Below are 134,581 nucleotides of genomic sequence, written 5' to 3'. Positions count from 1 at the left end.
AGATATTGTTCTTTCTGCTTGTTTCTGTATTCCTCATACTTGGCACAGTATCTAACTGAATGTTTATTGACATGTTGAAATTTTATATATGTATATATTCATGTAATTATGTAAATATAACTATATATTACATATATATCTATATTACATATATGTGCATATGGTATGTATCTACATCCAGCTATTTATAAAAATAAAATATAATAAAAAATGGAGTCAGGTGACTAGAAAACAATGGCCTTGGTTTTTTTCCCCTCAGATCAACTGCATTCACATTTAATTACAAATTACAGAGCAGTTTAGGAATTTCTAATCCTAAATCATAAAGCCATCTGGCACCTAAGAATGTGATCTTAACCTCAGACAGATAATAAAATACAAGACTTGACTTAGGGCATTCTAGCTGGGCTTCATTAGCTGAATATGGTGGCTATGTCCTTGATATAACCAGAGTCAGCAACCTACCCTTACCAAAGAGAGGCTTTCTAGTTACTATACCCTTGCAGTTTGGAGCTGAAAGGGTCAGAAAGTAGACTTAATGAAAGGAAGCCCCCCCCCCCAAATGATAAGAGGGAGCAAAGTCCAAGAATATCCACAAAATTAGGGAGTGATGTACCTAGTTGGGAGCAATGGCAATATTATGCAATAGAAAAATGATGAGATTTAAAGAGCCCAAGCCTCAATTCCAACTCAAATATACATCCTATGGAACTTTGAGAAAAGTACCAAATATCTCTAAGCTTCCATTTCCTCATTGGCAAAAGGAAGGCGATCCCTTGAAGATCTAGGCTGATAACTCTACATTATCCAAAGAGAAGCCCGAGATATCAAGACAGACTGGAAGCAATAGAAATGTTACCAAACCATTGAGACAGATGCCAGCAGGATGACTGGATGCTCAGGTGCAGGCTCAATAGACATCAGTGCTCCCCAGGGAGCGTGCTCAGAAAGGACAGTGTGCTGACATGATGGGTGACAGACGCTGGTGGTGGCTAGTAGAAACTGGAGGTTTGAATTGTCATGTCCCAAGTGTTCCCTACATGAGCACCATCAGTGAGGCAGCTTGAAGCATGGCCACTCTTTCATTGTTTTATTGGGGGGGGGGGGAGGCAGGAGAGATTTTAATTTCTTACTATACTATTTCATTAAATAGTTTTGTTTTGAATTGTGTCCCCTGACTGTCAAAGTAAAACATATGGTCAGAAAACTCATGAGCTCTCTGGTTTTAAGTGATAAATACATACAGACTAGTCTGAAAACAGGGGTACCATCTCTTGGTTTCCAAGAAGGTGCCACCCCAGGTGCTATCCAATCTTACACTGTGTTAGGAGAAGTAAAATTTCTAGAAAACTAAAGAGTATCACATTCTAGGACCCTGTCCAGACTATATCTAGAGTCCTATGTTCCAAATTTTAGAAAAGACATCAACAAGCTAGAAAGACTTCAGAGAAAAGGGAAGCAGAATTGTAAAAGCCTTGAGCACTAACTCTAGGAGGATCGATCATTTAAAGGAACTAGAGAAGAAAAATGAAAGGGAATAGGATAACTGCCTGGGAATATCTGTAAGTTCTATCCTGTGAAAGAGGAATTCATATTGTTCTCTCCGACCTTGGGAGAGAACAGAAGAACAATAGGTGGAAATTGGAAAAAAAAAAAAAAGTAGATAGAAGCTCCCTGAACAAAACTACTAGAAAGCTTATTTAGGAAGGTGGCAAGTTCTCCCTGCCGTGAAGTCTTTAAGGAAGGCTTAAGACATCTTAGTGGGAAACCTGCAGAAGGGACTCTCGTGGACTAGATGACTTCTTAAATCCCTCTTTAGACTGGGACTATTTTGGAATATAATAATGATGTAATAATGTATTATTGTTTGGCATGTAATAAGTGGACAGAGCACTGGGTCTAAAGTCAGGGAAACTAGTCTTTGTGAGTTCAAATCTGGCTTCAAACAGGTCCAGTCACTTTAGTAAGGCACTCAACCCCGTTTACCTCAGTTTCCTCATCTTTAAAATAGCTGGAGAAGGAAATGGAAAACCACTCCAGTATCTTTGCCAAGAAGACCCCAAACGGGGTCCTGAGGAGTCAAAGAATGACTCAAGAATGACTGAATAACCACCTATATAATAATGCTTGCATTTATATGACTTATATACTTTTATATATATATATGCATTATATTTACATTGTATAGATGAAGTAGCTGAAGTCACATATGTGGTAATAGTTCACGTTTATATGACTTAGATATATATATATATTATATAAATAACTATTTAGAGAAAAGCATCATCCTCACAACACTAGGAAGTAGATTCTTATTCACATTGTATAGATGAAGTAGCTGAAGTCACATATACGATAATATTCCCATTTATATGACTTAGATACATATATTTATGTATAGGTTTTATATATATAAAATAGCTCCCATTTATATGACTTAGATACTCATATATGTGTATATTTATATATACACATATATAATAATAGTTCCCATTTATGACTTAAATAGTTATATATATAAGTATATAGATACTTATATATCACATATATAATAATAGTTACCATTTATATGACTTAGATACTTATATAGGTATATAGATATATATGACATATATGATAATAGTTCCCATTTATATGACTTAGATACTTATATATAAAAGTATATAATAGTCTACATTTATATGATTTATTTATACATAAGTATATATACTTATATATCACATATATAATAGTTCCTATTTATATGACTGATACTTATATATATATAAGTATCTATATCTATACTTATATATGACATATATGATAATCGTTCCCATTTATATGACTTAGATACATACATACATATATATATATGTATATATAAAACTATTAAGAGGACAACATTGTCCTCCCAACCGCAGTAGGAAGCAGATGCTATTATTATTCACATTGTATAGATGAAGTAGATGAAGTCACGTAGGTTAAATGGTTTTCCCGGGGTCATATAGGTAGTAAATGGGGCCCAATTTGAATTCTAGCCTTCCTGATCAGTTCGGTCATCTATCTTCTGGTCACCTAATCACCTAAACAATGTAAACAGATACCAGAGGCTAAGCAGGAACAGGCATGCCCATCACCCCCCACCCCTTGCTGCAGCTGCTGCGCTCCAGAGAGAAGAGCTCTGACCTGGATTTTTCTCTTTCTTAAGAACAACCAGCCCTACAATAGCCGTAGAAGGAGCTGGCTCACGTGCATTGGCAAATTAGGCCCAGTTTTTTTAGCTAGCATGGGAGAAGTGGGGTTCACATCAGGGATAATGCCAGCAGCCACTGCCTTCCAATAGGAAGTTACACAGTGTAGCTGCTGCATTTTCCTCACCATGGCAACAGGAGGTATTGATGATTTGGTTCAGAAAACACATAGAAGACCCATCTTGTGAGCCAGAGACTTGGGAGCCATCACTTTCTGGTAAACAACCAACATGGAGGCCCTGAAGATGTCTCTGCTCTGGAGGACCACCGTTTCCTTCAGGACCCGAGTTCACTATTCTTTACTACAAAGATATCAGTAAGAGGGCGCTCGTCTCTCCCCCCGCCCCACTACAAAGCTTTTCTTCCTAACCCTTTCCTCAGCTACAAAACTAGCACAGGGAGAATGGGAGGAGGAAATGGGGCAATGAATTTATTTGAGTTCACCATTGGCTTCAATGGGATATGATGGAAAGAAGTCAGAGGACCTGGGTTCAGATCCTACTTCTTCCACTCCCCATGCATAATGACTTTAAACAAGTCATTTCATCTCTAAGAACAAACTAGTATTATCCTGGGTGATTTACTAGCTGTTACAGCATTGCTTTAGATCGTCCCCTCTAGGATGAGCAGTTTTTGTCTTCCCTGTTCTTCCTGGGAGACCTTTATTTGTCCGAATGGAAATGAAGATGTTAGTTGGGAGAAGAGTAGACTGCCAGGTGACTTTCCTGGAGTAATTTAATTTAATTAGGGCCTTCAAGAGATAAAGAGATTAAACTGGTTCTGCTTGGCTTCAGTGGGCAAAACTAGAATCAATGGATCTGTGTTTTATAGATTTGGGGTTTGATAGAAACAAGAGTTTCCTAACCATGGCAGCCCTCCCCACGAAAAGGGACTAGTTGATCCCCTTTTATTGGACATCTCCAAACAAAGACTGCATGTTGGTTTGTCACATATATGTTTGAGAGCCGGGATGTGTGATTGGGGGAGGGGACAGGTGAGGCAGAACTAAACCCCACCTCTGATTATGAAAGGAGATGTAAACCTGCCTCCTCCACCCCACCCCCTTCACAGCAAGTCCCTGTTCTAGAGATGATACTTGTCTGTATATGATTTCACCCAGAGTAATCAACTGGTGTTGGATAATCTCAGAGATTCTATTCCTCAGTTTCTCTGATTGTAAAATGAGATTGGACTCTATGATATCTTTCCATTTTAAGTGCTATTTTCTTAGGAAATTTGCCTAATCTAGCTAGCTTTCCCCTTATATTAATTAGGCCAATTCTGAATTCTAAAATTTCCCCTGAGTTTCTCTTTTTTTCCTATGGGAGCTCTGAATTATCTCATGACTGTCTACCACTGTAGACAGTGGGTCACCCAGGCCATGATTCTTAGATACAAGCTAAATTGGGAAGTCATCATTTTTAAAACTATGGTTTATTGGAATCAGTCATTTAATTTTATAAATGAAGAAACTATGTCACAGAGAGGCTCACAAAAAGTCCTATAGCTTAGTCCTCTGAATATTCTAGATGCTAGATCTGTTAGAAACCTAAAGTACTATCTACCTTTAACCCACAAGGGCATTATTTAAATAATATTTTCTCCCCCCACCAATTCCATGTTCAAACAATTTTCCATCATTAAAAAAGTTTTGCGTTCCAAATCTCTCTCTCTCTCTCTCTCTCTCTCTCTCTCTCTCTCTCTCTCTCTCTCTCTCTCTCTCTCCTCTCTGTCCCCTCCCTCATCCCTGATACAATAAAAAAAATTTGATAGGTTCTACAACCCCATGTTTATTTTCAAATAAAGACCACTAGAATAAGACTTCTGGGGTGAAGAGGCCTTTGCCACCCTGTTTGCTTTCCTCTGGACAATATTCAACTCACTCACGTCCTTCCTAAATTGTAGTACTCAAGACTAAGCATATAGTTCCAGGAGTAGCCTTGTCAGGACAGAGGGTGGAGGGGCTCTCACCCCCCCCAAGTCTTTCTGCATGTATACTATGTCTCCCCTAAAGCATTCCAAGATCAAATTACCTTTCTGGGTTACCACAAACTATTCCCACAAATATTCCCCTCCCAGATTCTTAGCAATGGTAATCCTTCATCCTTGGGTATGGATCTGATTTTTGGAAGTAGCCAAAAATGTGGTGAAAGAAGACAGATGATAAAATTGAATCTAATTTTTCATTTTAAAAAATGAGGTCATTTTCTTATGTGGCTCATAAACTGCCTTGGAGATCCACCCCTTTATTTTTCAGAGAAGGAAATTTTGGCTCTGAAACTAGATGAAGCAACAAAAAGAAGAAGAAAATCTGTAGGATTTACAGTCATTAGAGACAGAAAGTATCCAGTCGAGGATGTACAGAGCTTCCCATATTTCTGGTTTTAAAAATAACTGGTGTTTCTATAGACCTTTAAGGTTTATAAATGTATATCTACATTCTAAGGAACATGCCATCTCATTTAATTTTTTTTTTTGCAAGACAATGGGGTTCAGTGACTTGCCCAAGTTCACATAGCTAGTAAGCATCAAGATCCCGCCCCACATCTCATTTCCTCTTTACAACAACCTAGGTTCAGATACGGTTCATTTTACAGACAGATGCAATTTGTAGCCTCAGGAAACAGGTTTCCAGAGGTTACAGGGTCTCAGCCAGACTCAGGTGTTCTTGATTACCCGGTCAGTGCCCTGTCTTCTAGTGGCTGCTTAGTCTTTTTTTTTTTCTAGTCAGGTCTGACTGTCCCTGACCTCATTTGAGGTTTTCTTGGCAAAGATACTAGAGTGGTTGGTCATTTCCTTCTCCCACTCATTTTACAGATGAGGAAACTGAAGTAAGCAAGACTAAGTGACTTGTCCAGGGTCACACAGCCAGCGTCTGAGGTCAAATTTGAACTAAGGTCTTCCTGATGTCAGGTTCAGCACTCTGACTTCTGTGCCACCTAACTGCCCTTATCCAAGAGGCTGCCCTGATTTTCTTAGACTTTTACATCCCATGACTTTATAGTTGGGGGTGGCATAATGGATAGGGAGCTGGCCTTGAAGTCACAAGACCTGGGTTCAAGTTCTGAAACAGTGTGACCTTGATCAAGTCACTTAAACTCTCAGTTCAGATAGGCAAGTCTTTCAAGAGTATAAATTGCAAAGAATGTGTAGAGAGATGGTATCAGTTGTGGAGTCAAGAGGACCTGAGTTCAAATCCAGCTTCAGATAGTTGACACTTACTAGCAGTGTGACCTTGAGACCTTGAGCAAGTCACTTAGCCTAGCCCACGGCCCCCACAAAAACAAACAAAAAAGAGCTTGTCTCCTTGTTAGGGAGAGGTGCAGCCTGTTACCCACGAAATCACATTTCCATTCCTTATCCTGCTTTATAGCCCCTCTGATTTTCCATTTTTCATATTGTACACAAGTGCTCACCCAGAGCCTCTGCTCTTAGATTATCCTCAATAATATTTACTGACATGATAAAAATACTTTAACGTCTCATCTGACAGGTTTCTTCTTCCAAAGAAGTTTCAAGTCTAATAAAAATCTCTCGCCATCTCTTGAATGTAAATAGAATGTAAGGTCTAGAAACACGGAGGCTGGTTCCTTTGGTTTTATACCTCCCACAACTCATACCGTGCCTGGGTGGTTGAGCTGAAATCTGAGGGAAAGGACTATCTTTTGGCCCGTTTTACTAACCAGATGTGCTGTCTATTTTCCACTCTATCATTTTTCCTGTGTCCCAGCAAAGATGGGGACCTGCTTGTGATGGACTAAAGGAGGGCAGGGGTTGGATTTAACACTGGAAAAAATTTAAGACTCCATGTTGGAAGGGAATGAATATAGGAAAAGGAGCATTTTCACCATCCTATCCATGTTTTAACTACCACTCACAACACAATATTTCTGAAGGAAAGGGGTATTGGGACCTTAAATTGATCATTGACAGTCCAAAGTCATTGGCTCATGGAACATCTTAAACATCAGTTAATGCAACTCCCTCACTCTGCAGATGGGGAAACAGGCCGGAGAGCTTAAATGATTTTCCCAAGGATACGGGATCAACTTGCAGGGGTCTAAGTCTCTACATTTATAAAAGAGGGCCAGAGCCTAGAGACAGGAGGACTTGAGTTCAAATCCAGACTCAGACACTTAATACTTAGCTGGGTGACCTTGGGCAGGTCACTTAATCCCAATCCCTTGCAAAATTCCCCCCAAAAGGAAGGGGGGACTGGGTCAGGGGAACTCTAGATTCCCTTTGAGTCTCTAGATACCACTGTCCTGTCTACAAAGAGATCATCCGCGGACTTCCGGTTAAGCAAGCTTCTTCTTGCATCTGCCAAATCTGGCATTTTATGCCACTGGCCCCGTCTGAAATGCTGCATTGGTGATATTCTCCTGAACTTTTGTATCAGGAAACCACACAGGCTTCCAACAGCCAAAGGAATCCCATGGCAATGGGGAACTAACTGGTTGGGTTTTGAGTCCTCTGGATGCCTTGGAAAGAGTTGGGAGATCTGGAGAGGCTGAATCCAGGCGAGAGGGTGACCTGGGGCGAGTTGCCACCTCTCTGGGTCTGTTTCCTCATCTGTCAAATGGGAAACTAGGCTATCTGTCAGATCCTTCCCAATGCTCCATGTAGGAGACTAAGGTAGCGCTGGGAATGTGAAGGCCCGAGCCCTTTCCCAGCACTCCCGGGCTTTGGGGTAGAAGACTGGCCACCTTCCCAGCAGATGCCATAGAAGAGACAGGCAGGCGTGGGGGAGCAGATCGCCTTCCTTCTGAGCCTGGCCATCCAGGGGGACCGGCCTCGGTGTCCTCCGGGGGCTGGAGCCAGGGGAGGGGTGGGGAACAGGGAAGACAAAGGCAAGGCTGAGTTTCCAGGCTCTTAAGCCGGCGCCCCGCTCAAGCTGAACAGGGGTTGGGGGGGCAAGTGGCATTTGTTCTTTTGGACTGAGAAGCTCGGGCCCAGCGGCCGGCCGCCTCTCCTCCCTCCCCAGCCCCCGAGGGTGGCAGGCCGTCCCGGGGTTCAGGAGCTGCCTCTCCAGGGGGCGCCCCCCGCCTCGGCCCCCTCCAACCCACTCCAGGGGAACGCCCCGGGTCCTCCAGCACCCCATGGAAGAACCCAAGACCCCCCCCCCCCCAGCGCCCTTCTCTTCCATCCTCCCCTGCCACTGTCCTGAGGGTAGGAGGGAGCCACAGCAAGCGCAGGGGAAAGGCGGAGCCGGAGGAAGAGAGGCGCTGGGCAGGGGCAGCGGGGGCCAGGGGCGTGCGGGCGGGAGCGCCCCGGGGAGCCCCCCAAAGCCGCGCCCCGCCTCCCCCTGCACCCACGTCCTCCTGGGCCCTGGAGAACCCCGCGCCTTCCAGGCTGCCAGGGGGCTGGGCCGGGGGCCCCCAGCCCCTACCTGCAAGCCCACCAGCGCGGCCACCCAGCGCCCCTGGCAGCTCCCGAACGCGCCCACGGCGCCCAAGGCTTGGTCAGCTCCGTGGGGCGCCCGCCGGCCCGGGTCCGAGCCCAGGCCGGGCCGGGCCGGGCCAGATGTGCGGCCCGGGGCCAGATGTGCGGCCAGCGCCTCCCCACCTCCCCTCCCTTGGCTCCGGCCGGCCCGGGGCGGGAGGGAGGAAGAGGCAGGCCTGGGGGTTCTCTGGGGGAAAAAGTAAAAGGACCCCCTCCCCAGCCCCCCCAGAGCAGGGCGCCCCAGGCGGGGACTGGCCTCCCTCGGGGTCTGGTGGGATGGGGGACTGCCGAGGGCAGGGGCCCGGGGCAAGAGCTCGGCAGGATCTGGGGCTGGGCCTCACCCCCCGAACCGTGGGGCCCGGGGGGCTCCCCGGACCCTCCTCCGAGAAGGAACCGGCCTCATTAAGATCTGTGCCCCCCCAGTCGAGGAACTGCCCGCGACCCCACCCACACCCCACCCTCACCCCAGTATCTGGAAAGGCGGTGTGAGGATTTCCTGGGCGGTTTGGGTTAGGGAGAGGAAAGCCAAGCATAGTCACCCCCCCCCCCCATCTCAGAGGGCCCGATGCGATGCCAGCCGCTCTGTGACCTCATTTCTAAATGGTTGGGAGATGGAGCCCGGATGCCCAGCCAGCAGACCCCAGATTAGGCCGGGCGTCTGGCTGAGATTTCCCTCCTGGCTCCTTTCCACCAGTTATCTGTCCTGCATTTGGAGTTGGAGGTTATTTGTTCCTTCCCTTCTTCCCGTTCCCCCACCCCCCCACCAGACACACAGAAGCAGCTCTGTTCTGGGGCGAAGCCAACTGTACCCTGTGACTCAGTGTCCTTGAATGTGGCTGTTTGCAAGGTGGTTTTTTCCCTTCCTTCTTGCTGTGTCTCATTTGCCCTGGGAAGGAGAGACTCATCTCTGTCTCTTCTGGCTAGGAGGGAGCTCCACAGCCTCGGGTTCCTATTGGACATCTCTGAGGGGCACCCTCCCCTGTGGAGTTGGAGTTTTGTAGCTTTAACAGAACCATCTCAGACTGCAAAGCCAATGCTAAGCATCTGGTTCGAATTAACCAAAGAAATTGAGCATCCCTGCCCACTCACCCCTCCATCCCTTCCCTGGCAGATCTGATGGATCTGACCCACATTTTCACAGTTCTCAGGGCTAGTAATCACATATGTGTCACAGATGGGATCTCTGCCTCGGCTCTCTTTGGCCAGAGCCATGAAATGATTGCTATTTTATTGACATTGGAACCCAAACTTCCTTTTCTGGAGGGATGGCCGTGTCTAAGATGGTTATGGGTGTGTGCTGACAACAGACTTCTAGAAAACAAAGGGGGTTGAGCCACACAAACCCAATGGAAAGGAAAGGGGCAACTTTTGGGGGAAGAGTTTACCCAGAACCTCCAAAGCTTCCTTTCCCTTACTTTCTAGCTCCCTCCTCAAAAGAGTGTTCCAAAGAAAAGCATCCCTGAAAGGGTGGGTTGGCCTGGTCTCTAGGGGTAATGTGAGCCAAGCATTCCAGTCACAGGGTAAGTAACCTTGTTTTCTCCTTCATCAGGGGCCTCTGTAAAACTCTCCTCTTGGAGGCTGGCCAACAGTCTGTCTGGTGGAGGGTACTGCTAATTAGAGAGAGCCCATAAACCTTACTTACTTGTCAGAGAGGGCATGTGACCTTCCCTGCAAGTCTAAACAACAACCCCAGCAAATTGTCCTGACTGAACTCACCCCTGGCTAGCTGGCCGATTCTTCAAATAGCCACTTAGGGAAGGCGAGGTTACCATAGTTCTGCTCTCGGATTTTCAGGAATGGTCCACTCCCTCTTCCCCAAAACATGTTTCAATTATTCTCTACAATTCATTTAGTGGGGGAGCTGCCAGGCAAAGAGAGAGTCATTGTTCCATCTAAATGAAGAAGCAATGATGGTTGGATGCAGCTTGACTTTCTTTTGGGCAATGGAGTCAAATGTCGACCTGACCCTGGATGACCCCTCTCTACAGCTTTAATGATGGGCCCTTTCCACTGGAAATTCCAGGCTCAGCCTTCTCCATGATTTGGCTGAGAAGGCTTTTGTATGGAGGTCACAGGCGGGCAAACTGGGATTTTGGCTTATGGGTAGCCTGTCAGCAGCCTCTAATTTTAGAATGTAAAATCTTTAAGCATATGGACCATTAGCTTCTCTGCCTAGTGCAGACCACTTAATCAACCTGAAATAAGAGTCTAATAAAAATAAATGAAACTTCTGCTCTCCTTTTATTTATTTGCATTTTCCCCTGTGATGCCCATGGGGCAGCTAGGTGGCTCAGTGGATGGAATGCCAGCCTGGAGTCAAGAAGACTCATCTCCCTGAATTCAAATCTGTCCTCTTATTAGTTGTGCAGCTCTGGTCAAGCCATTTTAATTTATTTTGTAAAATATTTCCCAATTTATATATATATATATATGTATTATAAATGGCAAGGTAATGGGGTTCAATGACTTACCCAAGATCACAAAGGTAGGTAATTATTAAGTGTCTGAGGTTGGATTTGAACTCAGGTCCTCCTGCTTCCAGGGCTGGTACTCTATCCACTGTGCCATCTAGCTGCCCCTGGGCAAGTCATTTAGCCCTGCTTGCCTCAGTTTCCTCATCTGGAACATGAACTGGAAAAGAAAATGGCAAATCACTCCAGTAGCTTTGCCAAGAAAACCCCAAATGGGGTCATGAAGAATTGGACAACCAAACTCCGAGGCATGAATCATAGACTTTGAAACAGGAAAGGCCCCTAGAATTTGCTCCCAAGCCCAGGCTTTACCCACGCAGAAAATGAAGTCCTAGGGCTACACTTGAAGCCAGGTCTTCCTGACTCCCCCAACCAGTGACAGTCAGAATTCATCTCTCAGCCTTCCCTTCTCAGACTAACTCCATCACCTTGTTCTCAACTAGCTATTCCTATTCATACTGGAAAAAAAAGAACCTTGTGAATCTTAATATGCTGATCTTTAATTGCAATATTAGGCATTTACTCTACCTTAAAAACAAAGTCAAATTCATCCAAGTTAAAAAAGCCCCTTTTGGATCCTTTAGTTAAAAATCTCAATATCAAAAAAAAAAAACCCTGAAATTTTTTTTATATAATTGGAAACTACAGGAATTGAAAGGTGTCATTTGAATGGAGAAAACAGTCTAACAAATGCTGGGAGTGGAAACCAGCAAGGGAGATCTGGGAGTCTCTGGAGCCAGCTTCCCCCCAAGTCAGCTATGGCCTTCCTTGAAATATCTCATTCTCACCTCCCTGTTTGCCTTGGCCAATAACTGAGCACACGGCATCTTTTTCCCAGCTCCTGAGGGCAACCTTGGATTGACTCTTCACTGATGGAGTTAACCCAGCCAGATCTTTCCTTCCATCAGCTGGGAACAAGAGAAAAAACACCCCCCTAAATCCTCTCTTCATTTTCAAATTTTCACTTTCTGGACTTGGGCAGGACTGGACACTATCTGCTCCCAGTCCTGAGGGATTTAAGAGGTGTGGAGGGCGTTTCTTCCTTTCCCAAGAAGCTAGAATCTGCCTGCATAGGCCGCTATTAATCACAAAATGTATTTGACTTCCTATTTACATGGCTAGGTTTTGTATGTACATTGCCATTTGCAGGTTATCCTCCATAAAATGTGAGCTGCAGGAGGGCAGGAAGGCCCCCTCCCTCACAGGTCTTGGAACCTAATGTTCATGTTGATGGATTGAGCTAATTAAAACCCAGTATTATTCCACTTCAAAATGTCAAACGGATGCTTTCTAATTCTGAATGAACTAAAATGAAAGGCAGGTACCTGCTAGGACCGATGTCAGGATAAAGGGGCTAGAGCTGCCTTTAAAGTCCGGGATGCCATTTTCCATCCTGCCATTGATGCATGCCGGCTGGCTGACACTGACCGTTTTCACTACCCAGGCAACTCTGCAAGATGAAATTACTGATCTGTTGCTTGCTCTATATTGGTAGAAGCCAGCTCTCTATACTGATGAAATCACAGGTCTGGGAAGTAAAAATATAACTGCATTTCTCATACTTCTATGTTATAAATAAATAAAAAGACTCAGTATCATTGCTAGCATTTGGTTACTAAGTCTGAAAAGATTGTCGAGGCTGAGATCAAGTGCCATCCCTTATTTTACAGATGAGGAAACAGGTGCAGAGAGCTGAAGTGATTTGTCAGAGGTCCCTGCAGGCATACATTTAGTCACAGAAAAGTTCCAAAGCATCTCAGACTCTTTTGGCCTCTCCCTCCACTCCCCCCTCCCCCACTGCCACCCTTCCTCCTTCTTTCCCCCTTCCCTATGCCCCCCATCCCTCCCATCCCCTGCAAGTGCATTTTTTTCTGCATAAGATACCCACCCAAATTAATTTTACTTGTGTTTTTTTTTTTTTTTTTGCAAGGCAGTGGTGTTAAGTGGCTTGCCCAAGGTCACACAGCTAGGTAATTATCAAATGTCTGAGGTCGGATTTGAACTCAGGTCCTCCTGACTCCAGGGGCCAGTGCTCTATCCACTGTGCCATCAAGCCACCTCCAACATCAACTTTAAAGTTAACTTGAGACATTTTGCAAATCTGCTTTTAAGGATTGCCTATAAAGCAAAGCCTGGTTAAAACTCAGGCAGTTTCTAAGGCAGTGGAATTTCAAAACAACTTTGTCTTAAGAAAAGGTAAAGACACTTCCCTGGAAAAATAATGAGCTTGGAAACAATTTTTCCAGTGTATAACAGGTAATCTAAATAGACCTAAATAGAGCTAAATCTAAATCATCAAAGACCAGAAGTTATGGGAGTATTACTAGAGAATCAGTAGAGAAACATGTAAAATCTTCTGCAAGCAACTGTTTGAGATTTTCCTTAGCTCCATTATAATTCTTTCCCACTTGTGTATACTGTGCAGCAGCCAAAGGTGCTGTGCACTGACTCGAATATCTAAACAAAATGAGAACAAAATCCATCAGTATACTGTATTGTCTTAAGGTCGCCGGCGGGTGCAGTTGAGTCTGAGAGACAGAAGACTTTGCCCACTTGTCAGACCTCATTGGAGTCTTGGGTTCAGCTCTGAGGATTGTAGTTTAAAGACTATCAGTTGGAGAGCCGTGTGGAGGAGGGCAATTAGGATGATGAAGAACCAGTCCTTGTCCTAAATAGGACCAGTTGAATAGGGAGCGGGCAGGCTTTAGGGGGCAACATGGTAATTATGTTCCAATATCTGAAGAGCGTTTCATGGGAAGAAGAAATTAGATGTTTCCTTTGGTCCTAAAGGGCAAACCTAGAAACAGTAAATCTAAGTTGTAAAGAGGGAATCTAGGCATGACATTGGAACACTGCCAGCACCAACTGCATCACCGTGAGAGGTGTCCACAAATGGCTTGGCTGCCTCAAGTAGTGGACTTTCCTTCCCTGGAAGTCTTCAAGCAGGGAGTCCGACTACTTGTGGGTTTTATTGTAGAGGAGAATTCTGGTCAGATCTAGGCCACTGAAGTCTTTTGATTCTCAGATTTTGTGATTTTGAGTTGTATGTCCTTGGGCAAGTCACATAATCTGACTTTCTTCCTCTGTAAAATGGGGGAAGGGGGCCTTGAAGTCCTTTTTCATTAAAGGGGGGAGGGAGTGATATCTTTATTACCTATCTCACAGGTTGATGGTGAAGATTAAGTGAGGTAAGTCAAATCCTTTATAAACCCTAAAGTCCACAGAAATATCAGTTATATGGTGAATCGTTTCCTCTTGTTTATAGCATAGTTTTTGATAATGTATAATCCCTCACTTATTCAAAAAGGGATCATCTTCTAAAGGAAGCTTAAAAAATTCTATAACTAGACTCTGGAACCAATTAGCATTTCAAGGCTAAAATACTGAGGCATCAGTAAGAGAGAGCAGAATGTTTTCTGGTAAACAATGAACTGAGCTCTGAGATGGTTGGTGGTCTGGGGTCATTTATTTGCAAGGACAATGACTTCATGTAGGGTGAAAAAGATTGGAGGGGGAAAAAAGCCAACCATGCAACCTCATTTTTGTTTTGTGCTCCGAAATTATAAATCAATTTGGATACAAAGATACACATCACAAAGCAAATAAGAGGATAATTGCCTTTTAAATGCTGTCAGCAGAAGTAATTTATCATACAGTATTTTTCATAATAAAATGGCACTGAAAACAAACTTTTTTTTTAAAAAAATAGGAGATTTTACTGAAGTTTAATCACAAGACCAAGATCCACCTTGCTTTCAAACAGATGGAGCCACGGAACATAATGGAGAGAATTGATTTTTAACATCAGAAGACACCATTAGCCTCTGATCAAATCTTCTCCTTACTACCTATGTGACCTTAACCTCTGGACTCAGTTTCCTCATCTGTAAGTGAAGGGATTGGACTAGATGGCTTGTCTCCTTCCAAGTCTAAATCTATGATTAGATAATTTCATTTTAGGATGGAATCTTAATTGTGTGGAATTCTTGACTCTTAGAATTTCCTGGCATTCAATGTTAACAATGAAGTCTTCCCATCTTTATGGAGATGGGCAACCTTAGAGCAGAGCCATGCTTCCCAGGCTGCAGGATCTGGCACCCAGTAGAGTAAATACTCATTAACTCTTGGTGGAAATGACACACAAATGTATCCTTAATGAGTCTGAATTTTGACACTATAGTGTTCTTTCGATTTTTTTATAGTTCAACCTTTTTTTTAAAAATCGAATTTAAAATCTCCCACATGACTGAGCCAAGTTGCTACAGAAACATTTCAATATATATCGTCTTCCTTTTCTTCACCTTTCCATATGATGTGTGCTGAAATGGTAAGTTTATGTTAACTAACATTCATCTTCATGGCTGCAAAATATTGAAAGCTGGAGAAGGCTTCAGAGGTCAGTTAGTCAATTTAATCAGCTACATCAAACTTTACACACAAGGCATGGTGGTAGCCATGGAAGGGGCACAGATATGAAACCTCACCCTTGCCCTGGGATGATAACAATCTAGGGAGAGGAGGATAAGAGGCCAGGCCAAACGTGTAGGTATTTCATAAGGTTAGAATGTGATTATGGGCAAAGGAGGAGGTCTAGACAAAATGCTGTACAAATCACTAGGAGGGAGAGCTCGTTTTCAGCTTGGGGGTGTGTGTCAAGGGAGTCTTTATTATTGTGGAACCTGAGGCGGGCTTTGAAGAGCAAGGTTTCAAACAGGGATGGAAAGGAAGTGCCCTCTGGGTTAAGGAGACAGTCTGCATTCACTTAATGGACTACAGCTGCAACTACAAGATTGGATGTGGGAACAGCATGTTGCTCAGTTTGGTGGTAGCACATGGACAAAAGGGAGGAAAGGGAAATATTGCAAAAAGGAGGATTTTGCATTTTTGACCGATAGGTTAGAATTATCAGAGGGGTTGTGTGAAGGATTGATTGCAGAAGGGAAAACTGGAGGCAGGGCAGTCATTGCAGCCACTTCCTCTCCACACATTAGACCATCACCCAAAATGCTTCCATCTAGCTCAACAGAGCTGCCAAATTGACATTCCCAAAGCTCAGGTCGAGCCCAAGTCAGTACCAGCCCAGACCATTGGGATTCAACCACAGTCTATGCAATATTTGTAGTTGTTTGCAATCTGGCTCCAATAACCTTTGCAGGCTTCTTAAACATTCCTCCCCTTCATAGACCGTCACACTGGCCAGCTGGTTGCTGATCCTGTTTCCATAGCAAGAATGCACTCTCATTTTTGCCTTTTGGAATCTCTTATGCTAAGGAGGAGAGTTCCTATATGAGGCTTCACCCGACTCCTCCAGTTACTCTGAATCTGAATTTGTATAACCACAGTACAGAAAGTATGCATTCCTATGCTATATATATATATATATATATATATATGTATATGTATATATATATATATACATATATAATGTTTACCTCTAGATGCACATTGTTTCCCTTGATAGAATGGAAGCTCTTTGAGGACAGGGACTGTTTTCATTTTTGTTTTTGTGTTCAGTGTTTGGTAGAGTGCCTGGGCACTTGAAGCAAAAGTTTGGGTGTCTGGGAAGTTGGTGGGCCTCCATTAGGGAAGTACCATTAAAGTATTTCCAGGTACCACTAGAAGGATGGGGACACGAGTGGCTTTTTTGTTGTTTTTTTAGCTTATTGTTGGTAGCACCAGTATTACATCCAAGTGGAGCTGTCCAGCAGATGGGAAACTTCCTAATAAAGAGTTGTCCAAAAGTGCAAAGGGATCACTCCCCACCTCCTTCTCCAGTCAAATCCCATGGCAGGTCTTCTCATCAGTGTGGGAAGTTACTTAAGAATCTCGTAGAAGGGCTCTTTGGCCAAGTAGGTTTGGATGAGGTGATCAAAGAGGGGCCCTCAGAGACAGAGGGGACCACAGGAGAATGGCCAAGGATGCATAGATTTATAAGTTGTTTGCATAGACAGGATAATTAGAGGTGAAAGAATGAGTCAGATGGCCAAAGGACAGCAAGTTGAAAGTGAGAAGTCTGAGGGCAGAACATTGTGGAAAATACATTTAGGGGATGAATGGAATTCATGATGGATAATGAGAAATCAGTTAAGCAGGAGAACAAGGCAAAACCATCAGGTAAGGTGAAGAAGGAGAGAAGAGATACATGTTACAGAAAAGTCAAGGACATTGGGGATTGGGTTAAAGCCCTTGGAGAGCAATTTCAATGAGAATATGGGAGGGAAGAGAACACATTCCAGGGATTTAAGGAAAAACTGGTCACAGTGAGAGACTTTCTGGAAGTTTAATAGAAAAGATAGAAAGATAACTTGAAAAAAAAACAGGGTTTCAGTGTGTGGGGCTGAGGAGTTTCAAGTAAAGAAAATTTGTATGTTTGTAGACAGAAGAGATAGAGGTCAAGAGCCTAAAGATGAGGGAGAGAAGAGGATAAACATTATATAAAATGCTAAGCACTTTACAAGTAGTTCATTTGATCCTGCCTACTATTATCATGGGCTTCTTGACTCTACGGATCTGACTACACAACTAGCCAAGTCAGAAAAGCTTCTGAAGCCCAAAGATGCCTGACATACCAGTGATTCTTTGGGAGTGAACCCTAGCCAAATTTGGAGAGGTCTGTATCTACTACACAGCTCAAGAGTAGCCTTGGGCAGCAGTGGCAGACTCCAGACTTTGCCTGGGACTTTCTAAACACCCTGGCTTATTGTGTCTACAGATATCTCCCTTAACCCCAACCCAAAACCTCTAGAAACTACTAATACTATCTCAACCTTTTTTACATTCTTCTTTGAGCAGCTCAGAGCTCTCTCCCCTGAATGCCATTTCTCAGATAATATCTTTGTAATCTGTGATTGTACCGTTTCATTTTGGGTCCCTTTATGGATCTGAGGGTCTTTCATTATGCCATATATCTTTGAGGGAAGTAATTCCCATTGAATAATTGAGAAAACTGAGGCAGGCCAGTGATTTGCCCAGGGTCAGAGGGAGTAAGTGTCCGAATTTGACCTGTGGTCAATTAGCCCTCTATACACTGCCACAATGAGCTCAAAAGAATGATTCATGGGACAAGATTCATGTGTAGACCATGCAACACAAGGAGCTGGTCCAGAGAGTGGAAGTGGGCTCCCCATCACCCAAGGTCTTTGGATAGGCCATTGAAAGGATTCTTGTTCCAATTGGGTTTCTGAGGACCCTGCTGGTTCTGAGATTGTCATTGTAGAGACATGCTAGAAGATAAAGAGGTCGGAAAGTGAGGGAGGTCAGAATGAGCAATCTCAATATTTTCAGTAAAGATAGGTCATCTGCTGAAAGAAAGGGGCTGATAGATCGTGTCTGCTAGGGCTCAAGAAGGTCCAGCTCCTCAGAAGTGTGTTAGGGAGTCAGGATGGACAAGCAGTGGTGATAGCTAGGGGTCCTAAAAGCATGGCCTGAACTGTGTGGCATATGAGCAATTTGACATAAGAAATACTTCAACTCATCCCTAATAAATCTGAAGTTTATTAAATTTTCAAAAATCTCACAGTAATAAAAATTCCCACAACAGTGTTTAAATATATAATTTACAAAGGTTGACATACAATGTAATAAGATTTTTCTTCAAGCTATTAAACAGCTTCTTAAAAGTATTAAGAGTAGAAAATGTTAAACCTTAAAAACACATTAAATCTAGGGGCTCTTAAGGAGTCAAATCTTGAAAATATTTTAACTTAGAAATTTCAAATGTAAAGAAAGAAGAAATCTTAGTTTCAAATAACAACAAATAACAATTTTAAAATATGACACACATTACAAAATAGCATAATTCTCCACAACTGCATCTTTGTTTTATAAATGAATTATACAGTGTATAGAGAAACACTGGTTGTTTTGTATTAAACATGTACTTTTCCCCCTTAGAATCCTCCTGGTAAAGATGATCAAACTCTAAATTAAAACAGAAATGGGACCTGGTGAGTGTTTTGATGGAGGTGAAATTTTTAACAAAACAAAATTCAAACATTTTTGAGGAACAAATTGCTTTAGTCAGGAAAGACCAAAAAAAAAAAAGCACATTTTAGTTAATTCATGTTTTTTAGCTATTTCTGTTATATAATTCATAACACTGTAGAAATCTTTGGTGGTGACCTGTGGATTAAGTTCCCTGAAAATTTTTTTGTTATATGTAACCAATAAAATATGGTCAAGTAATCATGGCTGGTGATGATGTCTATATCATGCTCTAAGCAAAATCTATTGTATGTGGTCCATATCAAAGGGCCCCAGGGATGTTCTGACTATATAGAACATGTTTCTACATGTACTTTTTCATCAATATTATACATTTCTGGCTCATTTTCAACAAAAAATCTTACAGGTTGCAAGGTTAAATGATAAATTCTTGCTACTGTGATAAACTCCAGAAATGATCTAATTTTTGTAAATGACAGACTAATTCCATACAGAACAAAATATGAACATCAACTTAAATGGCTGTAGAAGAAGTGCTACGAATAGGCAAGGGTACCTACTGGTGGGCTTCTAGCACAGGCTGACAGAGTTGGCTTTCTGACACTGCCACTCAGACTGACTCAAAAGCCAATAAGAGCTCACTCCCATGCGGATTTTAAGAGTAGAATATAACGAATAAAAAAGGAATTTTCTGCTAATGAAGGAAAATGAGAAACCAAAGATGTTTAAAAAGAATTAGAATATTATGGAAGAGTGGACTCCAAAATAAGTAAAATTGATGGGTGGGAAACTAATTAAAGAAGATGCATTAAGAAAAATATTCCAAAAGCAAGTAGCAAGAAAAAGGGGGAGAAGAAGTAGAATCAAGGCCACAAAGCAAACTATCTGAAAATGGGGACCAGAAATCATTGGGGAAAGAGGGGTAATTAAAAAAAATTTTTTTATAATGGTCAATAAGATAGAAAGCTAGGCTCCTGCGCATACACTGAGTTCGGTCACAAAACAGCCTCCATGAAGCCAGTGAGCAGACTCTTCCAGGCTTTGTGGAATTGAGGAGTGATGGCTATCAAAACCAGGAAGAGTTTTCTGCCCAAGAGAATGGCTCAAGTTTCCCTACATAGCACGAGCAAACCTAACACTAGTAGTACATAAACAACACTTTCTTCCTGAAGAGCCGGGGATCATAAATCCTAGCCATTCAGGGGGAAAAGTGGTGAATTCTCTAAAACAAACAATCAAGGAGAAGATGATTATTACATGGTTACTTTTATGAGTTAATTCTGGGGAGAATAAAAGAGTTACTGATTTTTGCCTTCTGTTAATTAGCAGGAGCAGAAAGGGCATCAGAGGGAAGCACACCATGCATCAATTAGGATACAATTTCCAAGCAAATCTTCGGCTTCCCATCAGTGGACACTCCCATTCCCATTGGGGGGGGGGGGGGGCGGGCAGAGGATGCAAGGACCAAGGACTTTCACTGTCACAATCTTTTTTTTTGGTGGTGGGGGAGGAGAATGACCAGTGGTGGAGAGATATAATTATATATATAATTCCATCTGCAATTCATATGTGAGATATTCTAAAATTTCAACTTCCTGATCACTAAATGGTCACAAATTCTTTATTTTCTTCTTCTTCTTTTTTTAAGGGTTTTTTGCAAGGCAAATGGGGTTAAGTGGCTTGCCCAAGGTCACACGGCTGGTAATTATTAAGTGTCTGAGACTAGATTTGAACCCAGGTTCTCCTAACTCCAGGGCCAGTGCTTTATCCACTGTGCCACCTAGCCGCCCCCACAAATTCTTTAAAGTGAAGATCTGATTTAAAAAAAAAAACCATAATGTTTTATAGTCAGATTTTGACATTTAAAAAAAGATTACATGGCATCACATTCAAAAGACTTCGGTTTTCAATGTGAAGAAGCAATCCAGGTATATAATACTAAGAGTCCATTATTCAAGCCTCAATAATTTAAACTCCAAACCTTTTGCTAAAAGAAGACTCATTAGGATGCATTTTCCTCGGATAGAAATGGTTTTCCAGATGAAAGAAGGATAACAATCTTTGTATGTCACACTGGGATGTCCTCATGCTCAGGGGAGATATCTTAGCCAGAAGAGGAGTGCAGATCTGGCCATTGCCTGACTGAGATCCATCATGAAGATTCACACAAAACCAATAATTCTATGCTTCAAGCTTTGAGATATTTCATGAAATTGGAGTTCAGTCTTGGATCACTTACCATATTATGTTTAAGCAAGTAATTTTTTAAACTAAAAAATTTAATTAGTAGTATTAACAGGAACATACTATATTTAATTGCAAATGCAAAAGTAACTATCAGTTACATATTGCTTCTCATTCATGAGAAGGTAAAATAATTTTAAAAACATATAGTGAATATTTAACGAAGATGTCTGTTATGTTTCATGTTTCCAAAATCAAAATACATTTAAAGAATTAAACCCACAGGAAGAGAAATTAAAGAGAACAAAGTATACATGTATCTACCTATTTATAGATAGATACATAGATGTATTTGATACAGCAAAATTAGACAAAGAATAGTGAAAATAGTTTCCATAAAAGAAAAAAAAACGTACAGTTGTAAAGGAGTAAACAATTTCAAATGTGCAAAGCTGTGTAGATATAAAAGTGCTGGTTGTAGATACCTGGTTTTCAAAATTAAGAGTTTTAAAACTTGGTGAGGATCAGGAAACTAGGAAATCTTACAAAAGCAAAATTTCTAAGGCTATACAAAATGTAATTTAATCTCTCTCCTTCTGTGTTTACTTGTACCCATGCAAATGTTTAGAATAAATTGGTCTCTTTTGTGACTCATCATATAATTTACATAGTACAAATGGAGGTAAGCAAATTACAATAGCCATAAAGGCTTTGTAAAGTTTCCTGAAGCAGAAAAATGTTCTTTTCAAGTATACAAAAGAAGTTTTTTTGTGTGCATGCTTTTGTCTTGTACAGCAAACACTCAATTAGTGTTAACCAACTTAAAGAGGGGTAACCTCCTGTCATTTGTAATTTATCTTCAGAGTTGAAAGAACTACATTTCATAGCAATACCTTTTCATAGTTGAGAATACTAAGTAATAATTAGAGAACTCAAACCTATCCTTGTTCTTAAGAGATAAAAGCAATTTCTAGCCATTCTATTATCACTGTTCCATGAGGAATTATTTTAAAAGGACAAATATGTGATGTATTGACACCAAGTTATTGCATTACAGCAGTTTGCTTTGAGATATTTGGTCAATTAAAAATACACCTGTGGTCTCTTCTTCACTCTATATTTTAATGAGCCATATCGTACCTGAGGAAAGAAGTGGGAGATATTATAAATTAGTCATTGATTATACACTTATTCAATCATGGTGACTTGATATCCTAACTTCTGTCACTAAGGATTTAAGTTTAAATTAGTATAATAATCAGCTATATGTGTTATAAACTATTCATACTCTACTACCATTGTTTCATCAGATTCCTTTTGTTCTTTTTTTTTTTAAGGCTTTTTTGAAAGGCAAATGGGGTTAAGTGGCTTGCCCAAGGCCACACAGCTAGGTAATTATTAAGTGTCTGAGGCCAGATTTGAACTCAGGTCCTCCTGACTCCAGGGCCGGTGCTCTATCTACTGTGCCACCTAGCCACCCCAATCAGATGCCTTTTGCTAAAACATCTTATGCTTCAACTAGCTCACAGAAATGCAGTTATATAAAACAGTACAAAAGCCTTAAAAATGTAATTTGAATTACAGTGGAACAATAACAAATAAAACCCTGGGTGCAGTGGGGTTTTCATAGCGAATTCTGGTCCCTGGCCCTTCATCTAATGAACATACTTCTGCCTTTTCATTAGCTTAGGGAATGGTGACCCTGAAACACTGAATGATTCCTCATTGCCCTGTGATTTAACTAATTACTGAGCAGAGTGGCAATGTTCAGTGTATGTTAACATATCCCATCTTTGAGCATATCCCTTCTAGAAACTGTTACAAAGTCAGTCATGTTTGCTTTTTGGCAGCTGCCTTCTCGGCTTCTGTGCGGGGCCAGCTCTGGCTAGATATGATAATTCTGCTCACTAGAATATCTGATGAACTGGAACATCCCATTTCCCATCTGTCATCTTACTGCTTGGTAAGGAGTTTGCCCTATTTTGAATTTCTTGAACCCTTTAGAATTCTGATTTCCATAAAAATCTGCCTTCCCATTTTCTCTACCATATTTTCATTGGCCTTTTTTTGTGGGCAAGAGTTCTCTATGACAATACTGCAAATAAGTCACATGCAATCCTAATCAAGGGCAATAAACACTGGACTTGGACTAGCCTCTTTGCTTTTTTTGACGGTCTTCACAGACTTCATGCTTTGTGATCTTCGAAGGCCTCTGTGTGTTAACATTTCGTCATCTGAATAGGCCCCCTCGCCATCTTCATCTGTTTTTTCATCTCCATCTTTTGAGGAAGTTCCGAGACCTGAGGGTGTTGCCAAAGAGAGTGAGTCTATAGAGGAGGACGATGCCGTCACCAGCATCCCCACACTCTTTCCCCAGCCCATCTCCCTGGCTCTTTTCCCATAGTCACTGCTCACTGTACAAGTTCTACTTTGCAACTCTGCTACAAAGTCTGGCTTGGCTCACGTCTGGCCTCAAGTACCTCTTCATACATTGATTGCCCTGCAGAGGACTGGATTCCTTGTACATGCTATGCTGGAACTGCCTTGTTCATGGTTTGTCTCTCCATAGACTATGTGCTTCCTGAGGGAAGGGTCCAATAAGTCTTCCCCAATAGTATCTAAAGTAGGGTGTTTCACAAAGTAAGTGCTTAATGCTTATCGAATAGTAGAAGTTAACATTAACTTAGACTATGAAAAGGCAATAACCTAACATATTTTTTGATGCAACTGGGTGGACAAAAGAGATGATGGATCTAAGATTTCCACCCTGATACTCCACTAGCTAAGGGACCTTCAGCAAAACAATGGACCCCTCAAAGTCAGACCAGGTGCTGATATGCAACAGGAGTCTTTACTGGAAACTCCCTAAACTAGTGAAATCACAACCCCACAGATCTGATAAAAGATAAAGAGAACACAACTGGGAACATTCTAGCTTTATCTCATAAAACTTAAAAATTGTGAGTTAAATAGAATATAATGAAAAATAGTGAAATCAAATCAATTAAATTCTTTTGGACCTAAAAGAGAGAAAATTCTTTACACAACAGACATGATTAAGTTAGAAGGAAACTGATCTTAGGCAATCAAACCGCTGCCACCCAGGCCAAATAACCCTGGTCCCAATGGGCTTTCGAGAACCCTCTTTGCTATGGTCCCCAAAGAGCCAACTACCTGACACTAATTTGAAAGAACTGACCGACCCCCACCCCAATATGTGCTTCCTTGCCTTAATCACTACTTTGCTGACAGACTCAGTTTTTAAGGGAGTAATGTTAATGACACAAACCCTTCTTCTTTTGACTTTTCCCAAAGACCCTAGGCAGGCAAGGCCTTTTAGAAAATCCAGTTTTCAACTGAAAAAGAAAGAAAGGTGCAGAGGATTTCTGGTAGTTCATCTAGGAAATTACAAAAATTGCCTTTAAAGGTGCCTAAGTGCAAGAAAGGCTGGCCAGGTCTCTCTGGGAGCCCGGGCTGGGCAGCCGAGGGATGCCTCTGGGTGGTTAGTGGTTTCAACTGAGACCAGGAAGGAGGGGGCTGGTGTTCAGGGTTCAAGCTTTCTTTTCTAGAAGCTTAAAGCAGGCTAAGAGAGATCACCTACTGCCTAGAGGGTAAAAGAAGGGTAGCCTAAAAAAAAAGGTGAGGCCCAAAGCTCGGGGCTAGGGGGCCTGGTCAGTTAAGTTCAGAAGAGAACAATGAAAGAGACAGTTTCTAATTGATCTGGACTTTGGGGAAATAACTTAGAAGACAGAAAAGCTAAAATGTTTCACCTCCTCTTCCTCCCACCTTAGGAGAACTAGAACAAAAAATTCAGAGAAGACCAATTTTTCAGGATTTCTAAAAAGGCTTATTTTGTAACTGCTGGCTGGTTTGGATCACGTATGCTTTTTTCCCCCTCGGAGAAACAGAGAGAGAACCAATTACAGCAATTTGTAAAACATCCTCTGACCAGGCTTGAAATCTGAATTTCCTTTTTATCCTGACTGCTTTCTCCTCCCTGCTGTGGTATGACTTGTTCTCTTAAAAAATGAACTCCTTGTTGCCTGAAAAGAAAAAAGACTGACAGAGGCAGAAGGAGAACAATTGTGCTACTGGAGAACATCCTAAGCCACCTGGCCAGAGAGAGCTGGAAAGCCCCCGACAGAAGCAGGCTATGTTCACGATGAGGCAGATCTGCTGGGTCATTCTGACCAAAGCTGAGAGCCTAATCATTCACTGCTTTAGCAATCATTTCATCCTTCAAAAGGCAGGGGAACCAACAAAGGGAAATTCCATTCCTGAGCTAAAACTTAGCATCTATAACAAGCTGGGAGAAGAGGAGAAATGATGAGGACCTGGGGGGGAAGTGATCACTCTGGCCTTTCTGGAGTCTGGGACAGAGCAGAGATTGGGGAAGCTTCAAAGTGCCAGAAAAGGCAGCCTGAAAGAGGCAGGCACCAAGTTGCCCCCCCACCCCCCTCCCCTCCCTGCAGTAACTTCCACTGCCCCCCATCTGTTGGGCTTCCCGGCTCCTCCCTTTCCTCCATGGGTCTCTTGGTGGTTGGGCTGGCTCCCAGGCCCAGAAGGTTCTCCCTCACTGTCACTGCCTTCTGCCTTGGTCCCCCTTCATGGCAGTGTCTTCTCTGTGTTGGTTTTCTCCAATTCCTCCCATGGGTGGCTTGTCAGCAGTTACTTGTTTACAGCCTGTAGACTGCAAGCTGCCTCCCTTTGCATCCCCAGGTTTGGCACCGTGATTAGTTATCAATAATGCTGGCCGACCAGCAAGACCTTGCCGAATATTGACTGTCATCTGCAAATTTGATAAACCCAGGCCATTTATGCCTTTATCAAAGTTAACATAAAAATGTTAATAAACAGCAACTGTAATTCTGGAATGAAAGGAAGAAGACAAAATTGGGGTAAATGTAAAACTTTACATGTAGCTTCAAAAAATACTTGACAAGATCCCAACGAAGGAAGCCCAAAGGTTAGAAAGCCATTTGGCTGAATAGGATCTGTGGAGTTTGGTGAACTGCAGCCTCTGTTAAGTTGGTATTGTAGTGACCAAAATGCCGATGGGATCTTGGGATGTATTAAGAGCAGTTGAAAATCCAGACAGGGGCAAGAGCGATTTCTGCCTCTTCAGTAAGGGTCTGGGCCCATTTTAGGAAGGAGACAGCTCAGTGAAGACCGTCCAGAGGGGGCAGCCGAGATGAGGAAGACCATATCACAGAAAAGGGGGAAGGAGCCCACACATTCTGTCTGCAGTCATCTGATGAGCCCGTGGAGGAGGACAGGGCTGGCTGGGCAGAACTAGGCACACTGCAGCTGGAGCCTGGATGCAGGGGAAAACTCCCAACGACAGGGCAGAGGAGTCTTGGCCCAGGGAGGAATGGAACAGTCCCTTCCCAAATCTAAGCGATCACTCCATCTATGAGAAATGAAGCTTGGGTCCCATTGTGGCATCCCCACAGCATTCAGGACTAGTCACTGTAAGCAATTTAATTGCAGAAATGTTTGATCAGTTCTAAGAACTGTATATTGGGGTATGTGTGTCTCTGGGTGTTTCGTTATCTTAGAGCATGACCAGGAGGGGTCTGAAGCAGGGGGAAAAAAAGGTTGACTTTGATTATTTACTATTCTGTGTCTTAGTCTCAGGGCTATTTATAATAATTAGACCTAATGAGCATTTCATATGGTGATCCCATGTTTAATCAGATTTATCTTCTTCATTTCCTTACCCAAGAAATCACACATTATTAAATGAACTAATTTGTCATTATTTGTAACTAGCAACATTTGAAGATTATTCTAGTAGAAAATTCCTCAAATGTTCCCAAGCTGCTTCCAGGGCTGGTGCCACCTTCCCTAAATTGGTGACCGGTCTGTGTGTCCTGGAATTGGGGGGGGGAGGGGCAGGAGTCCCTGGAGGGGTGTCACCGGGGCTAGCCCGCATTGTGGTGGCAGGAGGAGAGGCTGTTGCCAGAGGCCCAGGCATTAGGGTGGAGATTTTGGGCCCCAAGAGGCACTTTGCCTTATATCTCCTCTACAAGTCCAACCAGTTAACAAATCTTAAATGGAGAAAAGGTATAGAAAGAAGAAGGAAAAATGAAACCTGAAATGTTAAGAGCCCAAGATAAATGTTAAGGCTATTAAGACTGACTTAAGTCCTTAGGCCTGCTCCTCAAGCTCCCCAAGCCCCCCCAAGTCACTCCCAGGCCCTCAATGATGGCAGCAGCTGCTCACTGGCCAGAGACATACCGGTGGATTCACTGGCAGCTGCCTTTGTTTTCTTTTTCGTCTCAGGGGCGGAGGGATAGGGCCTCTGGCCCACAGGCTCCTCTCCTTGGATGGCTGTTAAATCGTGCATGCTGAAACTTCTCAGACGTTCAGTGATGGCTCCTTGGCTCTACACAGCAGAAAACAGTGGGAGAACTCAAAAGAGGGATGTTTGTTTACAGTACTGAACATGTTCAACATTTCATCTTAAAATACAGGGGAAAACCCCCCTAAAGATGCTTGAAGGCATAATCCTAAGAGCATGCAGCACAAGAAGCATCCTAGTTTTGCATGTTTTCTGTGCTTAAGGAGTTTGCATTTTTAAAACGATAAATCAAGACCTGACTGGCTGCTAAACTAAAGATCTCTGAGCACCAACCCCTCATGGATTGGGAATGCAGGGAAAGCAATCTGAGGACAACCTAAGGCAAAATGAGAGGGTGTTAAAACACCCAATGTTGTGAAGCCACAGGAACATCTAGTCCTGTCCACTCTGGCAGGAAGGTGCTTTGCCTCAGTACTCTCTGAGAGAGTGATGGTGTTTGTGACCTTCCTGGGGTCCACCTCCGTCTGTACCCCCGCTATAACAGAAAGGCTCTTCAAAGAAATCATCTCCAAATGAAGACCTTTTCAAAATTCAGAGAATAAGTGCATGACTCATCACTTCTAATTGCTTAGTTTGAAATGCTTCCCAACGTGTTTGCGTTAATAAGCAACGAGATATTACTTGCATGTACTCCATTTTGTCTGGAGACGCTCTCCATGACTCTGGCTGCCTCCAGTCCCAAGCCTGTGCCCAGCCCCAGACCAGCCCCAGAGGCTCAGGTGAGTGGGAGCACTCTGTCTGTCCCTGTCCACGTGTCTTATTCTCCTGGCCGCATGATAAGATCCTCTGCAGCTGTTCGGGCTGCCACGCCAGGTGGTATATGGCATCAGGAACTAGGAGTCATTACCATGGGAACCATAGACTCTGCCTTTGTCTGGCCACCATATTTTCTGGGCTATAAACAGCAACTGTGCTAATAAAATTGGGTGAAATGGAGGACAAGGAGCTCCTTCGATTCCCATCTCTCCCCCAATACCCCTGTCCCAGTACATTTGGGCCTTCCTTGTTCAGAAAAAGAATTCTGACAGACCAGTGTTTACATATTCCCAGAAATTCTTTTCTTTTTACACTTGATTCATTCTTATAAGGTACTAGTTATGGCTTAAATAGGCATGTTTAACTACCTTAGCTCCTGCAATGGATAAAAGAAACCTGTCTCCTAAGAGAAGAGAAGCAGACCGTCGTACATTCAAGTACATGGCTCTGTCTGCCTTGCCAATCATACCTGGGCCTGCCTATATCATCACCTGCCTGGGCAGAGTTCTCTGAAGCGTGGGGTGGGGTGCCCTCCCCTCCCCAAGCCCATTCCATATCTAACTTTCCTCTGATGCAGTCATTTATGCTCTTTTTTTCTATATACATCCCTGAATGAGATCTATCCAGCTGCTACTAATGAAAAGTAGGAGCTGGCTAACAGGGGGTATATTTCTTCTAAATTCAATAATCCCTGAATCCCACTGATTTTAAGCCACTCAAGGACAGAAAATCGACTCATTTGCTCTGAAGAGTAACTAACACATGGACAATATGCTCAAGGACGAGTTTCGTAAATGCTTCTGATGAGATGAGTTTTTAAAAACGTAAATTTTCTGCCTAATTCCTGGCGGGTAGATTCATTCACAACCCCTTATTCGATGTAAACTTGCCCAGGTCCCTTGAGTCATTCACCACATAGTCCATCTAATGCGCTAGAGGCCATTCTCTGATCAGACAACAGGAACACTAGCTGGCCACTGACTACCTCTTGCTTTTGCTGGATGACCAGTTGCCAGCCTTTTTTAAATTAAGGAAATAATGGACTAGAGAATGCAAAAAGCTAAAAAGCTGACCTATTGGTTACTAATGAGAGTCAGATGGGGAGAAGATAACATTCCTGTTCCAGATATCACACAAGATAGGAAAAGCTGCCTGGGCCTGCCATCCATTGCTGAAACTCAAGGAAACACAGAGTGTATATATAGTTTATATATAGGTTGTTTTTCTTAGGATTCTTTTCTGGTCATGCCCATTTACTTTTTGAAGAGTTTCGAGTTTCAGGTTTCCCCTTTCCAAGTCAACTTTTATGCCTTATTTACCCATTCCCAAAGGCTTTTGAAACTAAATTAATTAGAAAGACTAAAATTTAGACCTTATTAAACTGTTTTTGTCCTCTGAGCCTGAGCTCAACATCACTGGAAGTGCTGGGGGAAGAGAATTGATGAAGAAAATGCATGGAAGCCTAGCCCAAGATTTTCTAAATTCTAGTCATACTTTCTGTTCTTTCTCCCACAAAGCTTCCCCAGAGAACTACCTTTACATATGTTAATCTCCTTAACTCCAACAGAGATTAAACATACACATACATATATAGTGCACATATATTATGTGCATGGCCCTTCAATGTTATTCCTGCCTTCTATTAGTACTGTAGTTTTCCATCTGCCAATGGCTTGCTGGGCTTCATTTTCTTTTATCCTCAACACAGGGCTTAACAAGCCTGGTCATCAGCCAACTGGAACAGATGAGGAGTGACAGTGGCCCGTGACTACAGCACCCCGGCCTCAGGTACAGCAGAGGGATGTGAGCAACCGTCATGAGACCAACAAGACGGAGGAGGCTTTGGGAGATGAGACCGAGTTAGATAGTGGACTCCCTGTCTCCTTTCTTTGATGCCTTCAACCCCTTTGGCCACCAGTCCACCTGCCCTCTGGGCAGCTGCAGTTCTCATTCCAGTATCTCATCATGCCAAGCTGGCTCAGCTTCTCAACTTACCCTCATCTTCACAATCCAGGTCCTGGCGCTCAGTTCTAGCTTTTTATCCAATGGGAATCTTGTCAAAGTCCTCCCATCAACCCTCCACAGGTGGGTGTGTGAATGGGGGATGGTCTCTGGGGGTATGCTAGAGGCCAAAGTGGCACATGGGCTGACTACCAATTACCTCGATCTTATATCATGCATCCCTCTGATGTTTTTTCCTGTGTAATATCTTGATGGCAAAAGGTGACCCCTTACTCATGCTTACAATGCACCTTCCCTCTACCTTCTTGGTTGATCTGCAATTTGAATCCTTCAGAGACCGTGGGATTCCATAATTGGCAGCCCTACAAAATTCTTGGAAGAATATTGATGCTAAGTTGAGCTTTTGATTCAAGAAGAAGCTAGGGGCCATTAGAGCAGTCACATCTGTCTTTTTTGCCCTGTCCAATTTTTGTCCAGTTGCAATTATGGTTTAAGACATAGTTCCTAATGGATCCACTCTATGGGCTAGTCATCTAAGTGTATGTTATTATAATGTCTGTAGAACAAATTTCTTTTTTTCTGAGTGAAGAGGCCAAACTTTTGAGTGTTTACTGAGTTCATCTAGGAGGATGTGCATTGTTCCCGGGCATAATGTAAGATAAACAAGGTCATCTGCAAAAAGGAGCTTCTGAAGTACCTTGGCATATAAATAAAATTTCCTTCAATTTGGACTCCCAAGTTGGCTGTCTTTCATATTCATGGCTGAACTTTTGGTAAGCATGAGTCTCCATGCATAGATTGCAATTAAATGTTGAACAAAGGATATGTTTGTTTATTTCTTAAATTACCTTGCATGGTTTTGAATAAATATAGAAGGCATCTAATTGGAGCAGAATCTCTAATTAAAATCACAATTAGTCAAGAAGCAAGCTAACTAACTTAAAGCTCCTACTCTGTAACTTTACTCTCTACCAGTGAGATATGAATACCAAAGTGAGATGATCCTGCATCTTCCAGGGGGAGACAATAAGTTGTTCACAGAGAAGCATTTATTCAAAATAAATATCAAATGGTTGGAAACTGAGGAATCAGGAAAGATCTGATGAAGGAAGCAAGCCCTGCTCTGAAACCTGAAAGAAGCAGAAGTGAAGAGAGAGGGAGCCTTCCCAAAGGTAGATGAGAGAACTACTAATGCCTAACGCCTGCCATGCTCTCCCACTATGCCTGCAGGATTTGCAGAAGCAAAAGGGGACAAGAGGCAATTGGCATCTTGAGCCTAGAGGGCCTGAGGAAAGCCTGGGAAGAGAGAAAGGAGACAAAGAACATTGATACTGCGAGTTTTTCATCAGGGTGCAAGAAAGTCAGTGGAGGTACTTGGGCAAGGGAAAGGCAGGGCCAAATATATATTTTAGGAAGATCAATTAGGAGTTGCAGAGAAGATAAATGGGAAGGAATGGATTTAGGGAAAACAACTAAATGACTTTTTAGTGTGAAACAACTTCAAACCTAATAAATGATGTCTTGGTAATTTTGATGTGATCACAGAGAAGAGATGGAGACCAGAGATGGTGAGGAAGTAGAATCAACACGAGATGATAGCCAGTTGGATACAAAAGACCAAAGGAGCTAAAACCAAATGGTTTTTCTTATTCTGACAATAAGAATATCAGGATCTTGCATTCTTGGTACTTTTTAACCAACTGAGTGACTTGTCAGCATGTGATGTGCTATAGGATATAGTAATTTTTGAAAGGCTGTTACTTCCTTCTAATATCTTAATTAAGGATGCCCCTGATGCACAAATACATTATTCTTGTAATGATTTTACATAGATACATCAGTATTTAGAGAGTTTCTTGATAATTTTTTTTTTTGGTTAATGAGATTTGAGATTCTTTTCCCTAAACATTTGCTACCTCTAAGTAATGAATTGATTTCTCTGGCATAGTGAATCTTTCCTAGGGGAGTTCCCTATACCAATGTGGGTTGGCACCTTTTCTGCATCTTAGTCTTGGAGGTTCAAGGACTTGCCAAGGGTCACAAATCCAGGGTGTGTCAAAACAGGATGGGGCCCAGGTCTGGGTTTGACTTTGAAACTAGCTCTCTAGCCACTATACAGAAATGTCAAATTCACAGGCAAAATTCCTGAGTGTGGCCTCTATCAAATTAAAATGTAATTGGAAATCTTTAAAAAAAATAAATGAAATTACAATATGATATAATATTAACTTGTGGTTTTCTAAGTCAATATGCAGCCTGCAGAGTTGTTTCTATTCACTGAACTATACAAGCCCTGCTGCCTCCCACTCAAAGGTCAATGCTCCATTTTATCTCATCCATATCATCAAGACTAGCTGGCACTTCAGTTATATTTGTGACCCAACCAAAAAATGGTATGATCAAGAGGGAAACAGTAGATTATTAATTGGGGAATTTACAAGAATCATATAGAAAAATACCTTCAAAGGTGATAAGGAATGGTCTCCTGAAACAAAAATACAAAAAACTTGTTTTTCAATGCATCAGAACTATATGGATTTCAGAACTAAATAGGATAGAGGCTGAGAATGGGGCTTTGGAATAAGGAGAAGAAAGGGATGCTTTCACTATCCTTAATTCTGATAGAGAATTTTTTGTTTCTAGTTCCTATAGCTAATCCTTGATCAACATCAAATTAAATCAAACACTTTCCTCTATTCCCAGAAAATGAATAAGGTTATGAGTTTTAGTTTAAATAATACATTACTCCTCTGCATTTTTAAATTTAGTAGATGTTACCTTAATCTGAAAAAATGAAACTGAAAGGATAAAAAAATGAAGGAAGTGGTTTTTTAGTCTGAATGAGAAATCACCATGGAAACAGCAGTCCGGGCCAATTATTAAGACGACAAGAGGACACACGTCCCCTGCAAAGCAATTCCTAAGTACCCCACCATTCTAGCTTTTTAGATATTATTCCCTCCAGGGCTAGAGCTATATTATCTAAATGGGACTGAATTATAAGATGAAGTGAGCAAGAGACAGAATGTAGGATTTGGATGCCCTTTAAAGGAGAACTTTAAGAAATTTAGTATAGAGATAATAAAGCAAAACTGGCACTCCTTCTGGTAATGACTAACCAAATTCAACTTGCCCATCCTTACAAACAATACTTAGAACATTTCAATGGACATATAGATAATCACTTCACATAATGGGCTGGTTATAAGTTTGATACATGAGAATTAATCAAAATTGTCAGAAATATCACCTCTCCTCCATACCTGTGAATTTCAGTGTTTGCATTATTTTCAGGGGAGCAGATGCAAATAGGGACCAGTCAAGGAGCCCATTTTGAATTGCTGCCACCCAGGAGATGTCCTCTAAGAAGCCCAACAAGTCCTAGAGATCAGGTAGATTTTAGGGTATCCAAGGTTTCTGTGGGGAGGATCCTAAGGTGGGCAGGTGGGTACATTAATTTCCTTCCCCAGAATCAATTCAGTAAGTTTATTAAGGGCTTATTCTATGAATTACAAAATACTAGACTGTACTTTTATCAAAGACAAAAATGACCATGTCCTAGCCCTAAAGGAATTCACTTTGTTCTTGAGGGGGAATGGAGGAAAGGCAAGAGGTAAGAGTTATACAGCTACTCAGAGATAAACAAAGACATAAGTATAAATAGAATGGTTGGTTAGAAGCAAGTGAGAAGACACCTAGCAGCTTGGAGGGGAAGGGTGTTGTGAATGGGTCACAGCTAGGAGGCCTAGGGGCTAATCCCAGACCCCAAAGGGCTTTGCAGATGTTTTACTTCATTCTGGAGGTCTTGAGTAGGGGGCTGATGGAATTTGACCCATCATTTAGGAGGGTTATTTTGGCAGCTGTGGACAGGATCATGAACAGGAGAGGAAGTGGAAACACGGTAATCAAGGAGGGGGCTCCTGCCATAAACCAGGCAAGAGGTGATAAAAGCCTAGATTAGTGGAGAGAGCAAAAGAGAAAGGGACAGATGCAAAAGATGTGGGGGGAGAGGGATGAGGCCCCAAAGGTGATGGGGCCCATTCTAGCCCCTAGTAGCTTGTTGACCTAATGAAGAAACTGCTCAACCAGAGTTTGAGTATATAATAACCTGCTAATACTGCTCCAGAATCTAGATTGGTTTAGAGATTGATTAGAATTAATTCAGATAAGCTCAAAATGGATACATGATTTAGACATAAAGGGTAAAACCATTAGCAAATTAGGGAAGCATAAAATAATTTACCTACCAGATTTATGGATAAGGGAAGAAATTAGGGTCAACCAGGATATAGAGTCTTACAAACTGTCAAATGAATAATTGTACTTATGTAAAATTTTACCCAGACAAAACCAATGTAACCAAAATCAGAAGGAAAGTAGAAAATTGGGGAAAATTTTTTATAGCAAATATCTCTGATAAAGGTCTCATTTCTCAAAAATATAGAGAGTTGAGTTAAAGTAGTAAGAATACAAGTTATTTCTCAATTGACAAACGGTCAAAGGATATGAACAGGCAGTTTTCATATAAAAAGATGTTTTAAATACCACTACTGGGTCTCTACCCTGAGGAGATCATGGAAAAAGGGTAAAAACATCACTTGTACAAAAATATTCATAGCAGCCCTGTTTGTGGTGGCAAAGAATTGGAAATAGAGGGGATGGGATGTTCATCAATTGGGGAATGGTTGAACAAACTGTGGTATATGTATGTGATGGAACACCACTGATAGAAACCAGGAGGGATGGGAATTCAGGGAAGCCTGGAGAAATTTGCATGAACTGATGCTGAGCGAGATGAGCAGAACCAGAAAAACACTGTACACCCTAACAGCAACATGGGGGTGAGGATCAACCTTGATGGACTTGCTCATTCCATCAGTGCAACAACCAGGGACAATTTGAGGCTGTCTGTAATGGAGAATACCATCTGTATCCAGAGAAAGAACTGTGGAGTTTTTTTTTTTTTTAGGTTTTTTTTTTTTTTTTTTTTGCAAGGCAATGGGGTTAAGTGGCTTGCCCAAGGCCACATGGCTAGGTAATTATTAAGTGTCTGAGACTGGATTTGAACCCAGGTACTCCTGATCCAGGGCCAGTGCTTTATCCACTGCACCACCCAGCCGCCCCAGAACTGTGGAGCTTAAACAAAGACCAAAGTCTACTAACTTCAATTTTTTTAAGTGTCTTATGTACTACATAATTTTGCTATCTCTAATATTATATTTTCACCTCAAGGATATGAGTTCTCTTTTAACACATTCAATTTGGATGACTGTATTGCATGGCAACAACATAAAGACAATCAGATTGCCTTCTGTGGGGGGCTGGGGGAAAATTGTAAAATCCAAGACCTTACAAAAAACTACTACTGTATATAATTGGAAAACAAATCTAATATTAATAAAAATGCTCTAAATCACCACTGATTAAAACAACTCTGAGGTACCACCTCACTCCCATCAGATTGACTAACAGGACAAAAATGAAAAATGATAAATGTTGAAGAGGATGAGGGGAAAACTGGGACAGTAAAGTGGTGGAATCATTCTAGAAAGCAATTTGGAACTATGCCTTGGTGTTCTGCACTGTCAAACTGTCCATATTCATTGATCCAGCAATATCACCACTGGGTCTCGATCCCAAAGAGTTGGGGGAAAAAAGACCCTATATAAAAGTATTTTACCACTTTTTTGTGATTAAGAATAGGAAATTAAGGGGATACCTATCAATTGGGGAATGGCAAAGTTGTAGTATGTGATAGCAATGGAATATGCTGGGAGAAGTGATATGCAGGATGATTTCAGAAAAACCAAGAAAGACTTACATGAACTGATAAAGTGAAGTGAGTGGAACTAGAATTCTGTGCACAGAAACGGCAATATTTTATGGTGAAGAAATGTGAATGACTTCACTATTCTCAGCAATATGATGATCCCAAAGGACTCATGATGAAAACTGCCATCTAAAGAAAGGACTGATGTTGTATGACCACAGACTAAAGCATACTAATTTTTACTTTCTTTTTGTTTGACTTTTTTCTTCATTTCTTTTTTTGGTTTGAGTTTTCTTGTACAAAGAATGACTGATGTGAAAAATCTTGCATGATTGCACATGTATAACCTATATATATCAGATCGCTTACTGTTTCAGGGAAGGAGGACGAGAGGATCCTATGTGGAACTCGAAGTTTAAAAAAAAGGAATGTTAAAAATTGTTTTTACATGTATTTGGGGGAAAACAAAATATAATTATGAAGCAAAACAAAATAAAAGGAATCATTTCAGAAATTCTGGCCATGAACAAATGATTTATTTGCTCTTTGCTTTGCTATGAAGCCCCTTATCAACTATTAGTCACCTGAATGGAGAAGCAAGTTCTGGTGCTCTGGGAAAACTTACAGATAAGTATTTTGCAGAGACCAGCCAAGGTTACATAAGCACATTGATGAAGGCAGCCATAATATGAGTCTGTCAACCACAAATCAAACCTAGAAAACTTGGAAATAAAGGAAAACTGCTGAACCATCACTGACCCTGGCCAGATATAGGGTCTTTCTAATATAAAAAGAGAAGTTTAGAAATTTAGGAAACCGTGTTGCTGTTGTTGTTGTTGGCTCCAGCTGTTCTAATACTGCAGCAAATGGATTCCAATTTGTGACACAAAATGGAGCACTCTTGTCTCATCCTTCACCTTTTCAGAAGTCTCATTTGGCAGTAAAGGATGCCATTAAACAGAGCTCAGTTGTTTATGTAAGTTCTATTTTTTTTTTAAGGTGGCAATTTTTAGGTTTTTGCAAGACCAGATTTGAACTCAGAGACTCCTGACTCCAGGGCTGGTGCTCTATCCACTGCGCCACCTAGCTACCCCTGTTTACATAAGTTTTAGAAGGAATCTTCTTCCCTGTATCGGACCTTGATCTGCCACAAACAACTCACCAACATAGACATTTGCTGCTAAATGTGAGCAGTTAAAGAAGACCCAAACTCAATTACTTTTTCAAAAATTTCTAAGTCCTAGAGAATAGCATTAGTACCAGACTTGGCAACATATTGGATATGGGAGATGGAAGAATAAAGAATTAAGGATTATTTCCAAGTTTCAAACCTGTGCAACTATGGGAAAGGTGGTACCCTCAACAGAAAGAAGAACAGTTCTAAGAAGAGTAAGAGATAATGAGTTCCCTTTTGGATAGGTTGAAATTGAGATACATCAAGGATGTAAAGTGGAGATGGCCACTAAACAGTTGATGATATATATAAGTATGGAAGGCAACAAATGGGCTTAGAGATAACTGACTAGATGAGATCACCAAGAAAATTTTATTTAGCCAAAAAACCCACAAAAATAAAAAAACAGGAAAGGAGTGATTTATGATACTTCCAGGGTGGATGGAGGTAGGGGGTGGGGGTTGGGGGGAGAGGAAAGGGACACTCCATCAGATCTCATTTACAATTATGAACTCTGAGGCAGACTTGGTCCATTATGAGGTCTGACCTTTGTGAAAGGGATTCTCTTTCTCTTCATACATGAGTAATTCCCCTACAAGAAAGAGATTTTTTTCTTTACTCAAATCCTTTGATGTTTTTGATAGTAAGTTTGCTCAAGAAATTGCCACCTAAAATACTCTATGAAAACACAACTTTAATATTTGTTGATTAGAATAGGTGGACTTTATATAAAGGCTCAATGCAATTTTATCATTTCCCTCCTCAAATTTTTCATTAAATGTTTACTACCTATAGACTGAAGTTGGAAAGGAGAGTTAATATGCTGCATGAGAAGATCATGCAGAACCAAAAAGATGTCAGTGAGCAAAAAAAAATGGGCTGAATCCAATAAGATGAAAGTTAACAAGGACTAACATAATCCCCAATGGGATTCAAACACCTCAACTGTCCAAGTGACTTCCAGGTTGGGAGAATTATTGCTAGCAAAGAGTTCATCTGAAAAAGGTTTAGATTTTTTCAGAAGATTGCTCAATCTGTATGAGCCACTAGTCAATGGAACCTTTGCTTGAACCACACTGAGAGGCTAGGTGGCATTGATATGCCTCAAATTTTTGGGAGCTAGAGGATCCTAGCCAGGGAAGCCAGATCATAGGAACTGGGGATACTTGGCCTGGAGAAAAACAAACTTGGGGATGAGGAAGGAACATGATGGCTATATTCATATCCTGTATGATCCTTTCATGTGGCTGACTTGAAGCATGCAAAAATAGAAATAAGGATTTAAACAGGAAGATAGCAATGGAACCTAACAATCACATCACTTCAAAAGCAGGCTGGATCCTCTCAAGGTAGGAGTTGGTACCCATTTCCTGGAGATCTTCAAGTACTTGAGGATATTCTAGAAGGGACTAATACACTTCCAAATCGCCCATTTATCAAATTTCTGAGGGAATTACTATTCCCTTTGATACACACACACACACACACACACACACACACACACATACCTGCTAGTTCTTCTGTTCAACTCCAAAACAGAAATGAGGATATCGGCATTTACTAAATTTTACCAAATTTTAGAGAAGAAAAGAACTTAGAGATCATCTAGTTCAAACCCTGCCCATTTTACAGATAACAAAATAAACTCAGAGGCCAATGACTTGCCCAATATCATGGGTCATTAACTGCAGAACCCAAGCTCTCCAGATTCCATCCTACTCCAATGCAGTTTCCATGACAACAGGCCCCAATACTAGATCATCACATAGTCAAAATAACACAATGCTAGCAGGAAATCTCATTTCTACATTACCCAGCTAAGCACACCCAGTTTATTAGATGACAGGAAGCATCTGACTATTTCTAAGACTTTGCAGCAAGGAGGACAGCCCCTGAAATAATGGCAGAATGAGGATATTTGAATCACTCAGATCACAATTTGAAGACAATCAGATTATAAATACACTGTAAACTACATTTTCTGTGATATTTCACTTCATAATTTTTGTTTAAAATATCTACTTGGCAAGTGAAGCATGGAGAATTCAATGAGCTATCCAGTAGAATTATTCATATTTTTATCTCTTGGGAATGAAATCCAGCAAGATTGCTGTTCATCTAGTATTAAAGCTACCAGCATTTCTCCTACAAAAAGGGATGGAATACTGAGCATCCTCAGCACAATCCTTGAAGGTCCTTCCTCTTTCTGCTTGGCTCAGCCAAAACAAACTTGCACATTGACCTTGTGAACAGATGCTTGGTAATGAGCTCACAGAACTGAGCAGCATTTTCAGAAAATTGCTTTAGAGAGTAATAAATGTCTTGATTAAAGTCTTATTTTCATTTTTAACATGCTCAGGTGGTACATATAGGAAAGACTACTCACTAATATGTAAACAATAAAGACAAAACAATTTTAGCCCAAAGCAGGTCAACAACAGTAATTAAAGCTAAATATGAAAAAATTTATAGTTATTTTCACTTAATTTTTACTTATAGTCATTGATTACTATTGGTTTTCTCCTGGAACTTGACCTGCTTTTCTAAATTATCTTTAAGTTACTCTCCAAATCAGCTCATTGACCTCAATTTTATGTAGCTTCCAAGACAAAGACTTTCTTCTGACATCTAAAAAGATATGATAGGGCAATCTTGGCAAATCCAAATTATACAGAGTACAACTTAAAAAGATATAAATACTACAAATGCTCCTTCTAGACTACTTACTGGAAAACTCATTAATGGAGAAATAAATTTATTCTAATGCTTTCAGTAACTCTAACACTGCTTTAGGTAAAAGAACTAAAGGTCAACACCCCCAAATTTCTATGTCCTTTGCTGAAGATGAATTATATGGACTCTGATAAACCAAGACTCTGATGAATGAATGAATGAATGAATGAATGAATGAATGAATGAATGAAAAAGTATTTATTAAACTCTGACTATGGGTCCAAAATGGTGAAAAGAACTGGAAATCCATAGAGAAAAGGGGAGGAGAGCATTCACTGAAGAAAGTTCAGCAGCAGCAGGGCAGGTGGCAAGGGCCCAGAAGATCAAGGGGTGCGGCAGATGGCAAGGGCTGCTGTTGCCACAGCACGGGGCTGGGGTATGGAGAATGGGCTGGAGTGAAACAGAGAGAGTGTGGCCCCCCTGCCCTCGGCCAGCCTTGAAGACCAACAAGAGGGCCTTTTCCAATGGCCCCTCCCCCACTTGGGAAGCTGGATTCATTGGGACATCTTTCCTCACTCAAGCCAGGACCCAGGGCTCCTCGTTCAGGTTGAAGATGGAAGGCTACCGGTCTCTTTTCTGTGATAAATGTACTGGAAGCTTCATCTAGTTTTCCTGGAACACTGTCTTAGGAGCTCAAGCCTCTCTATCACCTCCCTCATCCCTCTCCAGTCATTCCTAAGATGCGGTGGCCTGAACTAAACCACCTTCCAAAGGAGTCTGACCAGGGCAGACACAATGTGTGCATCACATCTCAAGGCCTTGTGATCCCAACGTTCACAGATCTGCATCTCAAGGGCCTCAGAAGACATCTATTGAAACTCAATTTACTGATGAAAAAGCTGAGTCACATGTTGGAGGTTATAGCATTTATTGAGAGCTTACCCTCTGCCAAGCCCTGGGAAAACAAATTTGAAAAAAAGCCAGTCCCTGGCCCAAGGGGCTAAAGGGACAGTGGACAAGCACTAAGAGTCAGAGCTGAGGTGGCGGGAGGGAGGTCGGAGATGGCTTGCAGAGGCAGCCCCAGGTGTTGCAGGCTAGGTTGGCTTAGGACACTGGTGATGTCAGAGAGAGCTTGGATCCAGGGTCCTCTGGTTCTAGCACTTCTGTCCACACTGGTTTCAGGGGAGGGGGGCTCTGTCACCTGGCTGCACCCCACAGAAAGGCTCAGTCCTTCTGTCTGGCCTGCCACCTGCAGCTGCCCTCAAGGTTGAGATGTTGGACATGGGTCAACACCTTGGTTGGTCAGGATGTCTATGGATCTCGACAGTTACCCAGTGGTTTGGAATCTCCTGAAAATCTGACCCAAATGCTACTCATGACTTTAGTCAATCACTGGTCAAAGTCCTGAGCGGTACAGGCCCAGAACACACACCCATTAACCCCTACTCTCTACATTTGGGCATTGAACCCACCTCAATTCTGTGGTCTGGTCCAAAGAGAATCATAAAAACAGCATAAAACATGATATAATTTATTAAAGTCTAGGTGAGCTAAATTGACAGAATAATACAAACATTCCTGCATCACAAACAAATGGGGGAATTTGTAAAATCTATCATAAATTAGAAATATAGAAAGTCACTTTATATCTGAATCTCAGTTTCCTCCTCTATATGAGGATAATACACTACCTCACTTTTATTAGTTGCTTTTAAGTCTTGCTATCTTACTATTATAACAAATTATAAATTATTATAATAAATCATGAGAGGGAACACTATGGGCAGGGTATGGGATTAACCCTGGTGTGAGACACATGAGGAATGCCAGTGGGAGTTCTTTTATTTTATACAAAGCCACACCAACCACAGTGTCTGTCATAGACCATAAAGTGTAGGATATGTACTTTAATAATTACATTTCCCAAAGCCCCCACCATGTGTTGGTAACGTAGGAATACTGGCATGATCCTTTCAAGTGGCCAAGGCTAGGCAGGTCCCTGTACCTCTCTGTCTCACACAACACTTTAAGCCTCTTAGTCATAGACAATTCGATGGAGGGAGTTTCTGGATCATCTCCCTGCCTCTGTGAAATGGCAGGTGTTAATCAGATAATGCCTCATGTCTTCTTAGAGAATAAAGGAATTCCTGATGGACAGCAGTGATGTTCCTACAAACAAGCTTTTCCCTTAGTTCATTTTTCCACTCCTCAGGATCTAAGGGTTTCCTGAGCATGGGTCCCCCCCTCTGCCAAGGCAGACTGGAACCCACTTGGAACTTGTTCAGCTGTTAAAAGCTGGTGGGACTTCAGGATGTCTGGCAGTTGGGTCTGAACCCAGGTCTCTGGGACATCAATGTCCAGAAGCCTATTTGCTTTGCCATATTGCTGCACAGAGCTGCTTGATGAAGCTAAGAGTTTGTTAAATAAGCCTGCAGTTTCCCAAGTCCAGTGATTCTTTTTTCTAGCTATTTAAGCAATGGCAAAAGAGAGAGCAGACATCAGCCGTCCGGGATGCCCTCCCTTTAGCTCCCATTTATAGGATGCTTTCATTGATGACTCTCCCAGAGCAAGAGAGAAGTCTTTCACAGGTCCTCCCCGGCCCCTGGCCCTCTCAAGGTTTCCTCTCTGGATCCCATGGAGGAGCTGCTGGCAGGGGGGGAAGGGGAAGGGATGGAGAGAGAGCAATGAAGGTGGGGGTTCAGTCACCCAGGAACCCCCCCCCCACCTTGTGGCTCCTTCAAGAGCAGCACCATTGGTAAAAACCAGGACAAAGGTAGCACAGGAAAAGATGTATACAGAGATGGAGGTCTCTTAGACTGATGAGTTCAAGATTCAGTTTAAAAGCGAAAAAGAGGAGGGAAGCATCTTCATTCATTCTAAAATGTAACTGTGATGGCTGAATTTTAGTTTTCTTCCATCTTTCCATATGAAATCAACCAGAATTAATATTTTGAAAATGAAATAAAGCATCTAAAAGCTTCTGAATGTATGGGTAGTTGCCGTGGTAGGGCTGTATCTTTTAACAAAGACCTTGAACAACTATAAAGCATAGCAGGCTAATGTTTGCTGCTTGGTGAGACGAGAGTAACAAGGTAAACATTGTGGTTGCTCCACCTTCGAGCAGAGAGAAGGATGGAGGGGCAGAGAGGAAGGGAAAACATTTTAAGCTTTGAGAGGGGCATGTGGATTCAGAGCCCTACCTCAGGTCCAGTGAGAAGTGATTGGATGTCCACTCTAAAATGTGAGTGGTTACTTGAAATGAGGTCCAAATGATTACAAGACCCCACCCCCAAAGACTCAAAGAGAAATGTTTATTTATAACAATGATAATAACACAATAAGTAAAAAAAAATGAAATCATCTGCACCCTTCCAGATACAGAACTGACCTTAGTTCAAGCTCCGTCTCTTATAGAAAAAAAGCTTCCCGGGGTGAGGTAATGTGCAGCGGAGCTGCAGTAGGAATGCCAGCGTCCACATTCCAAGCCCGGGCCATGACCGCTCACGCCTCTGGTGTTAAAAATCGCTTCAGTGGCTTATTTGACTCTGCCTTCTGCTGGGAGAACCGGTCACCCAAGAAAACATCATTTAAGAAAGAGTCTACAAAGGTGACAAAGGGAGCAGATCTTGCTCTAAAGAAAAACAGCCCAGATGCACATGAATGAAGAGACTATTTTGAAAAGAATGCGGATGAGGGGAAGCTCTGGCAGCCCAAGGGGGCAGGCAAAGCTTTAAGCAGAGCTGAGCTCTGAAGGAAAATGAGGCCTTGAAGAATGGAATCCAAGGCTGAGAGGTGGCCACCTGAAGGGGTGGACCCAGGACAGTGGCGCGTGTGAGGAATAGCAGGCCGGCCTGAAGCTGGGCCAGCGAGCTGTGGAGTTCATGGGGAGGAGTGGGCTGACACTGCGAGGTCCAGGTTCACTGAATGGAAACTGAACTGGAGAGGAGAGAGCAGTGGGAAGCTACTGCTGCGCAGGGTAGAGGGGCCAGCACATGAGCCTGGCTGAAAAGGACGGGTCCGAGGGAGGAGGCTTGGCCATCAGCTGGCTCTGTGCAGTGCGCAAGAGTGAGGGGTGAAGAGTGCCCCAAGTTATGGGAGGATAGGGATGCCCTGGCCAATAAGAAGAGGGTTTGGGGAGAAGAAGGATGCGTGGGAGATGATTCAGAAGGATGTATTGGAATGATCAAGCAACTCATCAGGGTGTCTGACCTGAGGAGGAAGTGACAGGCACTGTTAACAGAGGCCCACCTTACCAAGGAACACTAGACAATAAAGTAAAAGTGAAATCCAAGCACTTACCCGAAGAGGGGGTCCCATCAACTCGGGCTTGATGACCATTCTGTATGGCTGAGCCTTGCTGGGAGGACTGCTGACTACAGCCACCTCACCCCCAAGTTACAGAATGAGAAAATAGGCTTTTAATGGAATAATAGGAGGAGGGGCCTCTCACAAAAGAAGGGGACTCTTCTCAGGGCTTCCTGCACAGTCTGCAGGAGAGGGACGGTTGCTCCCCAGTGTCCCCTGAGCTTCCAAGGGGCTGCCATCTTCTCAGGGCAGGGACTTCACAGTCCAGCCCCCGATGGGTCAGAGGACCAGTGACTAGATTGTTACAGCCAACTTATCCTTCCTAACTAACAGCCAGGGAGCAGGGATGGGAGCAGACTCTTCTGTTTGCAGCTGGCCCTGGATCTCCTCAGTGAAAGGAATGCCAGGGGTGGCAACTTCCCTCTTGAGGCAAACTGACAACCCTCAGAAATGGGGTCTTAAAGACCCCAGGACCCACCATCAATTATCTAAATATGTCGGAAGCAAGACCTAAACCCAGGTTTTTCTAACTCTGAAGGTACGTCTTTATCAAATACCACATGCTGCCTCTCACATTTTTCTAGACCATTAACAAATAGGACAAAAAGAGAAATCAGATTATAGCTGGAAATAACAATGAAATAAAGCAGCAAAAGTAAAGTTTGTCTGTCCTTGAAAGGTCCTAAATCTCACTGTTGAATGTAGTCTCAACATAGGGGATGACATAACCCTACCAATAGGATGGAGGTATTAATTAAAACTGGAAACCGGGCTAATATGGCTTTGAACAGACAGATGAGGACAGTAGTAGAATATTCTTATTAGAACAGGAGGATGTTTCACTAAAAATTAAATGATTTAAACATTTAATGCTAAGTTGTTTCCCATTTTTTTCATAAATTATTTTGGTTTAATATCCTAATGAAGCAAAATATATAATGGAAGTAAGAAAAAAATTAAAACATGCCTATATAGTTATGTGTCATCTTTGGATATTGATGATTTTGTTTACTTAAAATGAATTTCTGTAAAAAGCAAAAAAACAATTAAGATTTAATACTTTTGACAAAATTGGAAATGAACCCAACATAGAAATTGTAGCCAACAGATAAGCTATTGCTTTCCTGTTAACAAGAGCCTCTAAAAGTTCAAGTTGTCAGGAAGTCTTTGGAGCAACCGTTCATTCAGTTGGTCAGAGGAAGAGGATGAAGACCAAGAAAGCCATTCTGTTTGGTGGTGACCTGGGGCTGATGGTCCTCCAGATGCCAACACACTCCGACAAGTGGATGCATGCTGCACTCTGATGACTTGACAGCCCCGGGGGGTCCCCAGATCCCACAGATTCACTCTCTAGGGAAGTGGCAGTGGGTTCATTCAGCCTCTGAAGGTCTGGTTCCCTCTCTGAGCATCGGGAGAACGTCTGGCAGAGAAGAGTGTTCCTCACTGCTCGACCTCTTAACAAAGCTTGTGGGGGAACCCAAACCATGAAGGAACTCATCCTCAAATGAGGATCCCAGTGATCAGTGATGAAACACAAGGTCTTTAGATTCAACTGACAAGAGCATCAAATGTTGCTACGGGGAAGACGACATGAGGGTCACAGAATGCCTGCAAGTATCCTGAGCTCCTAGAAGGATGTTGGAGCCAGGGGATCAAATCTTACCCACCAGAAAGAATTATATAACATACATTTAAGAAGAAAAGTTTAATTTACCTTTTGTGCTGGTAGAGACAAACTGGAATCCTGAAAGTACTAGGAGGACTCCAGAAAATGAGAAAATGCCATCCACCCTTTCCAAAAGCAAAGTCATACAATAAAACATAGGAAATGGTTCTCAGATATGAAAGCATTTTAATAACTTTTTCCATTCAGTTTTTAAGAAACTTCATCAGTGGGAGGGAGTTTGGTCAGTAACCTTTTTACATTGTCACATCTAATTAAGTGAAGCGTCCAGGGCCACTGAGCCTTTAGGAGTCAGGTGTAGGATTCAAACCCAGGTTGTTCTGACTCTAAAGTTGGCCCTCTGACAACCACACCATGATGTCACTTAGTTGTTATAAAAAGAAAAATGCTCTTTCAGGATTTTTTTTTTTAGATTTTTCAAGGCAATGGGGTTAAGTGGCTTGCCCAAGGCCACACGGCTAGGTAATTATTAAGTGTCTGAGGTCGGATTTGAACCCAGGTACTCCTGACTCCAAGGCCGGTGCTCTTTTCACTGCGCCACCTAGCCACCCTCAGGATTCCTTTTTGAGGAAGGATTAATGTTCTCGGGAAAAATATATATATGAAACTCCAAAACTTAGCATACTGCTTGTTTAAGCTACTTCCTGTTAAATTTCCTACTGGGCCTCAAAATGATTTTCCCCAAGTTGACCCTTTAAATGTTCATTTTTCCTTCTTCTATTTTTTACCTATCTGCCAACTAAATATAGTTGGATAGCATTTTCTACTTCTTAATCACTGTTATCTTTTTCTAGCATTAATTTTCCTCCATCAATCATATTATGATGCTGACGTGAACCTAAATTCACAGGAATCAGCTCATTTTATCCACAGCTAACTGTCTGTGGATGGGAGCCTCAAGTAATTACAAATAAGAGTAACAGTAAGCCTACCTCTGTACTAACTACTGTGGACTAAAGAAAATGTTTTTTTGAACAGCCAGAGAGGACCAGACAGGTACTTCTTTTCTGATAGGAAAGATCTTGAAGGACCTTTGTACCATTCTAATGGGAAGATGATCAACATTGGAGAGGTTATGGAAGGATTGGGACATTGATACAATGCGGGTGGAGTTGCGAATGGATCCGTGCTTTCTGGAGAGCAATATGGAACTATGCCCAAACAAAGAAGACCATACCCTTTGACCTAGCAATTCCAATACTATATTCAGACGAAATCATAAAAAACGCGAAAAAATTCCACATGCTTCAAAATATTCATAGCAGCTCTTTTTATAATGGCAAAGAACAGGAAATTGAGGATATGCCCATCACTTGGGGAATAGTTAAACAACTTATGGTACATGAATGTAATGGAATACTATTATTCTATAAGAAACCATAAATGGTCATACTCTAGAGAAGCGTAGAATGACTTACAGGGTCTGATGCTGAGAAAAGGGAGCAGAACCAAGAAAACATTCTACACATTAACAACAACACTGTGAGATGATGAACCTTGATGGAAGCAACTCCTCTCAGCAGCTCAGAGAGCTAGAACAACCCTAATAGACTGGCTATGGACAATTATTATCCCCATCCAGAGGAAGAAAAACAAAACAAAACAGAAGTACAAGAACTTTCAGAATCTGATGAACACTACATTCCCTTCTTAAAAAATTCCTCTAATGTACATCTTTCCCTTAATTTTAATTCCTCATACTGAAAATGACTAATCTGTAAACATTAACACAAATGTGTATTTACAATATTCACCTGACTGTTCACCACTGAGGGGAGGGGGGTGGGAAGGGAGAGTGAAAGAGTTTAACTTAAAAATGTACACATGCATATGGATGAATGTTGAAAAACTTTCATAACATGTATTAGGAAAAATAAAACATCAATTAAAAAAAAAGAAATACATTTCTAACAAAGTTTAGTTCTTTTCATCCTCTCATCTCTAAATTTGTCCTATTAATTTCTTTTTTTTTTTAGGTTTTTTTTTTTGCAAGGCAATGGGGTTAAGTGGCTTGCCCAAGGCCACACAGCTAGGTAATTATTAAGTGTCTGAGACTGGATTTGAACCCAGGTACTCCTGACTCCAAGGCCAGTGCTTTATCCACTGCGTCACCTAGCCACCCCCTGTCCTATCAATTTCAAAGGAAAAGTTCCCTCCCAAGTTAAGTGATTACCTTTTACCACGGGATTATAAACTCTGGGAAGTCAGAGGCTGAGTCGTGCAACGCCATGCACAAGGCTGCAGCTCATTTAACATTCACTGTTTACTGGGTCTTTGTGAGTTGTCTTAAAAAGGGGAAACTGCATCATTTTATTGGCTCAGTTTATCCTGAGCATTATATAAAATCACTTCTTAGTAATGAAGAATAATCCTACAGAATGTTATTGTTTTAGTCACAAGACAAGGGATCTAAGTTGCATAAAGGTCTAAAATTGTTGGCTAAGGTATGACCCCATCCAATTTAGTTTAGCAACCACAAATTAAATGTAATAATTTGGTAAGTACTCAAATGACTGTGCACTGAGGAGGGGAAAAATCCCCACAACACTTAGGACATGCAAACAAGTCTTTGATATAAATATTTACTGAATACATTAATGTGACTTGCAAAAAGCACAACAAATGTATAGCATTAGTAAATCATTAAAACGTCCATTTATCATTACTACTGCGCAACGTTCAAGAACAAAATAGTAGACGTTACCTCAAATTGACTGAAGGACAGCAGCAGAAGTAAGCCAGAAATCCTACCAAGATAATAACACCCAGAGAGAGCCACCGCAAAGATGAGAGAAAGAAAGAATGGTCATCTTTACAAAAGGGGACAGGAACTAATTATTTATGTGTTAAGAAATTTGGAAAAGTCAAGAAAGAAAATGCCATTTTAAAGTATTTTTCATATTCGGAACCAGCATCCATTCTGGCTAAGTTAAGAACTAAGGCAAAAACCCAAAAGCTTTACATATCTTCAAAAGTAACTGTTCAAATATTCCATAAGTAGATAAAACATGTAGAATTCAATTTAAAATATATCTAAAGAAAAATTGTTAAATCATTCTACTTATTGCCTCAAGGTATTACATACTATTTCATGAAAATTGCAAATTACCTTTACAGCAGCAGTCACAGCGGCAGTGGCTGCTAAGTTTAAACCTTGGCGACCAAAGTTTACCATGGTCTCATAGCCTCGTTCTTTGGCTTGGACAATATAATCATCAATCTCCTAAAAAAAAAAAAAAGAATTTAATATGGTCACATCAGTTTCTAAAATTTTAGAATATTATTGCAAAGTATACAGTATTCTCCTAACACAGTGAAAAGTTTTATCCTATTTGAACACTTCAAAAGATAAAACATATTTTTACAAATCTGTCTCATCTCTTACCCTTTCCTTTGAAGAAAGTAGTGGGTGAAGGAACTTCCTATAGATTAAACTTGCCCCTCGAGTGTATGGAGAGAGCAGCCAAATGACAAAAGCAATCTTCATCTCATAGTACAGGGGGAACCTGTCCAGGAAATGTTAGAAAACCATTAGATAAAGTTCTAAAGGAAATATCTACTACTATTCATAGAAAATCTATTATTTAAAACATTTCTTTGGTTTCTGAATCCTAAATATTCTTCTCTAACATTTAAAAAGTGCTGCACTAGGTTTGTGTTAGGAGACCAAATCAGCATTTTTCTCCAGAAGATTTTATAATTTCATATGGAAGGAGTTCGGGGTAGAGGGTATAATACTCCCTTTTAAAAGAATTATTACTCTCTTTTAAAAGAATTATTTAATTTAATATCCAAAGTGAAATAACAAAACAGCCTGCTGGAATCAGAATTCTCCTTTGCAAAAACAAGCCAACAAAGCTCAAAGGAAAAATTAAACTAGAAAAAGCTTCAGTTTCCATGAATGATGATAATACCACCATCTTATATGTAGCTTTCTCCTGTTTCAGAAGTACTGGCATCATTATCTTCCGTGATAATTTTATCAACAAGAAAACAAACACAGAGGAGTTAGGGAACCTGACTTCAGTCAGTCAGCTAACGAGACCAGATCAAATAATGAAGGGGTCTCACCCCTGAAGGGCCAGGGCCTTTTCAGGCTTGGAACTTACCAAGCAACAGTTAGGTCTGCCAATGTTTCCATCACAGTATAAAGGGCAAAAACAATCCAATACATCATCCACCGAACCTGAGAACAGCAAAGGTAGCAGGAGATTATCAATCAAGATAAAGACAAATGGTCTCCAACTAAAAATCCTATCATTTACACTGTCTCACCCAGTACTCTGAACTAGCCAGGCTGAGTCTTGGTTCAATTCCAATTTGTGTTCTCTCATTCTTAAGTGGTCCTAGAACATGGGAGGAGAACCACATGCAGTTCCAATGTCCAACATGCCACGATACAAACATGACATCAAATGTACAATGAATCATCCTTTTAGAATAAAAGAGATTCCTGGGATCGCTGAGAGGGTTATTTAATACAATATTTTCTCACATCAATTCCTTTTTTCCTCTTTTACTGATGCTGTTTTTGACACTACACATTTTACCAAGGATGCCTTTCTCCCTATCCTCCCGCTCACAACCGTGTAGGAGACAGAGGCTAAGAGCACCTGGTCCCTTTCTCTGTGATCCAGATGGGTTACATTCGGTCCCTCTGGTCCCCATGGGTGATCTCTGAAAGACCTTGGAGAACCAGTGTTTTCAAGGCATGGCATCTGCAAACCACAGGACCCATATCTGCTGTCATAATCCAAAGGACTCTTAAACAGAGGGTAGGTGACCAGCACAGGACATGGTGACTGCCCGTCTGGCTTCTTAACAAGCAGGCCAGATAATGTCATTTCTTTTTTAGCCTGGGATACTAAATGGAAAGAACAAGGGGATATTCTAGATCAGGGCTGCCAACCGTATTTAAAAGGTTTTATTGAAACAATAGACAATATATTTGATTTGCCATTTGAGTGAGAGCTCAGCTGTAGCTTGGCTTCGTTTACTAAAGTGGGCTGTGTGGCCCCTGGGCTGCATTCTAGACAGCTCTGCTCTAGATCAAGCTTAGCCAAGTTTTATCTCAAACTATAGTGTAAGAACAACAGAAGGGCTGGGATAGATCTACGGTTTGGATACAATCACCAGATCTGAACTGGGATAATAAACAAATATCAAAGGCCCTAATGTCAACTTAAAAGGAAGGCTTCCTTGCAGTGATCTGTGCAGACCGAGGTGCTGGTTATGTGACATTTTTATCAAGACTCATAGAAAGGCATGGGTGTTATCTTTATTGAATCTGCAGATGAAACAAAATATGGGAGTAAAAGAGTCTACCCAAGGATGCCACAGCCTAGAATCAGACTATTGCGACATCTATCCAAAGACAACTTGGAAGAGAACATGAAGCAAACCCATCACCTGATAACTAAGTTTTCTATGGTTATCAGACAACACACATATGATCTACCCCAGAGTCCACAGAGTTGCCATTTCCAGCCCTGCTTCTTCCATTGGTCTATTCCTCTCTCTATTCACATGGCCACCATGTTACTGCAGGTTCTCCCCATCTCTCCTCTGGCCTACAGAACAAATCAGATGATGCTAGTCCTTTGTTCTTGAAGCTACTGACTCTAAAATAAAACATAAAATTCTTAGTTTCCATATAAACCTTTCCTTGGTGGACTCTGTCTTCCCTTCATGCTTCCATGTTCCAGACAAACTAGTCAACTCTGATCTTAGCATCCCATCCCATCTCCTTTGCATAGTTTGGAAAATTTATTTAAACTTATTGTTCAATGATTTAAAAATTCCTCCTTGATTCACCTTCCCCATCCCAGTTGATTCTGAACTTCTACCCTATCCCTTGAACTCCTGAACCTCACCACCTAATCCCTCATTCCCATCCCCTTTATTTTTTTTAATTTTTTGTTATTTTTTTTTTTGCAAGGCAAGTGGGGTAAGTGGCTTGCCCAAGGCCACACAGCTAGGTCATTATTAAGTGTCTGAGACTGGATTTGAACCCAGGTACTCCTGACTCCAAGGCCGGTGCTTTATCCACTGCACCACCTAGCCGCCCTACATTCCCATCCCCTTTGACACAACTCCAACAATATCACACCCATCCCCTTTCATTGCCTCCTTTGAACGCCTGCTGCACCACCAATAAATTTACTTTTGTCTTAACTTTTTTTGTCTTTCCCATTCCTTCCATCTTCTGGTTGAGACCTAGTTTTCCCTTCTAGCACTGACGCATTCATTCATTCTCCTGGACTTAACTGCTGAGGAGAGGAGAGAGAGGGAGGGAAAGAAGTTAGCACATTTTTTGCTTCCTATTGTCTTTTCTAGGACTTGGCCTCCACCATCACTAAATAACCTCTCCTCCTCTGATGTTCACAGAAATTCATACTTATCATCCAACCAAATTCTGGTAGCTATTATCAACTATCCTCAGAGACACTCCCCCTTTTCCACAATGAATTCTGGTTCCCAGTCTCTATAAGTCTTCTCTACACTTGACCTCATACTGAAGAACTTCTAAATATCTCAATCTTCCCTCAAATACCATCATTTCACCTTACTTACATGATCTAATCTTCCAGTCCACCTTAGCCATACACATAAAAAAGATCTTATCCTTGATCTTGTCATCACTCACAAATATACCACTTCCACAGTCACAAACTCTGAATTTCCCTTATTTGATCACTAGCCAGCATCACTTCTCTCCTCCTGCCTTGCAATCCCAGATCCTCTTCCTGGTCTAAACTGACCTTCAGTTTTTTCCCTAGGCCATCACCCCTAAACTGGCTACATTCTCCTTCCCTTCCCCATCTTGACCCTTTTGTGAACAACTCAATACTGTTCTTTTCTCTCCTCTACCGTATCCTTAAAGCTTTAGCCTTGGATTGCTTCCACAATCTTCAGCCTTTGTTCTTATATGTGTGCTGAACAAAACTGGAGAAAAAATTTCAAAATTGAAATGGGCTGAGTCCATTATGAATTTATACTAGGAAACCTCAATGGGGTTCTGTTACAAGATAAACCTATCAGGCCCCCCCAAACAACTCTTCCCCTCTCAATGGTGGCTCTTCCAAACCTCCCATTGCTTCCTCCCTGTCCTCTCATATTTTACAAAAAACTCATGCACAGAGAGCTCCCCCACTTCCCTTCACCCAGATGTCTCCTGCCAGTCTCTTCCTTCATCCCTGCATCATGCAACAAAGTGGCCTTGCCAAGGGCAACCCTCTGTATATCCCAGGACTCTATCCTGCCATGTCTTCTCCAGTACCTCAACTCCTCACTCATCTTCAGTCCTTCTGTGTTTCCTCTTTTTTGTGCTAATTTCTTTAAGAAGACCATCCACAACTGGTGTTTCCACTGCCTTTTCCCTCCCTCTCCTTTTTTTTTTTTAATTTTTAAAAATGTTTATTTACGGCAATGGGGTTAAACGACTTGACGAGGTCACACAGCTAGGCAATTATGAAGTGTCTGAGGCTGGATTTGAACTCAGGTCCTCCCAACTCCAGAGTTGGCGCTCTATTCACTGCCCCACCTAGTTGCCCCCCTCCCTCTCCTCTTTAGTCTCTAGTGTAGCTCCCTAATTTCATTATTAAATTTAAACTGTTCCCTCCAAATTGACTAATGATTTCATAATTGCAAAATCTAACGGCCAGCCCCCTCCACCCCTCTGAAGCCTGCCCTGGACACTCTTCTCTTCGATACCCTCCTCCCTCCTGGGAGTCCTTCTACCTTGCTGCCTGTTTCTTCTCAGTCTCCTTCAGTCAAATCATGCCCCTCAAATTGTGAGTGTCTCACAGAGCTCTTGTTGTCCTGGGTCCTCTTCTCTGACTTTTCTGATATTAGGGGTCAGTAAACTTTTTCTGTAAAGGGTCTGAGGGCTACTATGTTATTTAGGTATTTATATAATTCATACAATTTTTTTAAATTAATGAAATTCAAACTGTAACTGATTTATTGTAATACAGGTATACTATATGAAAAGAATATTAATTTTTTTGAGGGAAAATTACATTTTGCTTAGTTGAAGATTCAAAATTAGTGTTCCCCATCATCAAAATTGATTGTAAACATTTATTTGTTAATGATGATCTGTAATGGAATTTTATGTATTTCATCTTTGAAAATGTCTTTGTGCAGAAAAAGGTGCTGCCAAATGCCGATATCAATTCATAAGCATATGATTTTAATTGAACACATTCAAAGATTGGATGGTGTTTTTAGAATTCTATTACATTTTTCTCCTGAGCCTATTCTTTTCAGCATGTCATCACTTTGCAGATTAAATACTTCCCAGTGGGAAAAAAGGATGTGGAATATTCTTAATTGAACAGTTAAATGGACTTTGAAATGTGGAAATTTCTTATGCATTACATCAAAGTCCAAAAAATACTATGGGGCTCATACTCGGAGGCGCAATATCAGTTGTGAGTCTGGGTCAGAATGGAGTGGGAGATCCTGCTTCTTGTTTGAACTTTTGACCGGCTTGCCATTACTACCAAATTAACTTTACCACAATATCAATTTCATATATAAGTATTGCTCTGCTTTTTAATTTTTTGTTGAATCAATTAAAAAACATTATCAAGTCTACAACCAAAGCTAATTTCCAAACGCTCTTTGGTATTTGGTGGTTGAGGGTGCTTCATCTCGTTCAGAAAAATTTCAATCTTGACCCTAAGGTCAAAGATCATAATAAAACTTTCCCCTCCCTTTTGTTTTGATATGATGGCTGTGCATTGGTAACAAAATAAAAATGTCATGAGAATGAATACAGGTGGCAGCTGAAATGCTTGAGTGACCACTGCATCTCTTCAGTTTAGAGCTGCATGCCAAGGGCGAGAGAACCATGGAGTCTTCTTTCATAACCACCTGTCTCCTCCTTGAGGTGTAAGAGTAGCCATAGACAGGTTGGAAATGAATGAAGACTAATGGCTGTGTTCCCATAAAACTTATTTAATGCAATGGAAATGGAAATTTCACATAATTTTCACAGGTCATGAAATATTCTTTCCATTTTTTCCTACCATTTAAAAAATTTTAAAACTCATTCAAGCTCTTGTTGGTTGTATGAAACTATCAACAGGCCAAATCTGGCTTGTGAGGCATAGTTTGCTGGCTTCTCTGCTCTATAGATCTCTTTGGATCTCATCAGCACCCAGGGAGTTAGGATCTTTGTGTTGATGACATTTTTAACATTCATTTATAAAAAAAATTGAGTTCTAAATTATCTCCTTCCTTCTAGCCCCTTTTCCTACCCATTGAGAAGGTAAATAATATTATCAATTATACATGTGAAATCATGCAAAATATATTCCCACATTAGCCACATTGTCAAAAAAAAAGTGAAGAAAAAAAGTGAAAAAAGTATACTTCAATTTGTATTCATCAGTTCACTCTTTGGAGGTGGATGGCATTTTTCATCCCGAGTCCTTTGGAATTATCTTGGATTGTTGTCTGGATCAGAGTCCTTCACAGTTGATCATTCTTATAACATTACTGTTATCATGGACAACGTTCTCCTGGCTCTGCTCACCTCACCTTGCATTTGTTCCTAAAGGTCTTCCCAGGTTTTTCTGAAATTAGCTGATGACTTTCAAAACCACTTCTCTAGCCTTAACCTCTGCCAACCTCCAATCTTCATCCCCAAAGGTCCCATGTACAGCTTAAACATGTCCCCTTGCACGCCTCCAACTTCCCTATCACTGCTGAAGGTCCACCGTGACCCCATCCCCCAGGCTCATCCTCAACTCTTCCCCCGTCCAATCTGTCGCCAAGGTCTGTGGATTTTGCCTTCAGATCTCTCATCTCTGCTTCTTCTCTGACTTGGCCATCATTTCATGCCTGTACTGTTGCAACTAATTGTTGGTTGGTCTCTGAGTCATCAAGATTTTTCCCATTTCAATCCATCCCCTTCTAACCCTGTTACCTGGCACCCATGCCCCCACCCTCTCAATAAACTCCAATAGTGTCTGTCCTACCACTTTGGGTTCAAAGGCAGACTCCTCTGGGGCTCTCTCTTTCCAGGCCTCGACCACCATCCTAACAAACCAGGTCTCCTCATATGTTCCATGGTCAGCGGTACCCTGGCCCTCTGCCTCCACCTCCAAGAGTCCTTCTGGATCCAGTTAAAACCCTACCTTCGGAAGGAAGCCTATCTTGCCACCCCAACTGTCAGTGCCTTTCTTGCCTTATCACTTCCAAAACATTCAGTCTCACTCGTGTCTAATTATCCGTATGCAGTCTTCCCAAGGATGATATCAACTTCTTGGAAGCAAGGACTAACCTATACAGAGCCTGGCCAGCGACTTCATAACTAAGTACTCATCCATCTCACCCTCTCTTGGTACTCCTAGGAGAGGCTTAATGAATGCCCACCCTCATCTCTTTGCCCACTTGGAATAGTCATCTTTGAGGTTCAGCTTGGGTTCTGTAAATATATAGTTGTACTTTCTACAAATAAAACTTGAATATGATCTCTAGGTTGTAAAGAATATATAGCAAAATTACATCAAGGAAAACATTCTTTTTGTAAGAGAAAGATAAGAATCACCTTGAATACTTGCTTCTATCACTGATTTAAATGCTCCTAAAGGAAAATGCTACAACTTCATATATATTTTCTTTGCTGAATTATTCTTTGCTAATATTTTTCTTAGAACTTTAGAATTCTTGGTCCTTTTTGTCAAGGTGATGAAATGAGCAATGACATATATAATTTAATTCAAATATGGAGGAGGCCAGTGAAGAATTACAAGTGATCTTGATGGGAGCTTGCTTGGCATCCACAGTAGGAACCACAAACTTTAAGAAATTATGACTTTCCATTAATGAACTTGTTAATGATGTGACAGCAAATGTTTAAGCTAGCAAAGTTTTTTTTAATTAAAAATTATCTTCAAGGCCACTTATAGTTTTCTTTAAAGAATATGGGGGGGGGTGGCTAAGGTGGTGCAGTAGAGCACTGGCCCTGAAGTCAGGAGGACCTGAGTTCAAATCCGACCTCAGACACTTAATAATTACCTAGCTGTGTGGCCTTGGGCAAGCCACATAACCCCATTGTCTTGCAAAAAAAAAAAAAACAAAAACAAAAACGTGAGATTCTGAACTGGAATATTTCTTAAATATCATATAAAATTAGAACATGTTTTAATTCCACAACAGAGGTTGGCAAACTTGGGCCCAAGGGCCAAATCTGACCTTGTGGCTTGTTTTTATACAACCCAAACTAAGAAAGATTTTTACATTTTTAAATACAATAAACCTTCTTTAAAAACGTACAACTTGGCTCATGGGTGGTACAAAACCACCAGCATTTGGGTGAAGTTTGCTGAGCCATGTTCCTCTTGAGCAGTCATGCAAAGCGATACTATGTGTAAATCCATAAACTGAAGCCAGAGAAAGAAAAGAAAGGACTGCAGTGAAAAGCCTGGCTCGTTAAAGAGCCCAGAGAGGAAGAGGCTCATCTCAGCTGTGGCTCATTCATCTACGGGTGTAGCCTCAAGGTGCCCCAGGCCTGGGTGACCAAGGAGACCTGGAGACCCACACCAGGAGCAGGAGAATAAGGCTGAGTGGAGAAAACTGGGAGCTTGCTGCCAAAAAAAGTCAGCCTTAAGGTCACTGCCTCAGTCCCTACGTGTCCTTGGGGCCCTGCCCAAAGGAGCCTCCAGTTCATTGTTCAATTAGCATGCCCCCTGTTCCTTGAGGGCAGGGGATGGCTTTTTTCCTTTGATGTTGCTTCTGAGGAGACATGTAAATAATCCGGCACTTAGATACAAGAATAGGAAAGACTTAGCTTTTCAGAAATCTAGATGATCTCTATAAAGTTCTGTTACTCAGTCGACAGAGATGAGAAGGAATCTGACACACATCTCCCTCTTCTTCAAAGACCTTCCTGGGACATGGGGGGAGGTCACCTCCCTGCATTAGAACTGGAGCCCTGGGCCTATTTCCTCCATCCCCTCATCTGGGTTACTGATATGGCTTTCATTACATGACCTGGTTTGTGGTTCATCTATTGGGCAGCAGGTCTCCCAGAACACCCGGGCATCCAAGGTGAAATGGGTTTGACGCTCTCGGCTTTACCATGCAAACTGGGTGCAACTACCAGGCTCAGTCCAGAGCCAGAGCCAGCAAATGATGCCAAAGGGCAGAGAGCCAAGGGATTTGTCTCCAGATAGAGAAGAGGCCAAAGAGGGCACCCGGGGAGTGGACGGGGGTCAGGGATCCATCATTATGTGGCCAGGAGGCCAGGCTGCTGCCGGAGAGGGCTAGCAGGGCCATCTGGAATAATCCAAAGGGCTGAGGGAGGGGCGGCAGCAGTGTGATCCCACTCTAAATTTAAAAAGCAGATTTGAGTCAGGGAATACAGCATCTGCTCCTGAGACTGAACCAAGTCCAAGAGAACAGACTCTGTGACATCTGCCTTGGCTGCATATGGTTTTTAAAAATCTAATTCATACTTCTCAATTGTGCACCAAATCACCGAAGAGTGTTCTCTGGACAAGCAGGTCTACTCAGCATCCTTATATTTTAAATAACTTTAGTAGCTCCTTTATCCTGATAATGGTGGCTGGCCAACTATCATGCAAACATCCCCTGTCCAGCTTCAAGATTCGAGAAGGGGCTGGAGCCTCTATGAAGGGCTCCTCCCAGGCCAGGTCCTGCAGGAAACAACCTGCCAGTCCTTGCAGTTACAGGCTAGGGGACTTGCCCAGGGCCACAGGGCTTGATTTGAACTCAGGTCTTTCTCATTCCAGTCCCATGGCTCTATCCAAAATGGGATGACTTTCAGAGATTTTCTAACTTAGACTTTTCATCTCATTTTAAAGCATGTAAAAACCAAGGCAATGCAATTTAGAACAAATATTTAGAAAGTTATTCAAAGAATACTTCTAATGCTTGAAATCGCTGAAATAACAAAAGAAGTCTATTTATAAAAAGTTAATACTTTAAATGAAAAAACACTTTCAGAATGACTCATCATCTCACAATTCAGAAGCCATCCAATCCCTGGGAAGTGCCTGAGGCACCCCGGGGTTATTTATATGGGTCACAGCCCTGCCCAGGCGCCTGAGCACGCCTCCACTTGCCTGGCTTCTTCCGTAGCCCCCAGAAGGCCGACAAAACCTTCTTGGCATGTCCATCTGGACAAAACCCAGACAGTCACGTGACGGTATCCTCGGCTTCCTTCTCGGGGGACGAGAGGCTATTTTAAGCCTGTGTGAGTACAGTAAAGTGAATGGACACCAGAGCCGAACTTCCTACCCACAAGCTGTGCCCTGCGTCACCGGGGCAGAGCTCGGGCTGTGAACACAAGCTGCCACCATCCAGCAACAAGAAGCCAGAGGGCTCTGACAGTCTTAGCTTTTTGGAAAATATTTAGGATTTAATCATTCTACTTATTTTCTTAGTTTAATAAAAAAAATGAACTTTTTAACTCAAAAAAAAAACCCCAATTAAAACATCAATTCTCAAGAACAAAAAGGGTTCATGTTAAAGAACTAATTTTGCTCAGAAAACATACCTTGTACACCTTTGATTCAATATTTAGCATCGTCATGAGGTTGTGAGAGTGACAGGACCAATAGCAACTATCTGCAGCGGACAAATACATACAAAAAATAGCCAGGATAAATCAGAAATAATCATCAGAAGGAAGGCACTGGAGTCAGTGAGACTAGCAGGGACTTGAGGGAAACCAGGAAAGTTGGGAGGCAGATATGGAGAGGGAGGGCCAGGGTCTTCAGATCGAAGAGTAGGTGCGGGGCGGGGGGGGGGGGGGTACGACACACAACTTGTCCTGTTTTTCCAAGAGGTCCAATGAGCCTACAGGTGATGTCGTGACTCCTGTATGAACTGAACTGAGGTGAGGCAGAGCCACCCAAAGACATCAGCCTGTCTGCCACCATCAAGTCCATGACAACTGGAGCTGGACTGGGATGCAGGGGGTGACCCTGGCCTGTGATGTCTGACCAAGCTCAAAGACTCCACAGGCTCCTCACTCACTGACTGGTTTGTGACCTTTCGGCTGCCCTTAGCCTGGTTTGGTGGGTCTGCCAAGATCTTCAAACGAGTAGAGTTCTGTGTGCTGAATGATTGTAACCTCGATTTCTGTTCTGGGCGATTCCTGGGCTTGGCCTCCTGCCCCCCACACACCCTGGGGCTCTGCCGGACTGTCAGAGGCAGTGGGCTACATCCCTCAGGTCCACAGTGGGGCCAGCACCTTTTCCACCAATTATGGAGAGCTGAGACACTCCCCCTTCATACAGAGATGCAAGTCATCAACACATATTGCCATTCCATGCCTCTCAGTTGGTTTGGAGGTGCCCTGAGGTTTTGGTGCCCCATGATTCCCAGGCACCACCAAGAAAGCATGAAGTTAGAGGGTAGTTTGGATTGTGAAAAGCCCTGCGGAATTTCACAAATGCCACCGAGCCATGGTTTACTTCTGAACTCAGTTTCCCTGCAGCCATTGTCCAGAACAGATTCCATCCTTCCGTCCAAAAGGATGATTTGTTTTTTGGCAACAGGCATTTTTCAGCCATTTAGATGACTCAGTTGACCCGAGTGGTGGTTGAGCCTCCCTAGGATCCTGTGCTGTTCTGGGGGCTTGCTGACCTCAGTACAATAGCAACTGCAAAAAGAGTACAGTGACCTCACCATCTAAAGGAACACATGGCCCCATGTGGACCCCAAGCACTTTTGCCAAGTATGTAATACCCCCCCCCCCTATTTGCTTGATGCTGGCACTGAGAAGACTGCTAACAAAATGAGTCGTGGCTGGCTTTATCAGGGAATCTTGCAGGAGCTTAACTTAGGCAAGGAAAACTTGCTTCAGGAGCCTGTGTGGCCTTCTTGTTTTTGTCAAGGATGCTCTTAAGATGTATGTAAATTCTCAGAAATGGTTTGAAGAGATAAGAAAGCAAATCTTCAAAAAGTAACATGGTGGCCACAATGTCAAATGCTATCTAGGCTACACTAGAAGAGCGTATGACTCAAAATGAGAGAGATGACCCCCCTCCCCCAACTCTATTCAAGTGCTGTATTGTGTGTGTGTGTGTGTGTGTGTGTGTGTGTGTGTGTGTGTGTGTGTGTGTGTCTTACTATTTTGATTTATTCTGCTTGGCCCCAGAAGACAGACCTCTAAAGGCCTGGGCAAATGGAACAGAAAGTCAGATTTTGACTCAGTGTTAAAAAACCCTTGCTAATAATTGGAGCTATCCCAAAGGGGGACTGGAGGCCTCAGGAGAGAGTGGGAATTGGTGGGGGGGGGGAGCTCATCACCAGAGGGCTTCAAGCTGAGGCCTCAGGCTGATCATTCTAGAATCATAAAATGGTAAGACTTGGAAGGGGGCATGATAGGCTATTAGGTTCCCCATTTTGTATTTGTGGTGTGCGTCTGTGTGTGTGCGCACAGAAGTCTTTGTGTCTTCTGTTTTGTTTCCTTCGGCTCCAGATCTCACCTATCTTTCACTAGGTAACTAATGATCGTCTCCACGAGTCTTGGGCTAGACTTGATCTCACTACAACATGATGGTCTCTTCCTAGAGAACCACAGCTCATTCCTCATCACCTGCCTCCCCCCCAGGACCCTGGCCATCCCTGGACCCTTTCTCTATGAGACCCCACCCGAGGTCATTCAGTGCCTTGGGTGGATCCATAAGGCCAGGATCTCTACCAACTAGACCACAACTGCCTTTTCGTGCCAAGAACTTCAAATTCAGAACTAGTCTTGACACTGTATGATGTCAGACTCATCCCATTTCTTTGGAATTTGGGGGGGGGGTCTACACAATCTGGAATGTCCTCACCCTGATTCTTTCCTTGACCAAATGCCATGCAAACTTCAAGAACTAGCTCAAATCTGAACTCTTTGATGCAAGGTTAATCTCCTTACCATTCTAAAATTCTGAATGCATTTATACTTTATACCACCCAGCTTAGTAATAATCATTTCCTTCAGGGCCTGGGTTTGTGTCTTCATTAATGCCTGGTAACTTTACATATACCTTTTTTTGGGGGGGGGATGAAAAGAGATGAAGTAATTTGAGATGCAAATGGAATAGTCCCCCAAAAAAGATTAAAATGGAAAAAATACTAATTCTAGATTGTTATTCATGAAAAGGGGACATTTCTGAGTAAAACAAGTTATGGAAAAGCCTCATATGTGTCAAATTACTTAGTCCATACCACAAAGAAAAAGAAAGCCATTAAAATCTCCACCCTGACGAAGCCCACATGAAGGGGGGGATGCTGGAAATGGCTGTAAATTATATAGGCAAATTCCTCTGAACCCAAAATGTCAATAGTTGCTTGTAGTTATAGAATCATTTTCCTCATGAGTCAAGGCCTTTTGCCCCTCACAACAACCAATGCAAAGTGCTAGGGGGAGGGAGGGTTGTTCAAAGAAATCACCGGGGCCTTTCCTTTGCATACATTTCCTGGCTGTGACCTGAGGGCAGTGGTGGGCCAGGCCTGGCTAGCCTAGCTCCCCCCAACCCACCTCCCACAGATGCTGCAGGCCCAAAGGATGAAGTCTTCATTAAGTGGGTGGCTGGGACACAACCCCCTCTGATGTCCCTCCCGAGCATCCCAGGAGCAGCCTGGCCTTCTACCCCATCCACCTCAGACTCACAAATTCATGGCAATTTTGCCCCGCACAAGAAGCATCTCTAACCCTCCTTCACCATCTGTGAAACGGGTGGGCTCCAGGGCCCTACCTACTCTCCAGCGGCCCAGGCCGGCACCTTCCCAGCACAGACCGGGGCTGGCCATCAAGTCCTCAGGAGCCACTTGGACACTGGCTCCTCAGCACCTACCACAACCTCCTAGAACAGCAGGGCTGCAAAGGGTTTCTTAAGCTTGGAGTCTGTGAACTTCTTTTTTTAAAATAATATATTTAGACAACTGCATTTCAATAAAGTCAATTGTCTTTGTAAGCCAACTTGTTTTATGTTAAGATTCTGAGAAAGAGTGGTGGTCAAAGGGGTCCAAGACACAAAGAAGGGTAAGAAACCCTGAGGTCTAGCCTGGTGTCAGCGGTGTGCTTGCTCAAGGGCAGTTGTATTTTGAAGGGGACGAGAGTGGGCCGGCTTAGCTCCAGGGGCAGGGGCCGCCCAGAGGCAGACCAGAGAGACTGGGTTTTGCTGTCATCTGGCCAGCAGGTGGTACAGCCAAGGAAAGACTCCCTGTCTCCTGCGCCACCCCACCCCACCAGTCACGGCTTGCTCCCCCTGCAGACGGCACTCAGGTCCTTCTGAACTTTCCAGATGTGCCACCCATCTTTTGTTCTTGCTCTCACTCCCCCCTTGGTTGAGCCCAAGGCCTCCCTGCACCTCCAAGCCCATCCCCAGGGCACAGACCCCCTTCTTCAGCCCACAATTGTGGCAGGGAGCTCCAGGAGAGCGACCTCGGGCTCCATCCTCCCTGCCTTAGCTACTGGCTTTCCTCCTTGTTCAGAGGAAGCGGCAGCTCCTGCGCAGTCTGGGAAGGGGAGGCCTTCAGGCCCACAGGGCCTTTACCTTCTCTCTTGGCACCTCCACTATTTCCAGGCTTCTTCCCTATAGTTACAGAATGGGGTTGGGGCAAAGATTGGGGGGAGGAGTAATTGAAGTCTTCTTTAAAAAAAAGGGGGGGGGAAACAGAAGAAAAAACCCAGGAAAAGTACAAACAGGAAAATTTTGAAAGCCAAGCTTGACTTTATGCCAATATTGCCATTTATATGCTTTAAGGTTTGAAAAGTGGTTCTCACAACAACCCTGAGAGGTTGGGGTGAGGATTATCCCCATTCCACAGATGAAAAAACTGAGGTTTGATGTGATAAAGGGATCTGCTTTTGGTCATATAAAATATCAAAGGTGATCTGGCTATTCCTGACTCCAAGGTCATCATCATTTTATTTACATGCCAGCCTGGAGTCAGAAAACCTGAGTTCTAGTCCATCCTCAGACATCTAGTAGCTGTGTGACCTTAGGCAAGTCACTTAACCCCATTTGCTTCAGTTTCCTCAACTGTAAAACAAGCTGGAGATAGAAATGGTAAAAATCACTCTAGGATCTTTGCCAGGAAAACCCCACATGGGGTCACAAAGAATCGGATGTGACTGAAATGACCAAACTGCTTTATAAATCGACAGCCTCTCAAATTTAAACCTGACAGGTCCCAAACGATTAAAATTCCCCCAATGAATATTCTCAAGATTTAGTCTTACTTTTTGACTTAAATTGTTAGTCCTGCCAAAGACCCCTGCAGAGTGAACTGCTATAAAATTAAAATTTGCTCTTGTCCCTCTCATTCCTAGGTTTAAAAGACTTCCAAACTTTATGAATAAACAAAGGGTTTTTTTGGAGGGGTTTTTTTTTTTGGGTTGTTTTTTTTTTTTTTTTTGAGCAGGCAGGGAAGGTGTACTGGACATGGCCATAGATTTTCCTATCAGACAAGCTCTCAATCCAGGAGGTCAATGAGCTCAGCTCAGTTCCTTAATGAATAAGCCTTACTTTTTCCTTTTCATCACTAGGAAAAATTCTGAGACACTGGTTAATGTTGCTCATAATAAGAACTCTGACTCCCTCCTATACTTATTTGGAAATAAACACTTTTATCTATTTTTGGGCTGAAAAGATCTCCCCCAACTCTCCCAGTCCTCCTTTGGGTGTTTGTTTGAGATCCAGGAACCTTTAGGACCTCACACAGGCTGCATTTGCCATCCTGCACAGGAAACAACTCCCCAGGAAGGCTCTGTTTTAAAGAGTCATGGAAAGACTGGAAAGCAGCCAAAGGGGACACCCTTCCAGCCTTTCTACTTCACCCCCACAGCTGTTTTCTCAGGTGCCGGCAGCCCCGTGCAGCCTTCAAGGGCAGAGTGGCAGCACATGGTGGGGGGGGAGGGTAAAGGAAATGAACTGAAGAAAGTAGGCTGCTCAGTGGGACAAGGAGGTTCAAACCCTTCGAGTTCAGAAGCGGAGCCTGTTATCTCTAGGCTCCCCCATTCTGCTCACCTCCAGCCGGCCCTTGGCTCCTTTCAGTTTTAGCCTCTTTCCCACCCTTCCCTCTGGTCTGCCACAAAGGGGCTCCTCAAGCCCTCCTAATCCCGAGCTCTGCTCCCACTACCCCCACCCTTCTCTTCCTTGGGGGATGTCACATAAAACCATCGGATCTCCAACCTTCAAGGCTCAAGGGCAGCACGGATCCTAACCCTCCTCACTTCATTGAAAATGAAGCTCCCATAAAGAACTATGGAATCCCAGTGCAGATCAAAGCAGACTAGTTTCACTTTGTTTATTTGCTTTTTGTTTTTTTTTCTTCTTGTGGTTTTTCTCTTTTGTTTTGATGCTTCTTTCACAACATGACTAATAAGGAAATGGCTTTAGGATGATTCTGCATGTGTGGCTTCTATCAGACTGCTTGCTGTCTGGGAAGGGGTAGGGAGAGAAATCTGAGTTCCAAAATGAATGTTGAAAACTCAATTGGGAAAAAATAAAATACTATTAAGATAATAAAAATGAAGCTCCAAGAAGATGCGTGTGAGTGAGCTGTGCAGGATCAACAGCAGCAAAGGAGCACAGCTAGGATTGAAAACCAGATTTTCTCCAGCCCAATTCTCTTTTCATGGCGCCCCCCAAAATGACTGGAGAAGGATTCATCTCCCGCAGCTGGCCATCTCTGGGACGGGACCTTGTCTTTCTCTCCCGTTCTGGTGCCCATCTTGTCCTCCTCTTCTCTCCCCCCACCCCTGCATGAACTTCCCAAATAGTACTCTGGGTTCCAGTCTGCCCTCCCCATCCCCCTCCACACTGATAAGAGCAGCTCTGCCCTGCCCAAGGAGCTCCAGGGTCTCCAGACTGATCTGCAGACCAAACCCACCCCTCTGTGAAGCCCTCCCCACGTCTCTGGGCCTGCACTGGTCTCTCCTCTGCGGCCATAAGGAATCCCTTTCTTGCCTCCACCCAAACAAGGCTCAAACTCCACCTCTCATCTAACATGGGGCCTCCCCAAGGGCAAGCCAGCAGCAGAGGCAGGAAGACCTGGGACACTCACTAGGGTGATGTGGGCAAGGCACTTAACTTCTGTTTGACTTAACTAGAAAATGGGATCCTAACAGCAACCACCTCCCAGCGCTGTGGGACCACCCAAAGAGCCCATCATGCACAGTCTCCTCCCCATCTTCCCCTTCTCTCTTAATCTGCAGATGGGGAGCAGCCAAAGGTTGGATGGATCCTCGAGGCTTTGAGGGAGGAGAGGACCCAGGACTAGCTTGGAGAAGGTCCGTGGGGGAGGCCGGAGTGGATGAGGAGGGGGCCAAACAGGGTTTTCTACTGGACTGCAAGGGCTTCAGGAGGAGGGGAGCAGCAGCATCAGATGTGCGCTCGAGCGAGAACAATCATCTTGGTTGCTGTATCAGGGATGGATCAAACTGCCTGGTCTTTATTCTGGAAGGACTTATTCTGTGCATAAGCCCCCCACACAGGGCCTGGCAAGACTGCAGGTGCTCCCCAGTGCAAATCTGAACTCATTTCATTTTCCCTGTTCTTCCTCAATGGCTTCATCCACACTTGAATTTCTTGCTGATCAAGATCCTCCCATGTCCTTGGCTGCACCGAGATGCCCCCTCGGACTTGGCTCTAGGCCTAGAATCACAGAGGCCTCAGATACTTCCTAGGTGAGTGACCCTGGGCAAGTCCCCAAACCTCTACCAACCCATCTGCTGGTCTGTCATTGTGGCTAATGGCAGCACCCATGACTCAGGGTTCCTGGGAGGTTCCGAGGAGTTCTTCACAAGAGTATTCTGCACACCTTAAAGGGCCCTAGAGATGCTAGGCTGATGACAACCACCTGCCTTATTATTTATGTCTTTGTTTTATCCCAATCCCTAGTCTGCTTGCTCCTGAAGGAAAAGTTTCTCATTAATCTTTGTATCCTACATATGGTTTCCTTTAGTGCTTTACACATAGTAGGTGCTCAATACATATTTGTTGAATTGATTTGTTTCATTTTTAGTTACAAATGAGAATTTTGCAATGCTTCCATAAGGACATTTAAACTACAGAGACTTGTTATTGGGCCTGGCTCCAATTAATTCCACTTCCAAATTCCAATTCCAAATCCACTTCAAGACTACTCCCTTCAAAGTCATCCTCACCTCTCAATGGCAAACGGGATGGTCTCTTTTTAGTTCTCCTCCTTCTGGACCTAGTGGTAGGTGACAGTCTTGACAACTTAACCCTCCCTGGGTGTTCTCTCCTTTCTGGGTTTTTCTGAAATGACTCTTGGTTTTCTGGCCCTGCCTGTCTACTCCTCATTTTTCTTTGCCTCACTCACAACTCAGTGAACCCCAAGGCTCTCAGGTTCAGCGCCCCCCCCCGGCTTTCTCCTTCAGAGATCTCTCATCATTTCCCGTGTGTTCAATTACAACAACCCAGACACCTCCCAAGTCTTGAGGTCCCTCCCCAGGCTCTCTCCATACACCAGATGCCTGTCAGTCACTCCCAGAATCCCTTAATCATTTCAAATCCAACATCTTCCAGACATAACTCATTCTAGTCTTCCTGTTTCTCACAGAGGCTCTTAATTTTTTTTCTCCTAGATTTGTAATTTTTTTACTCAAGAGCCGAGAGTCTACACTCAATACAAGAGACCAATGCTGGGGTGGGGGAGGATGGCTTGACCTACCACTCCCTTTAAGGAATTATTCCCTTAGATCCCAGAGCAGATCTGACTTGACCTGTCATCTCTAGATTTTCTGCAGGATCCAGCCCCGATTTTCACAGATGGGGATTATTCTCAAAAGAATAGGAGTTATATCTACTTTAAAGAAAACAGTTCCTTAGAAGAGAAACAGAATTGCTTGAACTGGAGAAAAACAACAACTGATGTATGTGTGTGCAAGAAATGATGGAAACCACCCTGAAGTGACACTGCCATATAAGTTACTAGTTGGGATACTTCCCGGGAAGCACAACTTCAGGGCCTTCTCAAGTCATAGCTGCTGCCTGGCTGGGCCAGGCTCCAGAGGCTCCGAGGCTGGCCGGTCCCCTGGCCAACAGTGCCCCACCCGAGGACCAGCCTCCTCCTCGGAGGGCTGGCCCACCCAGGCAAGAGGCATACTGAGGGAACAGGCATCTCTGGCAGGGGGCGTGCATCTGACATCGATGACACCATCATTTGAGGGTCATCACAGAACTGTAGCCAAGTTATATCATACAAAATGAAGAAATTGGACTTACATATTCCTTGACGTTTTTTGTTTTCACAGCTTTGTAGGAATAATAAGCAGGATACAACATTCCAAAAATCAACCTGGTAAAAAACAAAAGGTGTGAAAAGCCAGTTAAGTTTTTTCAGTGACAAATACTTCAATATATTTTAAAATTTAATATCAAAGACATGAAAATTTTCATGTTGATGTAAAAAATATGTAATAGATTGCATTTCTGTCACTACAAATCTGTTTGTAACCTTTTTTTGGCAAGGCAATGAGGTGAAGTGACTTGCCCAAGGTCACACAGTCAAGCAAAAGTTAAGTATCTGAGGCTGGGTTTTCTTACTGAGTCCAAGACTGGTGCTCTACCTGATGCATCCCTGAGCTAGCTGCCTGTGCTTGTAATTTTCTTCTACAAGTCGAACTCAAGGCAAATCTGTTCTTTAGGGCCTTGCTCTTTTCAAGTTCCAGTCTCATTGGATCCCTGGTGTTCTCTCAATATTAAACCTGTCAGAATGCACATCTCAACACCTCAGGGACAAATTTTAACCAGATTCTTGGCTGACTAGCTAACTAGACAATGTGGGTATGAAGCAGGGCTTGGCTTCCTCAACAAAAGCATGTTTTAAAATCTGTAGTGGAAACCCATAGTTCCACTCTGTGCTACTAAGGTCAGCCCTTCCCCAGCCCTTCCCGACCCCTCTAGATGGTGTTCTGAATACCCTTTGGTCATCCATCCTTTCTAAGCACTTCCAAAATCTCACTTTTTCAGAAGAGGTTAGCTTAAAAAACCCAACATGATGCATAAAACTTTGAATTCACTGATTCTCAAAACATGATCTTATGTTATAGTATTTAACCAGGTTCTAAAAGGGCAGCTAGGTGACACAATAGATGGCATGCTGGACCTAGTATCAGGGAGACATGAGTTCAAATCTGGTCTCAGACACTTACTAGCTGTGTGACCCTGAACAAAACACTTAACTTCTGTTTGCTTCACTATCCTCAAATGCAAAATGAAGATAATGATTGTCTAGGGAATCAAATGAGATAACAATGGCAAAGTGCTGAGCACAATGTCTAGTCCACAGTAATGTTACCTAAAATCATTATTAGCATAAATGTTGGCTAGTATCATTATTAGCATAAAACATAATCACAAGTATTTGTTAATATAGTCATATAGATGACTCAAAACACATCTTTATTTGGTTTAAAATTTATTTTTTTAGCAGAACTACCATCCTGAGTATATTTTGTTTAAAATATTAATCAACATGCATCCCCTTAAAATACCCACTATAAGAGAATAAATGGAATAATGGGGGTGGTCCAGAAGCATCCTTGGAGGCCCAGTGAAGATAGCCTTGCCTTGCAAAGTTGTTGAGGGTGACGTGAAAGCTGAGCTGGCAGTATATGCATGTGAGCATGGGGAGAAAGTCCTACTTAAGTATAAGTCTGGACCAAAGAGTAAAGGCCCAGGAATGTCCAGGAAAGAATAACCTGTGGGGTGTGGGGTTTCTTTTTGTAAGGTAGTGGGGTTAAGTGGCTTGCCCAAGGTCACACAGCTAGGCAATTATTAAGTGTTTGAGGCCGGATTTGAACTCCGGTCCTCCTGACTCCAGGGCTGGTGCTCTTATCCACTGCACCACCTAGCCACCCCGAACTTTTTTTTAGGTGTTTTTTTTTTTGGTGAGGCAATGGGGTTAAGTGGCTTGACCAAGGCCACATGGCTAGGTAATTATTAAGTGTCTGAGGCCCAATTTGAACTCAGGTCCTCCTGACTCCAGGGCTGGTGCGCTATCCACTAAGCCACCTAGCCGCCCCCCCAGGTTGTGGTTTTTAAAAGCTGACCCTGTCCATACTTCTTTTCTCTCGACTGTTGTCCTCATGGCTCCATTCCTCAGGGCTCCTGTGACTCTTAAGATGTACACAATTAGTAACAGAGGTCTCCACTCTTGAGGAGGTGGCACATCTGTTCCTTTCCAAACTGCATGGGGTCTCCAAACATGGGCTCACAGCAGTAAATATGAAACAAAGCCCTCTTCTCCAGATTGCTCCACAAGTTTCCAGTCCATATTGACATTCCTCACTCAGCCTGTTTAAGTCTACCAAAAAGTATAACCACTCCTCTGGAGTAGACACTGTGCCGGATGCTGGGGTCCCATTGGTAGTAAACCACACAAGTGCAGGGGGTAAAAACCCACAAGGAATTGCAGTGGGGGGAACGAGAGCCAGTAGAAGGAGGGGAGAATCAGGCCAAGCCTTCTCCTGCAGCCTGGAAGGGAACCAGGAATTCCAGAAAGTATGGCCTAAACAGACCAAACAGTCAGGGCCACCAGAGAAGATGAATGTGTTCACTCTCTGTCTTCCTATCAATCCTCCTGAAGTTTGCCTGGACCGATGCAGACCTGGGATGTCTACTTCTTGTCATTCCTGTTGTTGGCGTCCCAATTCAGGTTTCTTGGTAGCACCAAAGAGGTGGTGCTGACCCTCCTTCCAATCCAGCCTCCATGTCACTTCTAAATCTAGCCTCTAAAATTGCCAATTTGCCTAAAATGGAATCCTCATTTTCCACCAGATCCAGGTCACTATGTGGTTCCAAAGAAATTCCCCTCTGCCAGTTAAATGGCTCCATTCACCTTTCCTTTAACAATCTTGGGGGCATCTTCACTTGATTCAATTCTGTTTTTAGTCTGAAAGACCAGCTCAAGCTCCACCTCTTTCACCAGAGCTTTGCAGACCCTCCTCCATCAACCCCCACTTTATCCAAATTGTTTCCTCCTCTGAAATTCTTGTTTCATTGAGCGATTCATTTGTAATCGGGGCAGCAAATATCCTTTCCATTTGTTACCTATTTGCATCTTCTTCCTCCACACTGTAAACACGTGTCTTTAGAGAAAGGCGACTGTCTTGCCTCCTTTCACTGTCAGGTCCCCAGGCAGGTAGGATCCTTCCATGTTTTTTTGCATCATGCCTGTGAGCAGAGTACTGGAATGGGGGTGGGGGCTGCTTTGGAGATAGAGGCAAAGCTGAGACAAAAGGGGTCTCTACCTGCATGGAACTGACAATAAAGGGACTTATGTTCAGTTTAATACTGAGGAGAGTTGTGGTTTCACTAGTGTGAGAACCTCCTCACTCAAGTTTATAGACCCTTCACTTAGCAGACCCTTTCTGTGAGTTCCTGGGACCAGAAAAAGGACATTGCTTTATTATTAAAATATGCTACAGCATTATTTTGATCAAATTTGTAGACAATCCAGACTTTTCCCCCCTTGGGTTTCAGTTCCATATCATTTTCTTCTATTTATTGAAAACATTACTAATTTTGTAATAAAATGAATTATATATTAAATATGCCAATTATGATGATAGTTGACAGGGGTCAATAATATGCCAAATATTATCTTTTCAATTCTTAGTCCATCACCACCATCTATCAAAACTGATAAAGGCTCTACAGGGTCATCACTTAAAGCTTTCTCTACTCTTTTCTTTCTTAAACCAACATTTCTCCTATTTCAAAGTTTTCCTGAGCTCACTCTTCAGAAAACTGAATGAGGGCTGTTGGAAAGACTCGAAGCCTGGGAGGTCTGGCTTAAAGCCAGTTTCAAATAAAGTTGACTTTAGAAAGCCACCTTGATGACAAACTAGTAACTTATAAAAAGGGGAACTTTCCACATGCAGAGTAAGTCTGTCTATAAAATAGAACACTGTTTTCACCAGAGACAGGAAGAAATAATTATTTGTTTCTCCTTTGGTGAAACAGATAATAGTAAGATGGAAGCATTTTCAGATAAATATTTCTTGATCTAATCATTACCTATTAAGAGAAAACAATTATTGTCCAAACCTGCACTGAGGATACTGAAGAATTTCTGTCACGGCTTTTTGAAAAAGTAACATGGGAAGCTCCTCGTGGAGAGCAGAGTCAGAGGACACAATGCATTGAGCCTATTTTTAGACGTGGCCAATGTGGGAATGTGTTTTGCTTGACTATCCATTTGTTTCAGGCGGTTTGTTTTTTCTCCTCTCCACCCTCCGGCCCACCAAGAGTGGGAGGCGTGAAGGAAAGAAAAGCATTTCTGTTCATTGAAAAAGCCCACCAGATTAAACAATTTGACAGGAACCCTCCAGCTCTTTGTTACAAGCTTTTTTTTCTGGAAGAGGAGAGGCAGAGACTCAAGTGACTTTCCCAAGGCAATTCTCCGAGGGGACACTGGCCCAGGCGATGGCCTTCACTGACCAAGGCTCAGTGGGGTCTGTCCCTTGGGTACCAAAAATCAGGCTACATCCTAGGAGGCCTGAGGACATCAATTGGGCTCTCCAGGCCTTCCTTGGTGATGTCAGTTTGCTCCCATCACCAAGGACCACTGCTTTGGGCATCTTCTGTGAAAGCCCATGAACAACAGTGGCAGCCTTTGGAGGACCACAGGCTCTGTGACTTGACACCAGAGTCCTCAGATCAAATTCTCCTTTCAGATTTTTCTTTCAAATATTAATCCCTATAAAGTTTTCTCCTTTTAAACCCGGGCTTGGTTTCTTACTTAGACTTAAACACGGACCTTTGACTTGGGAGCAAGTAGTCACATCTGAGATGATGGAGCTGGTCAGTTCCCTCCTCTCATCCCCACACAGGTCTCTCTCTCCCTCTCTCCCTGGTGGTCCGACCTATGGACCCCCCCCCCCCCGCTTCCTCTAGGATCTGTCCTTCTGTCAGGGGCTGGGGGTCAGCCCTCCTATCTCCTACAAAACATCTGTCCAGGAAACCCAAAGTCAGAGATGAAGACCCAAGGTTGGCCAGGGGGTTATGTGAGTATTTCAAAACCATCAATCTCTTTTCTTTAGATTGTCAGTTTGAGCAAAGGCATCCTGGGAATCTGATTGTAAAGACTAAAACAGGGTTCTTTCATAATGTAGCTGAGCCTCACAGGTTGGCAAAGGAGGGGGCCTGGACAAATCAATCATGACCATGGCCAGGGCAGGCATCTAAACATGGCTTCTGGATTGGTCATAGTGGCCACTTCTGAGAATCCATTTATAGTCACCACATCACTATCCTCCTCTACTCCTTTCCCCATCACACCAGAAAAAGAGGTCATCAAAATATCACTTTTAAAAAATATTTAGCCTTAATTTTCCTTTTTTTTCTTTTGAGGTATTGAGGGGCATGTGAAAGAACAAACTTCAGACTGAGGTTTCAAAAAATTAAACATTTTAAAATCAAAAATTAAGAGAAAAAGCAGTTAAAGTTGTTTTCATTAAATATATAATAAATTTTTCAGGCAGACTTTAATTGAATATAAGGAACAGCCCACTAAATAACAGGGAAGGCTTTGGAAAAGAAGGAAGGAGGAAGAGAGAAGAGCCTTCCCTCAAAGCAATCTTGCAGTCAAATACAGGTTTTCATCTCTCAAATACATATTTTGTCACATTTTGGATTTTTCTTGAACTCTCTCAAGCGATATGAGATTTGCGAGGGCAACTGAAAACCCTGCCCCGCCAGCCCAAGGTATATATGTAAAAAGAAGAGTAAATTGATTCATTCCCATCATGCCCCACAAGACCGCATGCCCTCACAGCAGCACTCTGGGGTAACCCAGGGAGGCATGGGTTGTTCCCCAACACTTTCCATAAGCAGATGCCTTTGTAATACGATCACCATCTTTTCTCTTTCTCCCCCAAAATAATTAAACTGGAAGCTAATGGGGTCTTCTTTGCCTCAAGACAAATCACCTGCACCAACTTAGGCCTTTAGGTTGTATCTATGAAGAACAAAGGAGAGAATATACTCCCAAGGAAAAGTTTCCCAGCTCCTCTCTGCATGGGGCCCTTCTGGCACGTCACACTTCAGGGCCAGGGCAGAGATCTGGCATCCAGATCATCCAAGCTGACGTTTTCAGAGTGCTTTGGCTTGGCTTGCTCCAGAGGCGTCTTGGCAGAAAGCGTGAGCACCATCCCCAACGCCAACTCTTGGTCCTTTAAGAGATCCGAGGGGAGTGAGAGCACTCACCTTACCAGGCAGTGGTAAGGATTCCATGAGATAATCTCTGTAAAGGTTCTGTAACCCCAGCAGTGCCCGGGATCCTCTCCTCTTACAGATTCTAAGCCAGAGTGAGACTGCTGTTTCTTCCTCCTCCTTTCTCTCAGATCCTCGGGCCCTGGCTCCTGGTTGGGGGGAGGGTATTTGCCCACTCTGTCCCCTCAGGGGCCACAGTCTCCCTCCATTAGTGCGCGAGCTCCCAGAGAGCAGGATCCCCTCCTGTCTGGCACTTTGTTCAGTTTTCTGCTGGGTCTGATTCTATGGGACCCCATGGACTTATCGAGGGGGTTTTCTTGCAACGATACTGGAGTGTTGGGGGCGGCTAGGTGGTGTAGTGGATAAAGCGCCAACCTTGGAGTCAGGAGTACCTGGGTTCAAATCCAGTCTCAGACACTTAATAATTACCTAACTGTGTGGCCTTGAGCAAGCCACTTATCCCCATTTGCCTTGCAAAAACAAAAATAATAATAATAATAATAATAATAAATAAAAGATACTGGAGTGTTGCCATTTCCTTCTCCAGATAAGAAACTGAGGCAAACAGGGTGCACTCTCTTGCCCAGGGTCACCCTGCTAGCAACTGAGGTCGGGTTTGAACTTAGTTCGTTTTCCTGCCTCCAGGTCTGGTGTTCTCTCCATGGTTCCACTTCACTGACTCAGATGACCCCACCAGGGGCTAAGACCCTGCTTCAAGGAACTTGAATCCTAAGAAGCCCACCAACAGGGGCTGGGACAGCTGCCTCATCAGTGCAGATCAGTGGTCTGATGACATTTCATGAAGGGATTCCTTGGGAGCTTCAAGGGCCCACCCCAGGGCCCCAAAAGCTGTGCCATCTTATCTTCCTGACGCTTCTACTAAGGCCTCTTCTCTACCACCTTTGGGTCTGGTGCTCAAGAAACTCCTAAGAAATATCCCCCTCCTCCAAAACACAGAAGGGTTTGGATCCATCCCCACCATAGCCTCCCAGAGCATTGGGAGTGACCAAGGCTCGATGGCCACCCCACCCATAGGTGAACCTGCCACCGAGGCTTGGGATGCTCTACCCCTCCACCACAAATCTCCTTCTCTGACCCTATTTCTACTCCATGGGGGGCCAGACAGAATAAATCCTGTTACTCAAACACAACTCTCCTCTCTACCCATAATCCAGAAAGTCGGGTCCAGGACACCTGGGGAGTGGGGGAGGGGTAGCAACAGCAGAGCACCCCAGGCCCATCACCATGTCCCTGCCCCTCCCCACAGCACAGGATCCTGGTGTCACACGCATGATGTATGCTGAACCTGGAGCCCTCTCAAGACTTGTTCACTCCTGCTTCTTGGGGGAGCACAGCTTCCCAGTGGGGTCTGAATCCATGAGAGCAGCAGGAGGGCGGCCCTGACCACCAGCCTGGACGACATCCAGGTCCACCAGCCCCACAGCCTTCTCCTCCCTATTAGGCGGTCTTGATGAAGCCTTTCTGGGACCACCAATTCCCATGTGGGGACGACCATTTCATTAACTACCCATTCAATAATCTCAGGAATCACAGTCAAGTTCACAGGGCTATAATTTGCAAACTCTGTTCTCTTTACCTTCCTCCCCAATAAAGGGCATTTGGTAACTTCAGTAAATATAATTTACTGGAATATATATATATATGTATGTATTATAATAAACATAATTACAAATATATATATATATAATATTTAAGTGGTAAATACAAATATAATTTATTGAATTAAATATATGGTACTGAGGAAATAATGATTCCCTCAATGTGGATGCTAGTGGGGGGAGTCCTGGATTGGAGTCAGAAAAGACCTAAATTTAAATTCCGGCTCTCCCAAGTTCTGGGACCCTAGACAAGAACCTAGGCACTCCCTGGCTCCATTTCCCATGGGGTAGATCCAAGTAGGATTGATAATCTATGGAGAGCAATCTGCACACCTTAGAGCACTAGATAAGTCTGAGCTATCACGATGGTCACCCTGCTGATGAACCTTTGGTGGGAGTCATTGGGGCAGGCCCGGGGCTGGCTGGAAGGCTCTGGCAGCTGGCTTTCTATACCAGGTGCTCCAGCTCTTTCTGAGGTAGGTGAGGCCCAGAAAGGCAGCAGCTTGCGTTGCACTCCTGACCACACTGGCGCGGGTGGCAGGTGTGTCTGGACATGCATCTAGAGATGTGCAGGAGACAGAGGAACCATCTGCACAGAGATGCCCATCGTACTCGCAAATACTTTCTCAACCAACTCAGATTAGAACCAGGGCTGCCCCTTGGGTAAAGAGATCTAGTTGGCCTCACACAGTGCAGGTGGGGAGGCCAAGGGGTCCTGCTGGCTATGGTTTCCACATTTGGACTTTGGTATCTCTGCCAGGAACCCAGCAGGTCTTTAATAAGTGTGTGTTAATTCACCAGAGGCTCCGAGGGCTTAAGTGGCTTGCCCCTGGTGATGAAGTTTTTTTGTCAGAGGCAAGATTTGAATTCAGGTCTTCCTACTAGATCAAGTCTAGAGTCAAAGCACTACATTTCGGTGTCTTCACTGAAAAAAAAAAATGAAATTTTTCATTAAATTACTTCTCACTACTGCCTGACTCCCTTTCAGACATAAGATGGGTTAATGTGTTGATATTCTCAGTATTTTTTAAAAGTCAATAGCGAAGAAATATCCCTATCTTGATGATAAAAGCTTATAGAATTTTAAGAATGCTCTAGGAAGGGATAAAAGGTATATGCCTCTATCAAAAGGCAGCCTACTCAGGACAAGCAGGAAGGCCCTGCCGCTTCTCGGCCAGGCTATGCCCAGGGGTTTAGGGGAAAGAATCCTTTCCCTCCCAGAACCAGAGCTGGTGTATGAATTCAGACTAATACACACTTTTTTTCCACTGTCTTTTTCTTGAGGTTTTCTTTTTTTGGTGGTGTGGGGGTTACGTGGTCCTGCTTTTCATGACTACACATTTCTAACCTCTATCAAATAACTTGCTTTCTCAAGTGGGGTGGAGGAAGGGAGAGGTTTGAGATTTCAAAATTTGAAAAGTGAAGGTTTCTGCATGTAACTAGGGGAGATAAAATGGGATAAAATGAACATCAAAAAAATGACAGCCTACTCTTGCAAGCACTGACTGACTCTGAATCTCCAAATCCAGTTCTGGTCTAACTGGACAAGAGCCTCAACTGTTTCTCAAAGGTCGACCACCAACATAAGAAACTTGGCTTTCGGGGCGGCTAGGTGGCACAGTGGATAAAGCACTGGCTCTGGAGTCAGGAGTACCTGAGTTCAAATCCAGCCTCAGACACTTAACAATTACCTAGCTGTGTGGCCTTGGGCAAGCCACTTAATCCCATTGCCTTGCAAAAAAAAAAAAAGAAACTTGGCTTTCTCTCCCTCTGAACACTCTGTGGTCTTAGACACAGATGAGGAGCTTTGGAAAGATAGGGGCAAGAAATGTGAAGAACAGGAGAATGCTTCCCCACTATGGGCTTAAGTTCCCTTGGTTTTCTAGTTAATATTCATGAAGAAGACAATAAGACAAAAGCATTCTTCATAATGTAAATATTTACTTCTAAAAATAGATTGATGTTACAGGAACAAACATTACTGGGATCAATTAGGGCCAGAGTCAGAAATATGTGTCAGTTATGAGTAAAATGACTTTATAGTTAGTTGACAGTGAAATTGGATTAAAATAGATTAAAGATGTTACCACAAAAACCATATTAATTGGGGGCAAAATTAAAAAGGGTACGCTCATCTCTCTGCCCAAAGTACCTGGTCTTTTAGATTCGTTTTTCACACAAATGCCAAAATCCTATCTAGCTAAATAAAACAGGACTGACTATGTCTCTCAGCTCAATGAACTTGAATGGCTCAAAATGAATTCTAAGACCAAATACAAACTTCACTTTACGGCACTTATACCACTCAAGCCTATGGTTCTGGCCAAAGAAGACTTTTCTTATTCTTCTTCACGTGTGATGTTCCATCTACCATCTCTGGTGTTCTGTACATGCTAAACCTCGCCCCCCCCCCATCATGGAACCCTATTTTCCTTCAAAACTGTTCAAATTCCATTTCTTTTGAGGCTTGATTGATCCTCTCGGCTGCTGCCTTCTCCACCAAACTACATGGTATTAATTCTGAGAAACAAAATGACATGATGGATAGAGTCAGTCTTGAGGCCAAGGAGATCTGGTATACATTCCGTCTCTAACACATACTGGCCACCTAAACTGAGGCAAGCCCCACCTGGGATCCCAGGCAACTCATTCTAAGATTATCAGCTGAAGTCATCAGATAGAGGGAGTGTCCTCACCTGGACATCCCCTGGACAACAATCACACCATCTGGTACTGATCTCTGCACCAAAAAAGTCTGCATTCACTTTTGGGTCCCCTCCACCCTGCGCTTTCCTACTTAAGCAGCACCTCTCCACCCTCCCTGCTGGTAATCCAGACTACTGAACCCCCCTGCCCCGTCCTGGGCTCCTCACCAGGAAGCTTCAAAGGAGTCCAGAGTTTTGCCTCTCCCAGGCAACGACTCCTGACATCTTCCTTCACTGGAATGTGAGGCTCTCAAGAGCAAGGACTGTCTGGCCCATTTGTACGTGTGATATGCAGTCATCTACCCACCCACCTACCCACCCACAGGTTGTCTCCTCAAAAGAAGGTAAGCTGCTGCTTCCAGGAAAGGCCTGTTTCATTTCCATCTTTCTGTCCCCAGTGCAGAGGGTGGAATTTAGCATGGAGTAAGCCTGGCTGAAAGAATTAAAATGGTGCAAGAAGTGAAGACTCATAAAAACCCTTTCCCTGTTATCACCCTTTCTGTTTGTCTGAGCCAGGTAAAAGGCTCAAGGATCCAGAATACTCCCTCTGTGTTTGCCATTCAGCACCCTTAGAAGTTAAACTCCTTTTCTCTAGTATACATAAATATTTATTAGCTTATATCTAGCTATCTATATATCATCTCTTTAGCTACATCTATGATTTATAGAGAATATATTTATATATTAGTAACAAAATAAATTAATACTCATTAGTCATTTACTCTGTATAGAGTATTGTACAAGGGATTTCTCCTTAGCAGACAGACTTTTCTACATTTCTTTGCGGTAAGAAGAAATTTAAATATATGTAAAGTATACACACATATGTTAAGTATGTGTTTATGTGGATGTGTGCGTCTCTCCCTCTTTGCTCTGGCTACCTTAGGTGTGACCCTCTGATGGTCAAACTGCACCAGCCCAAGTGCAAGGTCCAGGTGGTTAAATCCCTGGCACTAGGAGTGGGGCTCGCCTCAGCAAAGGCTTCCTCCCCAAGACTGGCTGGACAAGGAAGGGGATCAGGTCTGGGAAGGCCATGGGCTCTGGCTCTGTAGGGGAGGGTCCCCTGTTTAGGGCAGCACAAGCAAAAGGACCTCAGAAGTGTCCCCTTGGGCCTACTGAAGGACATTTAAGCTGAAGTTCCAGCAAGGCTGTCGGCCCCCAGGCACAATCCAGTATGTGGGAAGATAGAGTAGGAAGGAGTCTCTCCCTCTGGAAGCAGCCACTGAGGAGTCCTTTGCTCTATAACATTATACCATTTTTCACCACCACAAACTATCAGATGCATCAATTATATATGAATGAAATAAACACAAAATATTTTTGATTCTCTTTTAAGACCTTTCCCTTCCAAAGCACAATGAGATGCTATGCCAAACAATACTATCATAAACTTTCAAAAAAGGGGTCAGTAATTAGGAAAGAAAATAGTTTATCTGAGTGATTAAAAATAAACTCACATTTCTACCATTTGAAGAAACTTAAAACTTTTACAAAACACAAAGTTTGGCATTGGAAAAAAGTGACCTTTACAATGGCCAGGCCAGGCAAGCCACAGGCTGATGCTCCTCAGTGGACCAGTGGGGGACGTTCACTGTCTGCCAAACCAGAGACGCTGAGGGAGCCCAAAGGGTCAAGGCAGTCCTCTGGTCAGGGGAGGGCTCAAGAAGGGTTCCCACATTTTGTATACACACTGGATGTAATGTAAGAGAACCTCTGTTCCCAATGATGATTTGAGTTGAAGTGACACATTCAACTGTCCTCATGGGAGAGGCTCACGATGTCAAATTTAAGATGTTCCCAAACTCCGTGTTAATAAATCTCAACTTCTCTGAAGCTGGAAATCTCCTTTAAACTAGCCAGTGGGAAAGCACAGCATTCCTCCACAAGGGTGATCTGGCAGATGGAACCCTCCCAGCCTCTTTCTGTGGTGGGCAGTTCCCCCACCCCTTGACAGTAGCTGGCCTCAGACATCCTTTTTCTTCCGAGGCTAAGGGTTTCTGGTGTCTTCAAAGCAGGAAGGGGTTCAAGTTAACTTCCTAGTTTCAAGCACACCATTGCCCCCCCTTCTCTCTGACAAACACCAGACCTCCCCTGAACCTCTTCCAAACCCTTTCTTCTCTTTTTATAAAAAGGTTACTCCGCTCCTCCATGTCACTGTCCCAGTGACCTCTGAAGGAAGGGATTCCTTCCATGAGGTCCTTCGGCTTCTTTCAAGGATGGAGGCCAGGGGCCCCTCAGTTACAGATAGCAGTCACTAGGGCAAGGTCCAAACTCCAAGTGACCCGAGGCGCCTCCAGGACAACTTTTCCCCTGTTCTTCTGACAGGCTGGAGTTAGTGCTTTTTTTGGGGTGGGGGGTCGTTTCAGCTCAACTCTCTTGCTGTGCTGGATTTGAACTCCAAGGTTTTCATTCTTTTCACTTTTTTTTAATAGTTTAATCCCATGGAGCCATACCAACTGCTTCTTCCTTCTCTTATCCTTTCTCCTTCTACATTTTAAGTCCTTTATATGATCCTATTATTACATCTTGTCCTTAGGACCTTTAGCATCTCTTCAAATTTTCCCAAATGCCTCCTTCACTCCCAAATTTAAACTTATTCACAATTTCAAATACTTCCAAATTATTTTAACTCCTCCTTTTATAGAATCAGAAAACAAACTAGCTGCAGCTTTCTAATTCTCAAAAACACTACAAAGAAATCGGATGTGAAATTCTCAGTAACAGAAATGACATCAGTCACTCATTCACATGTCAAAACAAAGGGGGTTGAAAGCTGCTGCAGATGGACCATGGGCTGGGCCCAAAGGCTGCTCTGCCCACAGCAGTGCTCTCTGGGGGCAAAGCATGGACCTCCACTACCTCAGGAAAATCAAAAAACACGCTAGAAAACTGGAAGGTAGCATGGCAGGTATAAGCAGACTGCCAAAGGAAACCACCAAGGCTTATCAGGAAACAACAAAGGGAGTAGAATGCTCAGAGGAGTCAGGAAGACTTGAGTTCATAACCTGCTCCAGAGAGATGAGAGGAAAACAGGAATTGGTATCCACACAGCACGGCTGCGAAATCTCTGGTTTCATTCAGCTATTTGTGCTCAGGTGTGGAGGAGGCAGGTGGGAGCAAAGCTGGCCTAGGGCTGGTTGAGCCAGAAGATAAAGGATTCAGAATGGCATGGAAAGGAAAGGCCAATTTTCAGGTCATGATTGGAGAGAGAGGAGTGAATGCAGAGCAGAACAAGCAGCCTAAGAAGACAGGGAGGTGGAGGGGATGAAGAAGGTGAAAAGCAGGTTTTTCGAGAGTGGGGAGCTTAATAGAGGTGGAATGATAGGTGATGATCAGATAGGAAAATGGCAGGTTTCTGATTAGAGAAGTGAAATGCCTGTGGCATGGTGTAATCTGGTGGGTGTTTGCCCTAAAAGTGGGTTTAGGGAGAACAAGAGGCTGGTGAGCCAGTGGGCCAACTCATGGAGAATGTACTGGAGAGCTGGTATATTATCATTCCCCTAATTTCGACAGGATGGGAAATTTTAATTGGCCAACTTTCTAACAAGATGCAAAGGGAGTCTGAGTGGCATTGTGGAACAAGGCATGTTACCTCTTGCAGGGAAGGTCTGGCCAGTGCCAGAGAATGCCAGGAGCTTCCAGAGGGCACCAGTTCTCATTGAGGGCAGAGGGATCAGATCTATCTGGCCTGGGAAATAAGGGTCAGCTCCCCAAGCAATTAATTGAGGAAGCCAGCCAGGAATCTTCATTCTGAGGTGGCTCTCATGAGGAACTCTACCAAATGCTTGAATGAGGCCCAGGCATTGCAGCTACAGTATGACTTTACTCCATGACTTTTGTAATTCATACCAGATGACCAATCAAGTTTATGTGGGAAGTCTTGTTCTTTTCAGACAAGCAAAGGGCCTGATAGCTTCCAGATTCCAGGCATTTATAAATTTTTAAACATATTCAGTCCATTAAGTTTCTATGGGAGATCAGAATTGTTATTTATATATTTCTAATAGAGCTATCAATTTTCTATAAAAAAAAATATCATTTACATAGTGCTTTAAGGTTTGTTCAAGTGTTCACATATTATCTCATTTGATCCAAATACTCTGAAAACCTTATTTTAACATGTTACTAAAAATTAAATACTATAAAAGTCTCTCATTTCCAAGGATAAAATAGACCATCCAAATCTGAGCCCTTAAATCCATAATGTTCCCTTAAGTCCAAAGCCCGTTGATTGCAGAGGGTTGTTATATTTGATTAAACCAAAGCACTATTATGAAAATTGTGCTTCTTTGTAAAGTAAGAATTTTAAATTTAGTATTTCAACAATTGATTACTATCAGTGAGATTACTAAATTAAATTGAAGATACCAATATTCTAATTTGTAAAATTACAGAATTGGTTTTCTTTTTCAAAATTCTAATAGGAGAAAAGGAATGAAACTCATTTAAAACTAAAAATTAACCAAATGGAAAAGGAAACATAAAAGCTATTGAAGAAAATTAAACCCTACAAATCAGAATTGGACAAATGGAAACTAATGACTCTATGAGACACCAGGATTCCAATCAAATAAAATCAAAAGGCTAAAAAAAATACAAGAAAATGTAAAGTACCTTTTAGGGAAAACAAAAGACCTGAAAATAGATCAGGGGAGATAATTAAGAATTGTTGGTCTACCTGTAAGTCTCAATCAAAAAAAGCGTAGAAAAAAATCTAATAGGAAACATCCCATCTAAAATATACAAAAACCAAGCAAAAAAAAAAAAAGGTAGGGAAGAGGATTTAATTAGAAACACTTGTTAGACTTTTGGGACTTTTTAGGGATACACCAAGGTCAATAAAACATTAAGATTCTAAAATCTGATAGTCCTATGGAGATAATACTAGAGAGTCCCCAGAGGATACTAGCCTCACTGCCCTTTTTAGGCCACCACTGCTTGTGATTTTCACTTTAAGAATAAAAAAGAAAAAAGAAAAAAAGGTCACATGAGAACACTTAGAAAATTTTTGTTCAAACTCCAGCTGGAAATATTGCTTGAATTTATAAACTGAGTGTCATGGTTTTGTGGGAGAGATCTGGATTACAAACTTTTAAATTCAAATTTGACCAATCACCTCCTACCCTCTCTGGTTTTCAGGTGACATGCACATAACGATGATGAAATGGGATACTGCGACTCTCTGAACACCCCTTACTCTGCCTAGCTTCGGGATGACTGCACCCCTCCAGATTCTCCCACCCCAAGCCCTATCCAAGGTGGCCAGCAGATCATCCACAAAGGATCTGCCAGGGTTCTGGGGACAGAGCTGAGTCCAAGTCAGCCTCAGTTATCTCCTCTGCAAAATGGGGATCCCAGTAGCACCTGTTTGCAGAGCTTCGAGGGTCCATCATGTGTGAGAGCAGCTGCAAGCCTAGTCCCAGGACCGGTGGGTGCTATAGCACTGTGTGCCCTCCCCATCCTAATGGCTTCCCTTTCCAGTAAGATGAAAGCGCAGCATGCTACTTTGTACAATAATGTACAAGTCATTATTGAAGACATCCTGTGGGGTCTAGTTGCAATTTCAATCAGAATATGAGAAACTCGGACCTGGAAAGGACCCCAAGGCTGCGTTGCTTCTAGCAAGGCTACAAGCTCCTGTCTTTACATTCTGTATGACCCAAGCCAGCCTCACTGCTTTAGTCAGTCAGTCGATCAACAATCAGGTCCTGGGCACAGGGTGTGCAAAAAAAGGCACAAGGCAGTCCCTGCCCTCCAGGAGCTTACCATCTGGGGGGGGGGTACAATGTGCAAACAATTTTTATACAAACATGTTCTAGATAGGATAAACAGGAGATAATTACCAGAGGGAAGGCACTAGAATTAAGGGGGTTGGGGAAGGCTTCCTGGTGAAGGTGAGATCTGAAGACAGACAGGGAGGCAGCAGTTGGAGCAGGGGCGGGGGGAGCCGTCTGGGCCTGGAGCCAGGGGATGGAGTTCTGTTGGAGAAACAGTCACTAGGGCTGGTGTTCGGGAATCTTGCAGGAAGTGAGGGGTAAAAAGATGGGAAAGATTGGGACTGGGGAGGAGAGGAGCCTTCAGGCTCTTGTCCAGACCTACTATCCTACTGGATGAACGAACTCCATAGTTCCTAAGAGGAACTGGGCTTCCTGGCTCTGCTCAGTCCCCAAAGGAGAGAGCCTCCCCTGACTCTTTGCCCCAGTTACAAAACGTCATAGTTCTGGCTCTCCTTCTGACTTAGAAGCAAACACTCCTATCACATCACATCACACTTCTCAGGCCCCCAAAAGCTTAAATGATCAAGGTTCCTATCTACTTTAACCAATTTTCTTGATTATTTAAAATATTCTCATTTATTGTTCAAGTGACAGCCTTCCTTTATAATGTCTCAAAATTGTGTTTCAAGCTTCCGCTAGATATTTTTAGATATGGCATTAGTACTAAATTAAACAAATCATTGATAAGGTATCTGAAAAGAACTGTTTACAGAATGATAGGAAAGTCACTGCATCTCAGAAGTTTGAAGCTATCAGTATCCAAGACGAAAGGAGCACCATATTGTATATTCTCATACAAAATGAATACAAAATCCCAAAATAAATTGGGATTTAACTATTGAAAGTAAAAAGCCAAAGTTTTGGTAATTAGAGTAAGGCAAGATGCACCCAACATCAATGAGATTTAAAAAAAAAACCTTCGGGTTGTTTTTTTTTTTTTATTACGCTATGGTCTCTACGAGAATAGTCACCTCTATAAAATGAAAGTTCAGGCAAGGGCTGTAATGAAGTTCCACCAGGGTCACAGAGGCCAAGGGTCCTGCCCAGATAATGAAATGAGGTACCAGGCAGAAGGTGCCCCTTGGTCAGGAACCTCCAGGGTGCTGGCTGACTTTAGAAGGTTTTAATGCCAACCAAAAACAGTTTTTCTATCTACTTGTGAGATGGACCATGGGAGCTCAAGGACAGCTCTGAGATCTTGCTGTGAGTCGCCCCCCGAGCTATGTGAGGAGATATTGGAAGTCTGGTCTTCCTGAGAGCCGGGTATGCCCAAATGGCTATCTGCTCTGCCTATATAATCTTGAGGGCAAATATCTTCAAAGGCCCCAGAACTACATCTCTTTCTCTGCTGTTCTACCAGCAATTTCCTTTTATCAACAGTAAACATTGCTACCCAATGGTATCTTCGTATGAGTTCCTCTTCAAGGCTAAATAAGAAGAGATGTTCATATGAACATTAAACAATGGATTTCTGGCTGGTGTGCAGACATTCAACATTCAATCATCAATCAGTGAGCATGTGTGAAGAGTCTATGAGGAGCCAGGCACTGAGGATATACGTACAAAGAATGAAACAATGCCTATTCATAATGGTCCTGCCCCCAATGGGGAAAATGTAGGATGAAAAGCCTTTAGAAGGCAGAGGAATGGATTTACTGCCTGGAGATCAGCAAGGTTAGAGAGGAACCTGTACTAGGTAGCTGAGAACGTATACAATTCTGCTACACACAAGGCTAGCATATACATCCAAAAACATTAAATAATCCCAAAGGAACACACTTTAATTTTCTCATCCAATTCACATTTCATCATCTAAAGTTCTCTTGTCAACACCTCCAATCACTATCTCTTCTGGCATCAATTCCAGCCATTAGGTGGGCATACAGGAACCCTGGCATGAGAGGGTTAAATGGGCCCAAAGAAGTCCCCTGGTACACCTACCAGTCTGGCTTCCAGGCCAGCCCAGACCACTGTCTCAGTCATCAACCAGAGAAGTCAGTCTTTTTTTTAAAATTTAAGGCAATGGGGTTAAGTGACTTACCCAAGGTCACGCAGGTCCTCCCCACACCAGGGCTGGTGTTCTATCCACTGGCCACCTAGCTGCCCCAGAGAGAAACTAATCTTGTGGAGAAGCAGACAACCACCCTTCCAAGTGGCTGGCAGGTCAACCAGCCAAGTGGAGAGACAGGAGGCTGCTCAAACGCCTACCACCTTCCCCCCAAAGACCCTGAAGCCAAAAGCCCTCCTGCTGGTCCTGTCCAGGGATTCAGAAATGGATAGGATTTCATGGGTAGACTCAGCATTAAAGAAGAGGCATCTCCATCTGCTTTGTTCTTCTCCCCTCAGGGGCCCATCAATCTGACTGGCAGCTGAAACCTTCCCAAGGCAATGCCTCTCTTCCCTAGAGTAAATGGGGACAGTCTTCCTCTTCTCCTGGTGTCTCCCAGAAGGGTTAGCAGTTTTCCACACTGTAAGCACAAAAGAAATGCTTTCTTCACTCCTGGATTCCTTCATTCATTTGGACCTCAAACAATGCAGGCTGCACTTGCCTGACAACTCCTCCCCAGACTCAGCTTGAAATCCTTCAGTGACAGGGAGCTCACTACCTTAGAAATGTAGTTCATGGACAGAGGGCTAGAATTGTCAGAGAAGGATTCCTTCTAGTCAGTCAAACACATCAGCTGGTTCAGGTTCTGCGCTTCAGGATGCCGTGGGACAGACCTATTTCCCCTTCTGTATGGAAGTCATCAAAAAGGCTGGAGAACAGTCATCATGTCAACTAGCCCTTAATCTCATCTTGTCCAAATATGTGCAGTCTCTTCAATGCATAAGTCATCTCTTCTGGCACCACACATACTTTCATCTAAAGGTCCCAGTTAATGATTATGTTAATGGAAATTATGAGATGTGCAGAGTCAATTAAATGTCCCACAGATGCAGCAAACCCTATTTGCAAGTGATTTGTTTGGTGGGAGAGGGGGGGAACAGGATCATGCACACTTCTCTCTGTGCACTCTCTCCTCCAATAGGATACAAGTATCTGGAAAAGTCATCTTCCACTCATTCTCTTGGTGTCTCTGAGCCTGGCACCACATCTGGCAAACGCTTTCCCATCGATGACCACGCAGGGGTCCCTCCAGATACCACCACCAAGCTCAAAAGAGGCCAGGTGGGGTCTGCTGGCAGCTCATCCAGAGCAGGGCTTTACACTGCTCTGCTGATTCTTTCCCCTTCTTTCCCAAGGCTACTTCTATTATTGTAACCAGGCCACACTTTAAAAAAAAAAAAAAAAGGAGCAAACAGGTAAGAAAGCCCTCTGGGCTCCTTTGCCTTGACAGTGCCAACTGTCATCTTTCTGTCTCTCGACTTGGGACACAGAATGTGCCCCCTTCAGTACAAGCCCCATGGATGTTCTTCTATGTAGCCTCCTCGGATAACACCAGAATTACACATTCCACAGGCTTCAAGGACTGCTCCATGTATTTGATGAGCATTCATTAGACTCCTACCATGTTCTAGGCACCTGGGTACAAAACTCCAAATAAGCAATCACTATTCTCAGGGAGCTTCCATTCTCTCCATTACTTTCTCCATGAGGACTTACAGAACTACTTTATGAATCAAATGTCCTTCTGAATGAATCAGGAAGTCAACTGATCATGGATCAGATTGCTCTGAAAGACATGGAAGCTCATTAGAAACAGCATGTTATTCTGAGGGTGGCAGATACCTACTGTGACTTTTTTTTAAGAGGGCAAAGGCCTTGATGCAGCGGCTAGCCTTGGTTTGGGAATGGTCCTACATAAACTTAAACAGACTAAACTTTCACCAAAGTACAATTAGAGACAGGATAGTGTACTGAGTTAGATTCTAGATACAGTTGGGTTTAGGAACTTGTAGAGACCATCAAGGAAGAGAGATAGTAAACTGTTCGATCAAATTGTCTACAAGGGGACATTGAAGTCCCGAATGATACCTTCATACATCTCTCAGGATTATGGAGTACTAGACAGGAAACTGGTGTCTGACAAGGGGATTTGAGGATTCTGGTTTAGGAAACAGGAATGAAGAGTTTTTGGAAAGCGGCTTTGTAAGTCTAATAAGGACAGGGAAAAACATATTTTGTCTTGAAAGTTTGATCTTAGGGAATTTTTTTAACAGAAACTTTAGAGATGTCTTCTGATGTTATATGCTGTCCACACCTCACCCCTCTTATTTGTAACAAGGAAGAATTGTTACACTGCACATGAGAAGAATAGTGTCTGTGCTCAGAGTTGGTCATTCTAACCACTCATACTTAAATTGGCATCTCTTCACTTATGTGTGTGGGTTTTTTTTGTTTGTTATAAGGCTTTTGAAACCTGGATTACTTTCTGCCTATTTATATCCTTGACCCATTTATCAATGAGAAATGACTCATCTTATAAAATGTATTCAAATCTTTCTGTATCTACTAGGTCTTAATCCCAAAAGAGATTAAAAAAAAAGAACCCACTTGTACAAAAATATTTCAAGCAGCTCTTTTCTGGTGGCAGGGAAATGGAAATTGAGGTGATACTCCATCAACTGGGAAATGGCTGAACAAATTGTCCTATGTATTGTGATGGAATACTACTCGGCGGTGGGAAATAATGAGTAGAATTTTCTCAGAAAAACCTGGAAAGACTTCATGAGCTGATGCAAAGTGAAATGTAGTGTGAACAAAGTAATTGCAACATTGTGAGATAATCAGCTGTGAATGATTTAGCCATTCTCAGCAATACAATGATCAAAGACAACTCTGAAGAACTTGTGATGAAAAATGCTATCCATCCTCAGAGGAACAGCTGATAGTGCCTGAATGCTGATGGAAGCTTACTTTTTGAAACTTTAGTTTGTGCTTTAAAATGTATTAAAAATTCTATCTCCTTTCACAGTAGCACTATTCTTAAAATGTTTTGCTTGCTCTACATATATAACCTATGTCAAATGCTAGCCTTCTCAATGAGGGAGGGGGGTTAGGGAAGAAGGGAGAGAAATTTGGAACTCAAAAGTTTTGAAAACTCTTTACAAGTAACCGGGGCAAAAAGAAAACAAATGTCTTGAAAAGTGAAAAAAAAAAACCCTTTGTGTGTTAGAAATCATACATTTAATAAAGAAACTTGCTTCAAAGATCTCTCCCCCAGCTATTTCTCCTCTAATTTTAAAGGCAAACACCTTTTTAAAAAGTCAGTAATTGCAAGTGTTGAGGTTCTCTTCCGTGATTATCTGCATTCCCTGTGGTCAGGCAGGAGTGAGTGAAGTCAGAGGCCTGCTACATCAGGTTCAAGTGTGAGACAAAAGAAGGCGCTCTTAAGTCAAGGCAGAGTTAAACAAAAGGAAGTTTACTTCTTCATAACAAAGCCAAGATAAGCCACAGGCCCCAGCCTTTGGGGGGCCCTGGGCGTGGCAGGGCCAGGGTGGGTGGCCGTTTGCCCAGTCAGTTAGGAAGGAGCGGGATCCCCGGGCCTTCTGAGGCTCTAGGGTGATGCTGTGTCGGGGAGCCCAGGGCCCCCAAGCTGCAGAGGGCGCCTCTGCCAGCCCTTAGACAAACGGATGCCCCCTTTCTCTGAGGGGGGACTTGAAGGGAGAGAAGAGCAGACGCGCCTGGGCTGCCAGTCCCGGGCGGGCAGCCGCGGTCCGTGCCCCAGTTCTGGAAGTCAGTCCAGTCCTCGCTTCGGTCCTCGGGGCTGCTCGAGCACCTCCCCCGGCACGGAGCTGCTTCGGGGCTTCATTGAGAGCTGAGCCGGCCCCCGGGGCCACGGGGCCGGGCCGGCCGTGGGGTCTTCCCTCCGCCCCCCCATCCCCTGGATACACTATGGAACGCAGAGCCCAGAGAGAGAATGAGGGTGCAGGCCCCGGGCCCGGGGGGCACAGGCGGGCCCGCGCGGCACAGGCCGGCCCGGGGGGCCCAGTCCGGGCGGCAAACTTGAGAGCGGCGCCCGGCGGCCCGGGAGTTCGGGGAAAGAGGAATGAATGAGCCGCGCGGCCCCGGGGCCAGGCCGGGCCGGGGCAGAGGGGCCGGGGCCGGGCCGGGCCGGGCCGGGCCAGGGCAGAGGGGCCGGGGCCGGGCCGGGCCGGGCCAGGGCAGAGGGGCCGGGCCGGGCCAGGGCAGAGGGGCCGGGGCCGGGCCGGGCCGGGCCAGGGCAGAGGGGCCGGGCCCCTGGGGCCGGGGCCAGGCCGGGCCGGGCCGGGCCGGGCGGGGCAGAGGGGCCGGGGCCAGGCCGGGCCGCCCCGCCCGCGCCGCTCTCGGGCCCGCCCCCGCCCCGCCGGGCACGTGACCCGGCCGCCCCCGCCCCCCTCCCGCAGGGTCCCGGCTCGCTCCCGCCGCCCCTCCCCCGCCCCTCACACCCCCTCGCTACTCCTGCCGAGTTTGCGCAAGTTGCGGTCGGAGCGGCGCGGCCGCTGCCCCGGCTCCCGCCGCCCGGCTCCCGCCGCCCCGGCTCCCGCCGCCCCGGCCCGCGCCTCCCGCCGCCCCGGCCCCGGCCCGCAGGGCGGAGCCCGGCCCCCGCCGCCCCGCGGGGCAGGACGCCGCCCGCCGCCGCCCCAGGTAAGCCCCCCGGCCCCGCGCACTCACACCACGGCGCGGGAGATCATCCAGGACACCATCTCGGCCCGGCCCGGCCCGGCCCGCCGGCGCCCCGCTCCGCTCCGCCCGGCCGCCCCGAGCCGCCTGCTCCGCGAGCCCGAGGAGCCGAGGCGCCCCCTCCCTCCCTTTTCCTCCTCCCCCCTCCCCGGCCTCCCTCCGGCGCCCCGCCCCCGCCGCCCGGCCCCGCCTCCGCGCCTCGCCGATTGGCCGCCGCCGCCGCGGAAGCCGCCGAGGCGCCGGGTGGCGGGTCCCCGCGCCCGGGCACGCGCCGCGCGCGCACGCCGCCGGGGCAGCCCGGGAAGCCCGGCCCGGGCCCGCGCCGCCACGTCGGGGGCCTCCCTTCCCGGGCCCGGGCCCGCGCCGCCACGTCGGGGGCCTCCCCGGGCTCCCCCCGGGACGGCCGCTCCGCCGCCCTCACTCCCAGGCCGCGGCCCGGGCCGGCGCCGGGACAAGCTCGGACGGGCCCGGGAGCGCGTCCACCCCGCCGGGCCGGACCTCCCTGCACGGGCGCCTGGCCGTCGGGGGAGGAGCCGGCCTGCCGAGGGAAGGGGACAAGTGCCCATGACAACATGGCACAAGGCACAAAGCCAGGACGTGCGCACCTCCAGAGCAGAAGCGTGGCCTGGCAGGAGAGGGGGGACCTGGCACCGTGCCCGGGCCGCCCCGTGCCCGTGGGGTGAAGCCGCGCAGCTGCCTCAGGCGTGCCCGGGGCGCCCAGCGTTCTGGGCAAACACCCCGGGGTGCTGGCCATTTTCTTCTCCAGCTTGTTTTTCAGGAGAAACTGAGGCAAACCCGGCGAAGGGGCGCCCAGGGTCACCCCGGTTAGTGCGTCACACCCCGCACGCTGTGCACTCATGGGGGGCTGTTGTTCAATGAAGAGGGGGGTCTCCTGCCCCTGGAAAAAGGAGAGGGAAGGCATTTCAGGCCTGGGGAATGTCCGGTGCAAAGGTCCACGGAACTGGACGGCTAAGGGCCGAGGAAAGTGAGGCTGGCGAGATCTTAGAGGGCGCCCGGAGGACTGGCAGTAGCCCGGGAGGGCACGGGGGGCTGGGTCCTGGGCCAAAGCTGGTGTGCAAAGGAAGGCTCCATGTGGAAGGAAAACATGTAATGTGAAGGTGACTTGGGGTGCGGAGAGACCAGATGGGAGAGTCCATCATAGCAAGGGGCAAACAGTAATGAACATCCGAACTGGGGTGGGGGCTGTGTGAGTGAGAAAAGGCCAGACTTCCCGCTTGGGACCCTCTTCCATGAGGAGGTGCCTCCCCCTCTAGGAAGGCTCTTCCGAAGTTACCCCCAGAGGCTGGATGCTCTGACGTTGAGAGTATGTATTTATAACAACTGAAATTTCTATAGTGTTTGAGGATTTACGAAGTAGTACCCTTGCCACAGCAAGAAGTAGAGGGATCATTGCTGCCAAAATGAGATTCCATGATTTGCTCCTAGTTACACAACTCAAAGTCCAGGCATCTAAATTGGAAAGGTCACCTAGTCCAGACCATGGGAACTTGAGAATCCTTTCTATGGGATTGCCATCGTTGGTCATCTGTCTTTCTTTGGAAGGCTGCTGGCAAGTGGGTATCTTCCTTCCCTAAGGCCGTGGATTCCATTTGTCAACTTTCTACTGAGTAGGAACTGGTTTTCTTGCCAAAAGCCAAAATCTGCCCCTCAGCATCTTCCACTCCATTGCTCTTGGGCTGCTCTTTAGGACCAGGTGAAATGACTCAACTCTGCTTGCATGGGACATCCTCCCTACTTCTTGAAGGGATGATTGCCCTTTTAAGTCTTCTCTTCTCCAGTTCTTTATTTTTACTTCTTTCCTCATCCTGACTACCTTTTTTTGGATGCCCCTCGTATATCAATATCTATTCTAAAACTGGTCCCCAGAATGGGTTGGCCTGGTCTGGTTATGTTCTGGCAAAGGCTAAGTTCTCAGAACCTGCAATGCTCTCATGTGATAAATGCTTTGTGTAAGATGGCATACCCTGTTTTTCCTGCTCTGCCACCCTGCCTCAGATTGAGCTGGGAGTCTACCAGTGTAAACATTGAACTGACAGAACCCAAAACTCCTGCGCCTGGGAAGACCCAGGTTGCCTTTGTGGTATGATTGCAGAATCCATTTTTGACTGAGATTTGGTCATTCTAGCTTCAAGAGCTTACTTCCCCCTTTGAAACTAGCTTAGGTTCTGAAGATGGAAAGATGAGCAGGGGGAGGAATTGGGACAAAAGGATTGATTGCTGTCATAGTGGTTGGTGCTGCTACCAAAGAAAGGGATGGTAGGAAAGCCTAGAACTTTATTATCTTCCCATGCCCTGGTATTTGAGACTGGAACTGTAGGTTGTAATTGGACCATGTGAGCTCGGCCCAGCCTCCCAAGAGCTGGTCAGTCCTACAGAAGACCACATGATACTGGGCTGATTTTCTTTCTTGTCGTAGGGGTCATCATCAAAAGCCAAGTTTTGGTTGGAGTAGAATAAAAAACTTCTCTAAAGAAAAAGATTTTAAGCAAAAGTTTTTAAAGCATCAAGGAGTGAAAAGATGCTGACCCAGTTTGCAGGTAATTTATGTATATTGATGTAAGTCACATGAGGAGCAGCCATCATCAGCTTCTGGCCTGGCATATTGGATAAATCCATGTTTTCCTTGTATTACGTTGTTTTCATCTAAAGTCTATATGGAGAGGTCCTGTGATGTGGCTAGTGGGGAGACCTGGGAGCCAGAGAATGAATTATCTCAACACAGAGTAGCTCTGACTACTACCAAGAAACTGAATACTTGCTGATTTCTTCCTTTGGAAATGGAATTGCAGTGTGGTCTGGGAAAAAAAATGATATTGCAAGTGATAAAATCCAGGAAAATTGTATACAAGGTTTTTAATAATGTAGATTATAAAGAGTAGAATAAATGGGGGAAAGGTCTTAAAAATTATTGTAATTGTGACAGCATTTATTAAAGATTCCTATTTCTTCCTTAAATAGTTTGTTGGGATTTTAGATACCGAAGATAGTCTTTAGAGTTTCAGAAGCAAAGCTGTTTGGAATTTAACAATTCCAGAAAGATTTAACATTGCAGTCCAGATAGTCCATTCAGGGAGAGCTGTACTATTTGGCTTAGCCAAGGACTATGCCTTAGGGTCCTCATGTTTGGGGGTGGGGTGGGTAGAAAAGTTTGCTTTATCCAGCAGAATGCCCAGGCTCTCCAGTAGCAAGAGGAGCATTTGGACATTCATCTTTAATGGTTTAGACTCTGTTGACCTTTCCAAATTTTTTAGGCTTTGGGTTATGAAACCCTGAATTCAGATCCTGCCTCTGACACTTGATTAGTTAAATTACCCTGAGTGATTACCCTCACCTCTCTCCATTTCAATTTTCTCTTGTGTAAAATGGGAATAATAAAAGCTCCTTTCTCACACAATCATTAGAAGAGTCAAATGATAGTTTTAAAATACAGTGGTGCCTGGATATCCTTTGTGGGTTATCCCTCTCTTTTGCCCTTTGGCCAGTGGCCACCCTTATCTTCTAACTCTGGGTGACCTGGATTATTCTTGTCTTTGGCTCCAACTCTCAAATGCCTTTCTTAGACCTTACATTCGTGTCCCCATTGGAGACCTTGGTGTTCTCTGATTCTAGCTGGGCAGCATTCTGGGGGCTGCTACCAGACAGAAAACTCTAAAGGACAAGACCATCAGGAGGTACTGTGCTTGGGAAACTGCATGAGCCTTTTTTTTAATCTCATGCCATTCTCTGGCATAAAATCCCTTTGTAAAGTCAGTTTTCCCCAATGCACATATGTAGTGACCATTCTAAATGACCATGTGGCCATTGGAGGCCTAGCTCATCCATGATGCTCCAAAGAAGAGGTCTCATTTTTGTTTTATCCTTCATAGTTAAGGAATTGCCATCAGTCTCACAGATAGACATTAAAAATCTGCTCATCCAAGGTGCTGGGAAAACAAAATGAGGTGAACCAGGCGCAGACTTCAGAGGCCTTCAGATCATTTAGGGGAAGGGGATTGGCAGCTGGGGTGACCAGGAAAGGCCTTAGGAGAAGGGGCTTTGAAGAGGCAGAAGTGAAGTTGGGGCTCCAGCTCTTGGGGAGAGCCTGTGCCAAAGGACATAGAAAGGAGGTGGCATGGTGTGGGTCAGACGGCAGTGACTAAGAAGTCTTATACTGAGCCCAGGGACCCTGCCGTGGCCAGGGAGGCAGATTGCTGGATGGAAGAGAGGTTTGTATTAGATCCACGAGATCATAGGGAGCCAGGAGGGCAGAACTGAGACGGACAGAGACTGACACTGCCCAGGGTCACACAGCTAGCATGAGTCTGAGGCAAGATTTGAATTCTGTTCTTTTTGACTCAAGGCCAGCATTTTTAGTGACTGAACCACAGGGACATTAAGAGGATGCTGCAAATGATTGAAAAGTCTAGTTCAGGGACAATGATGTACTGGTGACATTTTAGGGGGCTTTGAGGTTGGTAAGGCACTGGAGCCCAATGACAACCTGGGCAAGGGGCAGTTATTGCTTATCCTCTTTTTCTAGACAGGTTTAGATTAGAGAACTCTGGTATTCCTGACTCCAGATGTTGTCAAGGCTTGGCCGTGAGCTATTGCCAGGGAGGATTTGTGCAGAGGAAGCAAGGAGGAACAGGTGGCCACACTGACCACATGGTGTTGATGGAGTTTGATGTGGCTCTAAGGCCCCTGCCCCAAAGCGCCAGCCTCCCCTCTAACCCTCTTGATTTGCTCAGTTTTCCCTTGTTTGAGGACCGCAGCTCACTTTTCTCTCTCTGTTCATCCTCCACACCTTCTCACAGCACTCCTGAGAGAGAGTCTTGTCCTTTGAGCTTGGTTCATTCTGCTATTGGGGGTTCCTTTTATTAAATAAAATTCTTAGATTCAAATTATGTTTTATTGTTAACCTTTTGTGCCCCAGGGCTCCAGGGGCTGCTGCTTTTCCCTTTGTGGCACAGGTTGGTCATTCTGTGGCCTCCCAACTAGACAGCAAATCCTGTGAAGGCACAATGTTTTCCACTTTGCATTCCCTAATGGTACTGTCATAACACTTTGCAAGTAATAGGAGATCAATAACTTTATCCAAAATATTGCAGATTTTCAGAGTTGTGAGGACCCAGTAGCTGCCCAGTCCAAACCATGACTGAGAACAAAACCCTTCCTCCTAGACTTGGTGGTTGACCTTCATTCTTAAAGAGGATCCAATGACATGCTATGTTGCAGACAAATTACAGTGCGTCCCGTGGGGGCTGAGGAGTCGGAGAGGCTCTGCTGCCTTCGGACGCTAGCAGACCTCTATAAACTTAGGCCTTTCCCCTTTCTTTTGAGGCATTTCCACCAATGGGCATCTCCCCGGGCTCCCTACCACCCTCCTGAGATGGCCCTCTCTCCTCTGGAATCCTAGCCTTGTTGAAGGGGCTGCTGTGGTGGCGGTTTTGTTTTTCTTTCCTCCTAAGCACTAAACGTTGGGTTGCTCTTCGTACTTGGACTTCTCCCTCCCCAGCATGGCAGCTCATTATCCTGCCCCCCCATTCTACTCAATCAGAACCGAACCTGCCTAATTCCTTCAGCCAGCCCTCACCTGCGCTGACCTGCTAGCCCTCTTGGCTACCTCTTCCTGGATGCTAGTGGTCTTATTCGCATTCTTCCAGGAAATGTGAGATGCAGAAGACAGTGAGCAAAGTACTCCCGAGCACCTTGGCGTGACTCAGCTCTCCTTGGCTTTCTTTCCTGCTCACTCACCAGCAGGTGACTGACCCCCTCACTATTTTCAGATGACCTCTTGTCCAACCTGCCCTCCTGAGCCCGTCCTGGGCTTCTGATCCCTCTTCCACGGGTCTTCTCAGACACAGCTGAGTGCGCTCGCCTAGGATCCTTAGCTGGTGGTCCATGAACTTGTTACCAGAAAGAAGAAATGTTGATAACTGTTTCAGTATAATTGCTTTCCTTTATCGTCCTTTGTCTTTTCTATTGAACACTGAAAAAAGATGATTCTGAGGAGTCTGGAGGCTTCCCCGGGTGGGGGGGGGAGCTCTGCTCAAGGGGCCTCTGGCATATACCAGCCTATGGACATCTTTTCTGAATACCAGGCATCAGAGCTATTGATTTCTTTATTCTAATTATTACGTGGAGTTAATTTTCAGTATTCCTCCCATCCTTCCCTTCCCCTACACTAGGATAGCAAATCCTCTGAGCTAGGTTATACCGGTACAGTCTTCAGACTATTGATTGTTGTTGCATTGTGTCTGACTCTGTTTGGCCCATAGCACACCAACACTAACCAGGGGTTTTCTTGGCAAAGATCCTGGAGGGGTGTGCCCTTTTCTTTCTGCAGCGGATTAAGGCAAACAGGCCAAGTGACTTGCCTGGTCACACAAGGAAGTGTCTGAGGCTGGATTTGATCTTAGCCCCAGCCCTGGGGCTCTCTTTACTGAGTCACCCAGCTGCCTCAAAAGCTATCAATGGCCACAGTGCGGACCCAGTGACGTTGCAGTGTCCAGTCGGTCGATGTCCAAGCGTTGGTGAACACTTTGATTTGTTCCAGGCAGTGTTTTACTGGCTAGGGAGACCTGGAGGAGCAGAGACCTTCCTAGTTCCCAAAGATTTGTAATGGGGGAGAGAAGGGGCAGGTGAGGCCTCCTGGCCTTCACGCCACTGCCAGTTAACCTAAGGTGGGTCTCTGTGAAATGTGACCTAATAGTGCTTTGAACAGGAGCCCAAAAGCACAGGTGGGAGGAAGGTTGGCAGGGGGGCACCGCAGCCTCCTGCTGACTCTCTCTCTCCCAGGGCTCCAGGGGCTGCTGCTTTTTCCTTTGCAACCCCTGGGGGTGGGTTGGTCCTTCTGTGGCCTCCCAACTCAGATTCTACAGTTCTCCCATTCTCATCTTTCAGGCTTCCTTAACAGTAATAATTATGAGATATGGATATTAATTGTTTAGAAATTTTCATTTGTAAATGAGAATCCTGAGTTTCCAGGGAAAATTTATTCCTAAGCACTAAGATCAGGGAAGCCCTCACATTGGAAGTAGACACTAATCTAAAGTTCTGGATAGTAAATGTTTATGTTGTTCCATGGTCAGAAACCTTCATTTATTCTTTGTTTCCTCCACAAAATGTAAGCTCTCTCTGATCCAGCAGAAGCTCCAGCATCCTGGATTGATAACTGTAGGGAAGCCAGAGTCATTGACTTCCATCCTCCCAACTTGGGCCCCTGCTGCCTCCCAGGGAGCACTGGCCCTGTGGCTGCACTGGGGTCCTCTATGGAGCCGGCCCACCCTTTCCACCTTAGACCATCCTCTACGCCAGTCTGGGCTCCTTATCTTCCCTCCTCCTTGACTCCTCCCTGCCTCCACAAAGCCTCCTTGGGTCTTCCTCTCCCCTCACCTTGTAATGTGTGTGCAGACATATCGATAGACATGTAAAATGATGAATGCCTGTGATCACTCCGCTAGGGCTGGGCCCTTGCTCTGCGGGTTCTGGATCCCTCCCTCCTTCAGCACAGGACCTAGAACGTTTGTTGGACAAGTGGAGGTGCGTCTTCTCCGACCTTCGGCCCTGAGGAGTCTCAGAGGGTGTGTGGGGTGTTTTGTTACTCTGCCTTCTCTTAGCCAGAAGAGGGTGGACGCTCAGGCTCCAAGATAGACAGCTTCCCTTGACCTGCTGCTGGGGGCCAGCTTCAGACTCAGTCATGTCTTGAGGGTCTCTGGGCACTGTTCACTTGTCGGGCCTGCAGCCTCTTGGCCCCCAGTCATCTCTTTCATGCTGGTACCCTGAGAACTTGTATGGCTTCCAGTCCCTTGGCATTCTCCTGGCTAGAGAATTGCAGTAACTGGCACTGGGGAGGACTGGGGCAAGGGCGTGACGAGGAGGGAGGGGGGACAGTGTACAAAAGATACCAGTTTTGGGGGGTCCAATGAGCCCGGGGGCTGCACCAATGATGGAGGCAAGCCAAAGGACCAGCTTCCCTGCCAGTCTTTTGGGAAGATTCCGGAGAAATCGGGAATGAGACTAGGGAGAGGGAATTGTCTGTGGAAGCTGCCTCATATCGGACCAGAGCAGCAGGACCGGAGACTTAGAGCTGGAAGAGATCATCAGTCCCCTGACCCCCACTTTAGATCTAGGGTTGCTCAGTGAGATTCTTAGGGATTGGGCGACTCCAAACAGTGACATTTTGACCTTGCTGGGTCAAGGTCAGTGGTGTCATCGAAGTACAGGGGTCATAAAATACAGTCAGCTTGTCCCAGGGCCACCCTGTCTTTGAAGGCTTGTCAGGATGGAGGGCGATGACATGGGGGCTGGGCTCGGCTCAGCTCCGCTCCCAAGTGGGAAGCGCCTACTATGTATGTGGTCAGCTCCTGTTCTCTCAGTGTCTACATTCTGGGCTGGAGATGCCATACCCTCAGAAAGCATTGCAAGATAGATAAAAATTAAATGTAAGGTAATTATTTTGGAGAAAGGCCCTCAGAAGCAGGAATAGGAGATGATTGACAGGCTTCCACAGTGTATCCCATAGGATAGTAGCCCCAAGTGCAGAAATGACTCACAAATACAGTGTTTTTAAATGGTGAAGGAAATAGTTTTCAGTCTTTTTGTATATTAGGATCCAACTTGTTTTAAAGCTAAGACAATCATAAATCTAAGACCAATTAATTGAAAAATATATTTTATTAAAAATGTTGCCTGCGTATCAACCCCATGAACACAAAAAGTTAAACTATAAATCTCAATTTATCACAAATAAAGATTAAAGGGAGGCTAATGTTGTTTCTCTAGAATAAAAATTTTGGTAGAAAATACTTTATGAACCAGTAGTGACCATCCCCCTCCTCACAATGAGTTAAAATGGAAGAAGGGCACCTAATATTAAAGTATTTCAATTATACATTATTGGGAAATGTAAGCTTTTGTCGATTCCTTTTCTTTGGTATGTTTTCTTAAGTAATTTCCAGTGTTCTGAGAAGTCATGTATTGTTGTGGGGTTAGAACCACGGAACCAGAAAGACTTGGGTTCAAGTCCTGCTATCTTCATCCTGTGATCCTGGATTTTACTAAAGTGTCTTAGATGAGATGTTGAACACACCTTGTCCTACTGATCAAATTTTCACCTTAGATCCCCAGATTCTTGTATATATTCAATCTGTTAACAAACATTTAGATGCAGTTCTCCACCGATAACTTTCTGCCTGGTGAAAATAGACGTTCCTATATTAAAATATATTGAAGGCAGAAATAACAGAATTTCTCTCTCATTTAATTTCTAACCGGATCATATATGTTTGTCTTTTTTTTTCCCCTCTTTCATGAAGCAAGATATATGGCAGATCCTTTGTAGATTGTAGACACACACACACACACACACACACACACACACACACACACACACACATTCCCTTTCCCAGAACAAGCTTCTGGAGTTTAAATTCAGTGACTCTAATGCTCTGATGAGAATGCATTCAGTGCTTTTGTAGATTGTGTATTATATACCTTGCTTTATACAATCAATTCGTTTTAAAAGACAGAACTATTATTTATACAAAAGGTTACCCTTTATGGAGAAATTGATTTACTTTTTTTCCCTCTGTTACTATGGAAACACTATTAGACTGTCCCTAGTGGAAACGGAAATTTACATTTAAATAGAGACATTTTTAAAGGTAAAGACAGAGTAGGAAATTGTAATTTTTCTTAGAAAAATCTTAGGTTATTTTATAGACTGTTTTTAATACTTAGTATGGGCATGGGAGACAATAGGATGCTTAATAATAAGTGACCTCTAATTTTACTCAATAATAGGAATGTGAAGATACAGACATTCCCTATTTCGCTTATAGCAGAGTAGAAACTAATCTTAGAATTGCTACTATTGATAATAAGAGTCTCGTTAACTTTAATGGAAGTTTTTCCAAAGCATTTGTATTGTATAGGAGGAATGCATTAAACCTTTTAAACTATCCTGTTCAACATAACTCTTATTGGAGTTTATAGGATTTGTAGGTAGTTTCTTTCTGAAAGGATCATTAGTTATATGCCGTCTTGAACATCTTTGATTCTTCCCTTAGTTATTTTATTTTACATTCCTATATTTCAGGTTTGTTTTCTACTTCTGCCATGTTATATATGCTGGATGGAGGTATGGCAGTGGGAGCATAGGGGATAGTAAGACTTTGAAGAGTTTGGACCCTCCAAACAGGGTGTATGTGAACCATGGTGAAGTTGAGGGCCAGGGTGGAATGAGGGATGAAGGAGAGAAAGGAGTCTGGAAAATGAGGCTGAGTTTTTGAAGAAAACACTGACATTCTGATCTTTTCCCTCAATTAAACACTGTGCTGTCAGTCAAAAGGCTGACCTGAAGGTCCTTGATTGAAGGGACACATCATTTATTTTTTTTCATTAACATAATTTCATTTATTTATTTATTTGTTTGTTTTTGGAGGTTGTGATTTTTCCCCTAATTTTGCTCCCCCCCCCCCGAAGGCAGCCTGATAGTCTTTATGTTGTTTCCATGCTATATATTGATCTAAATTGAATGTGTTGAGAGAGAAATCATGTCCTTAAGGAAAAAAATAAGATAGCAAAATTACATAAGATAATTTTTTTTTAATTAAAGTCTTTGGTCTTTGTTCAAACTCCACAATTCTGGTGTCATCCATCACAAACAGCCTCAAATTGTCCCTGATTGTTGCACTGGTGGAATGAGCAGGTCCATGTTGCTGTTATAGGGACACAACATATATTTGGGCTTACTGTGTGCCAGCCTGAGAAAGGAATATGTTTCCTGCCCTTCGGGAGCTCCCCTTTCAATGGAAGAGACAACACCTGGAAAAGCTATCAACTAGATGGAAAGGTCCTCGAGGGCAGAAGAGCCAAGATGGAAATGCCTTTTCTATAAAGTCAAGTCCACCCATGAAATCCTATCCATCTCTGATGCAGAGCCATTTGAACCCCACGTCAGGGCCAGCAGGAGGGCTCTTGGGTTCAGGGTCTTTGGGGAGGAGATGGTGGTGGTTTGAGCCGCATCCCGCCTCTCCCTTGGGCCTCAGCTTGGCCAGCCCGCCTGCCACTTGGAGGGGACGGTTGTCTCCTCCACAGGACTGACTGCTCTCGTTGCTGGCTGAGATGGTGGCCTGGGCTGGATTGGAGCAGGATCAGTGGGTGCACCAGGGGACTTGGGTGATCTCTTCTGCCTCACTGGTGGCCGCGGGCTGTGGTCTGGAAGCTGGTCTGGTTATTGAGGGATGCTGCTATTTCTGAAGCTTTTAAGTGTGCCATCCTGGCAGGTCCCCTGAGTCTGAGGGCAGATGACAACCTTGTCTTCGACTTTGGGGTAATGCCAACCAGTTTCAGGTCTTGTCTCTGACTTGGATGCCACAGTTCTTTGTGGTTTCTCCTTCCAGGGACCCTTCTGTTCCAGTTTGGAGACACGTGTGGAGGAAATGCAGGTGGGCTGAGTCTGGTAGGGGGAAGAAGGGGAGGAGAGAAGCAGCTCTTGGCCTGGAGGAGAGCAGCAGGTTCAAGGAAAGGGAAGGAGGATGGAGTTTGTGAAGATCAAAAAACTGGTTTGATTTGGGACCTTGGAATATGGGAAGGGCTCTTGTATCCTGAAGTCAGAATGATAGGGTGGAGCTATCTGGGAAGCTCTTGAAAAGCCAAATATAATCTGAAAACCAAACATTTTCATAAACTCTCTGTATTAAATACTTTAGTGATATGTTACGTTTCATGAAATGTTCCTTAAGCAGAAAGTTCATGAAGGATACATTTTATTAGGAAAGGACAAATTAGATAAAAATTATATAAACTACTTTTTGAAACTGTGTGTTCTTAAGTACTTCAGTAATTCAGAAACTGTTATTTTAAAAAGTTTTGGTTATCAGCTTTGTACTAAATACTTTGTCACTTTTAAACATTATTTAAAAGTAGATTATCCAGCCCCTGCTGAAGCAGCAGGAGAGAAAGCTTCCAGCATTTTCTTCTCTAGTTTTTTTTTTTCCTTTTGAATGGGAATGGTATTAGAGTGAATTAGTCCAGGGCCTTTTCAATCTTATCTTTTACCTTTTTATTACTTTATTATTTATGTTTGTAGTGAGCACCTGTCAGCTCCATGCGTGTCTCAGACCCATGGGCAGACTTGTTTATGAAATGAAGAAGTTAGGTTACCTCTTTCTAATCTTGATTTACGTTGAGTAATGGAAGGGCTTTGGGAGGCCTCCCTTGGATTCAGGAAGACAACGGGTGCCAGCCCCATAATCAGCTGGGGGATTTTCTAAATCTCTTCTCCTAAATGCTGGGGACCATGCACCTCCAACCAGTTCCAGAACTCTGAATATAAAAACCGATGTAGTCTGAGAAAGGAAGAGTGAGGAAGCAGTGATATAAGGAAGGAAGAAAGAAAACCGGTCATTCCCCAAGTAATGACTAGAGTTCGCCCTTTGCAGAACTTTGCCCAGGAGTTGGGTCATTGTTGAGCTAGGTGTAGAATTCTGGTTACTACCAAGGAGCTGAACCTGAGAGGGCTTTGTTGAGAGGTGCCTGTAGACCCACTCAAGCTGGGGTGGGGTTGCCCAAGGAATTCAAGCACAAGTGGAAGGGATTTATTTTGGGGCGTTGTTGCCTTAAGCTCTCGAGTTCTCCCCTCAACTTGGACTACAGCATTCTGGCCATGGTTGGTAAGACATTTGGCAAAACAGCTTAGCATTACCTTATCTTTATCTTTTGTCATAAGATATGTGGGGTTAGTAATTAGAGAATTCAGAATGTGATAGAGAATTGATTTTTCAATAAGCAAGCATTTATTTATTAAGCATCTGCTAGGTCTTTGACACTGTGCTAATCACTGGAGGCACAAATAGGAGCTATACATTTTAATAGCATTTTATGATCTTCTTTATTCTTTTTATGTTCATTGTTTTCCTAACATTCGAATTGCCCATATTTAAAACCCCCTCTCAGTTAAAAGAAAAAGTTTGATTTGGAAGTCCTTCCTTTAAAGAAAAAAAGACTTCTTGGGATGAATTATTAAAAAGAGTCATGTCTTTGTAGGGAAAAAGAATTTGTTAGGTTGAATTTTCCTCTTAATGATTAAATAGAAAGCATTGTCTAATACATGTCTGCTATAATGATTAAAAAAAAAAGATGTATTTTGAGTTGGAAATGAAAATTTCTTCTTGGTGGGACCTATCAGAGTGACCTATGGGATCTGCTGCCACAGAGGCTTAGAAGGCTGCCTAGGTCCGTTCCTCCTTGTCAGGAAAGAATCAGGCAGGCATCCCTGCTCTCTTCTTTCAGGGAAGTCAGCTTTTATCAGAAAATTGGCAACTTAATTATCAGACAGTTGCATCAATTTAAATTTGGGGTATTCAAATATTTTCAGAAAGAAATTAAGAATGGTCTTTACAGTGAAGAAATTGAGCGGTATATACCTGTATGGTCATCCCAACAATGGGAGACAAATGGGAAAAGAGAAGAAAAGAAGATGAGTATCCCCTCTCCAGTACTTTCCCTTTTATGATTTAGCTTATCAGAGATATGCTGACTCTTGATGCTAGTTAACTTTGAGTTCCAAATTCTCTCCCTTCCTCCCCCCCCCCCCATCGAGAAGGCAGGCAATTTGATAGTTTATACATGTGTAGTCATGTATAACTTTTCCATAATAGTCATGTTGTGAAAGAAAATATAGAACAAAAGAAAAAATCCTTAAGAAAAATAAAGTTAAAAAAAAAAGTATGCTTTGGTCTGTATTCAGATACTATCAGTTCTTTCCCTGGGGATGGATAGCATTTTTCATCCCAAGTGCCTTAGATTGGACTCCAATCTAGAATGAATATTTTCAAAACCATTTTGTACTTTTGGTTTTGTTAGTGCTACACTACTCCACAGAATCCTTCCCTCTATGTTATTTAATTTGTTTTTCCAGAGGAGATTCGGAAGGCAGTGGGTCTGGTGAGCATCAAATCATATACACCATGAAAAAGTAGACTGATTATATCTTAATGGACACTGGTGTGACAAAAAAAGCCTTGCTTGGTCAGTAGTTACCTGTGCAGTCAGAATATTGATAAATTAAAGGATCCAATCAACACTTAACATCGAAAGGATGATGATTAGAGGAAGAGACTGTAGGCGATTATACTCCGTTCAACTGACCTGTATCCAAACAAGCTAAAAAAAGACAAAAGAAAAGAGCCCAGAAGCTGCCGCCGTCAGCAAACACTTCATGTTCTTGCCAAGGCGAGAGAGATGGCAGCCAAACACAACACTAATTTAGAACATAAACTCATTGGCAAAACGTTATGGAAAAGGCAGTAGAATATTATAAGCAGTGCCACTTTGTAAAATAGTAAAGAGGGAAAACACGACTACAAAAAGCTTTGTGGGAAACAACTTAGCCAGATCATCCCAAGATTGTTTATCAATGAAACTGGGAGAATAACAAATAAACGAAAAAGGGAACAAATTTGCCAATAATCTGATAGCTTCTAATTTTCACTGATGTCTATGAACCCACTGCATTTAACCCTTAACAACTCAGTCTGCCAGGAAATGGAAATCGTACCAGACAAGATGAAGCAAGGGTAGTTGGTCTAATCTCATGTTCACAGCACTGTCTTTCTCCCTCACCTGAACGGGGTGCCCTTCTTACCTCTGCCTCATCTTCCCTCTTCTCCATGCCCCAGAGGCCTGTGCTCTTCCTGCTTCAAGCTACCTGGACTTGACCTGCTTTTCGCTCAGTTGAGTTTATTTTTCTGCTTTTGGGTCTGTGTGTGCAGCCAACTTAAAAAGGAAGGGAGGATGTGTTGGGAACACTGCCCTCACCCCTGCTAAAGGGCCGGGTCAGCGCTGCCCTAGTGGGGGATGCCTGGAGGCGTCATGGCCAGGCTCAAGAGAAGGAGCTGAAGTGGTTGAAGTCAAATGAGTAGCGAATGGGGGAATCGCATTGAAACTGCAGTCTCCTGGGGCTGGGGCTTCTTGGGAAAGTGCGGGGTCTGGGGTCACGTTTGGCTCTGCTGTTTCTCCCATATATATGACTGTGGGCAGTTTTACCTGTCTGGGCCTCTCTGAAGTGAGGATCAGGGTTTATGAATGAGTGAAAAAACATTATCTTAGCGTACTCGTGTAATAAAAATACAGAAGACTCGAGGAGTCTACCTTCTAAAAGGAGGCAAGGTGTCCTGAGAAGGGTGAAGTCATAAGGGTGGTGGCCGAGCCATGGGACGCTCCAGTGGCAGAGCAAGGGGAGTCCCGACAAGAAGGGGAACGTGTGGGGTGGGGGAAGGCAGGGTGTGCTTGGGCTGCTGGGTGGTGGTGAAAGCAGACTGGGTGGGATTGAGTGAGATCTTATCAATTGGGGTGGTCCTAGGGAGCCAGGTGGAGGTCCAGTTGTCCAGCCTAGAAAGAATGTCATGGGATCGAGTAATTGGGAGGACCAGAAAATCTGTAAGATCATTTAAAACCCTATATGAATCAATAACTCCAAGTCCAGGATTTCCCCCTGCCCCATATCACCCTGACCTCTTAGACATTTCTTAGAGCATGGAATGACATCTTTCATACAACACGTACCACTTTCAGAAAGCTCATTTGGTATATATATTTTCTCCTTTGTTCCCTATTAGTAAACAAAATATTTGCTGTACATTAAGATGTGTGTGTAGTACTTTCTTTTTTAGTCCCATTCTCTTAGCTTTGTTCATGTAAAATTGTACTAAATAAAAAGGTCTCTTCAGTTTTTATTTAACTGGAAATCATGGAGTTAATTAAAATATAAGTTAAAATTCCATATAGTCAGTATTTGTTGATTGTAAATCTGAAAGATCTTGCAATTATTCATGAGTATCTATAATTAAAGGGAATTCCCATTTGGTTCCTGAAAAAAACTCCCACACAGTTCCTTTCTTAAGTATTGTAGATTGGGTTTAATCTAATGTTCTTTAGAATTCAAAGTAGTACAATTCTTTTAATTCTATTTAATGTTTTATTGTTCTATGAATGTGACTATGAAATTTACAGGCAAAAGAACATTAATTACTCTAAAGTGAGTTCACAACATGATTTTGTTTAAAACAATTTCTCTTGCATACAAAATATGAATTATATGCTCTACAGTGAAAATGCTCACTAACTATTTTTCATGAAAATTAAATTAATATTCTGTGATAGTAGAATGAAAGGAAGAAAAATACTCTTGTTGGAAGGCAGGCAAGGAAATTGTGTTGTGTTGTTCCTGTAGAAACCATTTGGGGCAGTAGGCTGAAGTCAGTCAGTCTGTCTCTGTGTGTATGTGTGTCTCTCTCTCCGCCCCCCGCCCTGCCCTGGCCATCAAAGGGCTAAAGACAGAAAAGTTAGATTATCAGTTGTGTCCAAAAGCCCTCAAAGGCCTTTCCATCTAGCCCAGGGATTTAGACCAGTTTGACCACACTGCCCAGCACGAATTGCTCTACTCAGGAATAAACCCTAAGCCAGAAGGATACCTCAGCCCTAGCATTCTCCCTTGGCAGTGATGGCAGACCCTTCTTTTTGCTGACTTATTGGTGAGAACTTGTGGGAGAGGTCTGCTGTGTAACTGGGCTGGGTGTATGTACCTAAAGAAGGTTCAAGCCAACATGTTGGCTCTCCAGGGACAGAGACCATTCCAGATGTAGAGGATACCTTCCAGGAAATACCAGGGGCCTTGTCTCAGCTCAGTTTAGCACCCTATCACCGTGGTAGTGGTGGGCACACTGGCCTGAGACTGGTGTCCAATGTGCTGGGAGCATCACTCAGTATTTGGGGTGATTCTGTATCTCATGTTTGATTTCTGCCTGTTGAGGCCTTTTCTAAGTCAACTTGTTTCTTATGGCTCCACTGGAGTAAAAAGATGAGAAAAAAATACTTTTAAATAATGCCTGGTGGCCTCTGGTTCATTTTAAAAATGAGAAATGCTTACCTTTGTTGTCTTATGTATTGATAACTTTCCTTTGTAACATCCCCATTACTTTGTCAAATTTACCAATTCCCCCCTGGGCTCTTCCTTGTTAATGACAGCGACATGAAAAGACTTAAGCAAAACTGAGGTGTAATGGTGCCTATTGGATAGCAACCTTCTGTCCCTGCTGTTCCCTTCCTTTTATCCAAGGGGGAAATGAGCTTGATGAATGAATCTGAGTGACATTGATGCCGCCTACCCCCCCTCGCCAACTGATGTGTCCTAGCCATTCACATGGTTCCTCATCACTCGAGGCTCCCATCTTCTCTTTTTAAAAAAAACAAAAACAAGGCAATGGGGTTAAGTGGCTTGCCCAAGGCCACACAGCTAGGTCATTATTAAGCGTCAGGCTGGATTTGAACTCAGGTCCTCCTAATTCCAGGGCCAGTGCTCTATCCTCTGTGCCACCTAACCACCCCTATTTTTTGTTTTTGCTTTTTTTTTTTAGGTGTTTTTTTTGGCTCCTATGTTCTCTGAATCACAGTTCATATCTTCAGATGGTCAGAAGCATGTGCATATAATGTTTAATGATTGACTGATAAAAATATTTTAACAGCTTTATAAAATAATTTTTTTTCAGTCAGTCAGCAAACATTGTTTACTAAATATATGTTCTGTTCAAGGACAAAGAAAGGCAAAACCAAGACTTGTCTCCGTTCCTAAGGTCCTCACAGTCTAATGCACCAAAAAGTTGCATGTGGACTAAATCCGAATGCTTGGATGGGCAGAAACTGGAGGGAGCTCTTGAAAACCTTCTGTTAGAGAAGAGGATGTTAGTGAAACTTGAAGAGAGCCAGGAGGAGAGCCTTCTAGCCTTGGGGGTGGTCAGAGCAAAGACTCTGAGTCTGAAGTCCCTTCTTCCAGGATGGGCCAGAGCATGCCCATGAAGGGGCTATGGAGCCCCCGGAGCTGATTGAGCAGGGAAGTGATGTGGGCAGGCTTCTGTGGAGGAGGATGGAGCTGGACCAGAGAAGTGGCACAGGGCTGGAGGAAAGGCCCAGATCACTGATGGACAGGAGCGGGCCTAAGCAGAGCCAGGGGCTGCCCAGTCCGTGGCATCAGGCTCAGCCAGAACAAACTTCATCCAGGCAAGCTGAGAAGAGCCGGTCAAACAAGGAGGGGCCGGGAGGTCCAAGTGAGGTCGGGGTCATTTGTCAAGGTTCGAATCTGATGTGCTTTAGACTGTTGTTTTTATTTGTTTTGTTTTTTTGTCTTGGTCAGTGAGAAAGTCTACTTTTTTATGCAGGACAGAGGGAAAAGGAGATGATGGCAGAAGGCATCTGAGTGATGGGGGCAATGAAGGGTCTTGTAGCAAATGGTCTCAGTTTTTTCCATGAACTTTGACAAGGTTCTCAGCTGGGAGAGTGGGGGAAGGAGCTGTGGGAGGTTTTGGAGGGGGTGTCTAAAGATTTGGAAAGGCTGCTGTGGTGAGCAGGGCCATGAAGGGATCACAAAGGGGTATGGCGAAGACATCACCCCAGTGAGGGAGGGCATAGAAGTTGGTGGTGGCCTCATCTGCCTCATCTGTGTTCAGTGAGGAGGAGCGAAGGCAGCAGATGGTAGCTGGAATCTTGAGGAGGGGATAAGGGGCATGGAGCTAGAGAGAAGATCCGGGAGATATGAAGTGGTTCAGCAAAGAGTCCGGAGGAGGAAGGGAAGAGAGGGTGATGACCCGGAAGACAATCAGAGGGGTGGAGGGACTGGAGGTCCCTGGGAGACTGAAGTCCAGGGTTTGAGATTGCCAGGCAGGAGGAGAGGTGGATTGAAAACTGATTGTGATCAGATAAGGGAATTGCAAAGTTCATGAACGGTGAAAAGGGATCCTTTGTGGGTGGTGCGTGGAGCTGAGGGCCGATGAGAAAAGGAGACTCCTGGAACTCAAGGCCCACTTTGGACCCTTGACGGTCAAGGCACTTAACTGTCCCAGACTCAGTTGTCATCATCTGCCAGAAGGCTGCCAACGAGAGCAGAGTCCTGTGAAGTAGAGCCATGCCCACGTCCACTGTCGGGCTTTCAGGAATCTGACCTCATTGGCTTCCTGCAGTCATCACTATCACCTGATTAGATGCTAATACATTCAGTGGGACTTTGTCAGCTTGGGATAGATGCCAGGTAAGAGTTTTTTTCATAGACTTTGCCTCCAGGTGCCACTGTGGATAAACTTCTTGCTACCAATCTGATTTTCCATGGATTGGGATTTATAAATGTTTTATATTTCTGACTCACTAATGAACCAGCACATTTGTGCTGAAAAAAAATTTTGAAGTGCAACTGGTACCCTTTTTTCAGGTCTTTTACAGAGGATCTTTAATTTTTTTTTTTAATTTAAATTTTCTTTAAATTACATTGCATTTTTTTCAGTGAAACGCTTTGTCCCTGCCACTACTCCCTCATAGAAAAAGCAAATGAAATCTTTATAATAGGAATAGTTAAGTGAAAGAAATGGACTATATGCCTGTATTTTTCAGTCTTTTGACTTTTATTTTAATATTTCTTGTTGCCTCATAGAGTTATTCTTATTGCAGGGGAGTTTGTTGCTTGGGCAGGGTTTGGCAAATCTTTTGTGCCAAGCTGTTAATACCTGTCAGATTCTTTCTCCCCTACTTCTTATCTCTTTTCCTACATTTTCCTCATTTTGTTTATAAAAGCATGCTTTAGCCATATCTTTTTTTTTTATTTTTGCTTCATCTCTTCCAAGAATTCTAATTGAATGTTTTTTTGCCAGACTGTGTTTTTCTCTGAGGTTTGGCTTGCACGTGTTTTGCAGTCATCCTCTTCTGCTGGGATTGTATCCTGAGGTTCCTTGACACCTTACCTTGATCTCTCTGGTGGAATTCCTTTTTTTTTATTTTTTATTTTTTTGGTTGTTAATTCTTCTGCCCTCCTGCCCCACTTTGGACTGGATGCTGGGCCTGGGTTTTGCCTCAGTTTTGGAGGGAGCCCCTGGCCGGTCCTGCTTTTCTTGGGCTATTGGGTGTCATGTTAGTCCAAGATCTCGGTCTGACACCGGCTTGCCACCTGCCAAGTGAAGGGGCACAGTCTGATGGCTGCCCAGGGATCTGCCCAAGAGTAGATGTTGCTGGTTGGTTCGTAGTGGTGGAACAATGGGCTCCGCTTTGGTCCTGAGTTGTCCCTGGTGGTTGTTCTGCAGTCAGACCCCATGCTTCTTGGCTCTGAGCCCTGCCACCTCTCCTCAATTCTCAATTGGCTTCCCTGGGCACCTCAGTCTGCCCTGCGTTTGTGGTCTGCAGCTGGAGAGAGGGTGACCTGGTCGCCCACTACCACCACCCCTCCCCAGCCCATTGTGGAGCTGGGGATCTGGGGCCTCCTGTCTGGAGATAGAGTCTTACCTGGGGGCTGGAGGAGCTCCTGATGACCTCTCTGGCTGCTCCCTAGGTGAAATGGGCTGGACAAACAACTCATGACTTTTTCTTGGATTTTTCCATCAGAATTGAGTCTGGATCTTGGATTTCTGGATTTTATAGAGAGTTTTGTAGCGGGAAGCTTGCCATACTGTTTCCTAACATTCTGTCATCTTGGCTTTGCTTCCGCATGTGTGTGAGCGTAGAGACCTAGCAGTGACGCTGCTGGATCCCACTTTGGGCCTAGGTCCAAGGGCTTGTCCCACGGATTCATACCCCTCCCCCAGAGAGGTGAGGAGCACCAAAAGTGGTGGGAGTCTTGGGCTTTTCAAACTAGCCCTAAAGTCTCTTGTCATTTCAACAATAATTTCTAATAATTATTATAAATATTAATTATCTATAACATTGTGTTACTAGGGAACCAAATGCCATGTGATTATGAACAGAAATATTTTAATTTGAAGAATGTTCTCCCTGAATTCATGGTTTGTGAGCTTATACAGTCATAAAAGAAATTCATTTTTAATTTTAAGAAAAAATTGTTTTTGGCCCCAATAATTTGCAAAGTGCATTTGGTAATGATCTCATTATTTTTGTTCTTATTCAAGACTGGAAAGTAACTTTGTGAGTCGCTCACATAGATCATGACATTTTAAAAAACAAACATGCAGAGATTAGTTGAAATAAAATAGGTCTCCTCTACCATATATTTATTCTATGTGAAATGGGTGTTTTCATTGCCTGGAAAAATAAAGGAAAAGAAGAACAAGCAGGTTTTGGACCCTGGCTCTCTGCACAGCCTCGCTACCCCTTTCCTTTTTTTTTTTTTTTTTGCCCCTGTGGAAAAATAACTCCCATGCAGATCTTGTACAAGGAGGTGGCGTAAAGAATAGCATTCTAGAGGAGGGAAAGAAGGGTCTCTCCTGGCTCCTGAATTAGAGCTGTTGTGAATCTTCTTTCTCGGTGCAGCTAAGAGGAATGTTTGCCCTGAAACACCTTTGGATGTTTTATGGGTCAGTTTGCATGGGCAAAGAAAAATAGTACTAGAGAAGAAAAAGGCTTTTTGGTGTCCTGGAAATGACGTGTGAAGGAGAATGTTTCCTATGGGCAAGGTCTCGCCTCTAGAGGAAAATAGAGTATCAATTCCAATATCTTTCCTTCGTTTAACCTATTTTCCTTGGGCATTCATGGATTTGTCAAGAATCCTTGATTACTTTGGTGCTCCTTAAAATATCTTGGAGAAGTGGAATGAAAATGTGTCGGTAGGGTGAATTGTTCCCCCCCCCCTACCCAAATGGGGTAAGGTATTCTCAACTTAAGATCAAATAATCTAAGAATATGATTGCAGCAATTTTAAGATGAAAATTTTCCACAGTTTCCTAAATATAAATGAGTGAAATCCAAAGCAAAATTAGATATAGCCTAAAAATTAAGTGCAATACATTTGATTTACAGTTCTCTAGGTATTAAGAGAGAGAAAAGGATATTCTAATCAATGTGCACAGATATAGAAAGGAAGGTTTTGAATTACTAGAGATTATTTGGAATCCCGAATTTCATAGAAATTTATCCTATTACTTAGTAGTAGTTTGGAACAATTTCTTTTATTATTAGGAGAAACAGGTAAAAGTGCTGTTATTTTTCTACTCTAATGATGACATAATTTCTCTGTATGTAGAAGGTCGTCTTTCATTCCGCTGAGAATGAATAAATCTTAACATTTCCTGATACCTTTAATGTCACTCTGGCTCTTTAAAAATGTGAAAGTCTCCTGGGGGAAGGGGGGACAGAGAGAGGTGAGAGGGAAATGTGAGGGGTGGGGAGAGACAGACAGACCCAGAATGTGCTCTGGACAGGTATTGATAGGATGGGCACCATTTACAGGATCAGGGGGTCTGCTTATCATGGAGCTGGCAGGGTGCTTGGGACTTTCCTTGTTTCCTCCCTTTGTTTGACAGTGACCCCAGAGCCCACAGCTCCCTTGGCTTCCTGAAGGTCGTCCCTCTTTCTCGGAGTACCCCCAAAGCTCTCTGTCCCTGCCATTTGGCCCTTAGTCGCCAGCTTGCCACCCTGAGGAATGGTCCCAGAAATGACTGTTTTGGAGGAAGACCAGCATGGTGCTTCTGGGTCTTGTGGAGAATAGCAGTTGTCCCTTTTTCTATGAGAAGGGCCATAATGACTTTGTGACTAATTCAGGATATTCTGAAGATGACCTAACTCTTGGCTGATGGGGTTGCATGCAGAATATTGTGTTCTAGCTTACTTTTGAGGCATGACTTCGTGTTTAGTTGAAAGTAGATTTTTTTTTTGGACCCTCATCACATGTGTGAGCTACAGCCTTAAAAATAAAAATCCCACTGTCGAACTTAAGTGAATAGATAGATGCCTTTGATCAGTAGTACTATTTGATGAATAATCCCTTTTTATTTTTTAATCTATGGTGGGGGGGGGTTGGACAAGGCAATGGGGTTAAGTGAGTTGCCTAAGGTCACATAGCTTAGGTAATTGTTAAATGTCTGAGTTTGGATTTGAACTCAGATCCCCCCCCACTCCAGGGCCAGTGCTCTATCCATTGTACCATCTAGCTGCCCTTTTTAGTTGAATAAATAAATTATTTCAGAAAAACACATGGCATGCTTTGTACAGAGACAGACCAATTAATTTTTATTGCACTTCTATGACTGTACTATGCTCTACATTTCACTGTACCTGATTATGTGTCCCTCTGACTGGCTCCAAAGTCATGCCATTCATTCTTGGGTTTTGTGCTCAGGATGCTGAAGGCTGTCCCCCTGGGAAGTATTCCTCGGGACTAGGAGGCCTCTTCTTCATCCTAGCATTTAACCAAACTGTGGAGAACAGAAGTACCCTTGAATACTGTAGGGGGGTGGGGTTTGAGAGGGGGAATGAGTGTGGCCCCTGCTCATTGAGAGGCTTGGTTCCATTAGAGGAGGTGCACACAGGATTTGCCGGCTCTTTCCAGAGGGGAGTGGAGGGAGAGAGGGTGCTCTGCTAGGTGGGAGCCTCTATTTTGTCAGTCTCTACACAGGAAAAAGAGAATCTGTAGAGTATTTGCTTTTAACCATGTTGAGGGCTACTTCCCCACTCCCAATGCTATCTCAATTGGGATTTTTAGTAAAGCCCTTGGGGAGAGAATTGGGATCTGGAATTCTGAACTTCCTGGAACTCTTGGCTGCTAGGATTAGGTAGGGGGTTGCAATGTTCCCCCATTTTGGGGCTGAGCAAGACTCTGGCTGCTACCACTAGAATAGGAGAATTACCCCCCCCCCCCAACGAAGAAGGTCCTCAGGAGCAGTTTTGGCTTGTTGGAATAAATATGTTTGTCCTAATCAGGGACAAGCAATTCCAGAGGTTTTGGCTTTAAGGAAGAATAAAACAGAATTAGGTTATCTAAGACATTGATATTTCTCTAACTTAGAGTGCTTGGGGGGGGGGGGGGATAGCTGGAGAGCTACAAAGTTGATCCTTCAACTTTAGAAGAAGACCTTGACAGTAGAGGTGATATCAGAACAAGTACACAAATTGGATTGGGGGGCGGGGGGCAGGGATCTGCTGTGCTAAGCCCCCAGTCTCACTTTCTCCTCTGAGCCCTCTGAAACACTCTTAAATAGCCTTGTCCTCTGGGAGGTGTGATCTGAAATGTCACCTGTGGCTTGTCCATTCAGAGAAGGGCCCTGCCAGTGGGGGAGGGGCCTCAGGTACTGGACAGGAGGTGGGACACCTTAAACCCAAGGAAAGTCTAAAAGACCTTCTTTACAAAGGTTTGCCTGAAGGGCTTCTTGCTGGGATTAGGAGAGCCTTTGTTTTGTTTTACTCTTAAGGTCTAGTCTCTAGACCTAATGGGGCCCTGGAGAAGAGTCAGGAGGCCCTGGGTTCTAATGTGACCACCAGGCACTTACTAGCTGTGGGACCCTGGGCAAGTCATTTTTGCCTTGACTGCCTCGCACCCAGAGCCCTCTCCAGTCATCCTGATTCCTATCTGGCCTCTGGGCCCAGGTGACTCTGGAGGAGAAAGTGAGGCTGGGGTCTTAGCACAGCGCCCCTCCCTCAGATACAGTTCAGGCACTTGTCATAGCATCATCTCCCTGACCCTGGTCCTCTTCTAGAGGACAAACCTCAGCCTCTCAGCCCCTTTTTCAAATGCTAAAGTGGCTTGATTACCAGGAGACCTGCTCTGGTTTCTTGAGGGGGCCTGGCCATCCTCTGTTCTCTAATTTGAATTCCTTTAAAGGAAGCTTTTTTTATGGGAAAGGTGAATTTCTAACCTCATGTTGCAGAAATATAAGATTAAGGTGTAATCGGCTGTCGACAAACAACAAACTGAAGCCTCCGTTAAGGGCTTGGTGCAGTCTGCCTGGCACCACTGTTCAGATCCCCCTTGTGCCATCTAAAATGGAGTGTGCTATGGACAAGGAAAGAGACCCTTACTAAGAGCCAAATTTTGGGGACATGGGAGACAAGCTCCCTCCAGGATGAGAAATAAAGCAGGAGAGTGGACCCTAATTAAAACCAAAAGGACATGTGTTAACCTCCAGAGTGAAGGGGACTGGCCTGCTTGAGTCAGATTTTAAGGAAGAATAACTGAGATATGAGGAACATTCATGAGTTCTGTGGCCAAAAAATGTGTCTGCCTGGCATGCCCAGCTTTGGGAGTGGGCTTCCAGAGTAAGATCTTGGGACAGTCTGTTTATAGGAATTAGATCTGTATTTCCTATAGGAATTATATAGGACCCTAGGAGGATTCAAGCAGCTCATGAAATGATAGCAGATATTCTAGTTCCCTTCCCTGATTCAGGAGGTCTGTCACATGTCACATTGGTCCAGGGTCTCACCTTGGGGTCAAGGAAGGCCACCTAGTCAAAGGGTCCCCAAGGAGAAAGAAATACTTTATCTGAACTCAGGATGTCTGGGCCTTAGACACCACAGATTTCCAGTGAACGTGAGCTTCTTCTCTCCAGGATATCTGGATCATCCCTAGAAGAGGAGATTTACAATTGCTATCTGAATGATAATTCAGGCAAGTTTCCTGTTCTCCAAGGAAGGGGACTTTTGATATTTTTCAAGACTCTGACAAGAGATATAAGTGTAAAACTTATGTTTTTGAAAAGGATACATATGGAGATAGTATTGGAAGGAAGGCACTGAGATTAAGAAGGATGAGAGAGGCTTTGTGCAACAGGTAGAGCTGCAGACGTGACTTGAAAGAAGTTGGGGAAGCTAGGAGGTGGATATGGTCCAGGCCTGGAGGATTGCTGGTGACCATCTCCAGAGTTGGGAGATGGAGGTTCTAGAGGGAGGAACAGCAAGGAGGCTGGGGTCACTGGACTGTGGAGCACACATGGAGGGGAGTGAGAAATAAGAATATGAGAAAAGGAGGAATGGATCAAATCATGAAGGAAGGACACTCGAAGCCAAACAAGATTTTTCTAGTTGATTCTGGAGATAAGAGGTAGCCACTGGAATTAACTGGAATGGACTCAGACTTGTTCTTGTAGGAAGATCACTTTGACAAGTGAGTGAGTAGAGGATGGATTTGAGTGGGGAGAAACTTCTTGTCCAGACATGAGGTGAGAAGGGGGTTAGAGTATCAGAAAAGGATGGGCACACATGAGAGAGTTGGCAAAGAGCGGATGACAGAATGTGGCAGCAGATTGGAGATGGTGAAAAAGAGTGAGAAGTTGAGCCTGGGTGACTAGGAGGGTGATCGGACCTTTGCCAGCAACAGAGAAGTTAGGGAAGGGTGGGAGCACTTTGAGGAAAGAGATGGTTTTCAGTGTTGGACAAGTGGAGTTGAGATGGTTGAGAGGACACTTAAGTGAAATAATGCAGAGGGAAAAAATGAAAACAGAGTCCTGGGGCTCCCTGGTCATCAGGCTCCATGTGCCAGAAGAGGCTTGATGGGAGATCAAGCGAGCATTGCCACAGAAACCTAGAGAGGAGATAGGAGAGGCCTTCAGAAGAGTGAGGATGAAGGAAAAAGGTCATAAGATTGGCAAGCAGATCTGTATTAATTAGATAGAGCACTTTGATTTGAATGATGAGTACAGCATTGATGAGAGGCATTGATTGAAGAATGCCTTCCCCAGGAGTTTAGCCAAAAAAACACCTGGAGACCTGGGCCAGAGATGGAGACAGACGGTCAAAGAAAGGATCTTTGGAGAGACATGAGAGTGTTTACAGACAGGAGGGAAACAGCCAAAAGGCAGCAAGAGTAAAGGTAAGTGGGATTTGAGAGCACCAGAGGAACCCATTTGCTGGGGAAGATAGGATGAAATGGGAAATGAAATGTGAATATAGAGGGGTTAACTGTGGCAAAGGGAAGGGCTGACTCTATGGGAGAAAGGAATGAAGTAAGGGATGAGGGCAGAAGGCATCTGAATGATAAAATGAGGAAAGGAGAAAAGAGGAAGGCCATTATCTTTTGGGCTTACTGGTTGCATTTATTTTGTTGTTGTGGGAGTTCAAAATTTGGGCTTTTTTTTTGTCCCATTTTTGTGTCTTCGCCCTCTGTTCTATTTTAGGTTTTGTTTTTTTGGTTTCTTTTTAGGTTTTTGCAAGGCAAATGGGGTTAAGTGGCTTGCCCAAGGCCACGCAGTTAGGTCATTATCAAGTGTCTGAGGCCGGATTTGAACCCGGGTCCTCCTGACTGCAGGGCCGGTGCTGTGCCGCCCAGCCGCCCCACTCTACCTTAGTTTTGAGGGCATCTTTTCCTTGGATGGCATTTACCACCTTCTGCCAACCCTTTGACCCTGCGTCTCTCCCCGGGCCCTGGGGTTCCTGTGCTGAGCCTCCTTCCAGTCACCACCCCACGGCCTCGGGCATTTCTGGGGGCCCGGGGCCCGGCCCGTGGGCAGGGGTGCCCACGGCGGTGCCCACGGCCGCTGCGGCCCGGGGCCTGGGGGGCCTGGGGGCGCCGCATGCCGATGGCATGGCCGAGGGCTGGGCCCGGGGGCCAACGGGGTTCGGCGCCAGTTTGGGGGCATCCAGGACCCGGGCACGGGGAAGCCGAGGGGCCCGGGAGGAGGCCCCGCCCCCAAGGGCCCCGGGGCAGCGTTGGGGGGCTCCGGGCCGGGCACGTTGGGGGGCTCCGGCCCGGCCCCGGGCCCCGTTGGGGGGCTCCGGCCCGGCTCCGGGGCGTGTTGGGGGCTCCGGGCCGGGCCCCGTTGGGGGGCTCCGGGGCGTGTTGGGGGCTCTGGCCCGGCTCCGGGGCGTGTGGGGGGCTCCGGGCCGGGCCCGTTGGGGGGCTCCGGGGCGTGTGGGGGGCTCCGGGCCGGGCCGTTGGGGGGCTCCGGGCCGCCCCTGACGGGAGCCTCCGGGGCCTCGAGGCCTGGGCTCGGCGCTGCCCCGAGAGGGGGGGGCGCGGGCGGGGGAGGAGCGGCGCCTCCATCCGGGTGCGGGCCGGGGGCGGGGGCGGGGGGGGCGGGGGCGCGCTCATTGGCCGGCTCGGGCAGCGCCGCGCGTCGGGGCCCGCCATTGGCCGAGGCCGTCTCTGGGGGGGCTCCTCCGGGCGGGGGCGGAGCCTGCCCCCCCCCCCCGTGTGTCAGCACTAAATCTGTGTCTTCCACACAAACAAACAAGCCCCCGGCCGCGGCGATGCTCCGCCGCTGAGCATGGGCGCCGCTGCCCGCAGCCTCGGTGCCCAGGCGGAGCAGGCCCCGGCGCCCCGGGACGAGCGGGTCGGAGGCCGCGCCGCCGCGGCCGTGCGCACCCGGCCGGGGGCCCGCTGACCGCCCCCCCCCCGCCGGCCCGGCACTCTTTGGCGCCTCTGCGGTCCCCGCAGCGCGGAGGGATACGCCGCGGAAGGAGCCGCCTGCAGGTCCGCGCTGCGCGCGTTGCCATGGCAGCGGGGGGCGGCGGAGCGCGCACAGGCTGCACCAGCCCGCAGCCCCGCCCCCGCCCCACCCCTGTCGCCCCAGGGTGCTAGTCGTGGGGGGCCGCGCAGGCTCTGGGCAGGGAGGCGCTCCCTGAGCTGGGGCGGCAGAGCCGGGCGCGGGCGGCGGCGGCGGACCGCGGGACGGGCAGGGCCAGCGGGCGGCGGAGCGGCCGCAGCCGCCGGAGCCGCGGAGCCCGGAGCCGGCGGTGAGAGGGCGCGGGCGGGCGCGGGGCGACCCCCCCCCCCCGGCGGTGCCCGCGGTGCCCGCGGTGGGGGTGGGGCGGGGCGGGGGCGGCCGGGGCCCGGCGGAGCCGCCGTGACGAGGGGCCCCGCGGCCGCCCCCCGCCGCCTCGCCCGGACGCGCCGGGCCTGGGGGGGGGGAGCGGGCCGGGGGCGAGTGCGACACGGGCGCGGGCCGGGCGGAAGCGGCGGCGGCGGGCGGGGGGCCGGGCCGGGCCGGGCCGCCGCGTCCTTTGTTGCGAGCCGCGGGCGGCGCGGCGGGGAGCCGGGCCCGGGGGCCATTGTGCGGCCGTCCGGCCGGGCCGCGGCCCACGTGAGGAGCCGCCGGGCCGGGCCGCACAATGGGCCGCGCCGGGAAGCCATGTTGGCGGCGGCGCGCCGGGCCGGGCGGGCAGCGCGGGGCGCCCCCCGGCTTGTTTATGCGGCACGGGCGCCGGGCGCCGCACCACGCGCCCTCTCCGGACGGCGCGGCGGCGCCCACGAGGCGACCCCCCCCGCGTCACGGCCAAGTGCGCGTCTGCGGCCCCGCACCGCGGCGCCCGGGCCTCGCCTTGACCCCTCCGGCCGTGCCGGCCTCGCGGCGCCGCGCCGACCTTTCTCTTTCACTTCCTCAGCCGCGGAGGCCCCTTTCTTCTAAAAATATGAGAGTCGTCGTGCCTGCTCTTCCTGGCGCTTTGAGAGCGGTCCGCCTTTGCCTCCTCCAGAAGCGCTCTCTCCCCCCGGGTACACATTGTGACATGTTTTGCGTTCGCTTTCACAAGAGGTTGGGCTCTGACTTCTCCCTCCCATGCTCCCCTTCCCTCCTCTGAAAATGGCAGGCGGTCGGAGAGAGTTTTAGACTCGAGCCGTCACCAATAATGCATTTCCATGTTGCTTTCAGCCTGGAAGAAGAAACAGATCAAAAGAAAAAATTAAGCTTAAGAAAGAATAAACAATGGAAGAAAATATGATTCAGTCTGCGTCCGACGTCCGTCCCTTATTTATCTGAATGTGGGACACGTTTTCCTCCGTGAGTCCTTTGTACTTAGATGGACGTGTTGCCGAGAAGAGCAGGGTCATTCACGGCGGATCATCGGCGTCCTGCATTCTGCCCATTTTACTCTGCATGGGTTCCTACAGTCCAGGTTTTCCTGAAATCTGACTGTTTTCCCCTTTCATTTATTGACCACCGCAATTGACGGACGTCCCCCTCAGTTTCCACTATTTTGCCTCCACAAATACGGGGGCCTTTAAATATTTTTGCACATGTTGGTCCTTTTCTCTTTTTTTATGGGATCCGTTTGGGATACCTAGCAGTGGTGGCTGGATCAAAGGGTACACACATTTAAACTGCTGTTTGGGCACAATTTTAAATTGCTCTCCAGAACAGTTGGATCAGTTCACAACTCCACCAATAGTGCCTTTTTGTGCCAGTTTTCCCACATCCCTTCCCACGTGGATCATTTTCCTTTTTCGGTCCTAGTAGCCAACCTGACAGTGCAGGGTGGTCCCTCTCTCTTGCCATCACTCCCTCCCTCCCTCCCTCCTCTTTCTTCTCCACTTTTCTGCTGCTTTTAGCACAATTGACCATCAACTCTACTTGGATATAACTTTTCAAATATTATAATTTTCAGGTACTTGTCCAGCTTGTCTGAACTCTCAGCCTCCCCAACTGTGGCCCTTAACTGTCTTTTCCTACACTCTCTTTCTTCTCTGCTCTCTCTTAAAAGATCTGGCTATAGGTTCAAAGAACACATCTCTGCCCAAAACTCCCAAACCCACCTAACCCATCTTCCCTTCCTCCTTTTTCCTAACTGCCTCCTCAGCTTCATTGAGACATCTTCAGCCTCAGGTCTCTGTATTACATGTGAACTTCATGGATGAACTTCTGAATGTTTTCCTCCATCCTCCTCCCAGTCCATCCCCTTTATTCTTATTTTTCTTCTTATTACCATCATCATCATCATCATCATCTTTATAGTAAATTCACTTGAATTCCACAAACATTTGGAGCAGTTCGTATTATGGAAAACTTGGACTACTTGCCATGGGGAGGAATTTGTCATAACAAGCTTTTTGAAAGTCTTTGTGAATTCTTGATTGGAGTGGTAACATGAAGAAAGGTACCATGGATTGCCAATCCCTGTCCTTAGAATGAGAATGAAGGCTTAGAGGGAAGAATATTATTCTTGGAGTCATCAATTCTATTATCTCTATATAAACATTTATTTTTCTAATATGGATTATTTCTACGGAAAGGTTTGGGGCATATTTTTAAACAATCTCACTATTCCCTAAGACATAGACTCATATAGAGTTCTTCTGTTGCTATCTAATGTAAGACTATTTATATTCCTAAAACATTCTGCCTTGAATGAATCAAAACAAAACTTTAAATGAAGAAAATTCTCGTCATAGGACACAAGAATATATAGTATCATTGTACCAAAAAATTGTCAGCTAACTTATTCTCATTGATTAAAGTCATGGATTTTGTAGCATTAGAAGGGAATCTATAGATAATATATTCTAATCCCTTCATATTGTAGATAAAGATGCTAATTCTCAGAGTAGTTTACTAGAGATAAGCATAGGTCTTGAAATGTATTGCTATGTCTCGATTCCCAGGCCGAGATCCTTCCGTGACATTAATAAAAATGAACTATAAAAATAGTTCTGTTAACATTTTCAAAGACAGACAACTATTTTTTAATGCTCAAGTATTAGCAAGTTGGTATTTCTAGTATATGGCAAGCTTTTGGCACTGTTTTCAAGATGGTGGCAGTACCCTCAAAGACAAATTACAAATAGTAGTTAGTTTTTAAAAAACTAACTTTTCTGTATAGTTTTTACACCATAGGATCTTGATCATATTGAATATTGGCACATTATCAATCTATCCTAAGAAAACTGGGTAAGAAAATGATTTGTTATTAGGTTAAAAAGATGTGGTGAACTAATGAGGGTAAGTAGCTACTACATGAGATTTTTGAGGGTTTTGTTTCTCAACACACACTTAAATTCTGGGGAACCCAACAAGGCCAGTCTTCTAGAAGTACCCTTACTAATGAGCTTATCAGGGTGATTCTTCTTCAATGCCTTTGGATTGATCCCACATTCCAATGTTTTGTCTACAGTGTCAGTTATGATTTGCAGTTGGTATTTCCTTTATATCATATAGAATAGTTCTACGAAAGAATAATTACTGCAAAAATATAGCAAGGGCTTGTGTTCCAAAGCATTGACCCCTAATAACTTCTCAGATCCTCTCCCTTCTACAGTGCAGGCCCAAGAGAAGAGTGGAGTCGAACCTACCCTAGTAGCGATGTCAGAAGATATGGTGAGATAGCATTTGTTGAGTCCTTTAAACAGAGCTGGCACATCGAGGCAAGTAATCAGTGCTCGTTTCTCCTCCTGCCCCTCGGCCTCTAGAGGAGTTGAGGTCTCTAGCTGGTCAAGCTCAGGCCTTCATTCTTTAAGGTCTCTCCTCCAGCCTCCTCAATGCAGCATAGCTATGCTCCAGAAAGTCTGGATGCATCCTAGCTCTCGTGACCTGTCCATCCTTCCAAAGTTCTAGTGATCGCCAGGCTTCTACTTCAGGCCTTCGGTCGTAGACAAGAACAGACAATGGAAGCAGCAGTTCAGAACTCCACCAGTGATGCCTTAGTGTTTCAGTTTTCCCACATCCCCTTCAACATGGATCATTTTCCTTTTTTGGTCATAATAGCCAATCTGATAATGCAAGGTAGTTCCTCTCTCCTCCCGTCTCTCTCCCTCCTCTTTCTTCCCCACTTTGCTGCTGCTTGCAGCACACTTGACCACCATCTCGACCTGGATATGATGTTTCTAATATTACATTCTTCTAGTTCTTGTCCTGCTTGTCTCGACTCTCAGTCTCCTTTACTGAATCATCATCCCAGCTGTGGTCCTTAGTCAGCCGGCAGGCTCTGGAGCTAAGGTCAGAAGTCTGTCTGCTAGGGGAGACTGGCCTCCGTTGCCTTCTTAGTCCCTCAGGGAGCAAAGGCCCAAGAGCCTGGTCAGCTCATTCAGCTCCCCACCAGTCTTTTCATCTTGTCCTTAGAGGACTAGAACTAGAAACAGAATTTCTATGCATGCCCCAAAGGGTGTGTGCAGGTTATGGCAACTGCCTGCCCCTTTCATTCTCATCATTGTTTGAGGTACAGGAAGTTATAAAAGAACTTGGAAAATTTTGTGGTGATTTGTGCTTCAATGGAACTAGAGTAGCCCCCCTCAATGATTTCTTTGGAAAGACCTTAATGTATTTGTCTATGTGATTCTGTCAAGTAGGTATAGTTTTTGATGACTATAATAATGCATTCTTTTGGTTTCTATCATATTACATTCTTTTATTTGTAAAACACCACTCAATTATATTTTGGGATTCTTATAGTCAATCTTAAAATTTATAGGGAGAAGTACTTTCTTTGGAAACTTGGATGAAACATTATAAAGCTCAATTTTAGTTCACAAAAATTGAATTGCTTTCATAACTACACATGAGCTAAATGGCGCTTTCAGTAATGACTTCCTTACAGTGTTTACAAATCTTAAGGTTGGTTTCATTACTTATGCAAAACACTGGTCTTTGTTTAACATCTTACAGTGCTGAGAGAATTGTGTAGGCTCATTGATTTGTTCTAAGCTGTAAAAATTTGACCTTTAGAATATGTTTGAGAAATTGCCATCATACAGCGATCAGCAGACTTGACAGTTTTTCCCATGTTTTATTGACACAGAACCTCATTTCACATAGAATTATGCCCCCCCATTTATGCTTTCTGTGAAAAAAAATTTTTGAAAACAAATTGGGACATGACTCGCATTTCTCAAAGAAATGAAATCATGTATTTCATTTCAGATAATCTTTTCAATCACTTTGATCCAATTATGGATCAATGACATATTTAAAGTATTCATTCATTTAAAAAGTCTTAATTAATATACCCAGACATAGTTTTAGGTCTTGGGAATAGAAAGACAAAGATTATCTGACTGATATCAAAAAATTATTTTACTGAAAGAAAGCATGCAAAGATAAGTCTTTAGAGAATATATGCAAAGTACCTACTCAGTATTTTAGCCAGGATCAGGAAAGGCTTCTGGGAGGATTTTACACTGGAACTGAAACTTGAAGGAAGCTTGCTGTTGGGAGTGCTAAAAAGGGACAATCTGCCCAGGAAGGAGACCTGACTGTCCCGTGGGAAATAAGAAGTTCAGTTTGGCTTAAGTGGATGAAGAAGACTAATAAGAAAGCATTCTTGGAAGAGAACTTGGGGCCAGCTGGCAAAGATGTGTTCAGTTTTGGAAGTTTGTTTTGCGATAGAAGGAGCAGGGAGTGACCTGGAGCTTCTTTAGCTAGGGTTATGACATGGTCAGACCTGCGCTTTAGGAGTTGCAATTGGGTCTCGAGTCTGAATTGGAGTGGGGAGAGAAATGCTAGAGGCAGGGAAACCCATTAATAGCCAATGTGTCCTGAGGATACAAAGAGTCACAAGACAGCGTCCTTCAGGAAAGCACAATCTAAAGGGAGAGCCTAGCCAAAAAGAGGTACGTGGAATTATTAAGAGATAATTAACAGATGGAAGGCCCTTAGCATTATAAGGGGATTCAGAAAGCTTTCCTGGGGAAGGGGGAATTTAAACTGTGATGTGAAAGGAAGCCAGGAAGCAGAGATGAGGAGGGAGAACAACTCCAGGCATGAGAAAATAACTAAAGTCAACAGATGGAGGATCTTATCCAAAGAACAATGATAAAGGTAGTGAATCAAAGAGTTTGGGAGAAGAGGAAGGTGATAAGGGGGTCATTTAATAAAGGGTAAGAAGACTCCAAAGATAAGGTCTAGGTTTTAGGAAGGGCTTCAAAAGCCAAGTAGATTTCTCTAGGCCATTGTGGAAGGGATGGGAATTTTGTGAATGTTGGGGTGACATGTTTGGACCTATCCTGTAGGAAAATTGCTTTGACAGTGAATAGAGGAAGGACTATTGGTTGAGAAGTAATTGGTGAGACCTGTAGCAGCTGACTATTGCATTAGTATTGGTGGAAGGAGATGAGGACCCCTACAAGGCATGGTGACAGTATCAGAGGAGAATAGGGCGATATTTGAGAGGTCTCAAAAAGCTGATACCATTTAACAAGTTATTATTTAACTAGAGCTTTTGATCCTGTGAATAGAGGGAAAAGGGGACATTTGTGTCTGATTTTAAGTTTGAATGGACATATACTTGATTGGATTTAAAATGTGTGACTACATATACCCCCCCTTTATTGTTTTAGTTGATATTTCCTTGAATTGTTTTTAATGATCCCTTTTTGTTTGAACTTTGTGATACTCATTTAAGTGTATTTTAGAAATCTAAGATGTTTTAAAAGATAACTGGGAAGCATCTCTAGATCTCGTGGTTAACAAGATGATGCATGACATCATGTGAAGCCTCTAAGAATAGTATTTTTAAAAAATGTAGGATATTCAGCTGCTTGGCTGTGGAAGTTGAATGAATACTGTGAGCTCTGTTTTCTCAGCCTTCATCAGTTAATTCTATCAGGAAAGAAAGGACTTTGGTCAATAAAAGTTACGTGATTAATAACATGATGCACCATTTGCAAATAGCACATTTTGCAAAAGGAAATCCTTTGCTACTGGGTGCTAATTTTCCTAAGGACATTGCAGTTGCTTTTCATTCTGCTAGAAGCAGAAAATAGAGGATATTATTATTTTAGTACAATTGAGGGTAAAAAAAAAAAAGATGAAATAGAGACTAAATACCTAATCTTGGGTTTATATCTTAGTTTGTGAGCTTAATTCTTTTGTATTTATTTTTACATATTATTTTTTAAAGACTTTGATTTAAAAAAAAAGTATAAGTCAAATTTGTATCCTATCAGGATGGTTTCACAATCTTAATACCCAAAAGTAAAAAAAAAAAAAATTAAGTTCCATAAAGTATTTTTTTTTTTTGTAAAGCAAAAGGGATTAAGTGGCTTGCCTAAGGCCACACAGCTAGGTAATTATTAAGTGTCTGAGACTGGATTTGAACTAGGGTACTCCTGACTCCAGGGTCAGTGCTCTATCAACTGTACCACCTAGCCACCCCTCAATAAAGTGTATTTCTTTGAAAGAAAGTACTAAACTTTGAATCAAACTTTTGAATGGTAAATTTTGATTATTAAATTCAAAAGAATTGCTTTTTTATCCACGAGGTGCCCAGTGCCTTGATTATAATAAATTTAACTATAATGAAATATTACCAAATATTATGTTTGATGGATGACATATACTCATTCTGATGACATATGGAAAGCTAGAAAAATTCAGTAAGGATTGTAGCTTTTTAAAGGCTAAATTTAAATGTACTGTAATTTGCAGGTTGTAGACAGTAGTGTTTTGTATCTTGTTTAGTGTAATGGAAGAAACACTTGATTTAATTATCAAGCATTTTTGGCCCTTCTGTGCAAAAATGTTGTGCTAGGTACTAGATTAAAGATCCATTGATATAAATGAAAAAGCCCCTGCCTTCAAGGAGCCTACATTCTTACTGCTGCAAAGACTGAAGCTAAAGGATTACTTATTTGGGAAGGTTAAAATAGGTTCAGGTATTTGCATTAAGTACAGTCCCAATATTGTGAACCACTTGGAGCATAGGGCCACTAGGCTGCCTGCCTGTGGAGAGGCTTTAACTTCCAAGTGTTAGAAAAATTGAGCCAATTAAAACTTCTCTGATACTCACTGTTGAGAATTGGACTTGAGAGTGATTATTATACTTTCAGCCTGGGCAAAAAATCAGAGACTGACTCTCCTCTCTCCAACCCCCACCCCTATCCCTCCCCCCAAACCTAACCAAATCAAAACAAACAAAACTTGGGAGGAAGATAAGAAATGCACTTTCAGTGTAGCAGTGCTTCAGCTGTGGTTTGAAGGTGCCAGAGACTCTAGTCGTTGAGGTAAAAAGATAGATTGTCCTGGGCGGGGAGGGGGCAAGAGGAAGAGAGACAGACTGCCTTGTGCAAAGACAGAGACCAGAGATGGAATGATTTGTGAGAGAAAGTTGATTGATTTGTGGGATGCACTAATGAGAGGGAGGCCTGAAAACCCTGGAAAAAGAGGTTTAAAACATCCCCAGGGTCCAGTTGAAGACCTGCCTCCACCACTTGGTAAGCATAGGACTACTGACAGGTTAGGGATGCTTTCTGAGCTCAATTTGTAAAATGAAACTTGCCTTGTTGCTATTTTTGTTTGAGGGGTGGTGTAGGGATAGATCTGTAGATTCTCCATTTAAGGGAATTCTTTGTAAGGAAGGAGATAGGAAGGAAGGAGCATCTGGTTGCTTTTGATGAATTCAAATCAATTGGCCCAGATGAACTCTTTATCTGAATAGCAGAGGAAAAAAAGTCACATTATCATTACTGATCTACTGTATTAATGATTGCTGATTTTTGAAAGATTGTGGAGAATGAAAGAGCTACTCCTAAGCTAGAGAAGGCCAAATATCCCAATTGGGGGGGGGGGGGGGAACCAGGGAAGCGCTGTAGGACCATAAACTTTATGTTAATTCCGGGGGGGGGGGGGGATTGTAAAAGGGATTATTACAGAGATTCAAGAGCATTGATAAGAGGAAGTGGTGATTACAAAAAGCTAGCATAGCTTCTTCAAAGGCAATACCATACCAGCTTTATTGGAACTGGCTCACTAGACCCAAAGCGCAGTTGTTACCTGTAACTGATGTCATTTTTGACAGACTCCCAAGAGAGTCCTGTGGGTATATGCACTTATTGATCTTATGCTATTTTTAAAAATTTGAAATCAATTACTTAAATGTAGTTCAGAATCTTAGATTTATACATGACACAAAGCTAAGTTTGTTGTGCAGTCTTTTTTTAGTTTTGTTTTACTCTTCGTTACCTAGTTTGGAGTTTTCTTGATAAAGATACTGGAGTAGTTGGCCATTTCCTTCTCCAGCTCATTTTATAGATGTGGAAACTGAGGCAAACAGGGTGAACTGACTTGCCCAAGGTCACACAGCTGTTAAGTATCTGAGACGATATATTTGGATTCAGGAAGAATATGTCTTCCTGGCATTAGACCCCAAACTCTATCTACTGTACCACCTACTTTTCCCTACAAAGCTGAGATATAGCTGACACACTAGGTGGCAGTGTCAGAATTCAAACAGATTTTGCCAGGTAGATCAAATATAATGAAGTGTTACAGAGATGGATGTAAAATCTTAAACTAGGATTCAGAAAATCATCATTAGAAATACAAGATAGGAGGGGTGGCTAGGTGGCGCAGTGGATAAAGCCTTGGAGTCAGGAGTACCTGGGTTCAAATCCGGTCTCAGACACTTAATAATTACCTAGCTGTGTGGCCTTGGGAAAGCCACTTAACCCCATTTGCCTTGCAAAAAAAAAAAAAAGGAAAGAAATACAAGATAGGGAGGAAAGATTAGACAACAGTTTGAAGTGGGTGAGGAGATTATAGTAGACTGCAGGATCTGTATGTGTCAGAAATGCGTTTTGTAGGAGAGTCCAAAGGCTACACTGAAAGGACATAGTTTATAGCAGTAAGTGAGTGATGTTCCCTCCACATTTGGTCCTGGGCATTCCATTTTTGGAAGAACCTTAATCAGCTGTTGAACATCCTGAGGACGGCATCCAGATGGCAAAGGCCCCTTGGGCCCTTTAGGGATGTTGAAACATAACAGAAGAAGAAAGTTTTTAAGAGACAGTTTTGAAGTACTTGAATATCTGTTACATGGAAGAGGGATAAGAGTGGTTCTTTTTTTGACTGCTGAGGACAGAACCAGGATCAAGGTTGGAAGCGAGCAAGAGGAATAATAAGGTTTCATATCAAGAGAATGTTTCTAAAAATTAGAGCAATCCAAACCATCCAAAAGCAAGTGTTGCTTCTTGCAGAGAGTTTTTCCTACTCATTGGAAATTTTGAAGCATGGCTGTATGATCACTTGCAAGGCATATTAAAATGGGCATTTATTTTCAAGTATGACTTGAACCAGATATCTGTTAAGATTCCATCAGAGAGTGGTGCAGTGGATAGAACACTGGCCCTGAAGTCAGGAGTACCTAAGTTCAAATCCGGCCTCAGACACTTAATAATTACTTAGTTGAATGGCCTTGGGCAAGCCACTTAACCCCATTGCCTTGCAAAAACTTAAAAAATATATAAAAAGATTCCATCAGAGGGGAAGAAGTCCCATTGCCTTGCAAAAACTTAAAAAATATATAAAAAGATTCCATCAGAGGGGAAGAAGTCATCAAATGAACAATAAAAGAACCAAAATGAGAAAAGACCGAAATTAACCAATCCTCTCAAGAGGAAGAAAGCTCAAAGAACTAAATGATTTAAAAATAAACTAGTAAGAACATTGATGTTAGAAAGTAAAAATGTCTAACATTGTTAGAAATAAAAGCAGGTGCAAAAAGATTATTTGCTTTTTGAGTACTTCAGACAACAGAAGAGTTGAGTGTGTGTGTGTATGTGTGTGTGTGTGTTTATAGAATAAATATTAAAGTGAGTAGGTACAAGGGAGGGTAAAGAAGTAGATAGAGGGAGAGATGTGCTGCTACCTGATCACAAGAAAGGCTAGTCATCAGGAAGTAAATCCTGTCATTTCCTAGGAAGAGAAGATCTTACATGGGATGTGGGTGAGATGATAGGAAGGATTGAAAAGAGGAAGGGGAAAGAATTAGGTATGATCCATTTTTATACTATATTTATAAAGTTTCTATAAGATAGAATTAAATTTCCCTTTGTTTGATAGAATTCAATTGTGGATCCATCAGTCCTGGAATATTTTTATTGGAAGTTCATTTATGATTTGTTCAATGTCCTCCTCAGAAATTGTGTTAAGTTGTGCTATATGATTGTGATAAAATATTGTCGTATGAGAAATGACAAACGGGACAGTTTCAGAAAATTCTGAGAAGACTTTTATGAACTGATGCAAAGTGAAGGGAGCAGAACCACACAGCATCAGCAATATGGTAAGAATATTCAACTGTGAAAGACTTAGCTATTCTGACCAAGAAAATGATCCAAGAAATAGGGATGATGAAAAAATGTTATCTCCAGAGAGAGAGCTGATGAACTCTGATATAGACAGAATACTTATTTTTTTTTTTTTGCAAGGCAATGGGGTTAAGTGGCTTGCCCAAGGCCACACGGCTAGGTAATTATTAAGTGTCTGAGGTCATATTTGAACCCAGGTACTCCTGACTCCAGGGCTGGTGCTCTATCCACTGCACCACCTAGCCGCCCCTGAATACTTTTTTTTTACTTTCTCTTTTTTAATCCCTGTATTTTCTTTTGCAACATGGCTAATATGGAAATATTTTTTCCATGATTTCACATGCACAATTGCTATATTGTTTGCCCTCTCAAGAGGTAAATGGGAAAGAGAAAGGAGGAAAGGAGAGAATTTGGAATTCTACTTTTTAAAGCATATTAATATTTTAAAATATAAATGGAAAATATTTAATGAAATATATTTTACAAATAAATTTTTTGTTTCTTCTGTTAATTTCAGTATTTCATTTTTTATATTTCATTTAAAATATCTCTTAAATTGATCTATTGACGCAATTTGGGCAGTTTCAAATATTTTGTATTTCTTTTTCAGTATTACCAGTTATTTTAAATTTTGACACCAGTAATTTATTTTCCCTTTTAAAAATCAAATTAATAGCTTATACTTATTTTTTTAATTGTTTCTAATTTTTTCAATTTTTGTTTTTATTTTTGTTAACCTCTTATTTGATTTTTCAGATTTCTGATTTTGGTTTTAAATTTTGTTGGTTTAACTTTTTGGCAGCTAGTGACACCATGCATGGACTGCTGTTCTGTCAATTATGGAAACTCTGACTTTGGTGTCAGTTCAGACATTAGTAGCTGTTTGACCATCGGTAATTCTCTTTTCTTTTAATCAGTCTATTTTTCTAGGTATGATTATTTCCCATTGAGAAATTTTATATATTCTTTTCTTTGATCATTCTTTGAATTTTGTTTTTGTTTCTTGATGCCATTAGCTTCAACTTGCCCAATTTTAATTTTTAAGGAATTATTTTCTTCAGTGAATTTTTGTACTGCTTTTTCCATTTGGCCAATTCTGCTGTTTATGGAGATCTCTCTATTGGATTCTTGTACTGCTTTTTCCATTTGGTCCATTCTACTTTTTAAGGTGGCTTTTTTGTTTTGTTTTGTGAGTGTGCCTCTTACCCAAGCTGTTGAGCCTTTTTTAATGGGGTTGGGGTTTTTTTGTTTGTTTTTTTTTTTTTTTTTGCTTCACTCTCATTTCCCCCCCCAATTTTCCCTCTCATTTGAATTTTAAATCTTAAATTTTGAGTTCTTCCAGGAATTTCTTTTGGGGCTTGAGACCAATTCATATTTTCTTTGAGGGTTTGGATATAGCAGTTTTGGCTTTATTGTCTTTTTTCAAGTTTCTGTTTTGGTCTTCCTATCATCTTAGTAACTATCTTTGAGTCAGATTCTTTTTTGTTTTCTTGACTTTTAATTATATACTAAAGTGGAGCTCTATTTCTAGGGTGGAGGAGCCCTTTCAGTTTTTTGTCTAGCTATTTTCAAAGTTAATTCTATGGCTCTGTAAGTATTTGGTTCTTCCAAAGTAATATAGACTAAGGAGAGGTGTATTTTCTACTCTCCTTCCTTGAGTTCTGAACAGTGAGCAACCATAAGCTCTCTTTTCTGCCTTGGAACTGGAATCCTGGTCCCTAGTCCCTCACAGTTTTAAGTGTTTCTCCTTGCCATGTCCCAGATCTGAGCATGGCCAATGAAACAGTCTTGCCCTCATCAAAGGGACCTTTGTTATCCTCCTTCTGACCAGTTGTCTTTGGGCTGAGAAGTACAGAACAGCTAATGCTGTCACCCCTAAGGGTGACTGAGGTTCAGTCTGCATTGGCCAACTGTGGATCATGCTCTCCTCTTAACTTTGGTGCAGCAGACCTTTCCTACTGACCATGGAAGTCTTGGACTGAAAATTAGTTTTACCTTGTCCTTTTGTGGGTTCTATAACTTCAGAATATGTTTTGAAAGTTTATTTAAAGTTGTCAGGAGGGGAATTTGGGAGAGTTCAAGAAAGTATCGACCTTTTTTCAACTATTTTGGCTCTAAATTTAAATTTTTTAAATTATTTATTTTTTAGTTAACATTTTCAATTTGGTCTCCGATTTCCCCATTGGATCAATCTCTTGTGAATTTTCACTTTTATTTTTAATGTTCTCCTTACTCATGTGTTTTTATTTCAAAGACTCTACTATTCAAAAGAGATCTAGTATTTTAATTTTGAATATTTAGAAGTCTTGTATTTCATTACAAGTTCATTTTGTCCCCTTATTTGCTAAATCAGTTGCTCTTTTTGCAAACCTATATTTTTTGCTATTTGATTTATTTTTCCTTACTTTGTGCTTCTTGGAGATGATAGTCATTAAATCTTATGTGAATCTGACTCATTAACTTGGTACTTAAATTCTTGCTGGCAACTTCCAGTATTTTTCTTTTGACATTTATTTCAGGATGTGACCAATAGATGCTTCCCCCCCCACACACTTTGCCCTATTGTGGACAGTTTTCTTGAAATATTATATCCAGGCTCTTTTTGATCATGACTTTCAGTTATAGAAATGATTCTTAAAATTTATTTCTATTTGATCTCTTTTCCAGTTCAATTTTTTCTTCATTATGTGATACCCTTTTTTTTTTTAACTTTATTTTATTCTTTCTTGCTTTGTGAAAGCCTGGATTTCTAATATGTTCCAGTCTTATTTTGAGAGAGCCTATTACTTGGGTAAGATTTTGTATTTCTGCCAAGACTGACTTGTCTCTTTCCAATTTTCTCCTCCATAGAATTTATTTTTCTATTTTTTCTTTGTCGCCCTCCTTTCATATATAATGAAGTCATTTCTAAATTCATTTTTTTACCCTTAAATAATTTCTTCAAGGAATTTCAGTTACTCTTTTTGTTAAGCTCTTTTGGTTGCTCTTTTGAGAAGTGTTTTTTTCTTGAAGGATTTGTTTATAGGTGTTTTGGAGTCAGTGGCATCTGAGTTGATGGTATGGACATCCTTAGTTTGATAGTTGCTCTTTTATGTTTTTATGACATTGAACTGCTCCAGGAGAAGATTGGGAAAGGTTGCGCCTGTGCCTAGCACCAGGTTTCTTCCAGGTGGTTATCCTAGTTCTGGGCTCTGTGGGATCCCCTGCTTTTGTTGCCTGGGCCTTGGACTTGAGTTTGAATCTGTGACCAACCCTGAGCATTCCTATCCTGCTACCTTTGCTTGAAGCTCTGGGTAAAGAGTCCTGATCCTGGCCCATAAATGTCTGTTGCAAAGTTCCTGCTGTGGTCATTTGCCTGCAGATTGAATTTGTGATCTTGAGTTGGAAAGATGACTCATTGTAGTTTCTCTTTTTCCTATGAGTTTTCTTAGATCTTTGTCGGAATTTTAAAAAAAAAGTTTTTTGAAGGAGCAGGGAGTTGAAGGGCACACTGCTTCTTTTTACCTAGTTATCCTGGCTATTTTTCTCCTTTGTATCTATCACTTTGATAAATAGACTTTTGAGAGGTGATACGGGTTTAATGACGTGTTAGACTTGGAGTTGGGAAGTAGTACATGGGTTCAAATCCTGCCTCTGATACTTACCTGGCTCTGTGAGTTACATATACATTATTTAACCCCTGAGCCTCAGTTTTCTCATTTAGAAAACACAATTCATCACATATGAACTACTTCACACGTGTTAGAGTCAATTCAGATTGTGAAAGTGCTATGTAATGTCAGGTAATAGGATAATTATGAATGTCCCCTTCAAACTGTCACTTAAAATTATTCAGCCTTAATCAATCTTGAAAATGTTTTATACATGTAGTCGCATGTTGGAAGTCTTCAGCTGAAGGGAGAGTGGGTACTTTCAATCGCCCTTAGGCTGTTTGTCAGATAACAATCACTGTGTACCATCTGAAATACCCCAAATGCTTCTGCCCGCCTCTGCAGCTTCTGTCCTTTAGGATTTGTTGTCTCTGAAAGAGAAGTAGCTGAAGGAGAATCCTAGGATACTTGGGGATTGTGAGATTTCAGAATCCTTAGGCTCTCAGGAGAGTGAAGACAGAGGGCCCAGTGGCTCATCTCCCAGGTCACAAAGGTCAGCCTAAGTGGCTAAGCATCCTTCAAAATGGCTTGTGCTTTTTTCCTTGGTATTA

The 134,581-nt window shown here is 43.7% G+C and overlaps 2 protein-coding genes across 5 annotated transcripts in view; one reads left to right on the top strand and one right to left on the bottom strand.

Moving 5' to 3' along the window:
- Positions 1 to 18,010: 18,010 nt before the first annotated feature.
- REEP3 (receptor accessory protein 3) lies at positions 18,011 to 90,979 on the bottom strand. Of its 2 annotated transcripts, none has more exons than XM_074232360.1 (8): positions 90,882 to 90,979; positions 68,192 to 68,264; positions 50,069 to 50,145; positions 49,345 to 49,465; positions 49,069 to 49,182; positions 27,512 to 27,659; positions 23,426 to 23,571; positions 18,011 to 19,063 (listed from the first exon to the last, which is right to left on the bottom strand). In XM_074232360.1, the coding sequence occupies exons 1-8, from the start codon at positions 90,911 to 90,913 to the stop codon at positions 18,965 to 18,967; spliced, it is 810 nt and encodes a 269-aa protein (XP_074088461.1). In that variant the 5' UTR covers positions 90,914 to 90,979; the 3' UTR covers positions 18,011 to 18,964. The 2 variants fall into 2 exon arrangements, with proteins under 2 accessions (XP_074088461.1, XP_074088462.1); XM_074232361.1 differs by having other exon boundaries at positions 18,971 to 22,411.
- Positions 90,980 to 109,192: 18,213 nt separating this feature from the next.
- JMJD1C (jumonji domain containing 1C) overlaps positions 109,193 to 134,581 on the top strand; it is a 204,624-nt gene continuing 179,235 nt past the window's right edge. The window contains exon 1 of one of the 3 annotated variants that reach the window (XM_074232354.1): positions 109,193 to 109,974. The gene's annotated coding sequence lies outside the window, so the exon portion shown is untranslated. Of the gene's footprint in view, positions 109,975 to 119,018; positions 119,062 to 119,242; positions 119,325 to 134,581 lie in introns of those variants that run through there. The other 2 variants (XM_074232353.1, XM_074232352.1) reach the window with 2 other exon arrangements.

Source organism: Macrotis lagotis, chromosome 4 (assembly GCF_037893015.1).
Source record: "Macrotis lagotis isolate mMagLag1 chromosome 4, bilby.v1.9.chrom.fasta, whole genome shotgun sequence".
In the NCBI taxonomy this organism is placed as follows: domain Eukaryota; kingdom Metazoa; phylum Chordata; class Mammalia; order Peramelemorphia; family Peramelidae; genus Macrotis; species Macrotis lagotis.
The sequence above is the reverse complement of the archived record's forward strand: the minus strand, read 5'-3'. Positions and strand labels throughout refer to the sequence as shown.

Coding starts and splice junctions, on each gene's coding strand:
- REEP3 (XM_074232360.1), bottom strand. CDS start 90,913: ATGGTGTCCTGGATGATCTCCCGCGCCGTGGT. Junction 49,466..50,068: donor GCAGACCTAACTGTTGCTTG/GTAAGTTCCAAG, acceptor TTTCCTGGACAG/GTTCCCCCTGTACTATGAGA. Junction 23,572..27,511: donor AGCTGCCAGTGAATCCACCG/GTATGTCTCTGG, acceptor CAACACCCTCAG/GTCTCGGAACTTCCTCAAAA.